Source organism: Nuphar pumila, chromosome 3 (assembly GCF_984573655.1).
Source record: "Nuphar pumila chromosome 3, dmNupPumi1.hap1.1, whole genome shotgun sequence".
Classification (NCBI taxonomy): domain Eukaryota; kingdom Viridiplantae; phylum Streptophyta; class Magnoliopsida; order Nymphaeales; family Nymphaeaceae; genus Nuphar; species Nuphar pumila.
Window position 1 is genome coordinate 20,008,375 of NC_143251.1, and position 132,835 is coordinate 20,141,209.

A 132,835-nucleotide genomic window follows, 5' to 3' on the forward strand; every position below is an offset into this window, starting at 1 on the left:
CTGTGTGAATTTAGAACACAATGACCTACCTTTAGGTAGAATCGATGTTTTATAAACTCACACACAATCATAATAATGAATCTTAATACGGTCCAAAGAATCCTCAATCAACATGACTCAAATCACTTTGGTGATTACATGAATCGGTCAATCAAGATCTTTTATCAAAAATATATTCATATTATGGAGCACGCTCATACACACTTATAAATGCATGTATATTCATGAAAAAAATACAAGTTTATGCTTCAACTAATATGCATAAACTAATTGTCATGAATTTAGTTATAATTCGTACTTAAAACCATTATCCATAACTTAACCAACACAAAACACATGAATTAGCATGCATAAGTCATGCATTATTTAGAATAAATACTTTATAAAGCATGAAAATTAATAAAAGCATGCTCATATGGGTAAAACTCGAGGTTCTCAAGAAGGAACCAGTCTGAAAACACCCTAAACTGGTCTAAAATGGCCCCAAACCGGTCATCCAAGGGTCCAAACCTGTTTTGAACCTTATGAACCGGTACCAATAATAAACAAAAGTTCATAAAACCCTATAGTTGTATGCCAAAATCTATGTATCTTCATATATTTATGAAAATAGGGTCTTAGCATCTCAGAACCAGTGAAAAACTGGAAGAAATCGGTCAAAATGGCTCTGAATCGGTCCAAAATGGACTCGGGTCTGACCCAGTATGAACTGAATCTAGGTCTGAACTGGACCCGGATAAGATCCGGTCTAAACTGGACCCGGGTTTTATCCAGTCTGAAATGGACCCGGGTTTGACCCGGTCTGAAATGGACCCAGGTCTGGCCTAGATCAGACCAAGACCCGGAACCATTATGGGTCCGGGTCTGATCCAATGAAAAACGGCAGACCTGATCCACCCAAATTTGGTTTGGATCGGGCCTGTTACCGGGTCATAAAGTCGGACCCGATCTGACTAACAACATTAAAATAGAAACCTCAGGTTTCTGTTTTACAAAAACTGAGAAACCTTTCGGTTTTTCTCTGCAAGTTTCACGGTGACCCATGTCGTCAGCCTGCTCACGGTGGAACCCGCATCGACCTCGACGGCCTCATCGCGGTCAATAGTCGCCAGTGATGGCGACCGGCTAAGTCAAAATCCCCTATGACATCTGAGATGAGACGTCGGTGATGCTGCCAGGTAGCCAGCAGTGCCGGCAAGGCTGCCATCTTTCATGGACCTCTCACCTCTCCAACAAAATGCCATCGACAGAAAACCCTAGCCCGATGGCTGAAGTAGCAAACATGGTTTTGAAAATGGGAGTTTTTAAAACCCTTATTGTCGCATGTCTTCGGACGAACGTCGGCTATCCGGCGAAAACAACTCCCCCCATCTGGCGACGTTCTGCGGCAACCTCGGTGATGGACGACCACCCTGCAACCCAATAACGTAGGGGCTTGTTTCTCAATTTTTTTTTATAAAATAGAGGGTCACCGGACAGCAATCGCTACCGACGGTCGGCAGGACAAGGCAACGGAGATCGTCAGCAACCCCTGTTCGCCTGTTGTCACTGAATGTGTGACTCTCTCTTTGGCTCCGGCAAAAGCCGTAAAGGGGTACACACGGATCTACAGGCAAACCACTTTGAACGACCATACACATGCTAGCCTCGTTCAATTACCTGTCGGTGCTGAGAAAAATGACAGTAGGCTTGAGTCTGCGTTAGCAGGCTTGAGTCTGCGTTAGCAGGCTTGAGTCTGCGTTAGCAGGCTTGAGTCTGCGTCAATCGCCGAAAGGGCCAACTCGCACCCACGTGTAGTGAAATGTGTGGGCCCATAACCCAATGTTGGTGTTTCCTGCAAAAACAAACACAAAAAGCGTACTTGAAGTCACCATAGAGTGTGTGTGTGGGTGCTTAGCGTTCTCTTCATCTAGGCGATGCCCACGATGAGCCCAGGCCTTAGGTCGACGGTGAGCAGGACCCTATACCACAATGAACCGAATGTGGACTAGGCTAAGGCTTTTACTGTATGGCAATGGTTACTCATCATCCATTGCAGCCAGCCACCCTTTTATATAGTGGAGGAGCGAGAGGAGGTACAGTGAATGTGGACAATCCACATTCATATAACCTCCTCTCTTATGCATTAACTGCCCTCCACTATCATGCCCACTACCCACTAAGCTTTTAATGTCAAACCGGGTCACTCAATGGGTTGAACCCGATCCATATGTCCAATAGGCCGGTCCTCCTCAATTTAGATGCCCTCAATATTGCTTTGGCTCAAACACTATTTAGTTGTTGCGCCTCTCCCCATCCCCTTGATTATTTGGGATTGAAAAATAATTTATAAGGTTACTTAAGAGGTCCAGTCTCCTCTTCTAAATAAGGTGTAATCCAAAATCACCTCATGGGCGGGGCCCTATCCATTCAAGCCAGGTAGGGCAATACTTATCCATTATGTTTTATATTCTCTACCCATGTACTATTTGTCTCAGTTCTACATGCCAAAGAAAATTGAAGGCAAGCTTGTTTGTGCTTTCAACAAATTTCTATGGGATGGTTCTAGACCAACCATGGTTTTAGTTAATTGGAATCAGGTTACTTACTCCCAAGGTAGGGGAGGTCTTGGTGTAAGGAAGGTTGCAAAGTTGAATATCATCCTGCTTTGTCGATGGTGGTGGCGATTTTCCATCGTAGATTTCCCATGCTTTCAGTTATTAAAATCCAAGTATAAGATATGTGGTCACCCGACTAATTGGGTCAAGAAGCCATGTTGGAAGAAGGGGGGCACAAGTTTGGAAGGAATAGTAAAAGTTTTTTAGATCTTTCTCCAATTTATCACCGGTGATGATGATTAGGCTGATATGTAATGGACCCTAATTAAAAGCAGCTCCTTCACAGTTGCTTCATGTTATGATGTTTGTTTGAAAGATGGGATGAATTCGTGGCCTAAAGATTTGGTGTGGAGCAAAGGTCTTTTGCTTAGGGCTTAATTTTTCTCGTGGATATTGTTGGTAGTGTTGGGAATATGTGGACATAAGGTAGCCATTGGAGAGAGTCACCTTCAATGGTTACAAATCAAAAAACCTTGAATCCCCAACCATTGAGTTGAAGGGGACATGTCTCAATCCAGCCCCCTTTCAATATTACAATAAGGACCTTAGGTCCTGGTTTTACAAATGATAAAGATATAGAATTACAATTTTTGAAAAAAGCAAAGAGAATTGAAAAGCTAGAGGTTGTGATCAAATCATTTGTTTGTGGCAATTTCCTACATAACTGTGTACACCCATTGACTCGGGTTCACCCGCTTTCGAAATCTTACATTGGTGTCAGAGTAAGGCGGTTCCCAAGTGTGTGTGCATTGGCATATGAACAAGCCACTGTCGTTTCCAAAAAACAGAAAGGGATTTTTTGCGAGAAAGGTCAGTGAAATTTTTTATTTGCACAGAAAACAGTGATAATATGAAATCTTGTTTGTAAGCTGAAAGGGATTTGTTCATCAGGGATTTACCTGATTTACGATGAACGGTGTCAGAGTGCTCATCACTGGATTGCTCACAGTCAGAGTGTTCCTGGTGAGCCCAAGTCCACTCTTCACTGCACAAAACAAGAATACAAAGTGATGCAGAGCATCCTAAGGGTCTGTGTATTGAAGACAAGTTGGATCCATATCCAACTCATTAGATCCAATCTCGGATGCGATCCGTGGCAAATCTAGTCATACAAAACCATCTGGGTCTAATTGGATCCCTGCATACCCAGATCCACTTTGGATATTATGTTTCAATTTATGGGGATATTTTGTTTTTTTCTCAGAAATTGCATTTCTATGTTTGATTCCATTTTGTATGTTTGGAATCATTTAGACTTTTTAAGTATTTTATTTATGTTATTTTTTTATTTATTTTTAGGTGTTGAATTATATGGATTCGGATAGTTCTAGTGCCTTGTAGGATCTTTTTGTGTTACTAGAGGGTATACAGGGTAATTGGGTAGTTTTATTTTTATTTTTTACAATTTTGATGTTGGATCCAAAGTAATGTGTGTAAAGATCAAGTTTAAGTATTGGATCTTGTATCAAGATCCGATAACACCACCTGGATCCATATTGGTGCTCTAGAGTTGGACCAATATGGACTTCGGTCAATGGTATTCAAGCTTCCCTTGACTAGCCACATCAGCTCATCCTCATTGGGCATGATTGAGGTGCCGCCTAGCTGGTCCAATGAATTCAAAAGGGTGTTGTGCCATTGGGCCAAATTGAGGTGCAATGAGAGCTAGAACTTGTTAGAATTAAGCTATCTCATTGGCCTCATGGGAGGTTGCCCTCATTGGCCTCAAGGGAGACTGCCTCTCACGTGGCCAATGAAAGAACTTTCTCTTTGTGCCCCTTAAATCCCAACATAAAAATGGTGGAGGCTAGCTTTTGTTTTTGTTTTTTTTTTAGAAAGAAGAAAAGAAGGAAATGAATAAGGTGAGTGTGTGAGTGGGAAGAATCTTTGGTGAGTGTATTTTTTGATGAAGAAGGAAGGAGCTTGAACTGGTGAGGAGGACCATGATCGCTGCAGCTGGAGGAGTTGGCACTTTCGAACCACCCTACCTCGTCTCCATTGGCATCTGCAAACTTTGTTTGGCATTTCAACCTCTTGATCATATAGTTTGAACTTGTTACTTCTGAATCTATTAGCATGCAAGCATTTTGCTTATGTTACTGAATGGAAGTTTGAGTTTTTAAGTTCATATGTTGCTTGAAAGTGGATTTCAACAATCTGCAAAAATTGTGATTGGGTCTCACTATTTTCTGTCAAGAAACGGGTCCCAGTTCTAGAGTTGTCAGAGACAACTCTGAAGAATCGATTGTATTTGTCGCGATATTGGTTGGATTTTGATGTTCTTGGACTTTCTGCAAAGCCAAGACACAGACCCCTAACTTTGTTGTTGAGATCATAGTCTCATACAGTCTGAAGCATCACAAAAAACCCCTATCAATCCTCTGGGTGGACAGGGCCTATCAGCTTTTGTCCAGCCCAGAACACTACAAATAGTGTTTTGTATTTTTGGAATTCCTCATGATTCCTTCCATGAAAATTCGATCTGTTTGATATTGTGGAAAGCTAAGATGCAGATCTGTAACTTTTATGTTTAAATTTTTTGCTAAATCATCTTATAAGTTACTCTAAAAGGTCATTCTTTCAGCATTTGTCTTAGAACTAGGCATGCAAATTTTTTGTTGTAGTATCCTGCATAGGCTTTTAGTGAATATTGAATATCTGGATATTTGTAGCATGTTTTCTAAAACTAAAAGATAGTCTGGTTAGATAACACTCTCATGAATCTTAGTGAAGTTTAGAGTTCGTTTGAATCCCGCATTTGAGTGCCTGAATCTGTGGTGGTTCGAGTACACGAATTGCGCCCCTATCGCAGGTTGTGACAGTTGCCAACTAGTTCTGTCAGAAAGTTTAAAAATTCGTAGAGGCTCATTGATTAGGCCAAAAAATGTGAATCATAGCTCGTTGGAAAGGTATGAATCTGACCTATATTTCTTTCATTGGAAGTTTTTGCAAACTTTATAATCTGAGGGGTCAAAAACCACTTCGAACAGACTATCTGCTGAGCCCAAGAGTGTTGCAGACTTGTCTGCAAGTCCTAGTTTTGAGTCTGTGGAGTGGACACTTCTGATCCAAATCTGGTGATTTTAGATTCGTTGGAAAGGTGTGTGAGTCGCGCACAAGTTTCCTTTGGAGCACTTCTGTTGAAAAGAGTGCACAGGTCCTGAAGACCTATTTTTCTAGGGTCTTATTTAGACTCATTTTTGTGAATAGCTTCTGTGCATGTCAATATCTGTTTGGATCTTGGATCAGTGCTTACCGAGTCCACATCATTTTGGTATAAGAGCAAGGGTTGCCAGATTTCTCAATCCGACACGATTCCTGGTGTGGTGTGAAGTCAATTTTTTTTAGGTACCATTCACCATGGCGGGTCGAATGGGAGGTCGAGGTCAGAATGACCTTAATAGGAGAAGAGATGATCGTGACCAGCATTATGAAGTTCGTGATCTGCAGAGGCAACTCGTTGAGTATAGGTGCCAAGTCAAGGACTTAACTCATCAATTGGCTGAAAGCACGAGAACCCAAGAACGATGAGTTGAGCAAAGTCCCTGTGGTTCCTGAGGAACTCGAGAGACCCGATCTTTTGATTCTAATGATGACTTTGACTCAAATCATCATAGTCTGAAAAGGAGAGATAACTTTCAATCAAGGCGATCACATTGGGATTCCAGTCTCTGTTTTGAGATCCCAGAGTTTAAGGGAACTGGAACTCCTAAAGAGTTCTTAGATTGGATTAGCGAAGTTTGAGAAATCCTAGAGTTTAAAAAAGTCCCAGAGGATCATCGTGTGGGATTGATATCCCTCAAATTGAAGGGTCAAGTTGTAGCCTGATGGCGTCAACTCAAACAAACGCGTCGACGTCACGGTCGTACCTCGATTGAGCGATGGGAACACATAGAGCAGAAATTTTGTGCTCAATTCTTACCATTGAACTATCAACATGAACTATATCCGAAATATCAGAGTCTGAAGTAGGGAACCAGGTCAGTGGAACAATACACTGATGATTTTCATGATCTCGGTGCACGGAATGACATCCGTGAAAGTGAGGAGCAGTTAGTCTCGAAGTATATTGGAGGTATGAACTTCCAATTACACAATATGTTAAATTTTGTTGAGTGTTGGACGGTGTCCGAGGCTCATCAAAAAGTGTGCTAGTGGAAAAGGTCTACTCAGCTAAAGACCTTAGCGAGAATGAGTTAGAATACTAGACCCTCTGTGTGGACCCTTGTAGTCCCTAGTGGAAAAGTTGATCCACCTTACCGACACCCCAATGTGACTAACTCGCCTAGGGTTACGAGTTAGAATGGCCAGGTAGGAACCCAAGATCGAACTTTCAGTTCAAATACTCCCATCAAGTGTTATACTTGTGGAAAACACGATCATAAGTCCATAGAATGTCATGGGAAAGCCTTATTCGTGGATGGATCTCATGAAGAAGAGGATGCTCAATTCAAACCCGAGTTCGATCCCATTTATGATCCTGAGATTGAATCCTTTGAAGAAGAACCAGAAGATGAATGTGTGGTTGAGGAGGTGTTGCTACCTGATAGAGGTGAAGCCCTCGTCACTAGACGAATTTGTTTAGCCCCGCGTCAAGAAACAAATGATCATTGGCTTCGAACTCACATCTTTGAGTCTGCTTGTACCATCAATAGAAAAGTGTGTTGATTCATCATTGACTCTGGTTGCTGTGAAAATATGATATCGCTCGAAGCCATGACCAAATTAGGCTTGAGTTGTTGGACTCACCCCCATCCGTATCAGATGTCATGGCTCCAAAAGAGCATTGATGTTCGAGTCGATCGACAATGCTTGGTCTAGTTTTTCATTGAAAACAAGTATTTTGACCAAGTCTTGTGCGATGTGCTTCCCATAGATGCGAGTCATCTAATTTTTAGATAACCCTGGCAGTATGATTGGAATGTCTTGCATAATGGTCACATTAACTCTTATTCCTTCACATTTAAGGGTAAAAAGATTCAATTACTTCCTTCAAAAGATTTGCCTCCTTTATCTTCTGCCTTATCATTTGTAGTTCAATCCACTATCCCCTGTGTAGTTCCTCCACCTCCATCTGTTATTCCAATTTCCCCTCTTGAGTCCCTTAAAATTGTTGCATCTCAAATCAAAGGACCTAGTGTGTTCATCGCTAGGAATGAACTTCAGGATTTGCCAAAATCCCAATCGGTCACGAAGGATTCCCTAGAGGACCCTTCTCCTGATGTCAGTAGTAATCCTATTATTGAAGAAATCGAGAAGGAACCCTCACCTGAATTTAAGTATATTCCTATGAATGTATTCATTACTGGTCTCATCTATGAAAAGATGTATGAAGAGATGCCCTACATCTCATCATTTTGGGAAATAGAACCTCTAGAAGACCCGACATATGTCAGTATTGACAATTCGGTCTTCAAAGAATTTTAGGAGCCCATAGAAGATATAGTTTTGTCTTGAGATGTGTTTGACATGATTGTCAACATTAATCCGTCAAATCTTAGTTGTGAGCTCATTCTCGAAAAAATTATCGAAATTAAATAGTTCAATTCGAGTATTAGAAAGTTTGTGGAAATTTATGCCAATGAATCCTTAGATATTGAAAATTCTCTTAGTGCTCCGTTAGAAAGTTCTAAACCTTGTGTAAACCCTAAATGTGATTCGAGTAAAGCTAAAATGACGATCATGCATACCCCAAATTTATTTTGAAAATATCAAGATTTAGTCAATAGTATGGATTTTGAATCCTTAATAAATCCTCATAGCAAGTTTGAATTGTTGTTATATTGTATTGTTCATGAATTGTCGTATAATTGCCAAAATGTTAATGAAAAAATTGAATTATTAAACAGCATGATCTATAGTCAATTTTTATCTACGGTTGATCCAAATTTTGAAACTATTTGTAAAGCCTTGATGCAAGTTAAGATCATTAAATATAATGTTTTACATAATTTTGAGCTTCAATTCCATAGTTCTGCATCACATCTATCTGAATTTCATTTTGCTCAGTATATTGTATTGCATCAAATAATCTTGTCATTCTTATAGAGATTTTTCTGCCTTGTTTAATTATATTATTATTGCCTTGAACAGTTTCTACGCTGATTATATTTTGAATTGTTGCAAGGATTATGGAGTTGCGCTTAAGCATAAATAAGCTTTGAGGATAAAGCCTTTCGACCCAATGGAGAATGATGTTGAGCATCCTGAAGGTTCGTGTAATGAAGACAAGTTGGATCCATATCCAACTCATCAGATCCGATCTGGGATGCGATTTGTGGCAGATCCAATCATGCAGGACCATCTGGGTCCAATTGGATCTCCGCGTACCCAGATTCGCTTTGAATATCATGTTCCAATTTCTGAGATTTTTTATTTTTTTCTCAGAAATTATATTTCTATGTTTGATTCCATTTTGTATGTCTGGAATCATTTAAACTTTTTATGTATTTTATTTATGTTGTTTTTTTTTGTTTTATTTTTGTCAGATTCTACGAATAATAATAATAATTACAAAGTTACTATGTAATTAATTATTTATTTTAACTTTTTTATTATAAATTAATAAATAACTTAGCTCAGGCCCTTTTAGCCAACCCGATAGTCCGCGGGCCAACCCAGCCCATGCATATAAGAGGTCAGGTTTCAACCCGGTAGCTAACTCTAAAACCTTTAAATTTTTTAGGATTATAAATAAATAAAGAAATCATCATTGTTCTCAAGTTAGAAATGTGTGCCTAGCTTTTAAATTTCATTTACTGGTATTTTATATGTTCAATTGCTCATTTCTGACCAATAAGGGTATAATTGATATTTTTAGAATTATTTATGGCAAATAACTATTTAAATATTTAAGTTATAATAAAAAATAGATATTGTAGTAAGTTATGATTTGTCAAGGTGTTTTCACAATGTTTTGAAATTAACTAGATATATTTTAGAAATTCAAGAAAGAAATTCTATCAAAAGGGTATTTTGGTTATAAATAATTTAAGTATGATATTTTAAACAAATATTATTTATTAATTTAGAAGTACTAAAACAATGGACTATTTAGAGAAGAATAGTTATTTTATTTTAGCAAAATGTGAGATTTAATTTTACAAAAAAAATATAGACTTTTAATATGAACTTGAAGTCCATATGGGTTTGGACCCAATTGAGTCGATCCAAAATTAGGTTTTAATGAGATTTTAATAACTAAAGCAAATTATATTATTTTATTCTTAATCTAGAAATAAAATACATAATAAGTAAGATTTTTATTTTTATTTTTAGTATTTAATTAAACTCATAACCCGATTTAGGGTTTTGAGTAGATTTGGATCTAAACCCAATCCAAATTGGACCTAGTTTGGAATAGGCGCACAAGGGGGGCTAAAACGTGGTCAGGTGGGCCCATTAAGGCACCCCAACCCCTTAACCTCCCTCTTTCTCTCCTAGAGGTCAACACCATCTCCCTCTCTCCTTTTTCCATTTTGGGTTTTGAGAAAACCCTATCTTCTCCTTCTCAACCTAGCCGGCCACATTAGAATTTGTGCCACCATTTTTTCTTGGGATTTGCACCACCCACAGCTCCAACAACACACAGGTGGGTTCTTCTTCCCCTTATGCTTCTCTTTTTTATTTTGGGATTTTTCCTAGCCAATTTTTTTTAAAAAATCATTTTTTGAGATTTGCACTGTTTTCAGCCTTGGGAATCATGTCCTAACAGTTTTGAGGCATCACACAATCCCATGGATGCCTAGAAATGAGCTCCTTCCTTCTTCATCTGTTTCTTTGGTTTTTTGTGTTTTTTCCCTTGTCGATTTCCTCTAATGGAGTTTTCTTGTAATTTGTGCCTTATTCCCAACATTGAGAATTGTGTACAACAAATCTACGCTATTTTTTCTGCTCAATCACCACCATCCACGCCATCCCTTTTCTCTTTTGGTTCTTCAATTTTCTCCAAGAAATCAAGCTCTTATTGTGAATGGGTGCCTCCAAAAGCGTGCAATCGTTGTTGGGGACATATGGATTTGTGTGAAGACTATAGAAGACACTAGGCATAGTTATCCAGCCCAACCATTGTCATTTTGGGAGTTGCTTGAGTCAATTTTTAAGAAATCGCATTACACGATTTTCAGTTGTTATCAATTAGAGTGCAGAGAGCCTATCTGACACCTTCTCAAACTTCGTGCAACACTGTATCACTCTCCGTCAGCATGAGAGAGTCTCAACTGAGCCTTATTTGCCATTTTTCCTTAGTGGTGCATGCGCACACTAAGTGTTCGAAGAATCACCAAAGAGGTGATTTGTTGCAAAATTTGTGAAACCACTTGGATTTTAAGGTTTTGTTGCATATATTTTGAATATACGAGGGTAAGATCCCTAAACTAAACTCGTATAATGTGTAATAAGTTGTTTGGTATCAATCTAGTATGTTTATCGTTATGTTGCATGATTCATGTAGCGTAGTATTATGTTTAGCGAATTAGGTTTTGATATGACTAATTAAATGATTATATCATGATTTAATTGTTTAATGTAACAAGCATTTAATTAGCATGATTAAATTAGTTTATTTAATGCTGAAATATAATTTATAATTCTGAAAATTCAATTTATGCCTTTGGGAATTGTGTTGCACACTAAGTGTTTGGTAAAAATGCCTAAGACAGCGTAATTTCTAAAATTTGAAGTGGTTTTAAAGGAGATTCAAAACCATTTTTCAAATATGAATTATGTGTATTTAAAACCCAATTTTGAAGCGGTTTTATACAAAATTGCATCATGGTTAGGATTATGTATAAAATGTGTTATAAAAATGTATATGAGCAAGTGCAAATGTGCATAGTCAACCATGATAACAAGCATATAGCAAATGCAGTTTTTGCATATGCTTATTCATTGTTTATGTTCATAATTGAAAGTTCCTAGAGGCACTTGTTAATTCAGTTTAGAATTGTATGAATGCCTAAATGTATATACCTTAAAAATACATAAATTGCCATGTTGGTACCACAAATAAAAAGATATTTAATGCTAAGTATCGCAAGCGGTTAAAAGTCGAACCATATAAAAATGCAATGCTAAGGGCAAATAGGGTAAACACCTGTGGTAAGTGACAACGGTGTAAAGCATCATATAAAAAACTTTGAATTGTGGTTTAGAGATCATAAAGTACACGATTTGAATGCATGAGAATAGAAGTATTCTTTTGTTGTAGTTCAGAATATCAAACTTGGTGTGATTGTAGATAGCATAATATAAAGTATTTTTGCAAGTACATGTGTGCATATGCATGATTGAATTGAATGTTGTGTGATTAATATGAATGTTTGGCTGAATTGAATGGTTGTGTAAATGTTTGCATGCGAAGTGTGTTATGTATGCAATGAATGTATCATGCATATGAATTTGAATTTAATAATTCATGCATAAGGGCATAAATGAATCATAATGCATCAAAGCATATCTAATGGTGTCATGTATCATGCATGAGGGCATGCATTAAATATGACATAAAACATGCATATGAGCATGAATGGATCATGACATATATTATGCATCAAAGCATATTTGAATATGTCATATATCATGCATAAGGGTATTAGAGGGTTATCGTGTGAGATAATGGCATTGAAATGTGACCTATAACTTTAATAAAAAGATATCTCATAGAACACGAGTCCAAATGAGGCACTGGTGAAACCAGGCTCTTAGATATGACTGAGTCTCTCTTGATCTCATGTCTTCCTTAGAGAAGGAAAAATAATACAAACCTTGCGAGGTATTATGATGTTGGAGGACTACGTGTGCCTCGTCCTTGCTCCATGGAGGTTATGGGGACATACCTACCTGGAGATTCAGAGAGTAAGGCCAAAAACTCTATAGAGTGAGGCAAGACATTCATTTTATTTTTTAGCTCGGGTCGTGTATGCAGGTATATGCCTGTACAAGGACTCCATGTTCATTTCTCAATCGCTGCATTGCAGGATTGACCCTCTCAGATAGACTCAGTTAAGTTACAAGAGAAAAAATAAAATACATAGAATAATAAATGCTCCTATGGTTATTTTTAGGTGGCTATACTCTATATTATACTAGATGAGTTTGAATAATCAAGAGAAACAATGCATTAAATTCTTATAATCACTTTTATCATATGCATAAACATATAGATGTAGACATGTAAATTTTTTAATGTTTATATATGCCATTGCATGTAAGCATACATGTGAATGAAAAAACACGATAATGTATATATATATGAATGAAAAAGACATGTATAAGGTCATGTGATTAACCTGATGATTCAAGCCACATACTTGATATAATGCACGTAAGGTACATGTGTGTGTGAGACACAGGGGAAAGGTCGAGAGAAAGGACTTATTTCTCATATTTGATAAATGCAAAAGTGTTTATATAGTCCTAAGAATAGATCAAATTACTACAATAAATGAAAGAATGCATGTCATAATCATGAGATAAACATGTTTATGCTCGTGTGATAAAAAAATATGAATGCACTTAGTGTTTATAAACTTATATATCTTATTTACTTAAAAGTATGCAGTTATAAAGTACGTCAAAATGGTCAAATGAAATTTTGACCTGTTTATCATATGCAACTTTATAAATGCATGTTATATTTTGAAAAAGACTTTTATGTCCTGACTTCGTGTGTTTTATGCTAGACACGATCAATGGGAATTGACCTATTACTTTATGCAATTATATTTGAATTGCTTGATTATTATTCATTTATATGAATGCATGTCATAGATGTGAATGAATGATTGAATGTCATGAATATGAATGAATGTTGATGTGGATCTCCTTGAACTTTATTTTACAAATGATGAAAATTACACTTTGGTTGTACTATTATAAACTTGATTTATATTCTTCAAGTTTGATTTTGGGTTTCCCATGAACACATTTTTAATGCCCTACCACATTAAAGATATCATCTTACAAGATTAGAGCGAAAGACAAGTTGTTGCGCACTCAAATGAGCTCTCTTGCCTGCTACGATTCTTGGGTTATCTATATATGATTTCTTTTAAAACTTATAAATATTAACTTTTGTTTTGAATCATTTCCATTTCAATGACTTGTAAATATTTTAGAATGAGAAAGACTTGTAGATATTGTCATTTCTTTTATGCAATGATTAATATATGTTTATAAAATCTTAATTTCTACATAACTCCTCAACTGTCTTAACTCTTAAATAAGTTTCGTCTTCCGCAAATTTATATGTGATTTTTTTAGAGTAATAACCTTAATCGGATTGTGTTTATGAATGGTTCCATAATGTATTTGATACTGGAAGGATAATATATGCTCGTGGTTGCGCTTAGGCGAGCCGTCTAGTATTTGAAATGGTTGGAACGCAGGCCTAAATGAACTCATTGATAAATTATTTTTTAGGGTTACGTAAATCTTTATAACAAAAGAAAAAAATTTAAATTTAAAAAAAATTAAAATGTTAGATTTTTTAAAAATGTTAAGCTAACGTGCTTGGGACTAAAACCTTGACCCAAACCCAGTCCATGAGAGGTCCATTGCCCATCCTTACTTGAGAGTGAATATAAATTATTTTTATAATGAAGTAATTACAAATTAATTTCTGTTACCCTATCCCTGATTCGAATCGCCATGTGGGCCGGCCCTTCCACCAGGCAAAACAAAGCAGGAAGTTACCAGTAGTAAAGTTTCATGCCATCATGATGGAGACCATAGCCAATGCCGGTTTTTGAAACTTGGTATTGGTACGATGGGAAAAAATCTGGCAGCTGTTATTTTGCCGTTTTAGTCATAGTCACTAATATCTGATATTTTATTTCAAAAACAGATATATCCCCAAGAAAAACACGATAAATTTTGCCTAGTTTGAAAATTATCGCGGTTTTATGACAATAATATCATAGTATCATGTTATTAATGTGATATTTACATTTTATATGTATTTTTTATATCTTCAATGCTAGTCATATATTTTTATATATTTTCTGACATATATATTTGCCATTTAAATATACCGATATTTCCCAAGATTTTATCGTAAAAGCAAAATTTTTGAATTTATCCAGCCATTTTGTTTTCCGAGAAAATCCCGATAACGAGATCTAGGACTGGTTTTTTAATCTTCTCTCACTAGACGTGTGAGCGCAGCGCTCTGACTCTTTTCTCCCTTCGTTCCATTCCTCCCTCCCTGAGAGAGAGAGAGAGAGAGAGAGAGAGAGAGAGAGTCCCTTCATCCTCTACTTGCTTTAAGGGCCATCGTCCTCGTCCTCATCATCATCTCCCTCTTTAGTCGAATGGATGCCGAAGACGAGTTCGGGGATCTCTACACCGACGTCCTCGTCTCCTCTGCCCTTCCTCCTCCTGCGACTGCCCCGCTCTTAGGCTCCGTTTCCTCTTCCGCGAACCTCAATCTCAATTCTTCGGTTGATTGCCTCCAGGACGATGAAGACGCCCTTCATGGGGTCCCCAACCCTAAAACCGAATCCGCCGCAGCCCCAAGGGTTCTACCCGGGAAGCAATCTGCTCCAGATTTGGCGAATCTTGGATCAGGGAGTTTTGGGGTTTCAGCTTACGGTGAAATTCGATCGCTCGAGGCGTCGGGAGATGGAGGAATCGGCAAAATCGATGGAGTTGGGGGAACTAATGAAGGGACTAGAAACGTCGGAGGAGTTCTCCAAGATTTGGGTGGTGATGGTGTTGGTCAGTTGAATTCGGAAATTATTCCGGGTATTTCGAGACCTAATCTTGCAAGCGAGGGCCTTGCGGAAGCCGGAGATTCGGACGGCGCAGGTCGGACTGGCGGCGTTTCTCAGGTGAAGGGGGACGCGAGCAGTGAGGATTGGGATAGTGATAGCGAGGATGACTTGCAGATTGTTCTTAATGAACAGACTGATCCGGTTGGTGTTAATCTTGAGAGGCAGCGGGAGATGGGGAGAGAGGACGAAGATGACGATGGGGGCGATTTGGTTATTGTTGCCGGTGATGCCGATCAGCTTCATCACCAAGCTATGGAGGAGCAGGAATGGGGGAACGAGATGGCTCAACTTCCATCGGAGGGCGAGAAAAAGGAAGCGGGGGAAGCGGCGAAGGCGAATGGAGTCGTAGCTGGTGCTATCGGGGGAAGAGTGGGTTATAGTAATCATGGTTATCATCTACACCATTCACAGTTTAAGGTCTGTTTCTGTTTGTACTTTTTTCTCATTTTCTTGGTTCCACAGTTCACAGTAATGCTGTAATGGAGATGGTTATTGCATATAAGTGGGTTTGTTTATTTATGTGCCCTGTATCTTTAGTATCCCTGTTTTCTTTTTAGGTGTCCTCGAGGAGTTACAACATCGATCATTTGTTGAGTTTGCTTATAAATGAGGGCTTATCTGGCCTTCTTGGATGTATTATTTGGAGGCAAAGTACATTACGTATTCAAAGTTGTATTAATATTCCTAAGACGTGGTGCAAAATTAAAACTGTGGAAAGTAATCACTTAGAAAGGCTTTTAATGATTTCTTGTAGCTTCATCATTAGTGAAAATCATCTGCACGCTTCTGCAAAGAGCCAAAGATCTACTTTGTGGCAATAGGAGCATTATGTTGTAGATGATCATTACATATGTCACTTAACTAACAAGTTGAAAACTTTTCTCAGGGATCATCCGATATGTCATTTAACTAACGAGAGAAAAGGCTTTCTTGAACCCTGTAATTGAAAAAATACGAAGATTCATCTCTACTAAAAGGTTTTGATTTACTCACTAAGGGGATCACACGTAATTGAGGATTGAAGCAATTGCCTCAATCGGTATCCTTCTTATAAGGTCCATGATGGATGCTAATGCATAATGATTCGTACTTATGCGTCCTGGTTATTCATGGCCTGCATAGGTGATTCACCAAGTGCTTTATTAATGGTTGAGTGGGCATTGCCTAGACAGTTAATTATATTGTACGGAATTGCATATATCTATCTATCTATCTGTCTGAAAAGTCATTTGGAATAACCTTCTAACGTGCAATCTGAAAAAGCATGCACTAAAGCAGATTTATGTATTGGCTAACCTTGCTCATCCAAAGTGAGTGTGCTGCTGAATGCTGTCTTGCTATTTATATGTTTATTCTGATTTTGGAATTTTACCTTTATTTTGTTTAAGATCATATTTTTTTTAACTACTGGATTTCATGATAAGCTGGGAGGTTTAAATAGAATTATTTTAATTAAGTCTTCTAGAATTTGTTAAGGACATTAACTTGTTTTTTCATCTTGATTAATTAGAGGTCAAAACAACCGATTTTAATATTCCAACCTGAAGTTATGTCTTCATTGTTTCCTTGGACGGCTACACATAATAGAGTTCTATTCCTCCATGTTATGATCAATGACAATTGGTCTGTGTTAGTTTATGGGTAAAAGGTAGAAGTTTTATCTACTGAATTTGTAAATTTTCCTCATGACCATTGCCCTGAGTGTTGGTTTATGGGTAAAAAACAGAAGTGTTAACAACTGAATTTGGAATTACCAATTATTGACAGGGTGTTTCTGAAGTTTGTTGAGGAAAAATTGGTAATTAGGTCACTATGACCAAGGGGATTATAAAAATAGTGACAAATATCGCGAGATTTATGAAAATCTCGCAATAATATTACAAGATTTATGAAAATCTCGCGATAATATCACAAGATTTATGAAATTCTCGCGATAATATCGCGAGAAATTGCCTGAAAGTTTAAAACGGCAATTTCTCACGAGATTTATGAAAAAACATAAATACCACGATTTAAACTCGATATTTACGTTTTAAATGGTTATTTATCGCGAAAAAACATGCATTTTTATTTTTAAATAATTTTTATTAATATTTTCTTATAAAAAATAAATTTCATATTTTTTAATTTAATTTTTTATTGCTGAGATTTTGCCGAAAAAATGGGAGATTTATGAAAATTTTTAAATTTCTTGCGAGTTTTTAAAAAACGAGAAATTGCCGTTTAAAACGTTTGTCACTATGATTATTAATTACAAGGGAGTCAAAGAAATTCTAGTTGCCTAATGAAGTCAAGGTTAGTCTCAAACAAAATGAAAGGGATCTATTGTGGCTATGTCACAAGGATGCTTCAAGCTACTGTTTCATGCCCTCTATATACTATTAATAAAAATTACACAAAAGCAATGTATCCTGTGTCATTTAGAGTCCGTTTGTTTCAACGGGCCCAAGGGAGTGCCCTTCAGTGTGAACAGGCATGTCCTTAGAAAAACCACCGGGTGTGCCCCTTCTTGTGGGAATGGGCTTCCGCACCCTCTTCTTTGGTGGGGAAGGATTTTCAAATGAAATGGCAGGCACTAAGGGAAAAGGTGGGCCCCACCATGGTGCCATCTGAGTGGCTGCATTAAATTTTCTTGTACGCTGATTGTAGCTTAAAAAATGTTTTTTTAAATGGTGCAAGATCATTGGACACCAAATGCTGGTTGGGATATTCAGTTTATAAGAAATCTCAAGAAAGGCATTCAGGAATGGCTGAGCTTGTTGAATCTTTTGGGGGATAGAAAGATAGGGCAAGATGATGATGGCATAACATGGTTGTGTGACAAGTTAGGTAAATTTTCTACTGCTTCTTGCTGTCTGTCATTGTTTCAGCATGGGAGTGGAAACCTTTCCAATTAATATATTATGGAATGGACCATTGCCCAGAGAAAAATGTTTTTGGATGGTTGGTGTCCTTGGTTAGAATTGTCACACAGAATAATCTGAAGAAAAGATGGTTCGGCCTTTCAAGTTGCTGTTACATGTGTTCATTGGATAAGGAAGTTACAAGGTGCATCATGTGAAGTTATCCCTTTTTTCAGCATCTTCTTAGATTAGTGTGGTTGGATATTAGCATGGACATGAAACCACACAGCTGCATTCAAGAACTGTTATTGTGACCGGTTGTGCTCTGGAAAAGTCAGATGTCAGTGTATATGGAAATGATGGTTCAAATTGGCATGGTGGTTCATGTAGATTGAAAGGAACTGCAGGGTCTTATAGGAAAAATACTCTAATGTGACCACACTTCATCATAGGCTGAAAAAAAAATTCTAGCATGTGCCTTGAAGTAATGGACCAATTCAGATATGGCTGGATCAAGCCCTCTATAATTACTATCAACTAGGGTTACCGGAAACTCCACATACATGTGGGAAACTCATTTCTGAAACCAGAAACCTTGCGTTTCCGAAACCGTTTCCCATCACATGGGAAACCTACTTACTTTATATGGGAAACTCATTTCCCTTTCTTGGGAAATATGTTTCCGTATGTTTCTTACATGTTTTCTTTAAGGAACTTTTTTTAATGAAAAGTTGAAATATATGTGTTATTCAAAATTTATATTACTTATTTTAGTTGTAATCAATGTACCTAGTTTGTTATAATATTTGGCAAAAAGTAAAGTTTATGTAAACTTATAATATTCTTCACTCATTGTTGGCATTTTCACTTTTGCTCCACACACACACACATCACATTTCCCGTTTCACACGAACTTTAGAAAGCCTCGTTTCTCGTTTCTGTTTCCCAACACGTTTCTCGTTTCCATTTCCCTTCCTGGCAACCTTGCTATCATTGATTTTTAATCATGTAATGATGGATTTTCGGGTGGTATCTTGATTCTTGTCACCTTTTAATAAAAGTCTTATCTTTTCAAGAAAAAGGCCACAGAGCTTAAAAAGTTTTAAGTATGTTTTTACTTGAAATGGATATTGATATGGCTTCAACGAATATTGACATCAGTTTTTAATAAACATCGATACAGTTTCTCAAATAATTGGTCAGAGTTTCTAAAAAATTGATATGAAGATACTTACAAATTAAAATAATTAGATAGTAGATATACATATTTAATCAATCATTGTTGTATTATAATTTCTTTTTAAGTCATAATATTTAAAAGCCTTAATGAGAATAATGTCTTTGTAGAGTGACATTGTTTTTTGTAGGCAAAGATATTGATAGATACGAGTTTGATACTTGTTTATAATGTAACAGAAACAAGTTTCTATTAGAGATAGTGCCAATTTCTTAAGTACTTGGGGCAAGTTAAACATTTGATACTTGTATTTATGGTTTTCAAAACGACTTTCATGCTGGTATGCTTGATATGCAATACGCTCGAGTGTATCAAGTACCAATGCAACTTATAAAAGCAAAGAAGATGTGCACAAGAAGAAGCCAAAATGAGACTTCATTGCTCTTGTTAGGGTTATTACGTCTCTTATAATGGTTGACCCCTCTTTACATAACTTTTGCTGGGACAAAAATGCCCTTAAAATGTTAGTAATGTACGAACATAACAAATAGTGAAGTGTGGCAGATATGCCCCTCATTACATTAATAAAAATGGTGACAATGTCCTTAGCTCTAAAATATATACAGTATACTGTTACAAAACTATGTATGCGAGAACCTTTAACACAACTATGGTAAATATGGCTTGGTATATAAAAAATGTTCTTGCTTGGATATGCCAGGTCTTGCACCACCCCAGTGATTAATTGTTGGTTACACACTGGTGGTGATGAGGTGTCAGGATACCCATATCCTTTTACCTCTTGAAATGTGACAAACATGAAGCTCATGACTTTTGTTGAACTTGCATGTACACTCAAGTTTGAGATACCATGTGGAGGTTATTGTGTGTGTAAAACTTTGTTATTTTTGGAGCATTTTGGTTTGAGGGTACAACAACTAGACACTTCTACCACCCAACATCAGTATCTAGTTAACTGATGTTTTTAATATTTACACGGAGAAACCACCCCCAGGATCATAGACCTAGCCGTGCTGACTCCGCCTGCCATACTTACGGTCGCTGTCCTCGCAGCGTAAAACTCAATGGGCTTACCCCTTGCCCCCAGGGAGTCACCACGCTTTGACTTGCTCAAGGGGTGACACCCATGGGATTTGAACCTAGACCACCTGCCTAGTGGCCTAGGTCCCATCCCACTACACCAAACCCCTTTGGGGCAGTATCTAGTTAACTTATGAAGGCCAAAAATCTAGTTAGGCCTTGTTAGCACACATTGATGCATATCAACATGGAGACTGACTGTGGGGGAAATTTAGAGAAACCTGTTTCTATGCTCAACAAAGGGCCTAAATGTGCACAAGTACAAGTCCTCAAAAGAACAACACACAATCCAATCAATGGAAAATACATAAGATTACAAGAGACATTAATGAACACATGCAAAAGAACACAAAAAACATAAAAAATAAGTCTTTATTGAGATAGAATGCTTAGGAAAGTATTAGGGTAACAAGAGGGAGAACACCCTTATTTATACACAACACAAGCAACACATAGAGCCATTGGGACCTCCCCAACGACTCTATGAGCCTTTTACTTGAATGTCCTCAGCCCTAAACTTAATTACTAAGTTAAAAAAATAAAAGGAAAAATACAAAAAGACTATTGTGCCTTTGATGGGCACAACCTATTACAATACTGTGAAAAGATTGAAGTACCCCTAATGGGTATTTCCTATTACAATATCATAAAAACTAAAAATGTATATATATATATATATATATATATATATATATATATATATATATATATTACAACATAACACTTTCCCTCCAACTTATGGTTGGAGCACCAAAACCGGGGAGGATCCAAGTCTTCATTGGTAATCTTCACCAAATGCCTTCATCGGCTATCTCCATCTTCATGATCTGATGCATTAAAAACAAAATTTATTTCTCAACTCATATCATTTTTAAAAACCCGCGGAGAGAATAAAACAAAGGTTCCAACTACACAAAGAAAAATATCCTAACCAAGGTTGTAAGTATTGTATTGTAACCCGTATTGGTCGGGTCCAAAATAAGATATGTATCGTAAAAAAATCACAAATTTTAAAAAAAATAAATTTTTTTAAAAGAATCAGAAAATAGCAAAAATTCTAAAAAATCAAACACAAAACAATGATGAAATGCACAAAATGCAACTATAAAATCACATACGAAGCATTTATGTCGCTATGAGATGCATAAAACATCATCAAACATCAACTATCTTACAAGAACAATGCAAAATATTAAATATCTTGCAATTAAGAACATGTCACAAGACTCATACTTTCATATTACATAAACAACAATATTATGGCAATAGTTGAACTGAATTTTCAATTGGTTTTCACTCATTATTTGAGTGCCTCATTGCCATGCTGGATCATCTGATGCTATCTTTGTTGGAGGAGTCTGGAGCCTGATTTCTATCTTAATATAAATCTCTAATTTTCGCTGATTCAACTTCGCGATGCAAAAATTTTGTGGAGGGTAGCTTTTTATTTTACTCATAATAAAGATTTTATATATTAACCTACTTCCTTGAGTGAAAAAATGGTGAAAATGCACTTTTACTTTAGCAAACTGCAAAAGGCCTCTTCCTTGCACACGGATCGGCCCCCAAATCATTCTCACGACCTCTCTAATAACTTCTACACAAATGAGAGTCGGCCCTCAAGAGGTCTTTAAAACCCAAAACCGAAAAATTACGATTCAGTCATTTTTTAAGTGTGTTGACCTTGTATCGTACAATACAGTAAAATAAGGCCTGTATTGTATGATACACACTCATATCATGATACAAGTGTGTATCGTATCGCTATTCCTCATAGTAACGATACGTATCGTACCGTATCGTACGATAGAGAAAAACATTTTAACTTTTAACACAATAGATATAAATTAGTTATAGGATATATGTATATATTTTCAAAACAAATATATTTTAAATAAGAATAACACAAATTAATATATATATATATATATATATGGTTAAGTTTCCCAACAAAACATAAATGTACTATAAACTAAGCAATGAGTGAGACATGTACCTTAAGCAATAATTTTAAAATTTAGAACTATTAACAACAATTCAAGCAAGGTACAATAACCATTAAGATAAACACAAGGAACATGCTTTAAACTCAATTTTTAAGAATTTCTTATTTAGACAATCATAACCATAAAAACAATATATTTTTCATAAATTCTGAACATAGTAGAATTTTGATTACTAAAAACCAAAAAACACGCACATATTAGAAACAAAAATATCAATAAGATATAAACAATTTTGCAATAATGTCTCAAAGGCTTGGGTAAACATTTCAAATAAGATACCACTCATTGATTATGCTAAACAAAACACGACAAAGTGTATATCAAATGTAAAAACTCAAAGGAGTTCGCAATAAACAAGGAATTAATTAAATTCATTCAAAACATGCAAGACAACGAACATAGAACAAATCTAAATATCCTTAACATATATATCCAACATAAAATTAAAGCATATTCAATGCACATAATAATGCATAAAATTTTTACAATGAATAAACATTTTTCATACAGGAAAAAATGGGCAACGAAAAAGATTAAAAAGTTCATGGAGAGATTTTAAAAATCTCACATTTAACAAATTATAACCAAATGAATGATATTTGCAAATCTCAACACCAATTTGCTCATTACAAGCAATCACCTCTTATGACCTCCAACTCAACATTCTCAAAATTCAAGTGTATCAAAAACACAAATGTCAACAATAACCATACCAATGACCATGCACCAACAATACCGACTATCTAAATTGACAATAAAAACCAGCTACAACCACAAGCGGTGCACATCCCTCACCTCACAAATGATTGTAAAACTATAAATAATGCCACCAGCTGCAATGGGTACATATAACTCACTACAACCATGGTTGTAAAATTGATAAAAAAATTATTATCCAACAAAAAAAGGTCACTTAAATAAGAGGAAAGAGCGGAAAAGCAATATGGGCAAAAATACTGTAATGAAGATAAACTAATGCCAATATGCAAGAAGATTTTAAAAACTATATTCAAATCAAAACAAAAATTTTTGTAATAATATGAGATTTAATCCATAAAGACCAAAATGATCACAAGTAAATAATAATTGAGCCATCACTAACAAAGATCGTTACGAACATCCTATAAACAAGAAAGGCTAAATAAGCTATTGAGTGATACAACTCACTCATAAAACCAAATGTCAATCAGAGCTAAAACAAGTTCCAATACAACATTCATAAAATTGACAATCTGTATTGACAAGAAGATAAATGTGTGCAAATAACTCACCTCGACAACTAACTCTAGCTCCACAACACTGAGGTGCACAAAAAAGCAATTGAGTGATACGATTCACTCATAGAATCTTAGGTCAATCAACTGTCAGTCAAAGCCAAAACAAGTGCCAATACAACACTCATAAACTTGGCAATTTATACTGACAAGAAGATAGAGGTACACACATAACTCACCCCAACAACTAACTTTGTCTCCACAACACTGAGGTGCACACATAACTCACCTCTAAAATGCTAAACAAATAATAATGGATATTTCAAATAGAAAAGTGATGGACTAAGCCAAATAAAGAGGCAACTAGGAAATCCTTGAAAGACACATTCCAAGGAACAAAAACCGATTTGACAAAAATTTTTAAATCAAATGAAATAACAAGTGTTTGAATCCTCAAATGAGTTTAGTAAAAACATGCAATCATATGACAAGATAAAAAGACCACAAATGAGAGTCTTCAACAAGAATGTCCAATAGATACAAAATGGACAAGAACAAAAGTGAACCACAAATGGTACAATTACAAAACCCATAAAGGGCATACACAAGGAAGGCTCTCAAAAAAATCACAAATTTTATTAATACCAACTATGTAAAAAAAACATAATACTTGAATCTCATGTGAGGTAACATGATGTAAAAACATGTAAGATAACATTTACTAAGGAGCCATGAGTCCAAGTGATATTACAATCACAAGGCACAAACCATTCAAGTGCAATGAAAGCACCTCCCAAGAGGCAAGAAAACAAGCCATAAAGGGGCACAACCACAAGGGCCACTAAAGAGCCAAGGGAACAAAACAAGCATAAAGAAAAAACATTATATCTAAAGATCAATATGATCCTATAGATCTAATGCATGGCAAGATACAATATTAAAAATCTAACCAAGGTAAGAATATGAATATGTTATTTATAACGAGACCATATTGAAAACTTCTAAAGTGCTTACACATGGAAAAATTCTTTATAATATATTATCAAATGAGACTACAAAGAATTTTACACAAAAGATAATTTAAAAGTTTGCAACCCTCAAAACGAAAAGACATAAATTGACATTTATAACCATGAAGTGTTCAAATAAAGCATCTAAGTGTCAATAACACATAAACTCAAAAAACACTAGATCACATACTTACATATTAGATAAAGAGATTTATAGAGGCACACACATGCATAAATATTATTTCACAAGATAATATAAGCCTTATGAGAACATTTTAATAAATTAGCACAAATATGAATGCAATTTAAATCTAACAATAATTTTGAATTTTTTAAAAGATTTTAACAAATAAGACCATATACCCAATCATTTGCTAATAAACACTCATAAAAACAATGGAGATTTCAAAAAAGTTTTAAGAAATAACAAATATTTTTTTTAAATATAAGAAAAATGGGTGTTTTTTTCATTCATAATGCATGAAATAGACAACACAAATAACTAAAAGATTTAAGATGCATACCAAGTCTAGATCTCCTTTGAATCCAAGCCATATGTCAATCAATATTTCTTCACGAGTCAAGAATCTGAACCAAGGAATCCCCAAAACCTAAATAGACAAAATACCAAGAAAATTTTCTTGGCTCTGATATCATGTAATAAAAGAAGCAAAAGTACAATGTGCACAAGCATAAATATAAATCCACTAAGGGATAATACAAAGGCACTAAGACACTACACAAGCACAAAGTGCATACAATGGCTACAAAGAGCCTAAATGTGCACAAACACAAGTCCTCAAAGGGGAAACACACAAGCAATGCAACAATGGTTCAGCAATAGGTCCACCTGCACTCCACATAAGAATCCACTTAATAATAATGGCAGGCTAGTGAGTCTTAAATAGGTTTTATTTACATGTTTGCCACACCATACTTCCTGTCCTTGTGATCTATTTTATTTCTAATGAACCAGTTTTTTCATGTTATTATGTAAAACATGAATTCCTAACATCAACTCTCCAGTCCTACTCCTTCCTCTCTTTTGAAAGAGCTTCAATGCATAATCCAGCCTCTAACTCTCTTTGGAACATAGGGAGGACCAAATATTTAGAAGGAAGTGATCCCATTTTCTAGCCTAAAATATTGCCTAGTCTCTTTGCTTCACCAGTAAAGATGTTAATAGGGTAATCTCTGACTTGGAACAATCAACTTTTCATTTCTCCCATCAAATAAAAAATAGTGAAATGATATTTCAAAATGTTTTAGAGGGGTCATTAGCTTAAAAAAAAGCTCATCAACAGAGAATATAATGAAATATTCGGAGGGTATCTATGGAAGGCTGGTCCTTCAAATTCACCATTATCTTCTGCCACACTTGGCCCTCTAGACAGTCTTTCATCACCACTAAAAATAGGGGGAAATCAGATCACTTGTCCTAGTTTTTCTTGAGCTAATATTTTTTGTTTTCTGGAGAACCATTAATGAGCATAAGAAAACTGTTTTTTTTGTTGGTTTAATGGGTTAAATTGAGCTGTATAAATAAAAAAGCTGTCTGCTATAGTCTACAAAGGGAAAGTTATAATGCTAAGTAAGATGGTGAACATAAGCTGGGTGTCTTAGTTTGTTATGTGTATTTTGCATTGAGCAAAATGCCTTATGTTTGAGAAATTGCCAAGGCAATGGCAATTTGGTAAATTTTGAATGTTGCAAAGTTTTTACAATCTTGCATGTAATATTCTATTTTAATTGTTTTTGAAAGAGAACTGTTTCTTTGAGGACACCTTCTTTATTGCTAGAGATCAGGTAGTTTTCTATTTGATCAAGTATGCTGTTTTAGCATTATTGTGGTGTCTAGACATTGTGATCCATGCCTAAAAACTAGATCTGCATCCATAGCAATTAATTATGCATGCATTTATCAATTGGCTTTGGATGTATTTTATATTATCAACCACTTCACATTGTTCACGATATGTTCTAAATGTGATGTGTTAAGTGCCAAACCTTGCAGTACAACATTGCCAAATGTTTCAGTAGTTAGAATCTATGATACAAGAAGATGATGAGTTTGAGAAGGATCTTGCTAGCAGGATTTGAGCTGACTGAGTGAAGTAGCAACATGCTAATGGAGTGATATGTGATAGACAAGTGCCTCTATGATTAAATAGTAATCTCTAAGGTGTTGTTTTAAGACCAGAACTCATACGGTGTTGGGTGATAGGCAACTCAAACATCTTGTAGAGATGTGTATGTTAAAATGGATATGTGGAATAACAAAAAAGGAAAGGATTATAAATGCATATATTTGAAGAAGTCTAGGGGTATTGTCAATAAAGAAAAAAGTCAAAGAATTTAAGCTGGTTTAAACATGTGCAAAAACCTCTTATAGCATCAACAATAACGGTTGACATGCTGAAAGTAGAATTGTTGACATTGGAGGGAGATGGTAAAAGCAGCTATGAAATATTGTACGCTGATTTAGGCTATATCTCTAGATAGGAAGGAATTGAGAAACAAGAATTGTAAAGCCTGCCCATGTAGTTAAGATAAGGCTTGATGATGATGATGAATTGATGATGGTGTGCTAGCGCTAGAGGCTCGTATTTAGAATGGGTAATAACCTACATGGTGGAAATGAAAGAAGCTATTTTGTTATGGAACCATGTAGTAGTGAAATGGACTTGTCGGTAGGAAGGTGGCACTTAGTGGAATTTGTGATGTATTTCCTTGACGTTTCTAGCGATATCCTATATTTTTCCCTTAACTACAAATGGCCCATTCAGTCTTTTTGTTATTTGTGCTATTTAAACTGAGATGTGCAGATATAGTTAGTTTAATGTGCGCTTTACTTTGGTAGTGACTGAAAATTTTGGGGGAGAAAAGGAAAGCTGTTTGAACACAGGGCAACAATATGAATCAAGGAAAGTCTTCTCTTCATCTCCACTTTTATTCTTGTTTCTTCCCATTCCCTGTGTCTGATTGTGTATATAAGCAATGTTATTTGAGAATTTGGGAATGCTGGGTAGGGTTCTGACCAGGGGATTGGATTTCGGACACCTATGAACTATGTTTAAGCTGATGTTCTTTTTTCACTATAATGTTGGAGGGAAGAAATTTTTTTCTTGGATGTGGATTCTTCAAATCAAAAGTTGAGTTTTTTTGGGTTCACAATTGGAAGGAAGAACCTTTTTTTTTTTAAATTAAGAAAATGATATTGCAAAAGTGAAAAATTGGACTACCATGTGGGGTTGGAATAGCAGAGGCAGTTAGAGGCTTTTAGAGGCCATTTTAATTTTAGAGATTATGATTTTGATTTAGAACAGATGCACTGACCAACAGCCAGTTTGTTTCTTAGACTGGTAACATGTATGCTTTATCAGTATGTTATTCTGGTGTATTTTTTGAAGAAAGCAACTTCTTGAAACCATTTTTCCTTTCTATAACTGCTGTATGTATTTTTATTAGGTAATGCAGCCATTAAGATCTTGGGTCCACTTGATGTTTATCAACTCATATGTGAGTCTTTGTTTTCTTATCGTAGGAAGCCAGCTGAACTCAGATTATCCTGCCACTTTTTAGCATAAAATATGGGTACTAACATTAATATGTATGATCATTCTCTATTTTGTTGTGAGCACCAAAAAATGAAGGTTAACCATTTCTCTTGGTATTTGTTAATGTTCTGCACCTGCTATGTAATTCTGCTTTGAATTTATACATGTCTGTGGTTAGCTTCTCTCCTTGTGGAATGGCATGTAACAGCAGTTAATGGTTTAATGATCTTTATAGAAAATTGGTACTATTTTAAAAAACATGATAAAAGTTAGTTTCTCCGGTCCCTGTTCTTCACATCAGTTCAAATATAATATATATGTATGTATATACACAAACACGTGCACATGCTTTTTAAGATTTAACATGTGATTATAGTATTTGGACCATGCCTTTTATGTGTAGTATGTGCGACCCGGTGCTGCAACTATGCCTGGAGGAGCTGTAAATGGTCCTGCTAGTGCCCCAGGTCAAGTACGGCCTACTGTTAATGTGGCCACAGTTTCAGGCCGTGGGAGAGGTGACTGGAGACCTCTGAAAAGTTTTCATTCTGGATTTGGTTTGCCAGCTTGGGCCCACCATTCTGCAGGGCGTGGTATTAGTACTGGTTCAGAATTTACGCTTCCATCTCACAAGTGAGGCTGTTAAATTTTGTGGCAATTAGTTAAAACTTTAAGTTATTTTTCTTTATTTTTAAGAAAGGTGGCTTTGCTATCTTTTTTTATTTTTATGTGATTTGGTAATTGGTATTTACCTTAGTTATCTTTTACTGTCCTTATCAGTTGCCTATATATTGTCATATAATTGTCTTTATCTTGTGTTACAGAAGTTTAATTCCTTTATCTGTCCCTATGCGTGAGGATAAGCTTAAGGATGTTTCAAGTAATGGAATGGAGATTGATTCTATTCCTTTGTTTCATTATTGTAAATCTTATAATAACTTTCTTATGTAGTGTTATAGGTGCTTTCTCTTCACAAATAAGTTTAAAACAGTCTAGTCATCATATGTTTAGCTTGTCTATGTGCATGCATGTGTGCATATATACATGTATCAAGTGTTTGATGTGTTTTCAAGTTCATGCATGCATTTTCAAAATTTTAGATAATCAATAAATCTATTTATGCATGCATAGATAATCTAATTTTGAAGCACACATGCATGCTTTTGTTTAAATTATGTGATGCATGTAAACATGTGCGTGAAATTTTCATTTGCAGTCTCATGTATGTGTGCTTGTCCAAGATATGAGTAGGGCTAGTAAATGAACTGAGCTGCTCACAGCTAGTTTCTGTTTGGCTTGTGTGAAGCTCATGCGAGTTTGTCGACTGTGCTTAGTGAGTTGAGATACGAGAAGCTTGTGTATGATAAGTGAGTTGAGCATGAACAGCAGGTGTTCGGCTCTCAGCTCATCTAGGCTCATATAGATGATTGTTGGTTGTTCAACTGCAGAAGTGTGCCCTAACCTATTTTCATTTGGAATAAAATTATGCTCATCAGGCATGTTTTGTCTGGGATGCATACTTTCACATTGGCTATTTATTATTTGCTCTAAGAGGTTAAGAAAGATTTTCCAAGATTTCCTATGGAGGGGGAGGAGACTAAGTCGCACGGACTCGGCTAGGGAGGCGACGCACCCGCGTCGACACGCCCTGACACGGGTGCGGCTTCGGACACGGGCCAGACTCAGTCAACGAATCGATGCCGAGTCTGTCCTCGTTTTGGATTGGGTCAATGTTGACCGAGTCCAAAAATGTCCATTTCGAAATAGGTTTTGGATCTGGGTCAGGTCCGGATTCGAACCCGATCCAGATCCAAACTTCATCCCGAACCCTAAAAGGGGTTTACGACAGGAGGAGGGGCTTACCCTGTCGATTTTGGCTCCCCCATCCCCTGCAGCTTCCTCCTACACTCACGCCAGCGATCCAGACTCCGACGACGGTAGCCGCATGCGACGCCAACCACTGTCTCCCCCTTTCCTCCGTCAACAGGTATGCCCCCCATTCCCTCTCTCTCTCCTCTTCGTCCGGCATGGGGCTCCCCCTTCCTCCTTATTTTTCGGCAGGTGGCGGAGCCCCTTGCCTCCGCCCCCTGCCTGAAAAAAAGAACGAGGCAGGGTGGTTCGCCCCTGCCTTGTTCTTATTTTCCGGCAGCCCCCCCTGCACCCGCCCCTCGTAGAAGAGGGGCTCGGCCCCTCCTCGTTTCCCTTTTGTCTAGCGGGGGTAAGAAGGAGGGGGTTCAGCTGACAGGCCGAGCCTAGCCTTGCCCGCCGGACAAAAGGGAAACGAGGAGGGGCCGAGCCCCTCCTCTGTGAATCGGAGGCACAGGGAGGGGCTGAGCCCCTCTTCTGCAAGCAAAGGGTGTAGGGAGAGGGGGGGGGGGCTGCCGGAAAATAAGAACGAGGCAGGGTGCCCCCTCCTTCCCCCACTCCTTTTTTATTTTTGCTTTAAAATTTACAATCTTTATGTGTTAATTTATTGTTATATATATATATATATATATATATATATATATATATATATATATATATATATATATATATATATATATATATATATATATATATATAAAATTGCGCCGCACCCGTGTCGCACCCGCACCCATGTGACATAGGGAGGAGAGAAACAGGTGGCTTACCACTTATTTCTTGGAAGCAAGTCACTCTACCCTTGATTGGGGGGGGGGCTGGATAGAAGGGACCTAGGGGTCTTAACAACGTTGTGAAAAGCGTTGAGGCATAGCGAAGCACTTCATCAAAAATGAAGCGCAAAAATTATTATCATTAATAACAATATGAGCAATGTTCTTAGTATCAGACTTCTTATAGTAATTAGATGCTCTAAAATTTGAAGACAAGAACATCAGCTTCAGCTCTTTCTTTTAGCATCCAATACTATGAAGCGTGAGATATGATGTGGCAAAACAAATGATGATTGGACGTAATTCTTTGTGAAATTTCTCATCAAATTTAATATCCATGCATGACTATAGATGGATTTTGTGATTTTCTTTGCCTTTTCTATTGTATATTTAAAGATTGACTTCTTTTCAAGATCTTCTAACATCAAATCCAAACAATGCGCCATATATGGTGTCCAAAAAAATGTTTTACCTGTTAACATATTCTCAACTGTCACATAATTTCCTTTTCTTATGCTCCCTTAGATAATTATGAAAAAACCTTTTCTCTTCAGGTGAAACACTGTCGCATCAGCTAAATGATGTTTCAACCTTGAAATGTCACCTGTAATCTCTCTCTGACAGTAGTTGCATATTACATGCATTATGAGTTTCTTATCTTGAGTGAGAATCCTACATCTCTTCCCATTGTTCAACTGCAACAATGCAATAACAAAAGACGATAAAAACTCAAAGAGTTCTAGAAACAAAGAATCAATTACTATTTACATATAAAACATAAATATAGTTATAAAAACAAACAATCAATTACAATTACATATAAAGCACAAATAAAGAGGTAGATAAACAAATCAATGAATTACTAAATCTTCAAACAACCATTCTTAGTAGATAACATGAAAAAAATACAAAATAAAATTAAAATAAAAAAACTTGAGTCAATGCTTTATATAATCCATTGAATTTAGATTCATACTCAATAAGAACCAACATATATTACACAAGCAAGTGATCAGATCACATCCATACAAAACTAACTGCCTTCTTCATATCACATGCTCCTTTTGAAGTATTTATAGGCATATGAAAATTCTTTTAAAAGAAAAGAGGGCCTATGTTGTTTCACACTTTTTTAACATTCACAAACCAAATTCCAATTTCTAATACATTTACAAAGAGCAAACTAACTCCAGACATAATGTGCTTGTCATGGTATGCTTCAAATGCCATCCTACTCTATGCCACAAACACAATTATCCAAAATATTTAAGAAAATGAATATATTAGCAAGGAAAACAGCAAGGCCGCTCATAACTATGATCATACCAAAGTCTAGCAATTTATTGAATAGATACACCTTTAACAAAGTTATGGGGTGGGGGTGGGGAAGGAAAACATAAATCAACTGGAACAATAAAAGCATATCAGCACATTATTGTGTAAAGCATACGCCATATATGTTAATCGATCATATACATCTTTTCCTTGTAGTGAGATATTTGATAAATATTTACAAAAAAGAATTCATGTGCTACAAAAAACATTGAAAACTCTATAAATGATCCAAATTGTGTACTAACTAAACATGAACCAATCCCAAGTCATAAAGGTTTATGCAAATTGAATCTCCATAAAGAAATTGAGAGACGAAAGAGAGAGAGAGTACCTATCTCCTTCTTCCTTTCGGTAGAGAGAGGGAGAGCGAGAGACGAGAGAGACAACGAGAGTGAGAGACAAAGAGAGAGCGAGAGATGAGAGACAATAGAGATAGAGATAGAGAGGGAGAGACAAAAAGCTTAGTTATGAAAAGTGCTAGTCGGTGCCTACGCAGGCGACCCCAAAAGGGACTAGTTGGGTCATAGGCGGGACTTGGCGGCCTAGGTGAGACCAAGAAAACAAAATATCAAGAAAAGCATAAACATTACAATAAATAGTTAACTTTAATAACAAAGATATGATTGTAATTATGAATTAATCTTACGTATATAATAATAGTGTAAAATATCATAAAATTGCATAGCATTGAACGTATAAGATACACAACACCCCCCAACATGCACACACATATGCAATTTTATGAAGTGTGTGTGAAAAACATGGGCATACATGTAAAGAACCAAAATAAAACAGGAGGAAAAAGGAAGAAAAAAAGAAAAAGAAAAAATGGGAAAATGGGAAGAAAAGAAAAAGAATAAGAAAAGGAAGAGACTGGAGGTGCGAGAGGAGGAAGAAGAAGAAAAAAAGAAGGAAATTTCAAAAGAGCAAAAAGAAGGAAAAAAGGAAAGAGAGAAAGGGGAAAAAGACAAAGAAGAAGAAGAAGAGAAAGAGGAAGAGGAAAAAGAGAAGAAGGTGGAGGGGCAAAAGTTGGACGAAGAAGAAAATGATAGTTAAAAAAAAGAAGTTAAAAAGGAAAAAAGAAAAAATAAAATAAAGAAAGAACAAAAAGAAAAGGAGAAAAGAAAAAAAGAAAGGGTTTGGGTCAGGAGGATGAAAAAAAAGAACGAAAAAAGAAAGAGAAAGAAAGAACAAAAGATAATGACAATCATGTCCCCACGACCTAGGCGCTGCCTAGGAAATGCTTAGGTGAGAAAACAGGGCCTTACTGCCTAAACCCATAAGCCTAGGCGATAACCTTATGCCCAACCCACGAAGGGGGCGCCTAGGCATCACTTTTGACAACTAAAAGAGAGAGAGAGAGAGAGAGAGAGAGAGAGAGAGAGAGAGAGAGAGAGAGAGAGAGAGAGAGAGAGAGAGAGAGAGAGAGAGACTTGGGCCTCCTCTCATTTTGGGTCAAATAGGGGCTTTGACCTCCATTTGACTCAAAAACCATGAGGCGCGCCTCGCCCTGAGACGTATGCCTCAGCCTATGAGTTGCACGTCTTAGGGCATTTACGCTTTTTCAGCGCACCTCAAGGCTCAAGGGGCCTCACCTTGTGGTGAGATGTGCCTTTTGTGCCTTCATGCCCGCTTTTCTCAACATTGTGTCTTAATATTGCTTTTATATCTAAGTGTTGGAGGCTTTTCCATTTAAAGAATGGTGGGAAAGTTACTGAAGAAAAAAAATTGATGTTAAAGGGTGACCTTGGCAATGGAGGAAGGATTCTAAATGTCCAACTACCATTGTGTCACAAAGAGAGCTCCAGCTAACGGTATCAATAATCAAAGGCTTTAGTTCAGGTCTATTTTCAAAAGGAAAGAATGATTCCTATTGTTGACCATTGAGTGCAATACTTTATTGGAGACTATCCCACATTCATGGATCCTTCTACCTTTGATAAATGTACCTTATGAGGGGGTTATGAGGTCCATAAATTTTAGTAATCTTTTTGACAAGACTGGCCACAATTTTATACACACTCCTGAGTAATGAGAGGCCTGAAATGACTAATGTCCTTACCAGCAGGTCCTTAGGCACTAAAGAAGAATAACAGTTTATTTGATAATGTTGAGCAAGATACCATCCGAGTGGAACTCATCCATTAAAGCAAAACTGTCATATTTACAGATATGCTATACCCACTTGTAAAATTCTAAAAGGAACCATTGGGATTTTGGGTCCTACCATTAGCCATTTACTAGATTGCCAGCCTGATTTCTTTCTCAGAGAATGAAGAACCAGCAGGTTCTTAGGTACTAACTAAGAATAACAATTTATTGATAATGTTGAGCAAGATGCCATTCCAGTGGAACTCATCCATGAAAGCAAAAATGCCATATTTACAGAGATGCCATACCCACTTGTAAAATTCTAAAGGGAACCATCGAGATTTAGGGCCCTACCATTATCCATTGACCAGATTGGTAATCTGATTTCTTCCTCAAAGAATGGAATCTCCAAAGCCAAAGCCTGCAATGTAGTCAATGTTTTATATGACTGGTTCCTATTCTGTCCTCGCTCATTGACTTCAGTGTTGGAACTCCCCTTGACAAACTATGTCACTTTTTCCATGATGTTCCCAGGAAAGAGATTTTGTTAGTTCTCTTAGAGGCTTGAATGTGGAAGAACCTAGTGTTTTGATTGCCATGTTTCAGCTAGTGAATTCTCACACACTAGTTCTATCTGATCTCCTCTTTTAGATGCCATTCAAAACTCCTTGCTTTCAGAACCTTGATTTCCTCCCCCAAGTGTTTATTTCTTCCCTGATTTGGATCTTACATTTTCTTGTGCAATTTCAATCAGTTGCTACTCCCAAGCAGGAATGTCTTTGAATCATCTTAACCCTCAACTTTGGACCCTTCATGGATATTGTGTCATATCGATTTAAGCTTCTGAATTAGTCTAAAGCCTGCCCATCTGCTCCTTATCAGTGCCTCCCACCGTTGGCACACCGTTTTAGTAAATCCTGGGACTCTCATCCATCAACATTCAAAATTGAAATGCCCTTTGTATCCTACATGTTTGCCTTATTTAGTGAAAATGACATCATGATCGAACACCATACAAGGACATATATGCTAAGTTGTACATGTATATATGTGTATTTTCATACATATATATTTTGGTTCATATTGTACATATATACATATATATATATATATATAATTATATATTCATATATATATATGTATATTTTATTTATAATGATGTAATAGGTAAATACCCATTAGGGGTATTTTGGTCATTTCAACCTTGTAATAGGCTGTGCCTATTAGGGAAACATTAGCTTTATTCTTTTCTTTTTGTCCTTTTCTGTAATTTACTGTTACAAGGCTGAATGAGCTACATAATATGTTTACATGCTTGTATGTTAACGTGATATGCAATATGATGATACAAATTACAACATGAGCTTATGATATGTAATTTGATGTTATGATGTGCATCTTAATAATATATACTGACCTTATGTGCTATTAGACATGATATACATGCTTGCACAGGTATATGCTTATGAATGAACATTCAGTTCAAGATTCGATCAATGCCAAGAGCACAAATGACTATGTTGCATATATGAATGAGTGTGTGTTGTGAGATATGAAAATACGTGCATGCACATATTGATGAATGAAATTGAGGTTCAAGGAACCTATGTGGTGCCATGTGTACACAAATGAGTTATGTTTGGTATGTAATTTCCAATGTTGATATAGGTATGTCATATGATGAATTCGTGCATGTGATTATGAAAATCCTATGCATGTGCATGCCTGCTCATGAATGCATGTTGAGCAGGGGTTTTAAATGAGAACCAGGACATACTAAATGCAATGTGGAACAGTCCAACAACTATATTTATAGCTGTTGGAAGAGTCCAACAACTCTATTGAGGTCTCCCTCTATCTTGTTTGTGTATAAATAGGGGTTTTTTATTTTCTTTCATTTTCTAATGCTTTTCTTAAGCATTCATGTTCAATAAGATAAATATTTTTTATGGTTCGTGTTCTTTTCTTTAGTTCTTTAATGTCTTGAATGCACTTAGTGCTTGTGTTGCGCCTTTGTGCTCTTATATTGTCCCTTGGACTTATGTATGTGAAAATGTCTTCAAAGATACTATGTGCACAAGAACACTAAGTTCTCAATGTGTGATGTGTGCACAAAGGCACAAGAAGAACACTTGGAACAAGTGTGAACAAAGGTACAAAAGATCACAAATGTACAAAGGCATAAAAATAATACATGATCTTTATTAAAGAGGAGAGAGCTTTTGCTAAAAGCTTAAAGAAATACAAGGGGGGCGAACCCCTATATATACAAGATGTGAGGCCTTGGAGGGGCTCCACATATAGACGTTAGAGCCCTTCCAAAGGTCACAATTGTGACCGTTGGAGGGGCCCAACGTCTATAATGTGGCCCCCCCCAATGGTTGAAAATAAAAGCAAAAAGAAAAAAAAAGAAAAAATAATAAAAAAAGTAATTACAATCATATTCCAAGGAGAATATGCGTAAAAGTGAAAATGACAGATTTACCCTTATCGGGTATTACAATATATATATATATATATATATATATATATATGTATAGATATTTATATAGTTTATATTTTAACAATGTATGTGTATATGCACTTTGTGTTTATGATCTTGTAAGCCCTCAGAGGCCCTCATTTTGTATTTCTGCATATTTTATTACATGGTATCAAAGCCAAAAAAAGATTCTTGGTATTTTTCTTCTTTTGGGTCTTGGGATTCTTTGGTTTGAGTTCGTGCTTCGTAAAAGATTCGTGATCGTTGTGTGGCTAGGATTCAAGGGAAATCTTGACCCGATATGTATTTTATATCTTCAAGTGTTACTTGTGTTATCTATCTCATGCATTATGCATGAGAAAACACTCATTTTCCTTATCTTTGAAAAATCATTTGTTAATTTTATAAAAAAAAACTAAAATCTTTAAATGTTTAAAAAAAATTATCGTTGGATTTATTGCTATTAAATATTTTATAAACTTTATAATATTTGTTTGATCTTGTGAAATTATATGTAGGAGGTCTAGTGAGGTGATTGCTTGTGGTGGTCGAACTATTATTGAGATTTGCAAATATCATTCATTTTGTTGTATGAGATTTTTAAAATCTCTCTATAAAATTTTTAAACTTTTTCTACTTGTATGAAAAATGTTTATTAATAAAATTTTATGTATCTTATGTGCATTTCATTATATATATATATATATATATAAGATTGATGTTTGGTCCTTTGTGCTTAAACCCATTCTAGGTTGTGTGAATGAATCCTAATGGGTTGTGATTTGTGAGATTGCTTTCTTTCATTTTTTTATGCATTAAATATGATTTAATTGCATGTTGTATATATATATATATGTTTCATTATTAATTATCTTGTTCACATTGTTGTATGCATGAATTTAATTATCTCCTCTTTTCTTGAGTTTTTTTTTGAATTGTTATATTTTATATGCATAAAGGTTGGGTGGTTTACATCTCCATCAAAAAGTATGGAGAAATTGATGGAGATGTAAATCATAGGATAAAGGTTGGGTGGATGAAATGGAAAAGTGCAGCTGGAGTGTTGTGCGATCGTAGAATGCCATTGCGGTTGAAGGGAAAGTTTTATAGGACGACTATTAGGCCTGCTTTACTATATGGTACGGAATGTTGGGCTGCCAAGAGACATCATATTAAAAAAATGAGTGTAGCTGAGATGCGTATGCTGAGATGGATGTGTGGAAATACAATAAAAGTTAAGATTCGGAACGAGGAGATACGTAAGAAGGTAGGCGTTGCATCCATTGAAAATAAGATGAGAGAGAACCGTTTACGGTGGTTTGGACATATTTGGTGAAGGCCTAATGGTGCTCCAGTTAGAAGGATGGAGAAATGGGAAAATATATTAGTTAAAAGAGGTCGGGGTAGGCCTAGGAAGACATGGATGGAGGTGATAGGAAAGGATATGAATGCTTTGAACCTCACCAAGGACATGGCATTGGATAGAAATGATTGGAGGAGAAGGATTCATGTGGAAGACCCATAATGATTTTCTTTTTTGGTTCATATCGCCGACCCCAATTATTTTGGGATGAAGGCGTAGTTGTTGTTGTTGTTTGTCGTTGTTGTCGGTGATAATGTTAAAATATATATATATATATATACATATGTATATATATATATATATATATATATATACATATTCCTTTTAGTGAAATACCCGATAGGGGTATTCTTGTAAAACTGCAAAATGTACTTTTTATATTTTTACTTTTTCTTTTCCTTTTTTCCCTTTTTTCTTTTTTTCTTTTTTGTCTTTTGTTTGAACCACAAGGGGCCCCACTCTTGTAGTCGTTGGGGCCCCAACGGTCAGATTTCTGACCGTTGGGGGCTCCCAACGACTACAAGGGAGCCCCCTTGTGGTCCCTTCTTGTGCCCTCCTCCTCTATAAATAGAGGAGGTGTTCCCCTCTTGAATGCATGGGTTTTTACACCCTTCTCTTCCTTTCTTCAATAAATCCAACTTATGACTTTAAGTCATTTTCTATATTTGTGAGTTGTGTGTGTGCACATTTGGTGTTTGTGTTCTTGGCTCTAGTAGTCACTCTTAAAGAGTGACCTTTTGCTCTATTGGTGCTTCCGCCTCTTTTCATTACATGGTATCAGAGCTCGGTTGGTGATTGAGCTTTTCCTTTGTCATCTTGGAACGCGTGCCTCTCAAAGTTTTGAAGAAAGGAAGAATATTTGGTGCCGATGGAACATGACTCTAAAGTGGAGCTTTCTTTCAAGCTAAATGGGTCCAACTATCTCATGTGGGCCTCCGCTATGGAAAATCATCTAAGAGGTAAGAAACTTTGGGGCTTTGTTATGGGAACTACTCCCGAACCCTCTCTTGTTCTTACCAAGATTGAAAATGAAGTTGAAAAGGCTTTAGATGGCGATGAGCGCATCGAAGCCATTAATGAACATCAATCCAAAATTGAGGATTGGGAAAGTAACCATGCCAAAATTTTGGCATGGTTTATGAACAATGTAGACCTTAAAAATTGTGCCAATATTGCCAAATTTAGAAGGGCCAATGAGGCTTGGTTTTTCCTTAAGGGTATGTATACCCAAAAGGATCTTGCTCGGCAATTTTTTTGTCAAGAAAAAATTCGTTCCACCAAACAAATGGATATGAGTGTCCGAGACTATTTTAGCTCTCTAACCCCTCTTTGGGATGAGCTTGCCCTTCTTGAACCCAAATGGGTTGCTCCACAAGATATTGAACTTAGAAGGGAACAAATTGAAAAGGAGCACTTTTTCCAATTCCTTCATGGTCTTCGCCCGGAATTTGAACAAGGGCATCTCTTCTCCATAGAAGCAAAGCCCTACCTATTGAAGATGCCCTTGCCGAGATATGTCAAGAAGAAACTCGACTTGGCTTGAGCATTAGGAGTGATGAAGTTTTGGCCGTTAATAGGCCCGGATCGAATGTTAAAGCTTATAGACCTCCCCACTTTAACAAAAATAGTAATGGGCCTAGAAAGGGAATTATATGCCACTATTGTAATGAACCGGGGCACATTAGACCGGTTTGTCCAAAGCTTAAAGGTAAGGTTGCCGCGGTTGGAGAAAGTTCTCCAAAGGAAGAAAGTACCAAAGAGGGAGATATCAAAGAAACTCTTAATCATATCTCTGAAGTTCTCCAACATCTTCTCAAGTCTTCTCCTTCAACATCCGGAGCCGCCATCGCCTACTCTTCATCACCTCCAGGTATGTGGATACTAGACTCTGGTGCTTCTTTTCATATGACATCTCATAAAACCTCTCTTTCAAATGTTTTTTCCGAACCCATGTCCTCCTATGTTTCAACGGCCGATGGAACGCCATTAAAAATTGAAAGTATTGGAACTCTTGACTTCAAAAAATCTGAAAACTTTTTTGTTCCTAAAGTAAGAGTCGTCCCAAAAATTAATTTAAATCTCTCTTCCGTTTCTCAAATCACCGACCATGGATGCCAAGTCTCTTTCTCACCTAAAGATTGCACCGTGCAGGATCTCCAGTCAGGGAAGCTGATTGGGCAAGGCCATAGAAGGGGTGATCTCTATTTTATGGATTTTTTGACGCTTCCATCTAAGTCATCTTGCAATCTTGTTAAAGACAAAAGTATTGGAATTTGGCATGAGAGACTTCGTCATTCAAATTTTGTAAAAATGTCTCTTTTCCCTTTTTTGAACAATACTTGTAAAGACAATCACATGACTTGTAAAGATTGCATTTTTGGGAAATCTAAAGCTATTCCGTTTCCTCAAAGGAGTTACTTTACCACTCGGCCATTTGAACTTGTTCATTCCGATGTGTGGGGACCCTCCCCAATTTTGTCTAAAAGAGGTTTTTCGTATTATGTGGTCTTTATTGATGACTTCACTAGATTTACATGGATATACTTCCTAAGTCGCAAATCCGAAGTCTTCTCCTTCTTTAAAGAATTTCATGCAATGGTTAAAAATCAATTTTTGGGAAATCTATCTATTCTTAGGTCCGATTCGGGAGGTGAATGTTGTTAAATTATATACCTAATCATTCAATGTAATATATATATTTTATATATATAAGGTAATACATATACATATATTAATATATATGTATATGTATCTACTTATTATATATATAAAATATATATTTCTGTTTTGTTTAGCCGTAGGGGTAGATTAGTCTTTTCCTCCATTTTACGCACATTCAATTTATGAATGTGATTGTAATTTATTTTCGTTTTCTTTTTCCTTTATTTTTTATTTTCTTTTATGTAAAGTACCAAAAGGTACCTTGGGGGGCCCACTAACATAGATGTTGGGCCCTCTCCAACGGTCACATTTGTGACCGTTGGAGGGGCTCCAACGTCTATGAGTGGAGCCCCTCCAAGGCCCCTCTTGTGTGGTTATAAATAGGGGTTTCACCCCTTTGTATTTTTTATGGCTTTGAGTCAAAGCCCAAGTTCTCAATAAATCGATTCCATTGTTTTTATGCCTTTGTGCATTTGTGAGCTATTTGTGGGTTGTGCTCTTTGTGCACAAGTGTTCTAAAGTGTTCTTGTTGTGCTTTCGTGGTGGGTTTAATATCAAGAATATTAATGTCTTGATATTAGTATCTTATTGGCTATGTCACATGGGTGCGGGAGCGGGTGCGGGTGCGGGTGCGGGGATTCGGCACTTCCAAAAAACCCGGGTGCGGGGGTGCGGCAGGGGCAAAAATGTAAAAAAATGTATATATATATAATTTTGAAGTTTTAACAGTTTAACATTTAACAGTAAACATTGTCATAAACTCATAATATGATTCATCATGCATGCAGTATATCAACCTAAATATCAAATTGTCAATCAAATAAGTAAAGCAATTACATAAATCGACCTAAATATCAATCAAATAAGTATGCATAAAAGAACTAAATTACATACCAAAGTATATCCTGATGAAGTAATGGATGCTAATAATTTTCTTCTTCATCATCAAATGCATCATTAGAAGGAATACTGGGCTCAGCTAAATCCATGTTTGTTACGTTGAATTCATGTTCTCCCTCGAAGTCACACTCTTCTGGGTTTACATCCCAAAATTTGGATGTTCCTTGTCTGCATTATAAACCCAATTTGAAAATGATAAATACAATACAAGTATATTTAAATGAAAACTAAGAAATAATCAAATAACTAAGAGAGCAAATTAGTACCTGTATTCATCATTGCTTCGCGAAAGTAATCGAAGAATTGAATGAACACATACTAAATCCTCTGCACGCTTGCTGGTGAGTTTATTTCTCTTCATGTTGTGGATTTGAGAATATGTGCTCCAATTTCTTTCACAACAAGATGAACTAGAAGGCTGCGATAGCAATCTTAATGCAAGACGTTGCAGAAGAGGTGTTTCCGATCCAAATGTTGACCACCATGTGATAGGATCTATATTATCTTCTTCTCTCGCGAATAATGCCGGTGCATATAATCTCGAAGATGAAAATTTTCCAAACTCTTGTGTGACTTGATGTAGAAGATGTGCTTCTGGAAAAAGTCTTGTCATACACATATTTCTATGTCTTGATAGCTTTGGGTCTAAATTTGAAGGGACACGACCAATACCACCAGCCCGCCACTTATTTGCATAATATTTTGGATTAAGAGAATGTGCCATGCAATGCAAAGGAGTGCTGCTCTTATCCCATCTTCTGACTAAAATTGAATGAATATGATTAAAAAAATCTGAATCATCCAATGCAGAATTTTTTTCTTCATGCATGAAAACTATAGCTTGTATTTTTTCAATCATATTATCCCACATTTCATAAACTCTGTGAAGCATGGGCTCATCCTTATCAACTTCTCTTAACATTTCCCAAATAGGTTGCGTAAATTGAAGGAAGTATACCACTCTGTCCCAAAACTCATCATCAAGAATGAATTTCTTAATTTATTGAGCCTTCATATCATCATCAACACGATAGAATGCCCAATTTTCATCAGTCACCATGTTAATCAAAGCATTCTTCACTCTTTTAATCCTCTTCATCATCACAATGATGGACGCAAAACGTGTTTCAACGACCTTCAACAATTTCAAATCAGAATGCCTATTAAATATAGCATTAGCACGATGGTGGTTAACAACAAAATTCCTAATGCTTTTGACATTTCTTTCTAAATCTTCAATCCATGAACATAAAACATATGCTTGTGAATTTTCTTCTTCTTTGGGGTTGCATATGCTCTTTAGGGCTAGATTTAAGCTGTGTGCTACACAGGGAGTCCAAAAAATATGAGGGTACTCACTCTCCAAACTTAACGCTGCACTTTTACAAACCGGAGCGTTGTCTGTAATGATTTGTACCACTTTCTGATCACCCACTTCTTTTATCACTTCTATAAACAATCCCTTCAAATACTCTGCATTTTTATATTCCCCAGATGCATCAACTGCTTTCAAGAATATTGGGCCACTAAGCGAACAAGCAATGAAATTGATTAATGGACGCCTTTGAATATCTGTCCATCCATCACACACAATGGAAACTCCATTTTGCTCCCATGAATATTTTTTAATTTCTAGCAACCTCTCCACGTTTGCCCTCTCTTCTGCAAGAAGTGTGGTTCGTATTTTTTCTGAACTTGGAGGCACATAACCACTCAAATTACAATTTGCCAAGGATGTTACTAAATCCTTCAAATAAGGATTTCTAGCCGCATTAAATGGGAGTGAACCAGAATAAAAATACCTCCCAACTTTTCTATCCAATTCTTCTCTTCCATATGTATTGAATGCTGCTTGTATCGTTCCTCTACCTCCTAGATTGACTTTTCTTTTTTTTTTCAGCATCTTCTTGATGGCTTGCAAATGGCACACTGACTGCAGAAGAATCGGCCATTGCCTTTCTCTTCTCATATTCTTCTTGTATTGCCTTCGCATTGCCTCATCAACTTTTCTGCAAGCTGAAATGCCATGTCCTGGTATCTTCAACAAATGAGCCTTCACTCTTGTGTAAGACCCAACAAAATCTTTTTCGTAGAGCTTGCATCTAAATCTTTTGTTTCCACCACCTCCTTCTCCAGTTTTTGCAAGTTTATCTACATGTATCCATAGTGGCCCCACATCATCAATCCCACTGCAACTATCAGCAAAACTAGCAGCAGAAGTCACATGTTGGGATGAGGATGACGCAAGTCCTTTCCCTTTATCCGTCATTTTTATCCTGAAAACACAAAAAAAAATACATTACAATTTTCAATTCAATTCGAAAACACAGGGAGAAGGGGGGGCTTAGCCCCTCCCCTGCCAACCCAACAAGAGAGCGAGAGCGAGGGGGGCTTGGCCCCTCCCCTGTCGACCCAAAGAAAAAAACATATGGGGGAGGGGCTCGGCCCCTCCCCTATCGACCCAAAAAAAAAACAGATGGGGGAGGGGCTCGGCCCCTCCCCTGTCGACCCAAATAAAAAAACAAACAGATGGGGGAGGGGCCGAGCCCCTCCCCTGTCGACCCAAAGAAAAAAAAAGATAGGGGAGGGGCTCGGCCCCTCCCCTGTCGACCCAAAGAAAAAAACAGATGGGGGAGGGGCTCGGCCCCTCCCCTGTCGACCCAAAGAAAAAAACATATGGGGGAGGGGCTCGGCCCCTCCCCTGTCGATCCCCCCCAAAAAAAAAACAGATGGGGGAGGGGCTCGGCCCCTCCCCTGTCGACCCAAAGAAAAAAATATATGGGGGAGGGGCTCGGCCCATCCCCTATCGACCCAAAAAAAAAAAAAGATGGGGGAGGGGCTCGGCCCCTCCCCTGTCGACCCCCCCAAAAAAAAAACAGATGGGGGAGGGGCTCGGCCCCTCCCCTGTCGACCCCCCAAAAAAAAAACTGATGGGGGAGGGGCTCGGCCCCTCCCCTGTCGACCCAAAAAAAAAAAAAGATGGGGGAGGGGCTCGGCCCCTCCCCTGTCGACCCAAAAAAAAGAGGTAGATGGGGGTGTAATGAAATATGCGGAAGAATCCAAGAATGCTAAAGCATTCACTATGTCCCACACGGACAAATGCAACAAGCATAAGAGAGGAAATCCACTAAGGGATATATGAAAGGCCTTATAAAAAAGACTACACACATGAAAAATAATATCACTATTATTGAAGAGGAGCTCTCAAGAGCAATACGACATACAAGGGGGGTTTCCCCTATTTATAAGAAAAGGAGACCAAAGGGGCTCCCAATAGAGTCGTTTGGAGCCCCAACGGTCACAATTGTGACCGTTGGGGGCCCCAACGACTCCATTGTGGGGCCCCTTTTCGGTATCCAAAAAGCATTTTAAAAAATAAAAAAGCAAAAATAAAAAAAAGCAAAATGAGAGAAATAAAACAAGTACCCCTATTGGGTACTTGTGAAATGACCATAATACCCCTATCAGGTATTATGGTGAATATACATCTATATTTATATATATATAGATGTATAAAACAAGTACCCCTATTGGGTACTTGTGAAATGACCATAATAGCCCTATCGGGTATTATGGTGAATATACATCTATATTTATATATATATATAGATGTATATTATTACATATGTTTTAACACCCCCCCTCAAACTTTACGGGGGAATGATCGAAAGTTTGCCAAGGAGGAACAAGAAGCGAGGAGCAGGCAGGGCTTTGGTGAAGAAATCTGCAAGTTGATATTCTGAAGTGACATATGGCAGTGTAACTGTCCCACGAAGATATTCATCACGTACATAATGACAGTCCATTTCAATATGTTTAGTCCTCTCATGGAAAGTGTGGTTGCTGGCAATGTAGATGACACTTTTGTTGTCGCAACAAAGCTTCGAAGCCCCGGTAATTTCGACTCCCATATCTTGAAAAAGACTTCGAAGCCACACCAGCTCCATTGTAGTAGTTGCCATAGCCCTGTATTCTGCTTCAGTAGAAGACAATGAGACTTTCTGCTGTTTCTTGCACCTCCAAGCAATTAGCGAATCTCCTAGGAACACACAAAAGCCAGTAGTTGAGATTCGATCATTTGGGTTTCCTCCCCCAGTCAGCATCAGTATAAGCTAGTAAATCTAAGGAAGAGATTGAGGATAGGAATAGCCCTTTAGTCAAAGTATTTTTAATATATCGAATGATCCGGAGCAGCACTCATATGCACAGATGTAGGAGCATGCTGAAATTGGCTTGCAGAGTGCACAACATGAGCAATATCGGGCCTGGTGATAGTCAGATAGGTGAGGGAGCCTATGAGTTGCCTGTAGGGCGTAGGATCGTCTAGCAGAACTCCATCCTCCAGTCGTAGTTTAGCATTGATAACCTCGGGAGTCTCCACCTTTTTATCATCTGAAATCCCAGATTTGGAGCATATGTCTGCAGCAAGCTTCATCTGTGACAGTATATACCCTCGAGGAGAGTATGTAACTTCTATGCCAAGAAAGTACCTGAGAAAACCCAGATCAGACATATCAAAATTATGTTTTAACATATTTTTAACTTTAAGAATACCGCTTTCATCATTGCCAGTGATGATCATATCATCAACATAAAGCAGAAGGATGATGATACTATTACCTGCATTTTTAACAAAAAGAGCAGTGTCAGTATAACATGAGCGAAATCCCAATTGTAACATGATAGCACTAAATCTATCATACCAAGCCTTAGGGGCTTGTTTAAGACCATATAAGGCTTTTAATAACCGAAGGGTTTGACCTTGGTTAACACTGATTCCCGGCGGAGGATCCATATATACTTCTTCATTCAACTGACCATTAAGAAAGGCATTTTTAACATCTAATTGGAATATAGGCCATTTCTTAGATGATGCTACCGCAATTAAAGTTCTAACGCTTGTCATGCGAGCCACGGGAGCAAAAGTCTCCTCATAATCGATGCCATATTCTTGTGAGTATCCCTTAGCAACTAATCTAGCTTTATAGCGCTCTAGGGAACCATCACTTTTTGTTTTGACTTTGTAGACCCATCGACATCCTATAGCTTTCTTATTTGGAGGAAGGTGAACTATTTCCCAAGTTTTAGCTTTATTTAAATCATCTAGTTCAACTTTCATTGCTTTAACCCAATGAGGTATACTTTTTGCTTGATTATAATGGGAGGGTTCATAGTAAGAATGCAAGGCTATTAGACAAGCTCTATATTTAGGTGAAAGAGTTTCATATGAGACAAACCTATTAGGTGGAATTGATTCTCTAGAAGAACGCCTAAGGGAGGTTTCTTCTAGGGGTTCATTAAGCCGCAAGAATTTTTCTAAAGCACTAATAGGTTGGGCTTCCTCACGCCGAGTGTATACTTGGAGATTGTCACCATTAGTTGGTGATACATCATTATCATGAGAATCATGAGTATTTTCTAAAACTTCCGGATGACTCAAAGAGTCATCATTTGAATCTTCTAAAAGATCATTGATAAACATATAATCAATTTCATTTGATTTTTCCAATATGTCAAATCCATTTTCATCTTCTAAAAAGGTTACATCTTTGGAGACAAATAACTTATTGTTTTTATGATCAAAGCATCTATAGCCTTTTTGATTTTCACCATATCCTAAAAATACACATTCTATTGCTTTAGGTGACAATTTATCTCTTTTATGTAAAAGAACAAAGCATTTACACCCAAAAATCCGAAGACGATTGTAGTCGGGTGTCATATTAAAAAGTTTTTCATAAGGAGAGATATTATTCAATTTTGAAGATGGCATCCTATTGATTAAATAGGTGGAGGTTAACACGGCTTCGGCCCAAAAATTTTTAGGAATATTTTTAGAAATGAGTAAGGATCTAGTGGTTTCCAAAATATGCCTATGTTTTCTTTCCGCTAGACCGTTTTGTTGAGGAGTTCTTGGGCAAGATTTTTGATGACAAATGCCATGTTGTTTTAGATATGATTGAAAATCATTTGATAAGTACTCTCCACCCGAATCGGATCTAAGAATGGATATTTGACCTTGAAATTGATTTTGAATTTTTGCATGGAATTCTTTAAAGAAGTTAAAAACTTCCGATTTAAAGTTAAGAAAATAAATCCATACATATCTAGTATAATCATCAATAAAAGTAACATAATATGAATAACCACCTTTAGATAGAACCGGAGATGGCCCCCAAACATCGGAATGCACCAATTCAAAAGGTCTTGTTGTCACAAAGGATCTAATAGGAAAAGGAGTAGACTTCATTTTGCCAAAAATGCAATCTTTGCAATTGATATCTTTTTCTTTACAAAACTTGTGTCCAAAAGGAAAAAGATACATTTTAGAGTAACTTGGATGTCCAAGCCTTTTATGCCAAGTTTCAATATTTTTGTCTTGGACATAAGTACAAAATGAGGTATTTGGAAGCATTAAATTATCCATAAAATAAAGGTCTCCCTTCCTATGGCCTTGCCCAATCCGCTTCCCGGACCGGAGATCCTGCACAAAGCACCCTTGGGATGAGAAAGATATTTCACATCCATGGTCGGCTATTTGAGAAACGGAAAAGAGGTTAAGATTTAATTTTGGAACTATTCTAACTTTTGGAACAAGGAAATTTTGAACATTTTTAGAATCAAGAGTTCCAACACCATTTATTTTGAGAAAAGTTCCATCGGCCGTAGAGACACAAGACATTTTTGAATTGGTGTGCACATTGGTTAATGCATTTTCATGAGGGGTCATGTGAAAAGAAGCTCCGGAATCTAAAATCCAAGAGTACGTACCGGGAGGTGATGATGAGGCAATTGCGGCACCGGAGGTAGAAGAAGTAGCCTTTAGAATTTGTTGGAGAGCCAAGGAAATTTGTCCAAGAGTATCTTTGAGATCCCCGTTCTTGCCGTCATCTTCTTTGGTGGATGATTCTTCAACGGAAGCCACCTTTGGCTTGAATGCTCCATTTAGCTTTGGGCAAACGGGTTTAATATGTCCCGGCTCATAACAATGATGACATATAATCATTTTTCTCCCACCACTCCCTTGCTTACCAAAATGAGGTGGTTTGTATGTTTTGACATGATTGCCGGGTTTAGATACGGCAAGAACTTCATCAATGCTTTTACCCATATTATGCCTAGTCTCTTCTTGAGTAATCTCGGCAATAGCCTCTTCTAAGGGAGGAAACGTGGATCTATGGAGGAGTGAGGATCTAACTTGTTCAAATTCGGGACGAAGCCCAAATAAAAATTGAAACAATCTATCTTGTTCCATTTGTTTTTGTCTTAGTACCACATCCTCCATAGACACCCATTTAGGCTCTAAAAGAGCCAATTCATCCCACAAAGGATTTAGAGCACTATAATAGTCTTGTATGCTCATGTCACCTTGTTTTGTGGTTCTCACTTTTTCTTGCAAAAAATAAGCTCTTGCAAGATCCTTTTGGGTAAACATACCCTTCATAAAAAACCAAGCTTCATTTGCCCCGCAGAATTTTGCAATATTTGCACATACCTTAAGTTCAACATTATTCATAAACCATGCTAGGATTTTTGCATGGTTACTCTCCCAATCTTCCATTTGATGATGATAGTCTTCAATAGCCTTGAGACGAGCATCGCCTTCAAGTGCTTTCTCTTGATCTTCTTCCATCTTTGTGAGCTTAAGTTGGGGTTCCGGAATGGTCCCCATTACATAACCCCAAAGCTTCTTCCCTTTGAGATTATTCTCCATTGCGGATGCCCACATCATGTAATTTTTCCCATTGAGCTTGAATGATAGATCGATCTTGACTTCCATTGCTACAAAATGGAGGTGAGAGAGAAAAAGAAAAAAAAAAGTAGAGAGATACACGATTTTACCTTAGAAGATCGTATGGCTCTGATACCATGTAATGAAATATGCGGAAGAATCCAAGAATGCTAAAGCATTCACTATGTCCCACACGAACAAATGCAACAATCATAAGAGAGGAAATCCACTAAGGGATATACGAAAGGCCTCATAAAAAAGGCTACACACATGAAAAATAATATCACTATTATTGAAGAGGAGCTCTCAAGAGCAATACGACATACAAGGGGGGTTCCCCCTATTTATAAGAAAAGGAGACCAAAGGGGCTCCCAATAGAGTCGTTGGGAGCCCCCAACGGTCACAATTGTGACCGTTGGGGGCCCCAACGACTCCATTGTGGGGCCCCTTTTCGGTATCCAAAAAGCATTTTAAAAAATAAAAAAGCAAAAATAAAAAACAACAAAATGAGAGAAATAAAACAAGTACCCCTATTGGGTAATTGTGAAATGACCATAATACCCCTATCGGGTATTATGGTGAATATACATCTATATTTATATATATATATATATATATATAGATGTGTATTATTACATATGTTTTAACAGGGGGAGGGGCTCGGCCCCTCCTGTGCCGAAAAATGAGGGAGCAGGGGAGGCTCAGCCCCACCCCTGCCGACCCAACAAGAGACCGAGAGAGGGGGGGGGTGCTCGGCCCCTCCCCAGCCGACCCAAGAAGACAGTGAGAGACATACCTGCGAGCCGAGAGGAGTCTGGGAGGCGGAGCTGGGGGCGGCGGCGCTGGGGCGGCGATGGGAGAGCTCGAGCTCAGGCGGAGAGAGAGGAGAGATTAGGGCAAAAAATTTTTTTTGCCCTAATCCTCCTCCTTTTCATCGGTGGGGGGGGGGGAATTATTTTTTTTTCGCCCAAAAATTTGGACAAAAATGACCCTGGGTGCGTTGACCGCACCCAGGGTCGTGTTGACCGCACCCGGTGCCGCACCCGCACGCGATCCCGCGTCGCGTCGACGCGGGTGCGACACTTGTTTTGCCGAGTCCCTGTGACATAGCTTATTGGAGACACTTTCACACGGTATCAGAGCCTCGTTGGAAGAAAGAGGATCGTGCATCTCGTCTCTTGTGAAGCACCTCGAAAAACGTGCCCTCAAGCTAGTGAAGTTCTTGAGTGAAGCATTTACTTCGGGCAATATTTTAGAAGCATCTTTTGTCAAGAAAAGGTTGAAAATCCGTTAAGGTACGCATTATTTTCCATCTTCTCTTCTCTCTAATGGGTGAAAAAGACTCCCATTTCTCTCTTGGGTTTAAACTTAGTGGTTCGAACTACCATGTTTGGGCCGACAATATGGAAGCCCATATCAAAGGGAAAGGCCTTTGGGGTTACGTTCAAGGCTCCATATCGGAACCCGAACCCAAGCTTTCTATTATAGAGAAAGGGGAAATTAAGATTCTTGAAGGAGAAGATAGACAAAAGGCCTTAGAAGAATATTCCAAAAGGCATGATGAGTGAGAAATGAAGAACTTCAAAATATTGTCTTGGATTTTTTCGTCCGTAGAAACCAAGATCAATGCCAACATCATTAAGTTTAAGAGGGCCCCCGAAGCTTGGTTGTACCTTGAAAAAATGTATACTTCATGGGACTTGTCTCACAAATACTATCTCCAAAAGAAAGCCTTGACTCTTCAACAAAATGATTTATCCATTCGGGAATATTTTGCCGAATTGTCATCTATTTGGGACGAGCTTGCCATGCTCGAACCAAAATGGAGCGGAGAAGCTATTGAATTAAGGCACAAACAACTAGAGGAAGATCGATTTTTCAACTTCCTAAATGGTCTTAGACCCGAATTTGAGCAAATTCGGTCCTCTCTTTTATCGACTTTCACCTCCCCATCTATTGAAGATGTCATCACCAAGCTAAGTGGTGAGGAAACACGTATGCGGATTAGTAAAAATAACCCAAGCATCCTTGCTACACCTTCTCAAAGTGACTATGAAGTGGTTAATGCCGTGTCAAGACCCAGAAATAATTTGAAGACCTACAAACCGCCCCATTTCAAAAATCAAGGGCAAAATGATCGATATGGCAAGAGAGATTATAGCAAATTAACTTGCCATTTTTGTAAAGAACCGGGACATATCAAACCCGATTGTCCCAAATGGAAGAAATTTCTTGCCGCGGCTTTAGCATACTAATCGGAGGAACGGCCTTCAACTTCAAATGAACCTCTTTTGCTTCATCAAATTGTGGATGCTCTTCAACCTCTTCTCAAAGGAGGCATTTCTGGAGCCGCTATGTCATCCTCTTCCTCTCTTGGTAAGACCTCTTGGTTACTTGATTCCGGTGCCTCGTTTCATATGACTCCAAGCCATTGTTTTCTTTCCGATTATTCTAAAAATTGTCTTCCATCTTTTGTCTCAACGACGGATGGAACCTCTCTTGAAATTAAAGGAATGGGCAATTTTGATAAACAAGACTTCTTTATCCCAAAAATTCGTCTTATACCAAAACTAAACTTAAATTTACTTTCCGTTTCTCAACTCTCGGACTGTGGTTGCGATATAAAATTCTCTTCTAATAAATGTTGGATACAGGATCGCCAGTCCGGGAAATTGATTGGGGAAGGCTCTAGGAGAGGAGACCTCTACTATGTTGATTTTCTTAGAATTCCCAAGAATCAATTTTGTAATGTTGTTCAAAACAAAGATATTCATGTATGGCATAAGAGATTGGGTCATCCCAACATTGTTAAAATCTCTTATTTGCCTTTTATTAAGCATATTTGTAATGGAAATTTTGTTTGTAATGAATGTATTCTTGGAAAAATGAGAAGTCTTCCTTTTCCTCAAAGATCCATGTTTACAACAAAACCTTTTGAAATTGTTCACTCCGATGTATGGGGTCCGACTCCGGTGATATCCAAGGGAGGTTTCTCTTACTATGTTATCTTTGTGGACGATTTCACTAGGTTTAGTTGGATATATTTTCTTAAACATAAACATGAAGTTTTTTTCAACATTTAAAACATTTCATATGATGGTTTTAAATCAATTCAATGGAAATTTAAAATTTTTTAGAACCGATTCGGGTGGTGAATACCTTTCCAATGAATTCAAAAGCTATCTTGAAAACTATGGAATTCTCCATCAAAAGTCTTGTCCCAAAACCCCCCAACAAAATGGGTTGGCTGAGCGAAAACATAGGCATATTATTGAAACCACACGAACTCTGCTCATTTCCCAAAATATTCCGAAAAAACTTTGGGCGGAAGCCGCTCTTACTTCTGTCTATCTCATTAAATAGACTTCCATCTAAAAACTTGAACAAGATTTCCCTGTTTGAAAAGTTATATGAAAAAGAACCTGATTATAGCAGGTTAAGGGTTTTTGGATGTAAATATTTTGTCCTTACTGATAAAAATGACAAACTCTCTCCTAAGGCCATTCCTTGTGCCTTTCTTGGTTATTCTGAAACTCATAAAGGTTTTCGCTGTTATGATGTTAAGAGTGATAAACTATATGTTTCCCGAAATGTAAGCTTCTTGGAAAATGTTAGTGGTTTCGAAAAACTTGAAACCAGTGACGAGAATGTTGACTATTCTTTTCTGTTTGATTTATTAACTGAAGATGATGATACTAGTGATGATGAAACAAATCAAAATGATGAAACTTTTTCTGGTCAACACATCAATGAAGAACCACATAGAGATCCTATAACTTACTCTCATAGAGATAGGAGTACTTTTAGAAGTGCCCTCGAAAGATATGATAGTGAGTCTACTCCTCCAAGTGAAGGAAATCTTCGTAGGACCGAAAGATCAAGAAGTCCTCCTTCTAGGTTCATCTCATATGAGTATTTTTCACCAAAATATAGAGCCTCTCTAAGCGCCATTCACTCATACATAGAACCTAGGGATTTCGAGGAAGCACGAAAATGCCCGGAATGGATAGTTGCTATGAATAATGAACTTGAAGCCCTAAAGAAAGCAAAGACCTGGGAGTTTCAAGACTTTCCTAAAGACAAGAAAGCAATAGGGTGTAGATGGGTATTTAAAGTCAAAACTAAGAGTGATGGGTCTCTTGAGAGATATAAGGCCCGCTTAGTTGCAAAAGGATATGGTCAAAAATATGGGATTGATTATGATGAGACTTTTGCCCCCGTTGCTCGGATGGTCACCGTCTGATGTCTTATAACTGTTGCTTCAATCAATAAATGAAACATCTATCAGATGGATGTTAAGAATGCGTTTTTAAACGAAGAAGTATATATGGATGCTCCTCTTGGAATGGAGTATCCTAAAGGAAAAGTGCTTCGTCTTCGGAAAGCACTTTATGGTTTAAAACAAGCTCCCAAGGCTTGGTATGATAGGTTTAACTCCATAATGTTAGAAAATGATTTCTTATCCTGCTTTACTGATACTGTTTTGTTTGTTAGAAAATCTAATGCAGGGATTGTCATTCTACTACTTTATGTGGATGACATGCTTATAACTGGGAGCGACTCTAAAGGGATTAAAATAAAATTCATTTTAAAGTATAAGTTTGAAATGTCTGACTTAGGCTGCTTAACTTATTTTTTGGGTATTGAGGTAGCTTACTCTCATAGAGGATATTTTTTGTCTCAAACTAAGCTTGCATCTGAGATTATTGACAGGTCAGGTATTACGATGGTAAAATTTGTGAAACTCCTGCTATAGTAGGAGCTAAAATGAAGATTGATGATGGTGTTCCTCTTTCTGATCCTACTCCCTACAGACAACTAGTTGGATCGTTGATGTACCTAAGTATCACCAGACCAGATATCTCACATGCGGTGCATACGGCAAGTCAGTTTCAGCATGCACCAACTTCTATTCACATGGGTGCTATCTTACGTGTCGTAAGATACCTAAAGCACACTATTAATAAGAGATTTTTTCTGTCTCCTTCTTCTGAGTTAAGATTAATTGCTTATACTGACTCTGATTGGGGAGGTGACCCACATAACCGTCACTCCACCACTGGTTTTTGTGTATTCTTAGGAGACTCATTAATCTTATGGAGATGTAAGAAGCAGCAAAATGTGTCTCTATCATCAACTGAAGCGGAATATCGTGTCATGGCAACTACTACCATGGAAATTGTTTGGATTCATCAGTTGTTGGAAGACATGGGGATCACTATTGAAGGGCTTACTAAACTTTGCTGTGACAACAAAAGTGCGATTTATATTGCTAAAAATCACACTTTTCATGAGCGGACCAAACACATAGAGATGGATTGTCACTACGTTCGGGAGGCGTACCTCAAAGGAATCATTGACCTTCCATATGTCACGTCCGAATATTAATTGGCGGACTTCTTCACTAAAGCCTTGTGTGCTCCGCGTTTCAACTTTCTTCTTAGCAAAATCTCGGTCATCCTGCCCTAGGTTTGAGGGGGGGTGTTAAATTATATACCTAATCATTCAATGTAATATATATATTTTATATATATAAGGTAATACATATACATATATTAATATATATGTATATGTATCTACTTATTATATATATAAAATATATATTTCTGTTTTGTTTAGCCGTTGGGGTAGATTAGTCTTTTCCTCCATTTTACGCACATTCAATTTATGAATGTGATTGTAATTTATTTTCGTTTTCTTTTTCCTTTATTTTTTATTTTCTTTTATGTAAAGTACCAAAAGGTACCTTGGGGGCCCCACTAACATAGACGTTGGGCCCTCTCCAACGGTCACATTTGTGACCGTTGGAGGGGCTCCAACGTCTATGAGTGGAGCCCCTCCAAGGCCCCTCTTGTGTGGTTATAAATAGGGGTTTCACCCCTTTGTATTTTTTATGGCTTTGAGTCAAAGCCCAAGTTCTCAATAAATCGATTCCATTGTTTTTATGCCTTTGTGCATTTGTGAGCTATTTGTGGGTTGTGCTTTTTGTGCACAAGTGTTCTAAAGTGTTCTTGTTGTGCTTTTGTGGTGGGTTTAATATCAAGAATATTAAGGTCTTGATATTAGTATCTTATTGGAGATACTTTCACAAATATATGTCTAATGATTTTCAAAATTACTTAAAAGAAAATGAAATTTGTCATCAACGTTCTTGTCCCAACACTCCGCAACAAAATGGTCTTGCGGAAAGAAAGCATAGGCACATAATAGAAACTACAAGAACATTGTTGATTTCAAAAAATATCCCAAAATCCTTTTGGGCCGAAGCGGTTCTAACCTCAACATATCTCATCAATAGAATCCCTTCATCCTCTTTGAAAAATCTTTCTCCATTTGAAAAACTTTACAACATGTCTTCCGACTATAAAAGATTAAGAATTTTTGGATGTAAATGCTTTGTTTTAACTCGCAAAAATGATAAACTTTCTCCTAGGGCTATTGAATGTATTTTCTTAGGATATGGTGAAAAACAAAAAGGATATCAATGTTTTGACATTCTTAAGAATAAACTTTATATCTCAAAAGATGTCACATTCCTCGAAGAAGAAAGTGGTTTTTCGCATCAACCAAATGAGAATATTGACTATTCTTTTTTATTTGATTTGTTACCTCAAGAAAACATCATAGATGATTATGTTGATCCTAGTGAATCGCTTAATGAAGATCTTGTTGAACATCCAAATAATGATCAAAACTTAGAAGAAAATGCGTCTAGACAAATACAAGTCTACTCTAGAAGGAATGAAAGAAATCCTCCGTGTGTTCTTGAAAGATTTTCTCAAAGTGAGTCGATAGAAGAAACCTCTCAAAGAAGATCAAATCGCATTCCCAAGATACCAAATAGATTTGTCTCTTATGACTCTTTTTCTCCTAATTATCGAGCATGTCTTCTTGCTCTTCACTCCTTTCACGAACCATCTCATTACAATGATGCCAAACAATATGCTCATTGGAATGAAGCTATGGAACTTGAACTTAATGCCCTTAAAAGGGCGCAAACTTGGGAAATCATTGATCCTCCCAATGGCAAGAAACCCATTGGATGTAGATGGGTGTTTAAAGTAAAAACTAAGAGTGATGGTTCATTAGAAAGATATAAGGCTAGGTTGGTTGCCAAAGGATATGCTCAAGAGTATGGGGTAGACTATGATGAAACTTTTGCCCCAGTTGCTCGAATGACTAGTGTTCGAGCCCTTATTGCTATAGCTTCTGTTAAAAAATGGCTTATCTTTCAACTTGATGTTAAAAATGCCTTCTTGAATGGCAATTTAAATGAAGAAGTTTATATGGAACCACCTCCAGGTATGAATTTAAATGAAAAAATTTTGAAATTAAAAAAGGCTTTATATGGACTTAAGCAAGCTCCTAAAGCTTGGTATGGCAAGTTTAGTAATGTATTAATCAATTTAGGTTTTTCTTCTTGCTATATTGACACTGCTCTCTTTATTAAAAGGACATGTGACTCCATTATCATGCTTCTGCTGTATGTTGATGATATGATCATCACTGGGAATAACAAAAAGGGAGTAAATGATGTTAAGTCTATGCTAAAAGATACCTTTGATATGTCTGACCTTGGTTATTTGCGATATTTTTTAGGAATTGAAGTGGCTTATTTCGAACGTGGATACATCTTATCTCAAATGAAGTTAGCTGCTGAAATTTGTACCAAATCAGGAATATCTGATGAAAAGAAAGTTGAAACTCCCGAAGTTATCAATGCGAAACTAAGACTTGAAGATGGTGTTCTTCTTGAAGATCCAACTCCCTACCGTCAATTAATTGGATCCCTCAGCTATCTATCCATCACCCGTCCTGACATAGCTCATGCGGTTCATGCAGCGAGCCAGTTCCAGCACGCACCTACCACGGTTCATATGGCGGCCGTAATGAGAATTGTGCGATATATCAAAAATACCATCTCCAAGGGACTCTTCTTATCCTCTTCCTCATCTCTTGAATTGACTGCTTTTACTGATGCTGACTGGGGAGGAAATCCCAATGATCGTATCTCAATTACGGGTCTTTGTATTTTTTTAGGTGAATCTCTCATCTCGTGGATATGCAAGAAGCAGCAGAAGGTCTCCTTATTATCTACTGAAGCTGAGTATCGGGCTATGGCAATGACAACTATGAAAATCGTATGGCTCAGAAGTCTCCTTGCTGACATGAGCGTCCTCATTTCCACTCCTACCAAGCTCTGCTGTGATAACAAAAGTGCGATATACATTGCCAGCAATCACAACTTTCATGAGCGGACAAAGCATATCGAAATTGATTGCCATTATGTTCGAGACGAATACCTCAGAGGGACTATCTCATTACCATATGTTACTTCAGAGTATCAACTAGCTGACTTCTTCACCAAAGCGCTCCCAACTCCACGATTTATGTTCCTCCTTAGCAAACTTTCGGTCTTTTCCCCATAAAGTTTGAGGGGGTGTGTTAAAATATATATATATATATATATATATATATATATATACATATACTTATATATATATACATTCGTATATATATAAGTATATATATACATATATGTATATATATATATATATATATATATATATATATACATATTCCTTTTAGTGAAATACCTGATAGGGGTATTCTTGTAAAACTGCAAAATATACTTTTTATATTTTTACTTTTTCTTTTTCTTTTCCTTTTTTCCCTTTTTTCTTTTTTTCTTTTTTGTCTTTTGTTTGAACCACAAGGGGCCCCACTCTTGTAGTCGTTGGGGCCCCAACGGTCAGATTTCTGACCGTTGGGGGCTCCCAACTACTACAAGGGAGCCCCCTTGTGGTCCCTGCTTGTGCCCTCCTCCTCTATAAATAGAGGAGGTGTTCCTCTCTTGAATGTATGGGTTTTTACACCCTTCTCTTCCTTTCTTCAATAAATCCAACTTATGACTTTAAGTCATTTTCTATATTTGTGAGTTGTGTGTGTGCACATTTGGTGTTTGTGTTCTTGGCTCTAGTAGTCACTCTTAAAGAGTGACCTTTTGCTCTATTGGTGCTTACGCCTCTTTTCTTTACAGATAATTTATTATTTCATTTGAAATGCTTTTATAAAAATCCTTGGGATATTATTTGTGCATAATTGTTTATCTTTTCTTGATGATTTGTATGTCCTTTAGTGATTAAATTGTCTTATGATCAATATTTATGATTTTCAAAAAAAAAATGTTGATTTTGGGTTTATGATTTGATTTCATAAAAATTTATCTTGGAGGTATGCTCCTCTTATCTTTCTTAATGATTATCTAATGTTTCTCTTGTTCAAAAATGTATTTGTTTTAAAAACTTTATAACTATTGGGTTAGGATATTTTTTTTGTGTAGTTGGAACCTTTGTTTTGTTATCTCTGCATGTTCTTAAAGATGCGATGAATTGAAAAAAGAATATCTTTGCTGCATCATATCATGAAGATGGAGATAACCAATGAAGGTGTTTGTGGACGATCACCAATGAAGACATTTAGAGACTTGTATTTGCAAAATTCTCTAATGCGTCATAAAGATGGTGACTTCTAATGAAGATTTTGATCATTCTCATTGATTCTTTTTGTTATTTCAAACTTTCGGTATATCACACCGTAAATTTGAGGGGGAGTGTTAAGTTGTACATGTATATATATATATGTATTTTCATATATATATATTTTGTTCATATTGTACATATATATTCATATATATATATATTTTATTTATAATGATGTAATAGGTAAATACCTATTTGGGGTATTTTGGTTATTTCAGTCCTTGTAATAGGTTGTACCCATTAGAGGCACATTAATACTTTTACTTTATTCTTTTCTGTTTTTACAGGGACTATTTGGTCAAATACCAAATAGTGCTTTTGGGTTTTTTTGACTAGTCAACATAGAGTTGACTAGTCAATAGAGTCCAACAATTATATTTATCTGTTAGAACAATCCAACAACTCTATAAAGGTCTCCCTCTATCTTGTATGTGTATAAATAGGGGCTTTTATTCCCTTTCATTTTCTAATGCTTCTCTTAGGCATTCATGCTCAGTAAGATGAATATTTTTTATGTTTTGTGTTCTTCTCTTTAGTTCTTTAATGTCTTGAATGCACTTAGTGCTTGAATTGTGCTTTTGTGCTCTTGTATTGTCCCTTAGTTGGACTTATGTATGTGCATGTCGACTTTGTTTATGATCTTGTAAGCCCTTAGAAGCCCTCATTTTGTATTTCTGCATATTTCATTGCAATATCCAACTTGATAAGTTATGGAATATGGTAGAATATATTGCAATAGAATGGATCAACGAAGTCTCCCCCTTGCTGGGAAGTAAAAATGTCCCCAATGATTTAGAAAGTCCTAGAATGACCTTGTGTTCCTAATTCGCTTGACTGACGTTATTTTTCTCTTGTTGTAGCAACACATTAAGGTCTTATGTCAAACACCAGGGATAGTTTTATTGCTTTAGAATTTGGTGTAATTTCAAGTCCAAAGCCATTTTCCCAGCACTCGTGACAATCTAGTACACAAAAGTCAGTAGGGAGGGGCCCTTGTGAAAGGCATTATGGAGCACTATAAAAAACCAATTGAGGGACAATCACCTGACTACTTATTCTTCCATATGATTAGAATCCTGCCCGATCTACTACATGTGGGCTTGAATGTGAACTTGTAGCCCCTCCATAATTTGTCAATTAGCATGCTGTTGATGTTCTCCACTTTTGATGCAATGATTGCAAAACCGGTTGCATATCCTTTAGCCAATCTCTTAAGAATAAATGGTCGTTTAACGCGTTTAGACCTCAAAAATTCGATGCACCAATCTTCATCCACACCAATTGTTGATGCCTTTGGGCCTTCTTGGGATCTAATGATCCCCATTGGTGTTGTCCCCTCCATGGTTAAGGCCTTTAGTTTTCAACTGACTTTCCTAGCTCCTTTAGTCCTAGCTAAACTCTTAGCTTTCTTATTCAATGAGTCCTTGATCTTGGCAATCCTCTCACAAGGTTGATTAACTTCAAGGATTCTTAAAGCAACTTTCACTATGATACTCAAAAGAGTTTTACATGCTGGACCCCCCTTGCTACGAATTCAGTTCCCGTTTTACATGCTGGACCCCCCTTACCACGAATTCAGTTCCCGTTTTACATGCTGGACCCCCCTTACCACGAATTTAGTTCACGTGTGTGTTTGTGTGTGTGTGTAGGGGGGGGGGGATCTGATTCGTTTTCCGCACCCTTAATGTATGGACAGCATTTCAAGTTTCGCGAGATTAATTAGGCGAGGCTTGCCACAACAGATGAAGCCCTCCAATAGCTTCCAATCCATTTTCATGTCTTCCCTCAAGATGAATGTGAAACACGAATCTTCAAGCCAACAAAATCATTTTGGAGAGGATAAGAACCCATATAGTCCCCTTCTTGTTGTTAAGACTCTCATGCGTCCCCTTTACCAAAGAAAGAGGGTTTTCTGGACACCCCCTCCACGAGCATGCATGATCCCCCTAACAGGATACAAGCTCGTTGACCATCGGTGTTGTTGGTAGTGCTTGCCATATACACTCTTCCCCTTTTCAACATTTTGCTATCTCGATTAGGGTTATTCTGAGCTCAGCTAAATCTGCATTATTATAGTTTGTTCTCTTGAAATTTAAGTTGGTGTACTTCATGCACCATCAATTTCACCTCTCGCAAGTAGTTATTGCACTTTTTGGAGAATTATCTTAACCCTTTTAGAACTTTTGGATTCATCGACAGCCTCCTCTAGCCTTTTTTTGGTCTAGACACACATCCAACCCTTGATCCTGCTCGAAAAATAGCAGACAGCTGCACTTTGATGTTGCCTGCCAACACCATCACAAAATTTAGTTTGAGCACAAATCCTCTTATGTGTCTTCAACATAACTATACCATTCACTACGTGCCTTCAACATACAATCGATTTCTTTGGTGATACCTAAAAGCTTGCCTTATATTAATTTGTTCTTGTGATTTTTTTACTTGCTGATAGTAAAACAAACTTGATATCGCTGTAGTTTATATATACTTGCTGCATCTGGCCTTTTGTGGACATCATTCTGCTCAGATGTTGTACTGTTGGATGAATCTCACCTTTTGAAAACAAATTTTTTCAGGACAGTGTTTGATATTGATATTGATGCTTTTGAAGATAAACCATGGACACGTCCTGGGGTTGATACATCTGATTATTTTAATTTTGGACTTGACGAGAACAATTGGAAGGACTACTGCAAACAGTTGGTATGTGCATTTGTGAATAATTTAACAAAATGGGAAGCAGCACCATGATTATTTATTCTTTATTGTATCTTGCTTTTAATTGCTCTGCTGTGCAGGGGCAACTCCGTCTGGAAGCAACTATGCAAAGCAAAATTCATGTTTATGAGAGTGGGAGGTCTGATCAGGTGAAGAAGTCTCTCTTCTGACATACTTTTGGTCTTTGTTTTGTCTGATGTTTATTGACATTCCTTGTATTTTCTTATTTGTTTCAGGATTATGATCCAGATCTGCCTCCAGAACTTGCAGCAGCTGCTGGTCTCCATGAAGTTTCTTCTGAGAATGCACATCCTGGGAAGACAGATGTTGGGCATTTGGATATAATGGGCCATGGAAGAGGTTCAGCACGAATTCGACCTCTAATAGTATGTACTTTTTGGGGCTGTTGTCTTCCTGGACTTTTGCCCTTTTTCAAGGCTTGTCATGGAGACTGATGCTTCTATCTAATTGATGATTTTTGCGAACATCGTATTTTCCTTTCATTGTTTTATGTAGTTCTTTTTGCATGTCTTCAAAACCAGCCAACTGGGAGGGCAATACAGGTTGAAAGTGGTTGCGGGGAACGTCTCCCTTCAATTGATACTAGGCCACCACGACATCGTGATTCTGATGCAATTATAGAGGTGAGTCAGTACATAATGTAAACAAAATGATTTGTATCATAGGACTATTGGGTTCTCAGATGTTATTTGCACTAACCCATCAAATGCATGCTGACTGATTGTACTGTTGAAACAGATCGTCTTGCAGGGTTCTGTTGACGATGACTCCATCCCCTGCAGTGATGCACAGGGGAGGCTAGAGAATGAGCCACATGAAACAGATTTCAAAGGGGAAGATCCTGAAACTGAAAAAGATAAGCAGTTTCAACGTTTTGGGAGCTTTCCTCAACCTTATAATGGAAGGAGACATGAAATGTTTATGCAAGATAACTTTGTGGGCCCACTTCGTGGTAATATACATGAAGGAGATGGAATACTGCCTTTTCCTCCTGAGGTTCCACTTCAATTCCATTCTGGTAATGTAGGTCGGACCACCATGGGCCCCATTGGAGCATTCAGTTCATCTCATGGAGGAAGGTATGGTAGCAAGCTATCATGTTTATCTTCTGATCTTCAGTCTGTCTTTGTCTGCTTAATTACTTATTGTTCACTGTCAAGCTTCTTGTGGGTTTTATCTATTAAATCCGTGTGATAAAAGTGAACTGAAGCATAATGCTTTTCTGGGACATGGAAATGTCCTTAAAAGCTCCAGATATTTCTGATTATAGTGCATGTCTTTTAAAATGCTTAGGCATAGGCATTTTCTGATCTTGAATATATGAGATGTGGTGATGTAGATGGAGAATAGATACCTACTGCATACTAGGATATAAGCACTATTCTAGCTGTGACAAAAAGAAACATGAGGGATATGTTACCTGGTAGGGTTTCATCTTATTTCTCAAATGTATATCTTAGTTATGAAGTTGATATTTTTTGCGTCTCACAATACTCAGTAATGGATGAAAATTCCCTTATGAAAGATTACTTAAGAACAGAAAGAAAAAAGGTAAAAAAATGAAAGTACCCCTATACAAATGAAAATGACAAACATGTCCCAACCCAGTATACACAGTGTGTGCACTATATTATACAATATACACTACATTTTCACACTCCCTTCAAACTCTAGATGGTGAAAATGCAAGTTTGGAGTTGCAAACACAAAGCTGTGAAGTGGGCTGGCTTTTTGTTAAGATGTCTACATTCTGATGTAAGATATCTGCTGTACAAAATGACAATCTATCTCAATATATTTATACACATGGAACTTTGGATTTTTGGCAATATGAATGGCACTCTGAATGGCACTCTGATTTTCATAAGTGAAGTACTTTTATCTTTACACTCATATCCTTGTGAAACTAACAAAATTCGCACAGGTTGTCAGTCTCAAATAGATCCTCCAAAGGCACAATCATATGTTGTTAGTTCAGGTGGAGATGCTAAAGAGAAAAAAAAGTGCATGGTGTCGTGAATATAACAAATAGTCCTTGGAATTACTGTCTATGTGCAGTCAGAGGGGGAGGGCACTCGTAAATTGACTCACTATATGTACTGCATAGGTGATGAGTTAAGTATATTAACCTACCTACCAACTAATGATATAGTACAGGTTACTGAGTGGTTTTCCAACAGTTGGTCAAAGTTTGACATTGGCTTTAACAGTTGACACGCTTCATGTCATTTGCTAGTCATGCTCGAGCTACCTTATCAATGGCATATGTATGCTAGGATTGCAAATATCCTCTCTTCAAGACGTAACCCACCCTAGGCACATTATGTATTTTTAGTACCCTCAAATCTTTCATCTCAAAGTACTTGGCAAGTTTTTATTTGACACCGTCAATTTTGTATGCCGATGGTAAATTGGGTTAAAATGGATGTAGACGCCATCAATTTGGTATGCCAATGGTAAATTGGGTTGAAATAGATGTACAGATTGTTGGCATTGCGAAGCACCAATAGTATGCTTGGACATCACAATCTTAGACATATAGGGTCTTTGGTAGCCCTCCTCCTCATATTTCTCTATCTTAATTTCATATTGTACATTACAAAAACCAATGCATTCATCTTCTCTTATTCAAGTCTATTCTTTCGTTTTGTATGCACCTATAATTTCAAATCATTGATAATCAATTATAAGATAATTATACTTATAAAAATGTATTTCAAAAATAAAATACAAAGTCACAAACCAATGAGAAAATACTCAAATTCCTCTCACAACTCGATGCACTACACGTCAAACTTAGAATTCGAATTGCAAAATTCATCAACTCAGGATTTTCGTGCCCAAATGAACTCCACCAGTCAACTGCATTCAAATAAAACAAAAAAAAATTGATAAAAACATTAAGAATGTCATAATTAACAAAAACATAATAAATATTAACAAATAACAATATAATTGCCAACTTAACAAGACTTTTTAATTTTCTTGTTGTAACAACTGCCTCTCTACCAAACAACCCTTTGCCTTTTTAAATGCATCGATTTGTGTTGTAATTTTCAACCGAACCAGTGTTGTGAAAAGCGTTGAGGCGTAACGAGGCACTCCACCAAAAACTGAGGCGAGGCGTAAAGCCTAAGGCTCAATTTTTTTTTGAAAACTTAAAAAAAAAATCTAAAAATAAAAATAAATAAAGAAATGCTTTATTGATGAAATAACAACCAATAAGAAATAGAAAATCTCAAATAAGTACTAAAAAATGTGAGATTAACATATAAAAGTAACTAAAAACTGATTACATAACTGAAAAATATATGAGATTTATCTTTTGTAACCAATATGGCTTAAACACACATTCCTCGATATTGCCCCTCAAACTTCTGATGTTTATATAATGAGGAATTACAAGGCAGAAAGAAATGATGTAATGTGAGGCTTTTTAAAAGTGTCAATGAACCTTAGGGATGTCATGAAAGGCATGGTGATGTATTCACAATTTATTGTCTATTGAAGCATGCATTATGTATTATTTTTCAATTGTTTATTAAGACAAAACTAGTTGCTGTTTAAGTAGCATCTCATTGCCACACTTCATCAAGTTAGGATCAGAGATTGAACACCGATATCTGAAGACAACCAAATGAACTCCTACTAACTGGCAAGTAGTTCTATAGAGCTTTTTGATTGGAATATAGTTTTCTTTTTACTTCACCAGGACATGAAAAAACTATCTCACAGAACGACACTAACTTGTGGTGGAAAAGTACCCACTCTTCTCCTTTTCATGCTGTCAGTATCAGAAATGCTCATGGAGCTCAAAGTGGGATTTAATGGAAGAAATAAGTTGTGTGCATCCTTTTGTATGATGGGTGGTACACATACTGCAAAAATATGTAACATCCTGAAATTGGATAGAGCTACGAACTGCGTTAAGAACAATTATCCACTCCACTCTTCTCAGTAAACTTGCCAGACTTATTGAACTCGTTGCACAATGCTGAAAGTTCTGAAAAAATGCCTAACTGGACCACATGCCACAGGATGCACCATTGCCCAAAAGTAATATTTTCTGGTCTTCTCTATCCACAAGTTTCACAAGTCTCATTTTCTTAAATGAAACCTCACTCAAAACTCGTAAACAATTTGATCCCTCCCCCAAAAGAAAATGAGAAAAAGCAATAGACTACGTGTGATAGAGGTAAGAGTACCTGTGTGAGAAAAATATGAGAGAGAGGGAGAGTATGCGTGTGAGAGAGAGACTGCGCATGAGAGACGAGAGAGAGCCTGCATGAGAGAAAGAGAGTCTGCGTGAAAACATAAAATATTAGGGTTTGTTTAAACTTTAAACCCTATTTTTTAGTCAAATGAGGGATTTGACCCTCATTTGACCAAAAGCCCCAGGCATACACGCCTCAGTTTGAGGCGCGCCTCGCCTCGAGGCGTGCGCCTCAAGGCGTATGAGGTGCACGCCTCGAAGGTTTTGCGCTTTATATATGTGCCTCAAGGCATAAAGCCCCTCGCCTTGAGGCGAGGCGCGCTTTTTGCGCCTTGAGGCACATTTTTAATAACATTGAACCAAACATTTGCATCAAAAATCAATTTTTCAAAAGAATCATAAAATCCACTCATAACTTCTCTATCCGGGTTGAAGTTGTCAGCATAATGAAAATGATGATTTAAATAATAGGCAGCTGCATGCAAAGGCTTATGAAGTTGCAAGTCCCATCGTCTATCAATGATATCCCAAATAGGTTTATATTTTTTTTCAACCTTGTCAAGGTTTGAAGCAATTTTCTCCTTTGCTCTATCCATTGCCTCGTACAAAAATCCTATAGCAGGCTCATCTGCATCCATTAATCGCAACACTTTCACGAGCGACAGTGTAACTTTAATTGCATATGATATGACAACCCAAAACTTATAATAGTTAAGAACAATATAAGAAATATTCTTAGCATCAGATTTCTTATAGTAATTAGATGATCTAAAATTTGAAGACAAGACCATCGACTTTAACTCTTTTCTATAACATCCAATACTATGAAGCGTGATATATGTTGTAGCAAAACGAGTGACGGTTAGACGTAAAAGTTCTTTCTTCTTTGTGAACTTTCTCATCAAATTTAATACCCATGCATGACTATATATATATCTTGTAAATTTTTTTGTCTTTTCCACCGTATATTTAAAAATTAATATCTTTTCAATATCTTCTAATATAAGATCCAAGCAATGCGTAGCACATGGTGTCCAACATGTTTTTTCTGTTGTTAACATATTCTCAGCTGTCACATAATTTGGTGCATTATCTGTAATGAATTGTATCACATTACTTTCACAAACTTCGTTAACAACTTTTTCAAACAACTTACACAAATTTGCACCAGTTTTTTCCATGTTGATGTCAATGGACTTCAAAAATACTGTCCTAGATGAGCTGTTCACAAAAAAATTAATTAAGTTGCTTCCTTTTTCATCTGTCCAACCATCTGCCATAATGCTGCAACTAACCTTTGGTCATTTCTGTTTGAACTCTTTTAAAATTTTGTGAGTACAATCTACCTCGTTCTTCAAAATCTAGGTTCTGATATCGTGATAAGAAGACGGTTTGAATCCTCGCTCATAATTTGCAATAGCTTTTACCATTGCACCAAAATATGGACTGTTGCAAAGATTAAATGATAAGGCATTTGCATAAAAAATCTACCAATGACACGAAATACATTTTTTCTTTCATCCCTTTTGAAAGCAGTGTTTATTGTGGTTTGTCGTGCTTATTTGTTCACAAATAGGTTCATAGGACCACCTGTGCTTGTTTTTGCATCACTACATGATCTACTGGTTTCTTTGTTGACATTATCACCTCTTGATGATCCAAAATAAACACTTCTCCCAATATCCAATTTGTTTTGTTGTTCCTCTTGTTTCTTTTGCTTCTGATCCTTTAGATGATTCTGAAAAAAACTTTTCACATCAGGTGGAACCGCTTCGCACATGCTTACACCATGTTTTGTGCTAACTAAGTGATGCTTTAACCTATAGATGCCTCCTGTAGTCTATTTGGGATCTTTAGTGGGATTTGGAACTTTAACTCCATGATCTCATCCTACATCTTTTTTCATTGTTCAACCGCAAAAATACATATAAGAAAATATATATTAACACAATAGATTAGATTCATATTCAACAAGAATCAACATATATAAATTGAAAACTAATTAAATAACTTGGAAATTATCAATTACCTCTCTAGTCAAGATGCCTATCATTCAGTGAATGTGATTGCACCTGATTTCTTGTCCCAGCAAGCCGGGTGTACTTTCTGGTGGTCTACCAATTCTACTTTCCTGATAACAAAAAAGTAATGACTTTGTCTCCGATTATAAAACATGTAATCATACCCATTAGATGTGAAAACCATGCAGGCTTTAATCACTGTCTGTCCATATGGTAGAAGAAATTAAAATCCGAGCTGGGATCCAAGCATACAAATGTGTTTAACATTATATAATTTCTGTAACGCACATTAAATAGGAGTAGAACAACCAGATGAAACAAAAGCTGCAGCTCTTTTGCTGACATGTTTTTTACATGATCACTACATCTCAAGATGTCACCGACAAACAAACTTATTCAGTTATTCATCACACATTGGGCATCAAAACTTTAGGCCTTAAGATGCAAGCTGTCGTATCAAATTCCCACTAACAAAACAGAATCAAAGAAGTTCAATGCCAGGTATTTCTTTTCCCACTACAACCCTTTTAAGAATATTTTGTTATATATTGTCCCCAATAATGTAAACAATAATGGTGCTAAACCCATCTAGCATTTTGTTAGACAAAATGGTCATCAACAATTAGCCATTTGCTTAGGTACAACTCATACAGAACAGTAAACACACCCAAATACCCTACAAGGCTACAACTAAGAAGTTGATTACAGAAGACTGAGGTACCCAATTGATTGTCACAATTTGCAGCAAATATTGCAGCTAGAAGCTTAGAACCACTACCATGGACTCAATCCAGCATTTGAGCAATTCAGGACCAAACTCCCCCTTTCCCCCGCAAATCATCATCAATCAGTTATCATTTTACCCGATTCACAATGTAGCGAAAAAAACACAAAAACAACAAACTTACACTAAAATCTTGATTTTGATAGCACGAGCATCAAAAGACAAATACCAAAATGTCTTAAGACTAAACATCATGCTACCCAATAAGAAATTTGTCAAAATTCAAGCCCTAATCACCAACTGATTTAATAGATCTAACTATTCAGCATGTTCATAGCCTCAAATACTGCAGTGCCGCAACCGACCGAAAGCAGCAGGAGGTCGCCGTCGCGCTTGTTGTGCAACACGTTGTGGAGAGAGAAGAGAGAACGAAAGGGAAAAGAGCATACCTGACCTCCGGGAGAGTGAGAGTGAGTGGGCGCAACGGTGGAAGTGGTGGCGACGGTGGCGAAGGAGGACCGTGAAGAGAGGGAGAGCGAGTGGGAGAGGAGAGGGAGAGCGTGCGTGAAGGAGGAACGTGGGCCTTGTAATGAAATGGTGGTCTTCAACAAATGCACAAATAACTCACAAACAAGTGTCTATTGGAGACACTACAAGCATGACCCTTGAAAGGGTATAAAAGGAAGAACACTTGAAAAATAAATAATACTTTATTCATGAACAAAATGCTTAAGAAGCATGGTCATTTACATTGAAGGGGTTCACCCCTATATATACAAAAAAGTGGGAGAGAGGAGAGCTCATTTTGAGCTCTCCAAAAGAGACGTTGGATTCCAACGTCTCTTAATATAGCTGTTGGACTACAGTTCAACAACATTTATTATTATAGCTGTTGGACTATAGTCCAACAACATTTATTATAGCTGTTGGACTAGAGTCCAACAACTATTTGCACAGTCAAGTTCCAACAGGAACTTGACTGGATCAAATATCTAGTTTCTATTGAACTAGATGCTAAAAAAGAAAATAAAGAAAAATAGAAAAATAAAATAATAAAAGAAAATATAATAATATTAAATAATATATATATATATATATATATATATATATTACAATTTACATTTTAACACTCCCCCTCAAACTTACGGTACAATGAGCGAAAGTTTGTCTAAGAGGAAGTGAAATCTGGGAGCAGCGAGAGGCTTGGTGAAGAAGTCTGCTAATTGATATTCTGATGTAACATATGGTAGATCAATGGTTCTATGTAAGTATTCCTCTCTGACATAGTGACAGTCCATCTCAATGTGTTTAGTGCGCTCATGGAATGTCCGGTTGCTTGCAATGTAGATCGCACTTTTGTTGTCACAGCACATCTTTGAAGCTTGCGTTGCTTTAGCTCCCATATCCGCTAGCAATCGTCTGAGCCAAACAACCTCCATAGTGGTGGTTGCCATGGCTCTGTATTCAGCTTCGGTGGAGGAAAGAGAGACTTTATGTTGCTTCTTGCACCTCTATGAAATTAAGGTTTCACCTAGGAACACACAAAAACCAGTAGTTGAGTGTCTATTATTGGGATCACCTCCCCAGTCAGCATCAGTATATGCAATTAAATTTAATGAAGATGAAGCAGACAAGAAGAGTCCTCATAAAAGAGAGGATTTTAAGTATCTAATAATACGCAAAATCGCTCCCATGTGCACGGAGGTGGGAGCATGCTGAAACTGACTGACTGTATGAACCGCATGAGTTATATCTGGCCTAGTAATGGAAAGATAAGAAAGAGCTCCAACAAGCTGTCTATAAGGAGTAGGACCATCAAGAAGTTCTCCATCATTAATTTTCATTTTAACATTGACAACTTCTGGAGTGTCTACTTTCTTATCATCTGTAATTCCAGACCTGGAAACGATATCAAGAGCAAATTTAGATTGAGATATCAAATACCCCCGAGGGGAATAAGCAACTTCAATGCCTAAAAAATATCTTAATAAACCTAAGCCAGTCATTTCAAAGTGAGTTTTAAGAAGAGATTTGATATTTGCAACTCCCTGTTTGTCGCCTCCGGTGATGATCATATCGTCCACATAGAGAAGAAGAATAATGATGCCTGCATCAGATTTCTTAACAAACAAAGCAGTGTCAGTTAAACAAGGTTGAAAACCAATATCAAGCATAACATGACTAAATCGGTCATACCAGGCTTTTGGAGCCTGCTTAAGACCATAAAGAGCTTTTTCTAGACGAAGAGCTTTACCCTTAGGGATACTAATACCAGGTGGGGCTTCCATGTATACTTCTTCAACGAGATTCTCATTCAGGAAAACATTTTTGACATCTAATTGAAAGATAGGCCATGTTCTAATGGAGGCCAAGGCTATTAAAGTTCTAATAGTGGTCATACGGGCCACAAGAGCAAATGTTTCTTCATAATCGATGCCATACTCTTGTGCATATCCTTTTGCTACTAAACGGGCCTTATATCTTTCCAGGGTCCCATCACTTTTGGTTTTGACTTTGTATACCCACCTACAACCTATAGGTTTCTTACCCGGAGGAATATCTTGTATCGTCCAAGTATTGGCCTTTTCTAGTGCATCCAATTCTATTTTCATGGCTTCTATTCATTCTATATGATTTTTTGCTTGAGAATAGGATGATGGTTTAACATATGATTGTATTAATGTAATGGCGGCCCTATACGTGGGTGAAAAAGATTCATAAGACACAATTTTTTCTGGAGGTTTAGAGATTCTAGACGTTCTTCTAGGTGAGACTTCAGAGTATTTTTGTAATGCACATGGAAGATTTTGCTCTCTACGTCTTGAATATTGTAGACTAACATCCCTATGGATTTGCTCTTCATTATCATCATTTTCAACAACAATAGGACTTTGATCATTGTCAAGGTCACATCCAACATCACATTCATTGGATTTTGAAGTTGGATCAATTAAAAACGAGTATTCAGTGACATCCTTGGATTTTTCAAATTCAAAGAAGCTTTCTTTTTCCAAAAAAGATACATTTCTTGACACATATAATTTGTCATTTTGAAAATCGAAACACCTGTAGCCTTTTTGATTATCAGCATATCCTAAAAAGGCACATGGGATTGCACAAGGAGAGAGTTTGTCATTTCTGTTGGTGAAAACAAAACATTTGCATCCAAAGACTCTTAATCTAGAATAATCTGGAGTTAAATTAACAAGCTTTTCTATTGGAGTTGTATTCTTTAATGAGGAAGATGGCATCCTATTAATGAGGTAGGTGACAGTTAGGACCACTTTAGCCCAAAAACTTTTTGGAACTTGATTTGCAATTAGCAATGTCCTAGTAGTTTCCATAATGTGCCGATGTTTGCGTTCGGCTAGGCCATTCTGTTGTGGAGTGTGTGGACATGATCTTTGATGTGTAATACCATGTAAATTGAGATAGTCTTTGAATTCATTGGACATAAATTCTCCCCCTGAATCAGTGCGAAAAACATAAATATCATTTTGAAACTTATTTTTAACCATTTTATGAAATATTTGGAAGTTAGCAAAGACATCAGATTTATGTTTAAAAAAATAAATCCAAGTATGTCTAAAAAAGTCATCAACAAAAATGACATAATATGTATAACCACCTTTGGAAATAACTGGTGCGGGGCCCCAAACATCCGAATGTATTAACTCAAGTGGTCGTGAGGAAACAAAAGTTCTACTAAGAAATGGTAACCTTTTCATTTTGCCAAGAATGCAGTCTTTACAAGAAAAATTTTCTGAATTACAAATTTTTTCCAAACTTGGAAAATATTGAATTTTAGACATATGAGGATGGCCAAGCCTTTTGTGCCATAAATCCAATTCTAATTTCTGAATATTATAACAAAATGCATTCTTGGGTAATTCCAAAAAGTCCATGTAATAAAGTCCTCCTTCTCTATGGCCTTCCCCAATCAGCTTCCCTGACTGGCGATCCTGTACCCAACAACCCTGAGAAGAGAAGGAGATATTACATCCATAATCAGATATTTGCGAGATAGATAAGAGATTCAAATTAAGTTTAGGGATATATCTAACTTCTGGGATAAAAAATCTTTTGGATTTTTGAAGATTTTCAAAACATCCTATTCCTTTTACTTCGAGAGATGTGCCATCGGCTGTAAAAACCTTTGACACACTTGAGTTATTTTTAAGACATTCGGATAGACTATTAATATTTGGGGTCATATGAAAAGAAGCACCAGAATCTAAAAGCCAAGGAAAGTTACCTGGACTGGAGAAAGATGCAACTGCCGCTCCAGTTGAGGCTTCGGTTGAGGAGGATACCCCTTTGAGAAGAGGTTGAAGGATTTCCATCAGTTGAGCCATAGACACAGGTGCATCTTGATCTTTTGACTCAGATTCAACAGATGCAACTCTTTTTTCTTCTCTTCTTTTTAACTTTGGACATTGAGGCCTATAGTGCCCCGGTTCATGACAATGATGACAAATAACTTTTCTTTTATCAAAGTCGCCGTTTTGCCTTCCAAAATGAGACGGCTTGTAAGTACGAGTATGATTCTTCGGTCTAGATACAGCTAAAACAGAGTCATCATCAACTTTTGGAGTACTTTTTCTAAGTCTATTTTCCTCCATAGTGAGCTATTCTATAGTATCAACAATAGAAGAATTTTTTTCACGATGTAAAAGGGCAGATTTGGTGGATTCAAACTCCGGCCTTAGACCATTCACAAATTGATAGAAATGTTCCATATCGAGTTGCTTTTGGCGAAGCTCGATGTCTTCGGCACAATGCCATTTGGGCTCAAGAAGAGCCAACTCTTCCCAAAGTTCGCACAACTCTTTATAATATTCTCGAATAGTTTTATCTTTTTGAGTCATTGTCCGAACTTTATCTTGTAAATTGCATACATGTGCAATATCTTTAAGGGAATACATGTTTTTGAGGTATTCCCAAGCCTTATCGGCATGCTCAAACTTAGTTAGACTAGAGCATTTTTTAATGTCTGTGCTATTGATGAGCCATGACATAATTTTTGCATGCCCTATCCTCCATTCTTTCCATTTCTTTTCATAAGTGGCTAACGTCTTACTCTTCTCTTCTTCCGTTAGAGGAACCTCTTTATCACCCTCTTTCTTGGTAAGAGATAGTTTAGGTTCCAAATCGGAACCATCCACTATACCCCATAAACCTTTTCCCCAAATGTGGTGCTTCATAATCGAAGCCCACATTACATAGTTAGTATCATTTAGCTTCATAGGAATGATGGTGATCTTATCATTGTCATCCATCTTTTACAAGGGTAAGAGAGGAATAAATAGGAGGAGAGAGAGAGAAAAATAAAAAGAAAAGAAAAAGAGTAGACAAAGGAATAAGAGAGGATACAAAACCAAATTTTTTTGTAGCACAAGTTCGCCTTTCTTCAAACAAATCTTCTTGAGCTAAGAACAAGGTGATGAAACACCTTTTGTAAATGTGACACGGAAATCGAGGCGGAAGCACTTCAAGATCTAAGGATTTCGTAGCTCTGATACCATGTAATGAAATGGTGGTCTTCAACAAATGCACAAATAACTCACAAACAAGTGTCTATTGGAGACACTACAAGCATGACCCTTGAAAGGGTATAAAAGGAAGAACACTTGAAAAATAAATAATACTTTATTCATGAACAAAATGCTTAAGAAGCATGGTCATTTACATTGAAGTGGTTCACCCCTATATATACAAAAAAGTGGGAGAGAGGAGAGCTCATTTTGAGCTCTCCAAAAGAGACGTTGGATTCCAACGTCTCTTAATATAGCTGTTGGACTACAGTCCAACAACATTTATTATTATAGCTGTAGTCCAACAACATTTGTTATAGCTGTTGGACTACAGTCCAACAACTATTTGCACAGTCAAGTTCCAACAGGAACTTGACTGGATCAAATATCTAGTTTCTATTGAACTAGATGCTAAAAAAGAAAATAAAGAAAAATAGAAAAAAAATAATAAAAGAAAATATAATAATATTAAAATATATATATATATATATATATATATATATATATATTACAATTTACATTTTAACAGGCCTCGGCTAGGTTAAAATTGCTTTTTAAGCAATGCTTAAAAAACCCTATTTTATAGTCAAATGAGGGCTTTAACCCTCATTTGACTACGAAAGTTTAAGGCGTGTGCCTTAGCATGAGGAGCGCCTTGCCTCGAGGCGTGCGCCTCAAGGTGTATGAGGCGCACGCCTTAGGGCTTTTGCGCTTTATACGTGCGCCTCAAGGCATAAAGCCACTAGCCTTGAGGCGAGGCACACTTTTTGTGCCTTGAGGCGTGTTTTTAATAACACTGATCCGTAGCTTCTATCTATTCGGGACTTTTTCTAGCTTCCTCACAATTTCTAGGTTCTATATATGAGTGAATGGCACTGAGGCAGGCTCTATGTTTAGGTGAAAATGAATCATAAGAGATAAATCTAGAGGGAGCTTTTCTATTTCTCTCAGTTCTTCGCATATTCTCCTCATTTGAAGAGATAGTCCTACTAGTTTCATCATATCTTTCAATTGCACTTCTAGAGGTGTTTTTGTCTCTATGGGTCTATGTGATAGAATCTCTAGATGTTCTTTCATCGGTATGTTGGTGAGGAGGTGAATATAGTAAGATATTTTTTTCCTCGGTCTCATTATCGCTTGAGTCATTCCGAGTTGATTCAGCGTCACTAGTATCATCATTTCTGGATAGTAACTCAAACAGAAAAGAATAATCCATATTTTCATCATGAGGTTCATGACTTTCAAAACCGCTAACATTTTCTAGAAAACTCACATTTCTGGATACATACAATTTGTCGTTTTTAACATCATAGTACCGAAACCCCTTTTGAGTTTCAGAATAACCAAGAAAAGCACATGTGATGGCTTTTAGGGAAAGCTTATCATTTTTGTCTGTAAGGATAAAACTAGGACAAAACATTTAGATCATAGTCAGGTTCTTTTGTGTATAATTTTTCAAAAGGAAAATTTTTATTCAAATTTTTAGATGGAAGCCTATTTATGAGATAGATGTGAGAGCTGCCTCGGCCCATAAGTTTTTTGGAATGTTTTGCGAGATAAGCAGAGTTCGAGTTATTTCAATAATATATCTATATTTTCGTTCGGCTAATCCATTTTGTTGGGGTGTTTTTGGATAAGATTTTTTATGGAGAATGCCATAACTTTCATGATAACTCTTGAATTCATTTGAAAGATATTTTCCTCCAGAATCAGTTTTAAGAATTTTTAATTTTCCATTGAATTGGTAAAAAATCATCATATGATAAGTTTTGAAAGTTATAAAAACTTCATGTTTATGCTTAAGAAAATATATCTAACAATACCTTGTGTAATCATCAACAAAGATCACATAATATGAAAATCCTCCTTTTGACAACACAGGTGTCGGTCCCTATATATCGGAATGAACGATTTCAAAATGTCTTGTTGTAAACATGGATCTTTGATTGAAAGGTTAACTTTTCATTTTTCCAAGAGTGCAATCATTACATGTAAAATCACCTTTGCAAAGATATTTAACAAAAGGTAAATAGGAAGTTTTAACAATATTTGGATGTCCAAGTCTTTTGTGCCACACATAAATGTCTTTATTTTTGACAACATTATAAAATTGATTCTTGGGAATTTGGAGGAAGTCGACATAGTATAGATCTCCTCATCTAGAGCCTTTCCCAATCAACCTCTCAGACCGACAATCCTGTATCCAACATTTATTAGATAAGAAATTTATATCACATTCATGGTCCGAGAGTTGAGAGACCGAAAGCAAATTTAAGTTAAGTTTTGGTATGAATCTAATCTTTGGAATAAAAAAATCTTGTTTTTCAAAGTTTCCAATTCTTTTAATTTCAAGAGATGTTCCATCCGCAGTTAAGACAAAGGATGAAGAATTTTTTTTTGAATATTCGGAATAAGAACAAATACTTGGGGTCATATGAAATGATGCACCTGAATCTAAAAGCCAAGCGGTCTTACCGAGAGGAGAAGAGGTTGACATGGTGGATTCGAAAATTCCTCCTTTGAGAAGAGGTTGAAGCGCTTTCACAATTTGTTTTAGGGAGCGTGCTCCATTGGAAGAGGATGACCGTTCTTCCGGTTGAGTTGTGGTAGCCATGGCTAGCAACTTCTTCCACTTTGGGCAAATTGGTTTGATGTGCCCCGACTCTTTACAAAAGTGGCAAACTAGTTTGTTATAGTCTCTTTTTTCACTTTGCCTATTTCTTCCTTGATTTTGATTTTTAAAATAAGGAGGTTTGTAAGTTCTCAAATTGTTACCCGGTCTTGAAACGACGTTTACTCTACTTTCTTCTTGATTAGAGGAGGTTGCAAGAATGCTTGGATTGTTTTTGCAAATGCCCATACGGGTTTCTTCCCCACTTAGTTTGGTAATAATATCTTCAATGGAAGGAGACGTGAAAGAAGATAGAAGAAAGGACCAAATTTGTTCAAATTCGGATCTAAGTCCATTTAGGAAGTTAAAGAAGCGATCTTCCTCTAATTGCTTATATCTAAGTTCAATAGCTTCGCCACTCCATTTGGGCTCAAGCATGGCAAGCTCATCCCAAATAGAGGATAATTTGACAAAGTATTCTCGAATAGACATCTCATTTTGTTGTAGGGTCAAGACCCTCTTTTGAAGATAGTACTTGTGAGATAAGTCTCTTGAAGTATACATCTTCTCAAGATATTGCCAAGCTTCAGAGGCTTTCTTGAATTTGATGATGTTGGCATCTATGTCACATGGGTGCGGGTGCGGGTGTGGGGATTCGGCACTTCCAAAAAACCCGGGTGTGGGGGTGCGGCAGGGGCAAAAATGTAAAATATATATATATATATATATATATATATATATATATATATATATATATATATATAAAAGGGGGTCAGCTGCTGTCAGCAGCTCTGTCAGCTGCTGCAGCTGACAGACAGCTGCTGTCAGCATTACTTTTTTTTTAAAAAATTTCGCAGCCCATTTGGGCAATTTTTTTTTTAAAAAAATAAATCCAAAACAAGAATGGACCAAAATGATCCTGGGTGCGGTCAACGCACCCAGGATAGGGTTGACGGCACCCGGTGCCGCACCCGCACACGCACCCGCGTCGAGTCGCGTCGACGCGGGTGCGGCACCCTGCTAGCCGAATCCCTGTGACATAGGTTGGCATTGATCTTGGTTTCAACGAATGAGAAGATTCAAGATAGGATCTTGAAATTTCTCATTTCTCATGTTTCTTTGAATATTCTTCACCTTCAAGGATTTTTATTTCTCTTTTTTCAACCATCGTAATTTTTGTTCGGGTTCTGATATTGAACCTTGAACATATCCCCAAAGCCCATTTCCTTTGATATGAGCTTCCATGTTTTCGGTCCAAACATGATAGTTTGAGCCATTGAGTTTAAACAAAGGTTTTAAAACCCGTGACTCGGAACTCGACTCGTTCTTTATTGACTCGTGACTCGGCAGGTCAACTCGGTGACTCGGACCGGGTTTTGTTAACTTTTGATTTTAAAACAAAGACAATATATAAATTGTCATTTAAACATATAAATGTTTGTAGAATGACTTAATTACTAGTTTAATTGATTAATAAGTAAAATAACATCAAGTAAAACTGCTCTTAATTCAAATCTCACATTTACTAAAGAAACTACACAAGCAAGAGCAAGTCTTTCAAGACAATATATAAAGAATGACTTAATTACTAGCTTCAAGAACTTTAATAGCCATGCTCGATCATGGTTTACATCCTGAATATATGGACATAGCTGTTGTGTTGCAGGGCCTCAGAAAATCCTTGCAAAATTTTGGGAACATTGAACTTTATCTTGATATTTGTATGTGTGTTTCTGATGTAGAGTTGATTGGACCATACCTTATATATCTGCACATAAATGCATATAAGCTTTGGATAATGAGAATGCTGTGATGTATATATATTATAATGATAAATGTGGGCATTTTATGCTGTTGGTTTTGAACAGGCTGGCTGCCAACTATTGTGTAGGTCTCAGAGATGGTTGCATGAGGGATCAGTTATGTTAGCTGGATTAGTGGATTCACTCTATGTTCATTGAGGGGTACTGGGTTTGATTCCTTACCTGGAGCTACCAAAAGGAATGAATGATGGACATGTGAAATTTGATTGACTTTTACTAATTTTGTGATTTTATATTAAGTTGGTAAGCCTATTGTTATTATGCTATTTGTTCTTTGAAAAATGAACACTTACATGTGAAAAAAATGCCCATAGCCTTTGAAAAATGAAAAAAGAAAAAAGTGCCCAAAACTCGCCCGAGTCAGCCCGAGTCAACCCGAGTCAGGCCGAGTCAAGGCCGAGTTTTCGCAGAACGAGTTTAACTTGCCGAGTTGACTCGATGGAGGGCCGAGCCGAGCCGAGTCACCGAGTTGACTCAGCGAGTTTTAAAACCATGGTTTAAACCCAAGGGAGAAGTGAGAGTCGTTTTCGCCCATTAAAGAGGAGAGAAGGTGAAAAAAGATACGTACCACAGTAGAAATCTAGGTCTTACTTGATGCAGAAGACTTCTAAAATATTGAACGAAGGAACGAATCTATGCCAATCTCCAAAAAATTTGAAGGCACGTTTTTTGAGGCACCCAAGAATGTGAAGAACCACACAATCTTCCTTCTTCAAACCTTGCTCTGATACCATGTAAAAGTGTCTTCAAAAGAGACACTATAATCAATACCCAAAGTTCTTGATAAAAAGCTTGTACACAAGAACACAATAAGAATACTTAGAACACTCGTGCACGAAGGCAGGCACAACCCACAATGTCTCACAAATGCACTAAGGCATAAAAAGAATAAAAAAACTCTTATTAAAAATACTTAGGCTTTGACCCAAAGCCTTGAGAGTTACAAGGGGAGAACCCCTATTTATAACCAACTTTAAGGGGCCTTGGAGGGGCACCACTCATAGACGTTGGCGCCCCTCCAACTCTCACAAATGTGACCGTTGGAGGGGCCCAACGTCTATTTGAGTGGGCCCCCAAGGTACCTTTTGGTACAAAAGCAAAAAGTAAATAAAAAATAAAGATTACAATCACATTCATGAAAATGAATGTGCGTAAAACTATAGAAATGACTAAACTACCCCTATGGCTACAAAAAGAAATATATTATATATATATATAAGTGGATAGATACATATACATATATATCATATATGTATATGTATCATCCTTTATATATAAGATTACAAGGTTTCGGTAATATAATTTAACAGTGCCCATTAAGGGCGCATTAGTACTTTTACTTTAATATTTTTTGTCCTTTTCTGTTTATATAAGGATTATTTGGTCAAATACCAAATTGAGCTGTTGGGTTCCGTTTTGACTAGTCAACATAGAGTTGACTAGTCAATGGAGCTGTTGGAACAGTTCAACAACTATATTTATAGCTTTTGGAGCAATCCAACAGCTCTATTGAGACTACCTATTGTGTATAAATAAGGGTGAACCCCCTCTTGTTCTTTTATGCTTGTTCTCAAGCACTCTCTCAATAGATTCTTTATATTTTTTATGTTGTCTCTCTTGCCCATAAGTGGCGTTGTGTATGTGATTATATCTTGACCCATAAGTGGTCTCCATTTGTGTATGTTGTACTTGCCCGTAAGATGCATTTGTTTGTATTTGTCATATTTCATTACATGGTATTAGAGCTTTGGTGATCCCGGGTTGTAACTTGTACGTGAAGATCAAGAGGAGGATCATGAGATTGCTGGAGCATTGTTTCTTTATTTCATTTGCCTCAGAAAGTGTGCCATCAAACTTCTTTAACACCTTTCTTCTCATTCTTGTCTTTCTATCTTTTTTTCTTCTCTGCTATGGCTGATAAAGAAATTCTAACCGTTATTCCCATCAAATTTGATAGAAAAAACTACTATATGTGAGCTATGGTGGTGAAAAGAATCCTCATGGGTAAAGATATGTGGCGATTTATTGATGGTTCCACATTGGAACCACAACCAATTCTCACAAGAATGGTTGTTGGAGCCGATGGTGAATTTAAGTAAGAGAGCCTTAAGGGAGTTGAAAGGGAAAAAACCGTGCTTGATTATAAAAAGCTTATAAAGAGTGAGAAGTGGGTCATGTTGAAGTTCTTTCTCTCTTTATAGGTAATATGCATGAGGAGCCATATTCTGATATTCTTGAATTTGAAAGAGTGGATAAAGATTGTGAATATGTTAGACAAACATATACCCAAAAAGATTTTGCCTATGTCACATGGGTGCGGGTGCGACGCAATTTCAAAATTTTTGGACACAGGGACTCGGCTATATATATATATAACAATAATTCTAGTAAACAATTAAAATTAAGTAGCCAAAACTATATAAGATAAAAGGATATTATCATTGTACAGATATAATTTAAATTGACTTGTAATAGTAAACTTCAAGTCTGCAGTAAATTAAGTAGCCAAAACTATGACCTTAATTTTTTCGAAAGTTTCAATTTGGCACTCCCATTTCTTTATGGTAGTTCTTAAGCTAGCTTTTCTAATACTTGTGAAACTAGTATTTTTTTAAACTGGAAAAGCATTTATTTAGCTACCTCAAATGGTTTGGGTTACCTTTTATCGTGTTTTATACATATTTTTACATAAGTTGTGAAACAGTCACACAGACTGTGCACACAGTCTGTGCAATGCAGTCTGTGACTGTGTAGACTGTGCACAGTCACACAGACTGTGCACAGTCACAGATTGTGTGCAGTTGCAGTTGCACAGTATGTGCCTGTGCAACTGCATTGCACAGTCTGGTTATATATTAAAAAAAAAGATATATAAAAAATGTTTTTTTTTGTCTTAAAAATGGACATTTTTGGACTCGGTCAAAGTTGACCGAGTCCAAAATGTGGACGGACTCGGCCTTGACTCGTTGATCGAGTCCTACTCGGCGTTGACCGAGTCCGAACCGAGTCCGAAGCCGCACCCGTGTCGGGGCGTGTCGACTCGGGTGCGGCACCTCCCTAGCCGAGTCCGTGTGACATAGGATTTTGCTCACAAGTGGGATCTTAAAGTCAAAATACATAGTTTTCAAAAAAGGTGATAAAACAGTGAGGGGATATTATAGTACCCTCAAAAGACTTTGGGATCAATTAGACCCGAATTTGAACAAGTTCGAGTTAATAGCATTCATAGGGAAAAGCCTCTTCTCTTGCACGAGGTCTTGGCTCAAGTGTGATGGAGGATACAAGGTTGAAATCTATGTCCGATTCTAAGGAGATCAAGGATAATGTTTTGGCCATGTCAAGACCGGGTACCAATATAAATGTCTACAAACTACCATATTTTTTAAAACCTTACTATGGGAGACCTAGATATGATGACAACAAGAAAAGAAATATAATAACATGTCATAATTGTAGAGAACTGGGGCATATCAAACCCTATTGTCCCAAGTTCAAAGAAAGAGAAGACAAAAAGGTGGCATCCGTGGGAACGTCTCACGAAGAAAGAAGTGGAACCAATGGGGATTCAAAATCTATGAGAACCATGTTCTCTCGAATCATGGATACCCTTCATCCATTAATCAAGAACTCTTCATTTCTTTCGGGAGTCGGGGTCTTTACATCTTCACCTCTCGGTAAGGTTTCTTGGCTTTTAGATTCTGGAGCCTCATTTCATATGACTCAACATATGTCTTTGCTTTTCGAATGTGACACTAATTCAACATAAAATAATGTTTTCACCGCTGATGGGTCCTCTTTTAATATAAAAGGCATTGAGAATTTCAAAAATTTTTGTTACAAAAATTAGATTTGTCTCAAAATTAAATTTAAACCTTCTTTCTGTTTCTCAAATTACTACTGACCATCAGTGTAGTATCTCCTTTTCATCTAAGCAATGTTTGGTGTACGATCTCTAGTCCGAGAAGCTGATTGGGGAAGAACATAGAGAAAGAGACCTTTATTACATGAATCGTTTTTTGCTTCCAAAAGACAATTTTTGTTATAATATTTAAAATGTAGACATAGTTTTATGGCATCAAAGACTAAAATATCCTAGTTTATCAAAGTTATCTCATGTATCGCATTTAAACAATTTTTTTAATGAAAAATTCCATTGTGATGATTGTGTTCTTGGCAAAATGAAAGCCCTTTCTTTTCCTAAACGAACCTTCTTTTCTTCTAAACCGTTTGAATTAGTGCACTCGATGTATGGAGACCTTCTCTTATCTTATCTAAAGGTGGTTACTCGTATTAAGAAGAACTCTTAAGTATTTTTTTTATTTGAGATATTACCTGAAAATAGTAATGCGATTTTATTTAAGAATGTTAGTAATGATGAGCCTCAAATCAATCTCCATGATGGTGAGAATATTGGATCAGAAAAACATAATGTAATTCAATATAAAAGACGTGCAAATGATATACAACCAAGTGCTCTAGAAAATTATTTCACCTTAGAAGATTAGATTGGATCTCTAGACCTTTGATAGATTTGTTTCATATGACTTGTCTAGCTAAGATTATGTCCTACTTTGAACCTGCCACATATAACCAGGTAAAAGAATATCCTAAATGGAGAAAAGCTATGAATGAAGAATTATGAGCACTTGAAAAATATCTGATTTGCCTAAAGGTAAGAAAACCATAGGTTGCAGATGGGTTTATAAAATTAAAACCTATGTCACATAGGTGCGGGTGCGGATGCGGTGATGCGGCACTTTAAAAAAAATTGGGTGCGGGGAGGGTATATATACATAATTTTTAACAGTTTTAAGTTAACACTACGTGTATGTGTATGCATTTATGTATTTATATATATAATAGAGATAAAAATGGACTTGATTAGGGATTACTGAATCTACTTTTGGATAGAAATGGACCTCAATGTCCAAGTGTCTCACCCGCCTGAGTGCGGGTGCGACGCGGGTGCGTTGCCTTGTTAGAAGAGTCCATGTGACATAAGAACTTAAAACTATGAGTGATGAAACCCTAGAAAGAAAAAATGACAAGTTAGTTGCCAAGAGTTACACACAAGAATACGAGATAGACTATGATGAAATATTTGCACTTGCAGCTAGGATGACTTTAGTTAGGACCTTCATAGTTATTACTACTATTAAAGGTTGGACTATCTACCAAATGGATATAAAAATATCTAAAAGAAGAAGTTTATATGGATACACCTCCTAGATATGAAGCTCCTCTTGGTAAGGTGCTTCGATTGATAAAGGCTCTTTATGGTTTAAAACAAGCACTCAAAGTCTGATATGATCATTTTAACTTTATTATGCTAAAACTTTGGTTTAAATCTTGTTAAACTGATACTGCCATGTTTACTAAAAAATCTGATGCAGAGATTGTTATTCTCCTTTATTTATCTTGATGACATGATCATCATAGGTGAAGACAAACATGGTGTAAAGTTTATTAAGTATATTCTTAAAAAAAGTTTTGAAATGACTGATCTTGGATTTCTTAGATTTTTTTTTAGGGATTGAGGTTGCTTATTTTCTTAGGGGATATTTACTTTCTTAAACCAAGTTTGTTAATTATATTATTGACAGGTCAGGAATTACCGACAAAAAAAGGTGAATACTTCTGAAGTTATTAATACCAAAATGAATTTTAATGATGGGACACCTCTGGATGATCCTACTCTGTATCACCAAATGATTGGCACCTTAACTTATTTAACTATTACTAGGCCTGATATTGTGCATGCGGTTTATACTGCTAGCCAATTCCAACATTCTTTCACTACAATTCACATGAGTATTGTGATTAAGATTGTTAGATATTTACAAACCTTTACCTCTAGAGGTTTTTTATTATCGTTCTTTTCTCTTGAGCTAATTACTTATTCTGACTTAGATTGAGGAAGATATTCAAATGATCTCTGCTCAACTACTGGTTTTTTTGTGTTTAGGTGATTCGCTAGTATCGTGAAAATGAAAAAACAACAAAAACAAAAAGTATCATTGTCATCCATTGAAGCTGAGTATCGTGCAATAACTACTACAACATCAAAGATTGTTTGGTTGTAATGATTACTTGAAGATATGAGTGTGCATAATCACCCACAAGGTTATGTTGTGACAATAAAAACACTATCTACGTAGCTGATAATCACAAGTTTCATAAGCACACCAAATTTGTCAAAATGGATTGTCACTATGTTCGTGAAGAGTACCTGAAAAAGACCATCATTCTGCCCTATGTAGCATCAAAATTTTAGTTGGCCGACTTTTTTACGAAAGCTTTCCCTTCTCCCCGGTTTTATTTTTTGCTTGACAAACTTTCGATGATTACACCGTAAGTTTGAGGGAGTGTGTGTGTGTGTGTGTGTGTGTGTGTATATATATATATATATAGAACAAGTTGTAGCTGCCCAACACTTAGGTGCACACCAGCGGGATGACGCTAAGCATCCCGTTTCTGCAAAAACACTTTTAGCGGCAGCAAAAGTCGTCGCTAAAGTTATGGGACATTTAGTGGTGACTTTTGTCGCTGCTAAAAGTCTCAGTGGGTGACAAAAGTCGCCGCTAAAAGTGTTATTGTAGAATAAATGACGCTTAGCGTCCATTGCGTTGCGCGATGGATGCTCAATGTCATCCTACTCTTGATGTGCTCCTAGTGATTGTGCTGCTATCACCCACCCTCTCACTCTCTCTATGTATATATATATATAGTGTGTTGCAATCTCTCTCTCTCTTTATATATATATATATATATATAGATTGCACAAACTATCGTGATATAAAACTCATGAGTCATACTATGAAACTTTGGGAGAGAGTGATTGAGTATAGGTTGAGGAAGGTTGTCATGATATCTGAGAATCAATTTGGTTTTATGCCTAGAGGATCAACTATGGAAGCTATACATCTTCTTAGACAACTTATTAAGAGATACAGAGAGAGGAACAAAGATTTGCATATGTTTTTTATTGATTTGGAGAAGGCATACGATAGAGTACCTAGGGATGTTCTCTGGTGGACAATGATGAAGAAATATGTTTCTCTCAAGTACATTAATATAATTAAAGATATGTATGAAAGAGTAGTAACCAATTGTGAACACCCTAAATTTTTCAAAATTTTATAAAAAATCTCCCTTTTTGCCCATGGATCCAATTTTCTGAGTAATTGAGTCAATTTTGATCAAAATTTCAGTTATTTTTTGGATTCACTGGAATCCAAATCCATTTTATATATCTGACTCAATTTCGGATCCGGATCCAATATCAAAATTCAATTCTGAGCCCCGTTATCCAATTTTTAAATCGAATTTATAAAAAATCCAAAAATGATTTTTGAATGGCTCAGACAGTCCATCCGGTATCCATTTGGATCCACTGTCCTATATTTCTTGATTTGAGGTCCAAAAACTCGAATATTTCCTCAAAATCCAGATCTAAACCCGTTTTCTGAAGAAATTTCAAAGGATTAACCCCAAATTCTTAGAAAACCCTTTGTAAATATTTTCAAATTTTTGCAAAAATAGTTTAGAAATCCCGTTTTTTACTTCAAAAACACAAAAAAATAGAAAATATAAAGAAAAAAACAAAAAAATAAAAATGGGAAAAAGAAAATACAAAAAATGGATTTATAAGCCCTTTTTGAAAGTTTCTTTTTATTTAAACCGTCTTTTTGGAAAATCCTTAAAAGGGAACCACTTTTTGAAAATTATCAAAATGCTTTTGGACTTGATTCGAAAAATCTCTAACGGATTTCCGTTATAAAAAGAGAGCCGCGGGGTCCTTCATACACCCTCCATCTCCACTACCCTCTGCACATATCTATCACATGGCACTTTCATAACACTATATCACAGCACCCTTAAAACTATGTATGCTGCCACCATTTCCAGCCACAATCCCTTGTATATCCACCCCCACTTCACTTATTACATAACACAATTCATCCCACCTGTCATACACCTATTCACTACAACACAGCCCGACATGTATCCTTACCATGTACATGCATTCACCCACTCTATTACAGCACAATCACCACTTGCTTTCTTCCTTCTACTTCATCCACCCCATCTCCACCACTATGCACATCTCTTCACCTATAAGTGCACAACAGTACACTTCCAGCACATTGCCCTTTCCACCTCACTGTGCACGCCTCTTCCCTGCACCCTTTAGTCTATGTTGCTTATATGCATCTATCCCAACTAAATGTCACCATGCTACAGTCCCATTTGCAGCATTACCAAATCCATCATTGCCACTGTCATGACATTTGATGCCCTCACTCCATCGCAACATCATCCACTTCCTTCACTCACATTATACATTCCCGGTACACAGCATGGACATTCGCCCAGCATACATACACTTCATTGCCATTCCCATCTCACGGCGTCAGCACCTCCAGCTCCACTTGTGCACCCTGCTGCAAACTCACCCTACCTGCATACCATTACCTGTTCCACCTTCACAGCACAACTGCTGTGATTTATCACGTCTTCATAAGCACACCAAGTGCTGTGACTCCTACCTTTTCACAGCAACTCAATGCGTTGCTGTGACCTCTTTAGTTGCACAATAGTTCAAGGAACTGCTGCAACTCTTGTCTTTCACAGCAACTCAATTAGTTGCTGTGGCTTTTTCAGTTGCATAACAACTCAATAAACCTTGTGCCTCCCATACTTTCACAGCAATTCAAAGAGCACAATAGTTCAAGGAACTGCTGCGACTCCTGTCTTTCACAGCTGTGGCTTTTTTAGTTGCATAACAACTCAATAAACCTTGTGCCTCCCATACTTCCACAGCAATTCAAAGAGTTGCTTTGGCTTCCTTTAGTTGCACAGCAGTTCAATGAACTGCTGTGACTTTTGTACTCTCGCATCAGCACATTGCCCAATCACCATCTCCTGCATTTCTACATTAATGCACTTGCATCTTCAACATTTATACCCCCAGCATTTCCCCTATCACTTGTAATACATCACCTACACTTTCACAATACATCACATGTTCACCATGCATTGTATATAGCACAAGCATCTCTTCATTAATACAAATGTGATCATATGTATATCGATTTCAGCATGGTTTGCTTCTATATTTCTGTATCTTTGTTAAGTGCTAACCCTGTTTTGCAAGAATTACATGGAAAATACTACTTTTTCTTCCTAAATTAGCGACTTTTGTAATTTGAATTTCAATTCAAAAGTTGTAATAGCTAGATATTAATGAAAATCTTTATTTTCTAGCTTAGAATAGAATGTATGAGCACGTAGATATCACAAATTACTTGTTTCATATCATTTTTTTTATTTTAAAAATTTACAATGGTGAAACATGAATGACACGTGCACCATTCTAATAAAAGGTAATTAATCTTAAGCAAATGATTCACATTGATTGCCATAGTCAAAATGTGAACAATGCTTAGGATTTTTATCTTTTATGGAATAATATTGGATCCACACTGGATCTCTTTAAAAAATCATCATATTTTTCTAAATATGTTCTTTCTTTATCAGAGTTTAACTTGAAATTAACTTAAAATATATATCAATGGCTATAGTCAGGATATATTGAAAGTTAATTTCATTTTAAACTCTATAAAGGCACCAAAATGTATTTTATTTTTTATCTGAATTTAAGTATAAATTATTTTATAATACATTTTATGACCATAGTCAGAAATGTATTATATCTTCAATCTTATTTCAATTCATTTAAAGAATGAAATATGCTTTTCAATATCCAATTTTCAAAATTCTTTAATTCATTTATCATTTAGGATAGAATTACATCATATTTTTCAAATTATTTCAATTTTTCTTAAAAAACCCAAGTGATTTTGAGATAATTCTTCAAATATCTTCTTCATTTCTCAAATCAATCTTCAATTCTTATTTATAAATTCAAATTCATCTTCCTATTCTCAATTCTATCTCATTTCCGAATTCAAAACTTCAATTTTCAAAGTCCAATTTGACTTTGAAATTTCGAATTCACTTCTATATTCAAAATTCAATTCTCAATTCAAATCAAATTTCAAAGTTCATATCAACTTTGAAATTCCAAATTCATTTTCAAATTCAATTCAATATTCCAGATTGAATTTCAAAGTTCAATTTAAACTTTGGAATTTCCAGATTCATCTCCTGATTTCAAAATTCAAGCTTAAAATCAAGTTTATTTCTTATTTTTCAAAATCTCTAAAGTTCCATCTAAGGATTGAGTCTTGATTCTCAATTCAAATAATTTATCCAAAATCAAGGTCTTGAGATTGATTCTCAATCTCAAAATTTGATTTTTCCTAAATTCAAGACAGGTTTCAAATTTTATCTGGATTCCCCAAAATCCAATTTCATTCTCAAATTCAATCTGGATTTCCAAAATCTAGATCCATCTTCAAAGTCTCATTTGAATTTTCGAAATCCAATGTCATCTTGGATTCTAGATTTAGAACCCAATTCCACCTTGGATTCAGATTTTCAAATCTAATCTCATCTTGGATTCCAGATTGCAAGATCCAATTCCATCTTAGATTCTAGATTTCGAACTCAATTCCATCTTGGATTCCAGATTTTGGATCCAATCCCATCTAGGATTCCAGATTTCAAATCCCATTCAATCTAGGACTCCAGACTTCAAATCCGATTGCATATTGGATTCCAGATTTAAAACTCAATTCCATCTTGGATTCCAGATTTCGGATCCAACCCCATCTAGAATTCCAGATTTCAAAATCTAATTTCATCTAGGATTCCAGATTTCAAATTCGATTCTATCTTGGATTCAGATTTTCAAATCCAATCCCATTTCCCAATTTGATTTCTAATGCCAAACTCAATTCTATTTCCAAATCTCACATTGATTTTCAAATCCGGATTCCAATTCCAACTCTATTTTCGAAATTCACTTTTCCCAAGTCTAAATTTAACTTCCAAATTCAGTTCCTGTTTCAGGTTCTGAATTTAAAACTCAAGATCAAAGATTCCTTTTCAAAATCGATTTTTTGAGAATCAAATTCAAATTCAAAGTTCATTTTTTGAAATCTCATTCTTCAAAAATTCTGAATTCCAATTCTCCCTTTCTCTTCATCCAAGATTTATTTTTCCGAACTATATTATTTCAAGACTTAGAAATTCAAGTCTCTTCTTCCAGATCCATTTCCAAGTTCTAAATTAGATTCAAAATCTAACTCTTTCAAACCAATTTCAACCCTTTGAATCATTTCTTCAAGTATCTTCAAATGTATTTCAAAATCACTTGGGAAAATCAAAGTTCTAAAATCTTCTTTTCAAATGCATACATCTTTGCATTTTTCATTGCACATGCATGATTCTTTGTGCATCTAGACTTAGAATAAATTCTTAGACGATATTTAGGCAAAGCAAAAGGCATAAAATTCGATCATTGGTTCGATTACCCCTGATAAAGGCGCCAGGAACGGTCGAACCTCGTACCGACGAGCGAATCCCGTCTCTCCATTTTCCTGCAAATTTTCAAAAACGAAGGCGAATAATTTCAAAATATTTTCAAAATTAAGGTCAAGTGAGACCTTTGCAAAATAGTTCCTCTCTTTTTCTTTCTTTTCTCTTCTCTCTTCCTTTTCTATCTTTTCTTCCCCTTCAAAAAAGGAATAGATGCTAGAAAGGAAAAGAGAAGGAAAAAAGGGGAACAAAAGAGGAAATTTTTTGCAATGATCACAGTAATGTCCGCACTTGTGGAGGGGTGACAACCAATTTTCCTATAACGGTTGGGTTACATCAAGGATCTGCATTAAGCCCTTTCCTATTTGCTATAGTGATGGATGAGCTTACGAGATCAATTCAAGAAAATGTGTCGTAGTGTATGTTGTTTGCTGTTGATATTGTTTTGATTGACGAGTCTAGAGCTGAGGTTAATGCTAAGTTAGAATTATGGAGACAGACATTGGAAGCAAGAGGTTTTAAGTTGACTAAGAGTAAGACAGAATATATGGAATGTCGGTTTAGTAAGCAACAAAGTAGTGATGGGAGTGTAGTGAAGCTTGGTGAGCAAGAAATACCGGTGGATGACTGTTTCAAATATTTGGGATCTATCATTCAAAAGTATGGAGAAATTGATGGAGATGTAAATCATAGGATAAAGGTGGGGTGGATGAAATGGAAAAATGCAACTGGAGTGTTGTGCGATCATAGAATGCCATTGCGGTTGAAGGGAAAGTTTTATAGGACGACAATTAGGCCCGCTTTACTATATGGTACGGAATGTTGGGCTGCCAAGAGACATCATATTCAAAAAATGAGTGTAGCTGAGATGTGTATGCTTAGATGGATGTGTGAAAATACAATAAAAGATAAGATTCAAAACGAGGAGATACGTAAGAAGGTAGGCGTTGCATCCATTGAAAATAAGATGAGAGAGAATCGTTTACGGTGGTTTGGACATATTCGGCGAAGGCCTAATGATGCTCCGGTTAGAAGGATGGAGAAATGAGAAAATATATTAGTTAAAAGAGGTCGGGGTAGGCCTAAGAAGACTTGGATGGAGATGATAGGAAAGGATATGAATGCTTTGAACCTCACCGAGGACATGGCATTGGATATAAATGATTGGAGGAGAAAGATTCATGTGGAAGACCCATAATGATTTTCTTTTTTGGTTCATATCGCCAACCCCAATTGTTTTGGGATGAAGGCGTAGTTGTTGTTGTTGTAGTGTGTTTGTGTGTGTGTATTTATAATAATGTAACATGTAAATACCTGTTAGTGGTATTTTGGTCATTTCAGTCCTTGTAATAGGTTGTGGCCATTAGGGACACATTAGTACTTTTACTTTATTTTTTCTTTTTGTTCTTTTCTGTTTTTGTAGGGACTGTTTGGTCAAATCCCAAATAGAGTTGGTTTTTTTTTTTGACTAGTCAGTCAACATAGAGTTGACGTGAGATTCGGAAAGATGAGATATCAATAGATTGAAATCAGGGTTTGAGAAAACAGAAGCCCAGATCTGACATAATCAGATTTGACATGAGATTTGAAAAGATGATATATCAAGAGATTGAAATCAGATTTTGAGAGACCGAAAACCCAGATCTGATATAATCAGATCTAACGAGAGATTAAGAAACAAAGCAAGAAGAACAAAGAATGGAGAAAGGAAAAGAAGAGCCAACCTTCAGGCTGATCCCAATGAGTGCATGTCGATTCCAACCCTGGTTTGATACCATGTGAATTCAGCAGGAGATAGAGAGAAGACAAGTTGGGACTGTAACCTCATGTTTTCTCAACAGGGAAAACCGGGAAAATGGTGAGTCCTTCATTGATAATAGAAATCAGGTACAACTTACAATATGGTACATTACAAGAATGCCCTTACTAAAAAATTCAATCTATAATTACATTTGAAAGGGGAAATAATGGAAAACAAAGAGACGTGAATCTGTTACAATCTAAACACTGTGGGATCGGGATCACTGATCCAGATCCAGACCATACCCAAATCACGTTCCAAAATGGACATGATCATCTGATTGCCCATTTAATGCCATTAAAATTTTTGCCTCATGTTATGTATTTATTTTGCAAAGTTGGCTGTCATGCTTGTCAAGGCCATACAGTTGGCTGGTTTAGGCATAACCATTTTGTAATTCGGTAACCAGCATGATCGATATGCTTTTCTAATAAAGGTCTTTCTGATTCTTAAAACCCCCATGTTCTTGTTGTATGTTGCAATTGCTGTTTCAAGCACTTCATCTAAGAAAATATAACTGGTGGGGTATTTCTATGTTTCTGTGCAGACATGTTTGTGATTTTTTATTGCGTTAAATGCTTTTCTGATGCACAATTTGTCTCTTTTTCTGTTGGTTCCTCCAGATGGTCGCAAGGGACTGTAGGAAGGGAAAAACATCCCTTGGTAGGTGGTGTGCCTCCAAGAAATGTTATCCCTATTGAAAATGTTGAGGTAAATAGATCTAATAATAGTGGCAAAGAAAATTCAGGAGACAGCCATGATCCTAAGCAAAGTACAGAAGTATCTTGCCCTCTAGTGGATGTGGTGCAAAGAAAGCGGAGACTTGACGTTGAAGAACCTGGTAATAATGTGGATGCATCGGATGGCAGTGTGGAAGCAGAAGGCAAGATCGGTTCAAATTTGCAAATTCCAAATGAGACTTCTGGAGATAGTAGCCATGTACACCCTGCTAGGAGGCAAAAGCTAAGTTCAAGGATTGAGCAACCCCTTACTCGAGATCCCTCTGAAGATGAGAAGACAAACATGAGTGACAACAGTAAGGCAAAATCTGGAATCAGCAAAGATCACTTGAAGCAGCATGAGGGTGGTGATGAAGAAGTCATTCAAAATGTTGAGACAAACCATATGGAGGATGTGAAAGCTCACTACTTTGAAGATGAAGCTGGTTTGCAAAGGAGAGATGATTATGCCCAAGATGGTAGAAGGGATGTAGATAGAAGCCGGCTCACTCTGAAAGGAAAAGAGGATAACCATCAGCAAAGCATCAATGATGTGTACCCACATAGGGAATGGGATGGTAATTCTTCTCATCATGCTCAAACTAGAAGTGTGAGATATGACAGATTGAAGGAAGGGGATATGCTGTGGCATAGAAGAGATGATGATGTGCGTGCTAGAAGGCTAAAGGAAGAAGATGCAAGAAGTGATCAGATTGGGGATGCCAGTTCAAAATCGAGAATAAAGGTGCATGGAAGTGGAAGGAATAATAAAGAAGAGCATGTCCATTTGAAGAAAAGGTTGGAAGATGATGAACGCAGGGGTCGTCATGATAAAGTGGGACCCAGATCAAGGGAAAGGAATGATCTTTTGTTGGTCCATCATGACAATATTGATGATGCTTGTACTAAAAGAAAAAAGGCTGATGAACTTCAAAGGCAGGATAGACTTCAAAAAGAAGACGCACTGCGTACATACAGAGGTAAAGAAGACTTGAATAGAAGGAACAGGGATAGAGATGACAGTTCAGAGCAGCGGAGACGAGAAGATCTGGCTCGAATACGAGATAAGTCTGACGATCAACATGCTGTCAGGCACCGAGATAGTAGTTGGTGGCAGAGGGAGCGGGAGGATCGCCGCAGTATTAAACCATCTTGTGAAGATACTCAACAAAACCGGGAAAGAGAGGCTCGGGTTCCAGGGAGACGCGAGCAAGCTTTAGAGGATAGAACATGGCTTGGGAACTCACGACCTGAGTGCCATGATAAAGTTGAATCAAGGGATTCTGACAAGGATCGGAGGAGGCGACACAATGAGCAATCTAAGCTTATAGATAGGGTAGAAGCGGAAACTCATATGCAACCTAAAACACGGGATGATGCACATATGCGTCATAATCATTTCAGCACTGAGCGAAGATCAAGGCATGAAAAGTTGCGTGCTCAAAATGATGATGTGGGTGTTGCTAGCAAAAGTCAGCATATATACAAGGAGAGAAATAAAGAGTGTGTCAGGCAAGGTAAGGAATCTGAAGGGAGTGATGGGGATGCTCTGGCAAGAGGCAAAGCTGATAAAGATAGCAAAGTGGGTGTTGGAATGAAAAAGTTGGACCATTCAACTTCTCATAGAAATGAAAAGGTTCAATCTAATGCTTATGTTGGAAAGTTTGTTTCGATGTTATTTTCTGCTGCACATTTTAAAACAATATGCAAAATCATGTTTTGATATATTTACCTGACTGGAAGGAGGGGAATGGGGGCATTTTTGCAGTTGCACAATGTACATCTAAAACGCTAATTTATCAATGTTTTCTTTTTCTTTTCCCTTCACTGTTTTCTTGATGAAAAGCACATTTCTGCCAAAGATCTCATGGGCAACACCCAATATAATGCCTATATTACCTTCTTGAAATCATTGTCAATTCGGTAGCTTTTCTGTCTTTTACACTTTCCATTTCAAAAGAAATGAACTCGTTGCATTCTCCTTTTCTATGTAACAAGAAACGAACTCATTGCATGTGTTCACATGGATCATTGTCTACAGGGCACAAAGAAAAACACATTTATGTGTGATGCAGACAATGGCTCACGGAAGGACTGTGAACAGGAAATTGATCATCAGCTGTATTCTTCAAAATCACAGAAACATTCTGATGAAGGCGGATCTGATGATGAAAGCCTGAAAAAGGGGAGGTGCAAATTGGAACGCTGGACAAGCCACAATGAGAGAGACACCATGCCATCACAAAAGGTTCACGAGGATGAGACAGGTAGCTCCGACCAGAACCATGCACTAGAGATTGAACAGGATATTGGCAGAGAACTGGACTCCAAGAAGATAGAAACTGCAGAAAAAATGGAGCAAGCTGCTGCTCTTGTGGTCAAGGAATCTGATAATGTTGGACAAGTGTCAGAACATGTGCACGCTGATATTGATTTAAGTGGAGATGATAAACATCTTGAAACAGTGGAAAAAATGAAAAAGCGAAGCGAACGCTTTAAACTGCCTATTCCAAATGAGAAAGAGACTAGCAGAAAGGTGGAGTACGAGGCATTGGCCCAGTCTGGGACTACCGACGTCAAACAAGAACGACCCGCTCGGAAGAGGAGGTGGGTGAATAACTAGGAGTCCAAGATGAGTTGCGATCATACAAGGCTTCCACATGTCCTCTATTGCCGAGAATAATAGTTTTTTCATGGCAGTCACTTGAAGGACTAACTTATGTATGTCCTGTATGGCTGTATTCGTCCGTTCTGGATCCCTTGGCTGACTGGGTGTACTTGCACTCAACTGTCCATACATGAAAAATGGCTGTCATCCTTCATCTTTTGCATGTATACTTAAATTGTATTATCTATTACATGCCCTAGGGCAAATCACATCCATCTTGCTGAAATATGTTACAAGTTTTGCTAATAAACACAAAAATATGTGAATTCAACGGGCATCCTGAGAGAGAGGCAAAGCAACTGTCATGCCCGATGCACTGAGGGACGGCTCTCTGCCCTTGCACTGGGTGCTTGTCATGCGCATTCTACCACCGAACAGTTTAGAGGAGGGTTGGTCAGGTTTTGCAGGAATACGCTGGGGTAAAGGGGTAAACTATTGAGTGGGTATTGGGAAATTCCATGGCTCTCTAGGTATAAACATGAGTTGGTAAATTGAGGAACAAACAAAATTTCCTTCAGCAGTGGTTAGCTTCATCAGGTTCTCAACTTGTTTATGTGTAATATAAAGAGGACTATCATTTGGAAAATGACTTTACTGTAGGGAAAAAATTATGTTTTTTGAAATGCCCCATAATTTTTGAAATTCACCCACGTCCAAATTCACAAATGTTTGACTTTTTTAGCATTATTTTACCTTTCTCATGAGCAAACCTCTTAAAGTGTTCGGTACCCTTTTTGGATATCACAAACTTTCACTAAAAGATAGATTTTACATGTTTTTTTGTATTTCATGAAACACGTTTCAATTGAAACATGTCAAACCTTCATCAATATTTCACTAAATTCGTATATATAGTACAAAGTTCTCATAACCAAATATACGAACTTTCTGTAATTGAAATCTTGTTGATTTCATTAATATTTTATTAAATTTTTATATATAATACAAAGTTCGCATTGAACCGTGCATGTCTCTTTTAAGTGACTTATCCTCAAAGAGATTTGTAAATATGTAGCGATCTGCCCATATAACACATTGTGAAGTTTTGTAAAATTTGTACTAACTTTGAAAATAAGGTCATTGTGAATGTGCTTTTTATATATAATTTTTTAAACAAAATATTAAACTTAAAATAAAATTAAACATACAAGATATGTACATCTTCTGTAGAATAAAATCAAACATACAAAATATAGAGAATATTAAACTTGAAACGAATATTTAAAGTACATTTACAGGACAATTTCATTAAATTTACATATAATCTTTACTAATTCTGTCAAACTTATATCTAATGTTTTACAATAGTAATCAACTTATACTACCCAAAATTGTCCACAACTTAGCTTTTGATATCTTGCCATCCGACACCTCATTGTTTGATGCCTCCTTATCCTTCCCATTTTGTTTAGCCTTTGTCTCTACCTTAGTCGTCTATTTGGCACCCTCCAAAGTCGTCTTCTTCCTCACACATTTATAGAATTTAATCATAAGCTTCTTGTAGATTGTTACATAATTTTGAAAAAAAGTAATTAGCTAACGGTAATATCGTGTGTTTTCTATCATTTTAAATTCTGAGGTTTCTGAAAAATTGACTAAGTATTTTGAGAGTTGATAAAAATCTTCGATTTTTAGGTAGCGTAAACTGAGTCTGGGCGTAAGCCATGACCCATCAACAAGACCTAAATGAACCAAATAAGATTTGGTAAAACTTTTTATTTTGACATTTAAAATCGAGCAAAATTCAAGCAAAATTCAGGTTAATATATCATTAGATACATATCAAAATTTTGAAAACATATATATTTTGTTTTTCTGAATTCGGGCTACGGTTGTCCCAAAAAATCATATTTTTTAAAAAATGACCAGCTTCAATGTGACCAGTTTTGGATTGGATCAGATCAGATTTGATCCGTTTGATCCAAGTTGATATGGATTTGAACCTAATCCAAGACCCATATTAATTAGGATCTAGTTCAGGCTGAGATCCATATGGATATTGGATATAGATTTTAGATCCGGATTCAAATCTAAAATCAAAGTCCAACTAAGTTAAAGTTTTAAATTCAATATAAAGGTTAAATTGAGTGAAATTCCATGTTAAAAAGACTGTCAAAGGGGGAGATATTATCTGGAACATTCTGAAAATTTATTATTAATTAATTAATTAATTAATTAATTAGTTAATTATTAAAATATTAATTATTAATGAATTGCAAATTTTTAATTTCTGGATAAGGGGGCAAGTTCTACATTTGTAGAACTCCACCAAATTAGGGAAATCTAGAGGGGCAACACCCTCTAGAAAATCCCAAATGGGTTAAAGATAATTAGAAAATAAAATAATAAAATAAAAAGGTAGCTAGAAAAATGAGAAAGGAGGTTAGAGATAGAGTTCTACATTACTAGAACTCTATCCCTAATGAAATGGAAAACCCTAGAGGGGCGTCACCCTCTAGAGGAATCCACAACTATTTAAGATTAAAAAAAAGATAGAAGAGAGAGAGAGAGAGAGAGAGAGAGAGAGAGACGTATTTTGGACGGAAATCGTGATGGGATGCAATCATATAAGCAATATCACAAAAACCAATTACATGTTAACACTGCATGGTCCTTAATTACAACAGCTGAATTGGCCCAACCCTTGGTATTTATGAGTTTTTTCTTATGTGATTACACATGTAATTCTTTTAGAGAGAGAGAGAGGATTGCTGGCTGTCCTTGTTCGTGGCGTTGGTGGTGGGCCCCACGAAGACTGCAAATCGTTTGGCATCTCAAGCTTGAAAAAACGTCCCACACCGGGTCAAGTAATAAAAGGGATCAGTTTTGATCGGTTAAAGGATAAACATGATTAGGCTAGCATATGGGAGAGCGCTAATCTCTTCGAGACCCACCACCTAAATCAGGGTTTTCTCTCGATAGAGAGCGAGGCCAACTCCCTGGCCAATTGGCTAATACTTGATCCTGATACAATAAGCTTGTCAGAGCTGCTACACACACACACACACACACATATATATATATATATATATATATAGAGAGAGAGAGAGAGAGAGAGACTGTCCAACCTAAAAAAATTCAAAATCTACAACCGATAATCGATAGCATTCCTTCTTTAACGATCAAGTTTTTCATCAATCGGATTTTATCATTCATTTAGGGTATGTTTGATTTTTTTTTTTGAAAAGTGAAAACAAATCACATGAGAATTGGAATCTTGTGGGCATGTTTGGAAGAGAGAAAAGCTCTCATAGGAAAAAAAAGTTTTGCCTAGGAGAGTTTTTGATACGAGAAGTTCTCCAAAAGAAAGTTTTTCACTTGTTTGTGTAGCATGAGAAAAACAAGCTGAAAACGAATGAGAAAAACTTTTGGTTGTTTGTTGGTGCATGAAAAACTTTTCTCATGCTACACATATATCTGGTTATTAGACAGTTGAGGCTTAGTAACAACAACTGAACAAAACAATTATTTTTCATTCAAGCCATACAATTTGCCACTGTTTGCACAAGCCTAAAACCCCACAAGGCGAAATTGGTAGCTCCAACTGCTGGAGTTGACAGTGGCACTGCCAAATTATTTGGAACAAAGATGACAGTAAATTTTCAAACTAACAGACAACTCGGGTCATGGAAAGTATAGATGAAAGTCATCCAAAGAAGAATTTGTTGGGGGGGGGGGAGAGAGAGAGAGAAAGGAAAAATGGAAGGAAAGAAGGAAGTAGAAGAAGGGGAAAGTTTTCCTTCTGTTTCCGTTATTTGACAAACATTTTGTTATTTTTTCATCTTTGATCGATGGTACGGGTTCATCTTTTAATTCAAATGGGGAGAGATAGTTTAAATTAGATTTATGTGTAGGTTCTAGATGGAAACAAAATAAATCTTATTTTTTTTACATGTTCAATCACATGCCTTGATGCATGATGACATGAAACTCAGTTTTCATGAAAACATGGTTTGTTTCTCCTATTATTCATCTTCTACTACTCATTCTTTTGCAACAACACGCTGATCATATATATATATATATATACACACACACACCTAGGGGATCGACCATATATTTGGGTGATCCAATGCAATTCTGGGTTGGGTTTGGATGTGACCCAACTTAGGTCTGTCGTAGGGACCCACACCCCCCCCCCACACACACACACACACACACACATATATATATATATATATATATATATATATATATATATATATATATATATATATATATATATATATATATATATATATATATATATATATGGGGGATTGACCGTGCATCGGTTGACATGTCATGGCTTGAATTGGATCAGATCTGGTCGAAACCAGACCTGGCGCCAATTTCCAGCATGACTGAATGTGTTTTTTTTAAGATGTTGTCATATTGGAGGCGTTTTAAGCTGACATATTGAATGTGTTTTTAAGATTGTTATATTGGTTGTGTTTTTTTAAAACTATGATGATTTCAGGTGACTGGTCAGACCCAAATACACATTGTATCGGGTGTTGACCAGACCCAAAAATATACTGATCGCAGGTGACTGGTCAGACCCGAATACACGCTGTATCGAGTGCTGACCAGACCCAAAAATATATTGATTTCAGGTGACTGGTCAGACTCGAATACATGTTGTATTGGGTGTTGACCAGACCCAAAAAATGTATTGATTTTGGGTGACTGATTAGACCTGAATACATGTTGTATCGGGTGCTGAGCATACCCAAAAATGCGTTGATTTTGAGTGACTGGTCAAATGCGAATATACGTTGTATCGGGTGTTGACCAGACCCCAAAATATGTTGATTTTGGGCGACTGGTCAGACCCGAATACATGTTGTATTGGGTGCTGACCAGACCCACAACACATGTTTTGGCACAACACATGTTGTTTTTGGGTGACTGATCAGACCCAAATACATGTATTGGGTGCTGACCAGACCCAAATATGTGTTGATAGGATTGGTTTACACGAAGATGTTGATAACTATGTTTGCAAGATTGTCATCAAGCTGTGTTTATATATATGCAGAAAATCAGTGATGGTTATAAATAATTTCGAAAATGACTATCTTTGAATAGTTGTGTGTGTATGTTATTTTCCTGCATAAATATGCTTCGATAAAGTATTTCCAGCATTGCATTTCTTTGCATAAATATGCATCAATAGAGTATTTATAACATGTTATTTTTCTTCATATATATATATATATATGCATTAAACATGTGTTTTATTTGGTTTTTGGTGGGCTGTTATAGAGCAGGCCAATGCTGCACATTATGTGCATCATTGTCTGTTGTCCACAGCCTTTGGGTTGCATGTTCTTACATGTTAATGCTGTCATGTGCATCCTGGCAGCCTAGATATGACTTGGTGGTTTTGTTCTGTATCTTGAGCATGTTCAAATTTGTTACATGAATGGCAAAAGTGTTTATTGGTTATGTATGCACATACAATTGAATATTATGTTAGCATAGATGTGCATATCATGAACACAAAATTTTTAAAGTTATTTTGATATTTCATTAACATGATCGTGTGCATGTTTGGATGTTATGCATATAGTGAATCATGAAATAATGCATGTGTAAGCATTTGATAGCATGCATATGCAATTTGTGTTATATATACATTCTTATGGTGTATGAATGAATGTGCATTGTGGACATGTTTTAATAGTTGTGTGTGTATGTTTACTGAGAATTTTACTTAAGATGTATCAATGGTTAGATGTGAACCATTGTAGGCCATGTGGGGCAGGGGCATGTGTTTCTTCAAGAATTATGTTTATGCATTGCAAAATTCACTCTTGAAATTATTGGCTTTCTAATTTAATTGCAGTGTTAAAATTTGTAATGGGTCAGGTCCCGTGTTGGGTTTTGCATGTTGATTTGCAAAATGGTTTTTGTGTAAAAAAGAACTTGACTTTTGTTAAAAAGATAAAAAGATAAACAATGTAATTGATATTTTTCTTCCTAGATGTCCCTTGCACAGTATGAGAATCTTGGATTGCGGTTTTGGTAAAATTGTGAGGATATTGATACTTCATGTGTGTTTGTGCCCCTGAACCCGATATGGTGGTTGGCCTCTCAGCCATAGTTTTAGGGAGTTTTCTACCACTTTGCCTGGGGGTGTTGTTGTGACACAACTGTTGTTATTGGTATACAAAGAAAGTGACATCAATGGATGTTGATTTTCTTGGTGTCCCGACATTAGATGTTGATTTATAATGTTCTAATGGATGGTTTTGATTCTTGATATTGGTTGAGAAACAAGTGTTAAACTTAGTAATAGAATACAAATTGTGTGTTAAGATACAACTATGAACCTATCTTGGACTTCGAAAATTGTATTGCCCGTTTTGAGTATCTGCGGGTTTAATGAAAAGTGAAGCTAAACTTGTGTGTATTTAATAGGGACATTCATGCAAAAGAGAACTATGATAATAACTTAATAAATCATTCATGCATGTGCATTGAAATCATGCATATTTACTGTTTTGCATTAGTTTATGCATTTTTACTTATTTATATTTCATGTGAAAATTTGTTATTGCATAATAATTGCTTTCAAATGCTTGAATAGTAAATGGTTTATGAGATTGCTATTGTTATATTTCCTCTGAATACTTGCATGAATTTGATTTATGCTTTTTCTTGCCTATTTAGATTTTTAGAGGAATTCATACAAAGAATCTTTGATTCTTACTCAATGTTTCAAATGTTTTTCTTAGGACCTAGAGCTCAGTGATGGGGATGCCTCCCACAGGAAGCATGCAAGATCGCGTGACTTACTTTTGTTACTCTTAGACAGTGTGACTCTGAGATTTTATGCTTTAATTTAATTTTTTTCTCAGACTTTGATTATTGATTTATAAAGTTAGTTATTTTGATTGGTTTGTTCAATATAGAGATCCCTTGTGGTTTGGAATTTTATTAAGTCTATGATGCTCTAGGTCCTTGGGTTTTGGTTTTCGCGATTGTTTAAGAAAAATCTGCTTTTCAACGAGGATGAGTTGGGGTCGTTACACTAACAACTAACTATAGCTTACATCCCAAAAGCACAACAAAATATGACATTTAAACATGTATTTACGTGATATTTAATTCTTTGTTTATGCCCAAGTATTGTATGTATAGTTAGACAAATATACCACGATCATATACCAAGTCTAGAACATGTAATGTATAAATTAAGTTAACAAAAATTAGCAAAGTTATTACCCATATTTTTGTCGAGAAATACCTTTCATGGGTTAGTCCATTTAATGGGTGTAACAGTCGAAGTTAAACCACCTTGTAAAAAAAAGAACTTACAACCCAACATTCAACACATTATTGAATAAATAATGTTATCGTACTAATGTTCTAATGTTCTTATCTGCACTAGTTGTCGACTCTGTCAAATTATACAACCTAAACTCCCTCACATTTATATTCATTTCTCAAAGAACCCAATATTGATTGCTCTAATTGACAAAAATTAAGGTCCGCAATACAAATCAAGTTTAAGGTCGTTGTATACGTAGAAATTTATGTTTTGTAAATATGCAAATTGTCTAATGAATACCTTGTTAAATTAAAAAAAAGGATACAATAATTCAACGGTCTTCAAGCATCCATGAGCCTTATTTGTCATCCTTTTAGTTTTGATCATTTTTTGTGAACAGTTAATGTTTACAAGTTAGTTTTTACGAAAGATTACCGTACTATACGACTCATATGACCCATTTTCTTAAAAACCTTATAATTGTTACTATTCTCTTGATGTCCAAAATCAGAAATACCCAACCTCCTTAGGACCTTTTTACCCTTCATAATTACAAAATAACAGGTTATTGTGATAAAATTATACTGCTCGTCGGTTAGTGGAAATTCTATCTTAAATCCTGACTAAATTTATTTATGAATATTCGGTGAAACCGAACCACTAAAATCGCAAATATCCTATGTATTCGCATATACTTCATGAATTCACATAAATATATTTGTGCACATCAGGTTAGACTGAAACCAGTAAAATCACAAATATCCTACTTATTCACATATACTTCATAAAGTCACATAAATACTGTTGCTAAAATTAAACCCAGAACATTGCAAATATCTTACTTATTTGCATATACTTTATGAATTTGTATAAATATATGTGTGAAGCTCCACTTAAATTTAAACTGAATGTCGCAACATCGTAAATATCCTACTTAAATATTCATGAATTTATGACATATATTCAATATTTCTTATTTTTTGCAGCATTCATGAATCATATATAAACTCGTTGTCCGCAGCCCCAACACTATTTTTGCTTAAACTAGGGTTTTTTGTGGTCTCCAAAATGCTTTTCTTCGATGACTATTTTTGGCCACTATTTTTTACAACTATTTCTGGCAACTACTTCTAGAAACTATTTCTAGCAACTATTTATAGGTAGCAATTCATCATGGTTGAACCATCAATGACTTTTTTTTCTAGTAAGCACATCTTTAATGATGTTCTCTTGTATCATGTGAGGACCACCAATCTTCGGTCACACCTGTATGCAAGTTTGAGTAGCGCGAGGAGTGGAAGAAAAAATGTTGTCGAGATATTGGTATTGTTGGAGGTATTTATTCCTTGAATACTTGTATTAATCCTAAAGTTTTGATTTATAGATACATAATATGCATTAATCCTTGTTAATCACTATATTAATTCTTGCAACTTTGGATATGAGAGCACATATCTATTGCAAGGCTTCAGATGTGTGACTTTGTTCATGAATTTTCACTTGCCACAATATGGATTTGATAATGCAATGAAGAGGGTCATGACTGAAGATTGGTGGGTCCTCACACGAGACGTGTTGAATATGTTGCATCGCTGCACAGGCTGGCTAGGATAGACATAAGTATTGTTGTTGATATTTTCTATATATATTTTTATAAATGTATGTGCCTAACCATAAAGGATATGTATGTAAACTAGTGCCATTATGAAAGCGCGAAGGAAGAGAAAAATGTCAATGTGGTTGTGGGGCGAAGGACATCGTGAGGAAGGACATTTGGTTGGTTGCACAACAAGAATAAAGTTGAGCACAAATGGTCAGCAGAGTCGTCTAACAGTTTGGGTTTGTTCAGCAATCACTCAGTCACCCTCGTGCAATTAGCAAATTTTTGTCGCTTTCCACAAAGGAACAAACAATGAATTACTCCATAGTATTCCTCTTCGAACTTGAAGACTAGTGCGAGGGCAACAAAGACTTTGACTTATCGTCCATTGTAGGTGCCACTAATGACGATTTTGTAACTGCCCAACATGTTGCATGTTCTTCCTTCGCAAATATGGTCTTTCAGGAGGAGGAAAAAGTTGGGGTAAAGCACAGAAATACCTTGAGTGGATTGAAAGCAATGTTGGCTCTTGCACTTGAAGAAAACCACATGCTAAAGGATATGATACAGAGTCAAAATGACCTTCTTAAGGGCCCAAATAAGGTCATCGATGAGCTATGATTGCACCATTGACATCATCTACAACATTGATTTCATGGGAACAAATTTGGCCTTTGTAAATTTGTATTGTAAACTTCAAACATTAAGGTCCGAACATAAAGGATATAAATGCGCACATACGTATGAGCAATAGAGACTGTTATTCTTTTGTTAATGTTTGCATTGTTTAGATTCCATTTTTATGGTTTGTACATGCAGACACACACTTGTATGAATGAATATATGTGCAAGCAGGTTCAATTTTTATGCAAATATTTACTGGAATGAGAAAGTCTACATAATTTATCAATTTTCACAAATATTTTATGTGTAATATCAAGTTTCATAAATATTTTATGCAAAATATCAAGTTTCATAACTATTTTATGCAAATATAAGACATGCAACATAAAATATTTGCATAAATTAACAAGTATTTGCGATGATACTGACAAATATTTGTCAACTTTTGCAAATATTTTATGCAGAATGAAGAAGTCTGCATACAATAATTATGATACTTGACATTCCGCATAAAATATTTGCGAAAGTCAATAAATATTTGTCATTATAGCAAATATTTATCAATTTTCATAATTAGTTTATACAAAATATCAAGTTTCACAACTATTTTATGCAACATGAGACTTGTCGCATAAAATAATTGCATAAATTGACAAATATTTTTTATGATAATGACACAAATATTTGTTGACTTTCACAAATATTTTATGCAGAATGAAGAAGTTCGCATAAAATAATTGTGACACTTCACATTTTGTATAAAATATTTGCAAAATAAGAAATATTTGTCATTATTGCAAATATTTATCAATTTTTACAATTGTTTTATGCACCCTTGTTCATTATCACAATTATTTTATGCGGAATAAAGAAGACCATATAATATATTTGCAAAAATTGACAAATTATGCGGGCTTCCTCATTCCAGTAGTTATTTGCATAAATTTATTAGCATTCATTTATTAAAAATGAACCTATTTGTGCATGTTGATACATTTATTCATTCATTCATTAGCACATATATTCATTCATACATGTGTGTGCACATGTTTGCTTAAAAACCAAATATAAACAATAACAAAAGAACATCAACTGTGTCCACAACTCATATGTGTGTGCATTTACATCCTTAATGTTTGAAGTTTATAATACAAATTTACAATGAACCCACAATTGTCCATAACTCAGCTATAGAAACATCAACATCTTTCACCTCATTGACCGATGTCTCTTCAGCCTTTGCCTTTTCATTGGCCTTCGTACCCTTTAAAACTCGCTTCTTTATGTGCTTATAGAAGTTGATCATACAATTTTTTATATCTGTGATAACTTGCTGAAAAAAGTTTTTAGTAAACAACTAACTACAACGAACATACCATAAAACTGAACAACTTACAAATAAACACAATCATATTTAACATGTACATGTACATATACAAAGATTACTAGTTAGTTTCTACACAAGTACTGCATATATACTATGAAAAATATACCACAATCATAATTGTAACAATCGTATACCAAGTCAAGGACATGTACATGTACACATATGAATTGAGTTAACAGACAAATGCAAAGTAATTACTCGTTCTCTTGTTGAGAAATACCCTCCATGGTCTGTGTCGTTCAGTCTTTGTAATAAAAAATGAGATAACAAACATACACAATAAAGTGAGTATATTATTGAATACATTATGTTATCATACTATTTGTTTGAGGTTTTTATCTGTTAAATATGTGTTCTATGTAAAATTGTACACCATGTAGTCATTTTCCTTTATATCCATTTCTCAAAGAATCCAGTGCTTGCTGCCTTAGTTGAAGAAAACTCAGAACTGCAACATAAATCTAGTAAATGATATGACACATGAAAATTTAAGTTTTGTAAGTATGCAAAGTTGTGTAAGTGGTGCCTTGTCAGCTTCAAGAAAATGATATGACAAGTCCTTGATCTTCAAGCAGTCAACTGCCCCATATTGCTGCCCTTTAGTTATAATAATTTGTTGTGAACAAACAAGATTACTAGTTAGTTTTTATTAATCATTTGAAAACAATATAAATATCACTTTTCAAATTCACATAGAAATACAAGGTAAGGTAAAGGATATTTGGCAAGTTATTTTTTTTTCTTGTCTTGGTTGTGGGTCGCTTGGAGTTTATCTATGAATCTTGTTAGATACTACATAGTATAAATTCAGTGTGGTACATTCATGTTAGATTTAAATGAGTCTACATGCAAACATAACAAAAGAACAAATAAATGAATGCGCAAACCTAACACGTACATCACTTGCCAGCAGACTTTCATTGACAAATTCATACTCTTTCAACTCTTATGTGTTCTGTTGTACAACTTTTTTTCCTTGTTAACCTATTCTTAATAATAAAATAAATTGTATATGATTGACATACATATATAGTATGACAAATATATATACATGACTCTAGATATTGATTATAACTTATGCATCACAATTTGTTTATTGCTCTTCGAAACTTAAGACAGTTTGGTTCCATTTTTGTCGCAACAACCTCTATGGTTATACATCGCGAACTACCTAAGATATACATAAAAAAATAAGACATTGGAGTAATTCATTAAGAAACATTATATATGCACATAAAGAAGCAATTCATTAAACAATGATCAACAAATCCTACATTTTGCAAAGCATACATACTCTAACATATTGTTTTTCGTGTTTTTGCCTATTATGGCTAGCCTCACTACAAATACTGCACTTGTATGGCACAACATCCTTTGTTATATTCTCCATTTGTTAACCTTCGGTCACCATGCTTTATGAATCACTTTTGGTAGATAGGCAACTATAAAAGTAGGTGAAGCCATATGTGAAACATTATCCACCACCAGGAAGAATGTATATTGATTATATGCAATACGATACGATTCAACTGTGATAACCTGTCACTTTTTACAAGAGCACAATTGCTTCTAAATATCAACATTATAACTGTGAGATCGGTCATGAGCTTCGTACCGATGATGGAGGTAGTACACTACTTACACACATATTTGTTGTGTCTTTTTCTTCAATTCCTCTAGCTTTTCTTTTATCTTTGGCACCACAACGCCTATCATATGTTATCCGATATTCTTTCTTTTGTCAAAAAGTTCCATCATCATGAGACAATGCCTTTCAATAAGTGGAATTAGGGGCTTGTCAAGTATGGTGATAATCCATGAATTGAAGTTCTCTGCTAGATTAGACGTTAAGCACTCATATCTTTTCGTTGGAAAGTGATTGTTAGCACAATGTTTCGGTTCTATGTCAGTGGCAACATAATTATATGTGTCTTTGTTTTGCTCTCAATTTTTTTGAAGAAACTAAATGTATTGTTCTCTTCTGGCTGCTTGAGTTGCACTCTGATGCATCCATCCCTGACAAACCTTACAGATGCCATCAGTGTGCAAAAGACTGCCTTGATGTGTGTGCACCAAGTCCCAAGAACCACTAAAGCTAGAAGCATAGCCTAGGCATACACCTGCACCCAAGCCCACTTAGACCTAGTGATTTGGCGCAAAAGGAGAGGAGCTCCACCTATTTTGGGAGATGGCCACAAAAGCACCCATGTGGGGCCCACAAGTTTGCCACATGATCAGCCACCTTACTCCCTTAGGGGCCTACCTTGCCACATCACCTTTTTGATATAGACAAGGAGCTTGTCTCATTAAGTTTCTTTAATGAATAGTTACTTTGGTGGGCTATTGTGGTTTTATCCTAAACCACCATAGCCAACAATGTTTTAGTTTTTATTTGTAATGATAGCTTATTTTGGTAAGCAACTGAGTAGCCAAAGAAATGAGCTTTTCTAGTTTGATATTGTAATCGTGTATTAGACTATGTCTTAGAAAACCACAATAGCCAATGTGTTACTTTGTAAATCAATACCTCACCACCCTTGGGCTCTATATAAACCCAAGGGGGTTGATTTTATAGGGATGGAAAGAATGAACTTGTGAACTCTAGTATAAGCTTAGTCTCTTTAGGAATAAGGATTTAGTAAGGTTTAACCTTCATCTTCTCTCTCTTCTCTAATTATGTGGGAGTGCATACTTAAATTTGGGATTAGGATCCTTCCTAATTCTCAACCGGTTCATCTAAGTGCCTTGAGCACGTTGGCCACCCGTGGCACCAGGGCCTTCGGAGGCCACACGCCCTATATTGCTACTCTTTATCCCTGGAGAACCTCCCTTGGGCTTTGGCACACACACACACACACACACCTTGTGCATGCTTCCCTTGCGCATGCACCGTTGCATGTGCACCCTTGCACTTGTGCCCTTTCACACACACACACCCTTAGCACGTGCATCCTTAGCACCACGACCTTGACACAACCATGCACACATCATCACACATGCCTATGCATGCATAGCAGCGCACACACACATGCGCACACTATCTCACTACAACAGTCACCACGTGGGCAACTTGCACAACTTCGCATGTCTCGTGCCCGTGACTGAGCACTACCTTGTGCACTGCACACCGCATGCAGTAGGGTAACACTCGCACCTTGTGCTCTATGCTATTTTGCGCAATACATGTGCAAATTTGTCTATCTCTTGCATGTATGTTAAATTGTGCCTTAAACGCTTGTGTGCACATTTGGAGCCTCATTTGAGGTGTGTACCCAGGCCAATGCGCTCGTTGAGAGAAACTTGTATTCCTAGTCTTTGGACTAGACAAAACCTCTCCTCACTTAGCCTTTTGACATGCCTTGCATGAGTTTGTATTTATTGTGGTTTGCACACTACACATACACTGACACCTCCTCGTGCACGTGCCCAAACACACGAGGCGCTTAGCAACTTCGGTTTGTCGCTTCATTATCGTTTCACTGCATCCCCTCTGAACAAAATTAGGGAGCCAATGGCAACATCATTCAGACCATCTGAGCAGGTCGCATCAACTCTACCAAAGTGCACTGAATGCTAAACCATTTTTTTTTGAAAAGTGCTTTGTCAAATGCTTCATGGAAAATTTAACATGACATGTAGGCCATGTGTAGGGGACAACATATTTTAATCCTTTATGCTTATCTAAGATAATTGTCAATACTCTTCTCTCTCTAAACTTTTTAAAGTATATGAATTTATGCTTTAGACTCTAAAAACCATACCCATGGCTCATTGAACTCATTATCAACAACTATAAATACTACAAAAAATATCTCACCACAAGGATCAATACTAAGGGCTGATAACAATATACCCACATATCTTCCTTTTAGAAACATGTCATCTACCATAAGAACTGAAGGACATACTTTCAACAACTCATCGATGCTTGAATGGAAGGATAAGAATAGGTACCAAAATTGATCTTTTTGATCAATCTGAATATACCCTAGCTATCTTCAGAGCTTTTAAAATGAACTATATAGCACCTCCTTAGTCTGTTCCCATCCATGTTATTCTTGTTTCAGAAGAAAATGATGACAAAATGCACCTACGAAATATAGAGAATGACAATTATGTCCATTACACATAATACATATACAACACTTTACAATATAATACACATGATCTATTTCACATATTTGTATTAATTTTATGATGATGGCTTTTGTGATGTCAACATGCATCTTCATTGAACTTAAGCTATTATTTTTAATAATGTATTTGAGAAGTGATCTATTTCACATGATCTACAATCGATGCACTCCGCCTGTGTGTAACTGTTTAGTTATACACTGCCGGTCCTAAGCCTGGATAAAGGAGGAGGGTTGCGGTAGGCCAGTGACAGCCAACATAAAAACTTAGTCACACCCTATGAATATGAATCAATATGAGAATTTCCTTGGGGCATTGTGAACACCCCAAAATTTTCAAAAAATCCAAAAATTCTTTTTTTGCCCCTGACTCACATCTTCTGAATAATCGGGTCAACTTCTGATAAAAAATTCATTCATTTCTCGGATTCACTGGAATCCAGATTCAATTTTTTATTTCTGACCCAATTTCTGATCCAAATCGAATATCCGGATCCAATTCTGATCCCAGATCTTTTATTCTTAAAAAAAAAAACAATTGGTGGTATTTTCTCGGATATTTTATCTGAATCTAATCTCAATTCGAGATCCAAAATCAATATTTTCTCAAAATCCGGGATTCAAATCCATTTTGGGGTTCATTTTCTGAAATAAATCATATATTTTGTAAAAAAAAAAACTTATTTCAGAAAAACTTACAATTTCAAAATGAATATTTTATAAAAATCTTTTAAAAACCTCGTCTGGATCCTGTCTTTTAAAAATCTTCAGAATTTTCCTCGTATTTTAGGATTTTTCTCAAGAACATAAAAGACAAAAAAAATACTAGTTTAAACCTTTTCTTGAAAAGCCTTGTAAATGAAAAATTTCTTTTTTTAATTCTCGAAACTTAAAGAACCCCCTTTTGAAGAACCTTTTTCTGAAACCCTCTTTTCAAAAATTCCTAAAAAAACAAAGAACCTCTCCATCACACTTCTTCTTCTTCTTCTTCTCTATTCCCTCTGGTGCTTCCCCTCTAAGCCACTAAAGAAACTTCAACTTCTCTTCTTCAAATTTTGAAGTGTCACAACAGCAAAGAAGCGTTATCGTATCTCCTCTGGGCTCATCGCCTTTATCCCCTCCTCTTCTGGTTTTCTCCAACTAATTAACAGAAGCTTGGAGCCATCCGGAGGAGATCGATCCTTCCGTGCGGCTAAGAGGTAAGCGATCACCTCCTTCCTCCTTCGATTTCTTGTGGAAAGCTCCTTCCCGTTTCATTATATCCTTTTGTGTTTTGTTCCGGTTTTCTTTAGTTTATTTTTCCTTAATCACAATGCGTTGGTGGTAGGGTCGACCTGCATATAGCAGGATCGGCTCACCCCTTTGCAAATAGCAAATGAAATTTTATAATTTCGACATTTCTTTCTTTATTTCCGTTTTATTTTCTTTATTTGTTCTGCGATTTACTTTTGCTCTGCTCACACTATCGGATTCAATGAATCTCTATGGTTCATCTGAACCCCCAATCCGATCTCCTTGCTAATTCCCAGTTTTGCTTTCATTTTAATTTTCTTATTTCTTGTTTATATCATGATTTCTGCTCTTGACGTTGGAATTTTTACTTTTATTGATCATTTTATGTTGATTCTTGTTGGCATTGTGATTTCTGGCATTTGGATATCTGCTTTTATTTGAATCAACATTATCGTTAAATAACAGATATGCAAGCTTTATAACTTCAGATCTGCGTTAACGTCATATTCCATGACTTTGATGTCCTTGAATTCCCTACATCTTTGATAGTTAACATGTACTTCGTGATCTGCTCTTCTTCTTCTTTTTTAGTTTCGTTCTCATCCCGTTAGTCGATATCTTGGTTCAGAGGTGGGTATTAGCATCGGCTCATGTCTCTCCCTCAGAACGCAGTTGTTACCCTGTATGTATTGAAGATTGTTGAAGATATTTCTGGATGCAGTCCCTACTGCTGGGGGCTTTAAAGAACGTATAACAAGCTGCGGGTGGGAACATTTACTGTTGTTCCTATGTAGGTTATTGGGGACACCAGTGAATGTCTTCCCAGGATGTTAATAAGAATCTGATAACCTGATTTGGTTAGGATGATATTTTACATTTGAATTGCTGTGGAGTCCACCATTTGAATTTGATTGATTGTAAATTCTTCTTTCACCTATTGTAAGTCCTCATTTCTTGTTATCAATACTTGTAATTTGCCCTGACCTTTTATTTCATTTGTTGTAAAAGCCTGTCAAGATACACGCTCTGTTCCTGTAGCGTTATTCAACTGAATCTGGTTATGAATTCCAGAAGTTGCAGCAAATCATTTATAAAGTAATGGATGGAATTAGATGTATTGGTTATCAAAGTTCATTTAGGATGAATCAGTAGTCTCGTTTCACAGAGATTCTGGTGGATGACGTCATAGGTGAGTAAACCATAATACTCATTCTTTAATACAAGAGCTGGATCAATCGCAGGGTCCAACCAGAGAATTGTTCATTCTGTATATCCTGTATGTTTTTTTATTTTATTTAAGCAACGGATCATTTGGACTTGCTGATTGGTTGCTGAGTTTTGAATTTTTCTCCAACACTTCCACCCATTCTATTCTAATGGTTTGTTTGCTGATCTATTTTCTGTAGCGTTAATGGGTTTCGTCATTTTGATTTTTAATATGGTTTGTTTGCTGATCTATTTTCTGTAGCATTAATGGGTTTCGTCATTTTGATTTTTACAGCAGCTCGCTGGAGTCGCTGCGAGTTCCTTTCCCCTATACCCTTACAACACCCATCTTCATTATCAATGCCTCACCCACTTACCACCACCACAGCATACCATTAACAACCATACTCCATCCGCAGTCACATTCACACACCCCTCACTGCTACATTTTTGTTGTAATTTACAGCAACACCCACAGTAGCACTCTCCCTCCCTACCTTTCCCTCGTTTGCAGCACACCTTCCTGCAAATCACACTATTCATCCCAGCCATCTATCTGTCACCAGCACATTTTAAGCACCATCTTCACTCTCCTTCACAGTAGCATACACTAGGGGTGGCAATCGTGTCGGTTGGCGGGTAGACCCGACGGGTTGGCGGGTCAGCATACCTCAACCCGAACCCGACCCGTTTATTAAACGGGTCGGCTGTGTCAAACACAAACCCGGCCCGTTTAATAAACGGGTAACCCGACACGACCCGCCAACCCATTTAATAAATGGGTTGGGTCGGGTAAACGGGTTCTCAGGTTCGTGGGTCAGGTTGGCGGGTCGGGTTGGCGGGTTGACGGGTCGGGTTGGCTGGTCGGCAGACGGGTTGGCGGGTTGACCCACCCGCCTAACCCGTTTATTAAACGGGTCAGCCTGGTTCGCGGGTTGGCATACCCCTAACACGAACCCGACCCGTTTAATAAACGGGTTAGGCGGGTCAACCCATTTATTAAACGGGTTCATTTTTTCCAAACCCGAACCCGCCTAAGAGTCGGGTTGGCGGGTCGTGTCAGGTTTTGCCACCTCTAGCATACACATGCTACTTGTTGTAAGTGACATACCCCACACCACCCCTTTGCTGTAGTTTACACAACTCCATACATCTCCTCCTTTCACATCATATCCACCAACCATCCCCTGCTGCTATCCATAGCCCCTTTACTTCAATCACAACCTATACCCAGTCTCCCACTCCTTCACCTGTCATCACCATCATCAGTGTCCAACCTCCACGCAACTTCAAGCTCACTGAATATCACACAACACCTCTACTGGCACTGTTGTACTTTATGCCCACTTCACATTTATATTCTTTTGTACTACCTGCTAAATACATTGTTCACTACTTACCCACATCACATTGCAGCATATTTCCACAGAATCACTTGCCCCTTTCACAGCATTTCACGTTTGGTCCAGTAGTCTCTCACAGCATGCTATGTTTTCATGGGTATTTGCGTTGATTTTCTGTGATCCGATTGTGTGATAACATTGATTACCTGTTTATCACAGCAGCCCAATGCTTTTTCTCATTTTTTTTAATCCATTCTGCAGCAAAATCTATCTTAGTGACATCTATGTTTTCACTGGTGATCAATCACTGAAGTGACTATTTTTGCAGAAATTAGTTTTCAGAAATCGATTTGTCACGTGCAAATCGACTTGCTATTGTCAAAAATGGTTTATCAGTTGGCTGCTGCTAAGAATCACCTCGATAATGCTGTGTGGAAATCATCTTTGATATACTGTCATAGGAATCAGTGGGTTAACATCGTCGGGATCTACCTGCTAAAATTCTCGAAAGTCATTTGTGAATGCCGATATAAAATAATTTGTTGCTGCTGAAGGTGATTCATTGAACTGTTGTAATGAGATAAATCAATTTGGGAATTCGAACTGATGTGAGAATTCACCTTGCTGAGGTTGATTGATTGTATGAAGTTGAAGAATCGATTTGCTGTATACTCATTTTGTTCCCTGTACTACCAAAATCTGTTGTATATCATTCTTTTCTTGCATTCACCACATTCTCTCATTATATTCCCATTACATCCCATGAATATGTTGCATCCTCTTTACAACATCTATCTTCATTTGTTATCATCACCGCTGTAAACCATATACTTCATCTGCATTAGACATAATGCCTTAGGGCAATGAATATTGGTTTGCATCTTGCCTAAGGTATTATGTATATCTTCATCTTCCTGTTAGTTTAGGATATTATATGTATATTCCAATATTCATTCAATACATGATTTCAGTTTGTATTTTGCCATTTACATTGCATGTTCGTTAGTATAAAATACATGTGTGAGCATTTCATTGGATCTGATGTGATATTATGTAAATTGCTTTCTATATACATTTTTTATCGTATGCTAACTTGAATTTTGCAGGAATTAAGCAGAAAAGGCTATTTCCTTCTTAATTTAGGAATTTGAATTTCAATTCCATTCAAAGCTTGTAATAGCTAGATATCAATGAGAATATTTACTTTCTAGCTTAGATTAGAATATATGAGCATGCAAAATTTTCTTATTTCATGTTATTTTCTCTTTTCTTTCAAAAATTCACGAATGAGAACACGAATGACACGTGCACCATTCTAATAAAAGGTGATTAAATCCTAAGTTGAATATTTGCATTTATGACCATAGTCAAAATGCAGACAAAACTTAGGGTTGTTAAAATATGTGTATTATCGACATTTGTAATCTCGTATATATTTATATTCATATATATATAGATATATATACATATATATATATATATATCTCTATATATATATATGAATATAAATATATATACTTTATTTCACCCAAAAGGGTATTTCTGTAAATTCCTGTTTTACGCATATTCCATTTTGGAATAATGCTTGTAATTTTTATTTTTATTTTTCTTCTTTTTCCCTTTTTATTTTTTGGCTTTTGCGCCACATAGGGAGGCTCCCCAAAGAGTCGTTGGGGAGCCTCCAACGGTCACATATGTGACCGTTGGGGGCTCCCAACGACTCTCTTGGGAGCCCCCTTTGTGGCTCCTTCTTATGCTTATAAATAGGGGCTCTCCCCTTTGTATTTTGGTATCCTAGAGGGAGATTATGCTCCATTGTAATGGGGTTTTTACCCCTTCTCTATTATTCTTCAATGATATGCAACTTATGACTTTATGTCATATTTTTTCCTTTTTATGGGTTTTATGTGTTAGCACATTATGTGCTTATGTTGTTTCTCTTTAATGGGTATATTTGCACTTCACGTGCATAAGTATGGGTTCATTATTGAACCCAATGTATTCCAAGTCACTTTCTAACATGGTATCAAAGCGAGGTCACGATGGGGTTGTCCTTTGGTGCAACGGAAAGCGTGTCGCTCAAGAAATGGTGAAGTATTCATTGCTCTTCCTTTTTGCTTTGAAGTTATTCGGTATGTATCCCTTTTCTTAAAATATTATGCATTTGAAAATATGTTTCTTTCATATAGTTTGTTCGTTTAATGATTATGATAGTTGAATTATGTCTTTTCACATTTCGTGTGCTCGTATATTTTAAAATTATCTCCCTCAAATTTGGTGAACTCGTTTGTTGTTCAAATATATAATTTGTGTTTATCGAACTACTCATCGCATATAATAGCAATTTATGTTTTTTTTAAAATTACCTTCAATTATGTGAGATTTATAATTCCTACATAACTATCTCATGATTGACCTATAAGTTAATTTTTAAAATTATATATATGATTTCTTGCTAAAGTAATGATCTTTGCTTAAAATGTCTTAACTCTCATATGAACCCATATTTGATTTGAGTTCCTCTTTTGATTATAAATTTTAGTGCATTTTTTGAAAAATTTGATATAATCCTTATATGAAAATCTCTCACATCTAAAAATCTTTGTTGAATCCTAAAAGTAGTTCTTGTTAATGATAACTTATAAGAACTCCTAAAAGTTTTTCAATGTTTCTTTTTTTTTGAAAAATTGTTTATGATAAACCATTAGGAAAGATTTTTTAAAAAGGAATTTCTCACACTACATAGAGTGCATAGTTCATCTTTTGCATCCTTTTGGTATAAATGATTTCATTTTTCATCTTTATAAACTTGTTGGTTTGTATTTTTCATAAGGTTTCGAAACCTCTTAATAATATCTTTTAAAAATGCCTACATTGACCATAATATGGTTTTTCTTTGTCCTCAATTGCAATTGTTAAATTTTGAGAATTTCAAGCATTGCTCTTTTTATAAAGTGCATACTTGCTCACTTTTGTGTATTTTTGTGTTTTGTGCACATTTGTTTCTCAAATATTTGCGCTTGTATGCATTCCCTCTTTTTTATGAAATACATGCCTTAGTGCATGTTTGTTTACACCTTGGTGTGTATTTGTTCAAGTATTGTATGAGTGCCTTCGTGCACATCTTTCATAAAGCCTTTTGTGCTCACATGTGTATTGTCTCTTCGTAGACATTTTTACATTATGGAGCCTTTATGCACATTTATTTTTGTGAAAAATATAATGAATTTAGATATTGAGTCCTTTTTAAATCATTGTAAGTGCTTTTAGCACTTTGAATGTTTCTGCATATCTCATCACAATCAAAGGTTTTTTAAAATTGTTGTATGGGATTTAATCCCAAATTTATAAATTTTCAAGTGCTTGAAATATTCATTCCTTGAGTATTGTGTTAAAACCTTCTTTGTGAACCATTACGGTTCTTATGATTTCTTTGATTAAAAGCTTGATTGTCTTGATGAATTCTTTATGTTGTTGTGTTTATTGCTTAATAAGTCATTTTTGGTATAAATGACTTGTTTGAAGATTAAGCATAATTTGTGTTTATGCAAAATTGTTGTTATAAAGCACATTATTGATTATTGGACCTTTTGATTCAATTTTTTAATCGGTCCTCTTTTCTTTATTCCTTAAGTGTTTATTGCCTTTTTGTGGCATTTTTATTTGTCCATCACATGTTATTTAATGCATCTTCTATTTGGCCTTATTATTATATTAGAGATGTTTGTTGAGGTGAGTTATGGGCACCTCGTGTTATATCTTTTTAGTTTGTCCACCTTTCATATTATAGATGGTTGTTGAGGTGAGTTATGGGCACCTTGGGACTCTAAAATGATTTGTTGTATGATCTCTAATTATGAGTGTGTCACTCATTTTTTCTCTTGTGGACATTGATATTATGGATGCTTCTATGTAAATATGATGGACATATGATGTTTTAAAACCTTAAAAGTTTTAAGGTATATTAAATCAAGGGTTTTGGGATTATTGCCCAACCTTTTCTTGTTTATGAATCTTATGAGTGCATTTGCACATTTATGATTTTGTGTTTTTGTGTTTTTGCACAAGTATTCTAAGTGTTCTTGGTGTGTGTATGTTCACACATTTGCTCTCAAGAATTTTATTTTATCGATTATAGTATCTTGTTGAAGATATTTTTTACATGCATGTTATTGTTATAAGAATTCATTTTAAAAGGAGTATTGTTTTATTCGAGGTTTATTTTCATTACAAGTTTATTGCCTCAAAAGTCTTTTCCTTTTATGCCCATTATCTAAGTGTCATCATATGTAGACAAGAATTTTATTACACCTTCGTGTGTTTTTAGCCCTTTGTTGGTTTTTGCTCTCTTGGTCTAGTAGCTGAACACACTTGTCTTGAGTGTTTTTATATGTAGACAAGGCACGTTGATTCACACCATGGTGTGTGATTTTTAGCCTATGTCGGCATTTGTATCCTTGTTCTAGTCGCTTTAGATGTATGCCCATGGTTGGCTTATTTCACTCATTTCAAGTGCTATCATATGTAGACAAGAGATGTATTATGTTTTAGCTCATGATTGGCTTATTACTCTTGTTCTAGTAGCTGAACATACTTGGTTTTAAGTGTATTTTTTACGTAGACAAGAGATACTTTTTAGTCCATGTTGACATGTATTCTCTTGTTCTTGTCGTAGATGCACTTATTTCAAGTATTATTATATGTAGACAAGAGGTTCTTTTACATACCTTTGTGTGTGTCTTTGGCCTTTAATGACTTTATATTCTTGATCTAGTAGCTTATATACTTGATTTATGGGTTTTGGAGGACTAATGAGGAAGATGTTTGTAATGGATAAACTATTGTTGAAATTTGCAAAATTTCATTCATGACTTGTGTTTTTCAAGCAAATCATATTTTTGATAAGCATATCAAGTTGATTTCTTAGCATTTAATCTATATATTAAGTGCTTATGGTTTTTGCCACCCTTATATGCAAAATGTGTATTAAGTATGTCTTTCATAAGTGATTTTAAAACCTTGTGAACTCTTGGGTTTATTTTGCCTAAAGTATGCTTGGAGACTTTGTTTTTCTTGTTTGGCACTTCATTACATGTTTGAAGCATGTTCATTAATGAGTTCTTTGAGTATTAATTCATTTCATGATAAGTATATGCATATGCTCTTTATGGCCTTTTTGGGCCCTCATTCAATAATGTTTATGTATATCATGCCTCTTCGTAGGCTTATTTGTGGTGTCCCTTAGTGGCCCATTTTGTTATTTTCCATTATGGGGTTATATTTATCCAATATTGGACCTTATGAATGCATTATGCATTCTTGCAATTTATTTCTGCATAATTTGCTTCTGCTCATTTTGTTTTAACATGATGTATGATTTTGAATCTTTGGTGTTATTTCTGCATAATTTGCATAACTTCTAACATGTGTCATCCATAATTATGCTAGTTAGAAATGTTCCATTTGAGTAAAAGTGCAAAGATATGTTTTACTTGTTTCTTTGTTGTTTTTCTACAGGATCGCTAAGATGTGGAACGTTAGGTACATCATGGATTCGATCGATGGTGAATTGGATTTGAAGACCTAGCTCAACTGTCATGAAGATGGAGCTTTTTCCTTAAAGATTTTTTGAAGAATTGGACTTTGTTTCAAGACTTCCCTCTGTTTTGAAGAAATGTTTTTCCAAACTTTCGGGTTTTTCCCCGCAAAGTTTGAGGGGGGATGTTAAAATATGTGTATTATCGACATTTGTAATCTCGTATATATTTATATTCATATATATATAGATATACATATATATATATATATATGTATATATATATATATATATATATATAAATATAAATATATATACTTTATTTCACCCAAAAGGGTATTTCTGTAAATTCCTGCTTTACGCATATTCCATTTTGGAATAATGCTTGTAATTTTTATTTTTATTTTTATTTTTCTTCTTTATTTTTCTTCTTTTTCCCTTTTTATTTTTTGGCTTTTGCGCCACATAGGGAGGCTCCCCAAAGAGTCGTTGGGGAGCCTCCAACGGTCACATATGTGACCGTTGGGGGCTCCCAACGACTCTCTTGGGAGCCGCCTTTGTGGCTCCTTCTTATGCTTATAAATAGGGGCTCTCCCCTTTGTATTTTGGTATCCTAGAGGGAGCTTATGCTCCATTGTAATGGGGTTTTTACCATGGTTGCCAGTTGAGGAAGCGGGAGCGGGAAGCGATACGGGAAGCGGGAGCGGGAAGCGAAGCACTTTCAAAATTTTAGGAAGCGGGGAAACGTGGGACCACTTAGGACCGATTCGGGAAGTGTCTCGGAAGCGACCTAGGAAGCGTCTAGGAAGCTACCTAGGAAGCGTCTCGGAAGCGAAAAAAAATAAAAATAAAAAAAATAAAAAATACAAAAAATTGTAAAAAATAGGGGAAGCGTGGGGGAAGCTAGGGGGAAGCATGATGGGAAGCGCGCTTCCCATTAAAGGGAAGCGCGTCCCCCATTAAAGGGAAGCGTGCTTCCCAAAAAAGGGGGACGCTTCCCCCCACGCTTCGGAAGCGCGACGTTTTGCGCTTCCGAAGCGCGCTTCGGGGAAGCGCGCTTCCCCTTTTAGCTAGGCACTTCCGGTAACCTTGGTTTTTACCCCTTCTCCATTATTCTTCAATGATATGCAACTTATGACTTTATGTCATATTTTTCCCTTTTTATGGGTTTTATGTGTTAGCACGTTATGTGCTTATGTTGTTTCTCTTTAATGGGTATATTTGCACTTCACGTGCATAAGTATGGGTTCATTATTGAACCCAATGTATTCCAAGTCACTTTCTAACAAGGGTTTTCATATTTTATGGAATAACATTGGATCCACACTAGATCTCTTTCAAAAATCATCATATTTTCTGAATTTTTCTTCCTTTATCAGAGTTTAACTTGAAATTAACTCAAAATATATATCAATGACCATAGTTAGGATATATTGAGACTTAATTTCATTTCAAACTCTATAAAGGCACCAAAATGTGTTTTATTCTTCATTTGAATTTAAATATAGATTATCTTATAATACATTTTATGACCATAGTCAGAGGTGTATTATATCTTCAATCTTATTTCAATTCATTCAAAGAATGAAATATGTTTTTTCATATCCAATTTTCAAATTTTTTTAATTCATTCATCATTTAGGATAGAATTACATCATATTTTTCAAATTTCAAATTTTCTTCAAAAACCCAAGTGATTTTGAGATAATTCTTTAAATATCTTCTTCATTTCTCAAATCAATCCTCAATTCTTATTCAAATTCATCTTCCTATTCTCAACTCTATTTTTCAAAATTCAAATATTCTAATTTCAAAGTTCAATTTAACTTTGAAATTTCGAATTCACCTCTATATTCAAAATTCAATTTCCAATTCAAATCTCAAAAATTCAATTCAAACTTTAAAAATTCAAATTCATTTCCATTTTCAAAGTTAAATTGAAGTAGAGAGGCAGGGGCTTCGCCCTTTCCCGTCGGAAAGTACAGAGGCAGGGAGCTTCGCTCCTACCAGCCGAAAATTGGCGATGGAAAGGGTGATGCCCTTTGCCCTAAAGAAGAGGGTGAAAGGAGGGGGCTCAGTCCCTCCCCTGCCCAAACCAAGGGAGGAAAGGGGTCTCGACCCTCCCTGCAAAACAGGGAAGCAGGAAGGGAGCCGACCCCTTCCCTGCGCAATAAACAAGCAGGGAGGGGCTCGACCCCTCCCCCTGTGTAGCTCAAAGGCAGGGAGGGTTGAACCCTCCCCTGGTCAATAAAAAAGGAGATAGGGAGGGCTCGACCCTCTCTGTGAAAAAGAAGAGACAGGGAGGGGTCTCGACCCTCCCTAGTGAAAACAAAAGGGCAGGCAGGGGCTCCCAAACCCCCTGCCAAGACCCTTCTCACAGGCGGCAGGGGTTTTACCCCTGCCAACCTGTCGACAAAGTGGCAAGGGCTAAAGCCCCTGCCGGACGACCATTCCCTATTGTCAAAGGGAGCAAGGAGGAGGCTGAGTCCCTCCCCTGCTAAAGGTGGTGCGGGGAGGGGGTTCGACCTCTCCCTTGGCCGCAGGGAGCACAAGGAAGGCTCGGCCCCTCCCCTGCCAAAAGGAGATGCAAGGAGGGGGATCGACCCCTCCCTTGCAAACAGAGGCATCGGGAGGGGGCTGGTCCCCTCCCTCGCAAAACACATCGCAGGGAGGGGGCTCTGCCCCTCCTCTGCGATTTAAGGCAGCAAGGAGTGGGCTTTGCCCCTCCCTTGCGATTGAGGGAGGCAGGGAAGTGGCTTAGCCCCTCCCTGCGCAAACGAAGAAGTGAGGGAGAGAGAGTTACCTGAGGGGAGTCATCGGCGTTGGCTGATGGTCGTCGGGAAGCAAGGCAGCGGAAAAAGGGGGAGGGTTCGGGGGTTAAAGCTCGAACCATGGGGGCTCTGGCGAGTCGAGGTCGCCGAGGGTGGTGTTCACCGGCAGTAGAGAGAGCCCGAGAGAGAGAGAACTCGAGGAGGGTGAGAGAGAACGGGAAAATGAGAGGGGTTGGCCGGCGATGCTGCCGAAAAATAAAGTTGAGGGGGAGCGACGATCGCTGCCAAGTGGAGGGCGGTGATCGACGCGTGGGGGAGGGGCTCGTCGACTGTCCCTCCCCTTGCGTGTTTTATCTTTAAAACACGCAGGCGGTGGGCAGTGAGGCGGTGCCCGACCGCCTGTCTCCTTTTGGATCCGGGTCAGGTCCAAATCCGGATCCGACCCGGGTCCAACAAATTTTTTTTCTGAGGGTTTTGCAATAAGGGCTAAATAAGCAAATGAGTGATACAAAGCACTCATAGAACCAGAGATGAAACAATCGTCAGTTAGAGCGAAACCGAATGCCAACATTACACTTATAAACTGACAAGATAACGAGGTGTATATAGCTCATCCCCAACAGTGAGTTACATACAACCACCTCAAAAGAAAGAGATGATACATTAATGAAGATATTGTGATGGACTAAACCAAAGCCAAAGGGAGGCAACAAGAAAACCTTAGAAAATACTTTCCAAAGGAAGGTTATAAACAAGATCCAATCAAATCAAATTCAACAATGAAACTTTGAAACCTCGAAAGAATCAATGTGCAATCATATACAAAACAAGGTAAAAGCATATCACTAAAATCCTCATGAGAGGCCACAAATAACAAAGTCTCACAATAATATGTAACAAATTTTCAGAAGGCATATAACCTTACAAGGCAAATGAAAAGCAATGCAAGATGAAATAGTCAACAATGGAATAATCACAATGCCACTAGGAATGAAAGCACTCAAGGCCACTAAGGGCATAAACACAAGCCAATAACCCAAGAGAGCACACCCAAATAAAAAAATATGAATTTTATTAATCTCACAAAATGCACAAAATATTCATGAAGAAAGACATTATAATATCCAAGGAACACATGCATCACAATATGATCATGTAGATTTAGTGCATGTTAAGATATAAGCAAAAGTGCCTTATACACTGAATACAAGAGTTTACGTTACAAATACAAGCATGATAATAGTATGCTTTTCATAAGAAAACATGTTATGCATGAGGGAAAAAAACATGATTTAATATTAAAATCTCATGATGTAACTAAGTACTATAAAGTACTCATGCATGAAAATATTAATGTGCATATTCAAAACTTTAAACAAAAACTCATAACATCATACATTATCAAATAAGGCCACTAAAGACCTCACACACAGAAGATAGTTTAAGAGTATGCATACATACAAATTTCAAATACCAAGAAATACTCATGCTCAAGGAAACTAAATCACTCAAGTTCATATTAAATAAAGTTAATTCAAAACATAAGAATCAAACTAGATCAAATAAAAACACATACATATACCACGAAAACATTTTACAAAAACAACTACATATTGTAAAGTATATCAAAATATATAATAAGACTTTAAATCAACACCAATAAGAATGCAATGAAATCCAAGAAAGGGACAATGCTCAAATAAGTTTGAAAAATTAACATTGAAAACCCTTTTTTAAAAACAACACCCAAGAAGACATACTGAAACAATTTCAAAGAGTTCAAACATTTGCTTATTAAGAAGCATAAAAATAAAAATTAACAAAAAAATATAATATTTTTTCAAATATATGATAAAGAAATACTTTCTCATGCATAAGACATGAGATAGACAACACAAGCAAATGTAACTGTATATATAAAAATTAACATACATAACAGATCAAGATTTTCCTTGAATCTAAGCAATACATCGATCATGAGTCTTACACGAAGCACGAACTCGAACCAAAGGATCCCAAGATCCAAAGAGACAAGATACCAAGAAAGGTTTTTGGCTTTGATACCATGTCACGAAGTGGCACAGAACCCGAGAAATAAGCGAAAGACACACAAAAAAAGAACTAAAATCACAAACATAATTTATTTAACCAAAAAAGAAAATGACATATTTATACATTCACAAGAACACCAAAAAATAAAATAAATATTTTTATTAATAACAAAATAAACAAAAATTACAAATGAACTTCACTACAAAACACTCAAGCACACATCATATGTACATCCATCCTCTTTGATATATACAACAAAAGGATGAGTAATATATAGAGGAAGACATAACGGCTAGTTTGACTAGTCAGACTAGTTGGGATTTTCTCTAACAACTAGTTTGACTACTCAAACTTGCTCTAATAGCTAATTTGACTATTCAAACTAGCCATTAAAGCAAGTTCTAACGGTCAAACTAGCCATTACAAACCTCAACAGCTAGTTGGTCATTCAAAAAATGACAAAAAAAAAGGAAAAAGAAAAACAAAAAACAAAAATAAAATATTTAGTTATTTTAATAATGACCAAACCTAATCTAACCTAAAGTATATTATAAATATATTTATTTACTAATCTAATAGGTATGCCTAGAGTATACCTATCCTAAAATACATAAAAGGTATACCTTAAGTATATCTTGAATGCAACTCAAATTAAATGTACAAGAATACACATCAAAAGAAACAAAGAAAATACCTAAAGTACACTTAAGTGTATTTTAGTTATACAAGACAAATACAACAACATAGGGAAATGCTACATATATCTTAACATGCATGAGACTTAGTTAAACTGTTAGCTGGAAGACATTTGATTGTAGATGAGTATGAAAAAAAAAGGTAGATGGAAGCATCAAGAGATACAAGATAATGACTTGTAGGCAAAGACTACAATCAGTAGTTTGGCATTGATTATGCAGATACATTTGCACCTGTGGCAGTGGCGCACATGATCACTATATGTACCTTCCTTGCAGTGGTAGCTATTAGACAATGGGATCTTTGGTAGCTTGTGTTTACTTTGCAAGACCTTGTATGGTCTCAAACAAGCACCTAGGGCTTGGTTTGCAAAGTTTAATGCAGGTGTAAGACAACTCGAGTTTAAACAAAGTTTTCTTGATCTAACTTTTTTGTGTCTTCAACTATTAACTTCACCTTTAGGTAGATGGCATGATCATTACAAAAGATGATGCATGTACTATAGTAGGTGTAAAACAGAAACTTCGAGAATTATTTAGGATGAAAGATCCAGAAAATATTGTGCTATTTTTAGGTCGTGAGATTTTTATGCGAAAAGCAGGTACTTATTGTCACAACATAAATATGCTATAGATCTAGTGGCATGAGCTAGACTTATTAATGATAGAAAACATGTAAATACCCAATTGAAGTGAATTGCAAACTTAGACCTACTAATAGAGAGCTATTTGATGATCCCATAGCGTATCGACAATTGGTAGGAAGTCTCATCTGCTTGACTATATCTCACCCTGATATGATATATGCATTGCATCTAGTGAGTCAATTTATGAGTGCTTGTCAAATAGTCCATCTGGCTATTTTTTTGAGAATCATTTGCTTTATTCGCGACACATTCACTATATTGTGTTTCTCATCAACCTCCTCTTGAGTTTAGAGCATATCATGATTCAAATTTTGAAAGATATTGTAGATGTTGTCATTTCTACTACTGGATTTTGTATTTTTATAGAGATTCACTGATTTTGTGGAGTAAAAAACAACAAAGAGTTGGACTGTCTACTACAAAGGCAAAGCATAAGCCATGGTTCATACTATGGCTAAGATTGTTTGGTTATGATGGTGCTCAAAAATATGGGTATCCTAACACCCACAACATTATATTGTTATAATTAGAGTGCAATTCACATTCTAAAATCCAGAGTTGGACAAGTATACCAAATAAATTGAGATAGGTTGTCTCTATGTACATCAAGAATATCTTGAAGAGACTGACTGCCATGCATTTGTTCTTTATATCAAATTACCGATGTGTTCACTAAAGCACAGTAGACTATTCAGCTTCGTTCTCCTGTTTCTAAATTCGCAATGATGCCCATTATGTCATCTCAATTTTGAGGACTGTGAAACTCTTGGTCAAACTTAAATGGTCGACTGTCATGGACATAGTCATCATTTTGCTTATTTTCCTGTATGCTTTTGTAAATAGGTTCTAGTTAGGGTATTCTTGTCAATTTTGTTTATTTGTTTTAAACAACCCTAATAAAGAGGGGTCGGCTCTGTTGTATTTGTATCCACATATGAAAAGGTGAATAACATTGATATGAGACAGCCCTCTACTCTTGAGTGTCGACTAATATGGGTTTCACTTCCATCTACTTGAAGATAGTCTAGCATTTACAGCTTAACTTCATATTTTCTTGTGCATTGCTGTGTGCTGTCTGCATGAGAGAGAATATTCCATTTTGACCCTTATGGTACAACTGAACATTACAGTAATAGGATACATTTTAGATTATATTCCCTGGGGTATTATCTGTTCAAATATTAATACCATTTTAATTTTATAATAATATTATGTGTGCGATAAATATGTACATGATGCTCATTATTATGTAATGACTATTATCCTGGAGACAGTTCTGCAATGACTATACATTACAACATCCTTTGGCTGCTGCTGTTAATAAGGGTGCATGCCTTCGCCTCAGATCAAAGATCCAAGCAATCCAAGCACTAAATCTCAAATCTCTGTTTTTTTTTCAGTTTTCTTTTTGGAAGGGAGGGCATCTGTTCCTAAATCCTTCCCAGTGGGTTGAAGAATTGAGGTAATCAAACATAAGAATTGAGGTAATCAAACATGCCCTGAGCTTCTATTATAATTGTAATCATCAAGAACATTGTGTTGGAGATTTCTTTATCGATTGAGGTCATTGACCATAACTTGGTGAGAACTTTTGGCGCTATGGTAATGGACAACTAAAGTTGTTACTAAATTCTATACGTACTTGACACTATACCATCATTTTCTGGCTGCATATCTTCATGAAATATGATTGATTTCCACAACCTTGGTTGCTTGTGGTTGCATATTTTGATATGTTTTTTGGTTTGAAGTGAATTGACTCATGAGATATCCATCTATTCTAGATCTTGGATGTATTGTAAAAGTTTTTTTATGCTATGGATTAGTAGTGGCTTGTTGGTGTTTCGTTTCTCTGACCTGGATTAGCATCATGTTGTTCTCAGGTAGAGAGAATGAGCAGCTTGAGCTCTGAACTTGCTGAATTCATTGCACAGGAGAGAGCACTGATTGATGAATGTGAAGATCTACTATCCAAAACTGCTGCAATTCAGGTACATCTTTATGTGCACATAATTGCTGAAAATTTAGGACTTTATATTGGAGAGCCAAAAAAATGTGATGACCTGCAAACAGGTGGAGGAGTCCAGCCACAGAACGCATATGATGCAACTAAAGCAAGCAATTATTAATGGAAAGCAAACAGGCCTGTTAGTTGAAGCAATGGTTTGTGACTTTACTTACCAAAGCTAGCACAAGCTATATCCATGTAGATTACTGTTTGTGCTCCGAGTGTAAAATAATTTTTTGTCGTATTGCACGAGCATGTTGTGCAGAGGATGCATGCTCATGTTTTGTTTTGTACTGGGGTATGAGCCCCTCCTTTCCCATGTTTATATTTTTTGTAACTCACTTCAAGGGAAATCCAAAGAAATCAAATCCAAAAGTTGGAAGAATGAAATCTCTCTTTATCTCTCTCTCATTTCTTATGTATGTGTTTGGTGCAAAAATGTGAGTAGTCTATGTGCATGCATGTCTTTGTATGTGTGATGCGCACTAGTAAAACAGCTCGTTCTAGTAACTAGTAAACATGATGGATGTACTATAGAGCATCTTAGGCTCTATTTTTGGATCCAGAGATGGGGAGTTAACGAATGCTACTTACCTCATTTACACTCATTGATATTTGAAAGCAAGGTTTTGGGTGATGGAAAGAGTGATGAGAGTGGAGAAGAGGGAAGATGGGCCTTTTTCGACTGTATATCCTCCCAAGGATGTAGCCGACAACTCCACTCTCATCTCCTCTCCAACACGGGCTCCCAAACAAAACTTATATTTTCATTTATTATAATCATAGTCACAAATCTTGTTTTTAGAAAAATATCAGCTAGAAAATAAATAATTGTTTGTGTGTGTAAAGTAATAAAAGAATAGATGTCTTACTCAATTAAGCATATGAGCTCGAAGCCAAGATCAGATCTTGACCGGCCACCAGAACCTTGAATATGTGACTATTGGGAAACCATCCTAGTCTGCTGGTCTAGCCTTAGTGTGAGTTGTCAGCCTATAACTCGCCTGTATTTGTATGTCTGGTAATATGCATACTCCTGGCTAGCAATTGGGTTCCACTCATCCCCGATGTCATCCCTATTGCCATACTCCATCTAGGGATCTTACTGTTACAAGTTGTTTAAATCAAATCTGACCCCATAAATGTGGTCTACACTATCTGTTTAGTGAACATTGAATTACTAAAAATCAACAGCTGTAAAAATTTTAATTTTTTTGAATAATATTTTTTGTCAAAAACGCAATCCAAGAATAGATTCCTATCAAATCAATCATGATGAATCCATCTACCCGGCCAAATTTGATCCAAACAACTTGCAACAATGAAATCCAAGAGGGAGTGTGGTAGGGATGACACAGTGGATGAATGGAACCGGGTGCCCAGCCAGTATGATATTATAGTCACAAAAACCATTTCAATATGTTGAAAAGATGATAACATTTCACATACTAATTTTATAAATAAATTGGTTATTTATATTTTAAATATACAAATTATTAAAGATATTACAAGCATATTAAAACAAAGATTTGCCAAGTACAATTAAAGTACTAAAATAAAAGTAGCATAAACATTAATTTGTATAAGCACAAGCAATTTGTTATACTTTTGACCATAAATTTTTTTATTACTAATTATATGTGAATGAAATAAAGAAAATATAGTGAACAATAAATGCTTGCATAAATAACTAAATATTTTTCGCAATTGGCTTACAAATCTTATTAAACATAGGTTTTATATTTCCACTATTTTTTTAAATCCTAGAAGAGAAACTGTTATTGAATTTAAAATAGATAAAATTAGTATAGACATAAAGTTAAGAACAAATGAATGTTAATAATTAAATAACAATATTACATAATTTAAAATGTTCAAGAAATATATTTTTATATATTACTTTTAATTAAAGCATCAATGAATATATTTGATACATTAATGTCAAACTACATCAAAATGGCCTTATACGAGACATTTTTTGTTTGGTAAAAACAACACAAAAGAAACAAGAACATTTTCACTTATAATGAGTAAAAAAAATATGTAATATGTATCTTTAGACATCAAAAAGCATTTTCATTTATTTTTTATAGTGATTATTTCTTTAGTAACTATTTGCCAACTCCATGATCATACAAATACAAACAAAATAATATTATAAAGTATACTATTCAATAGTAATATTTTAAAATAGTAAACAAATAAAAACATTATTTGTTTATAAATTTTAATTAAAATAATTTTTAAAATTTCTCTTGTATTTCCATGTTTTTTTACACATTTGTAGTCTTTAATAAGAAAATGCTTAAAATTATAGCTCTATATAGGCTTTGACATTTTCTACATTTTACATCCACCAATCTCAACATTTTTAATGTAACCCTACTTTTAATATATATATATATATATATATATATATATATATATATATATATATATATATATATATATATTGACACACGATGAAAAAGTTTTATATACTAAATAAGATAAAAATATTTATAATATAAATATCAATTCATTAAAAAACATAAAAACTAAAATACTCAAAGTTTAAAATGGTACTAATGGTTGCTTTGTTAATCTCATAAAATTTCTTTAAAGATACTTTACATAACAATAAATGACTCATATGATCTTATTTATCAATACAACAACACTTTGCATTCTTACTAGCTAGGTCCGCTAAATATATTCCTTTACTAAACTATACATTCAAAAATTTATTAATACGATATTAAGAAAACATTTATAAATAAGTGGACAAATGCATCTACATAATACATACACATATATAAATATATTTAGTGAAAATAAAAAATTATATAAAAAACTAATAGATACTGGAAAAACTTTAATGACCACTTTAATATGAAATGTCATTTCAAATTGCTTTAACTTTTTTTATATGAAAAGAAACCTCAATGTTTTATAATTGAAAACTATTTATAAGTTAAGAATAAACAATTATTTAAGATTTGTGTACACATAAAATAAAGAACAAATGAATGTTAATAATTAAGTAAGAATATTAAATAATTTAAAAAGTGTACGAAATACATTTTTGTATATATTGCTTTTACCTAAAGCTTCAAGAGAGATATTTGACACATTAATATCCAACTCCATCATAACAACCTTATGTAAGGTATATTCTTTTTTATTAAAAATGACATAGAAGAAATACAAAGGAAAATGAGTAAAAAAAAGTTAAGAAACCTTAAACATATATTTTAAAACATTAAAGAACATTGTCATCTATACTATCTTTTTATAGTTATTATTTTTTATTAGTTATTCACAAACTTTGTAATTATTCAAATACAAACAAAAAAATATTATAAGTACATTGCTTAATGTTGATAAATTAAAATAGTAAACAAATAAAAACATTGTGTATGCTTATGAAATTTTCTTTTTTTTATGCTTCTTATGTACTTACAATCTGTTAAAGACCATGTGCCATGACTTTTGTTTTTTCGTTTCCTATGTGCTATTGGTTTCCTTGCTTACATTTCCTTTGCACCTTTGTCAGAATGCTAACAAACAAGGAGAGTGTATTGCAAATGTCACATGCATTACAACTTCCCTTTCCTTTCCTTTTACCAAATTTGTATTTGGCTTTTAAGCGGTGCATGTATTTATCTTCTCTAAAACGTCATGTAATTATTAATGCTTATTTCAAAAAATGAAAATGAACTACTGCACCTACCTTATTAATTTTTAATAAATCCTAAACTTTTTATTTTCTAGAATGTTAGATTCTGATTCACGTATCTCTAGAGATCTAATAATTATGTTCCCTTTTTCAATGTATGGCAAAAACTGACTTTTCTATTCTTTTGTCAAAAAAGATGAAATGTAATGATTGGAACACCATTTTTTATTGTGAACATAGGAGATCTATTAAAACATTCATGCATGATTGAATATTTCTTAAAAGCTGGATTGCCAAAATCATCATGTTGCTTTGTGGACAAGTGCAATTCTTGTCGTAACCATTCCTTATTGCACGTGCTTTGCCTTGTTACCGGGCAAGTACAAAAGGAATTGTGCTAGATAACCTTATTGTAATATGATATAGATTTTGATATTTTATCTATTTTGCATCCATTAATATCATTATTTATAATGTGACTTTACTTTTAAAGAATATATAACAATTGACACAAGATTAAACATGTTTTAATTATATTATAAAATATATATTTATTATACATTAGTTTTAATCTATTAACAACAAATGAAATAAGTTTTTCACATGGAAAAAATTCTTCATATAATCATGTTTCTTACTTCAACTATTTAAGCATAATTCTGTATAAATATTTGCTTAAATATCTATTTTAAAGATAAAGTTGTGTATAATAAATGAAATAATAACTATGGTATATAGTAGTTCATTACAAATCATAAGAATAAAATACTTGAAGTTCAAAATGTCACTCACAGTTGCTTTGTTAAGTGCATCAATCATTTTTAAAAGATACTTTATATAAAAATAGCAGACTCATAAAATTTTGTTTATCAATAAATTAATACTTGGCAATAGAAATTTAGTTACAGAAGAATAAGAAAACACACATGTAGATTTGGTAAAAAACAAAGTTATATAAAAAAAATTAAAAAATAATGTTTAACAAAGTATCTTAAGTATAATTATACATCTTTAAAAATTAGTATAAAAAAGTTAATGACCACTTTAATTTAAGTTAAAAAAACAAAAAGTTATTTAAAATTTGTATACAAATAAAATTAAAAACAAATTAATGTTAATAATTAAATAAAGTATTAAGTAATTTGGAAGTGCAATAAATGCATGCATATATATATATATATATATATATATATATATATATATATATATATATATATATATATATATATATATATATATATATGTATTTTGCTTTTACTTAAAGCTTTAAGATAGATTTTTAGCGAATTAATATCAATTTGTATTATAATGGCCTTATGTAAGACATATTTTTTGTATATTAAACACAACATATAAGAAACATTA

The 132,835-nt window shown here is 36.0% G+C and overlaps 1 protein-coding gene across 1 annotated transcript; it reads left to right on the plus strand.

The window, feature by feature from the left end:
* Nucleotides 1–14,783: 14,783 nt before the first annotated feature.
* Nucleotides 14,784–95,590, plus strand: LOC149842207 (FIP1[V]-like protein). The gene is made up of 9 exons (XM_089998995.1): nt 14,784–15,787; nt 28,682–28,911; nt 61,598–61,724; nt 61,820–61,888; nt 61,976–62,125; nt 62,282–62,383; nt 62,499–62,839; nt 92,556–94,287; nt 94,693–95,590. Exons 1-9 carry the CDS (start codon nt 14,909–14,911, stop codon nt 95,272–95,274), a joined length of 4,212 nt encoding a protein of 1,403 aa, XP_089855121.1. The 5' UTR covers nt 14,784–14,908; the 3' UTR covers nt 95,275–95,590.
* The last annotated feature ends 37,245 nt before the right edge of the window (nt 95,591–132,835 follow it).

Bases quoted from the DNA above. Each gene is read 5' to 3' on its own strand.
- LOC149842207 (XM_089998995.1), top strand. From the start codon at position 14,909: ATGGATGCCGAAGACGAGTTCGGGGATCTCTACACCGACGTCCTCGTC. The intron at 15,788-28,681 runs GTCTGTTTCTGT...TTTTATGTGTAG, and splicing joins TACACCATTCACAGTTTAAG to TATGTGCGACCCGGTGCTGC. The intron at 62,126-62,281 runs GTATGTACTTTT...CTTCAAAACCAG, and splicing joins CACGAATTCGACCTCTAATA to CCAACTGGGAGGGCAATACA.